Source organism: Anastrepha obliqua, chromosome 5, assembly GCF_027943255.1.
Source record: "Anastrepha obliqua isolate idAnaObli1 chromosome 5, idAnaObli1_1.0, whole genome shotgun sequence".
NCBI lineage: Eukaryota > Metazoa > Arthropoda > Insecta > Diptera > Tephritidae > Anastrepha > Anastrepha obliqua.
In genome coordinates, this window is record NC_072896.1 from 21,849,860 (window position 1) to 21,994,038 (window position 144,179).

Consider the following 144,179-nt stretch of genomic DNA (forward strand, 5'->3'; position numbering starts at 1 on the left):
TTAAAATAGATAAATTATAAAAAATAAAAAATTAAGGCAAAATTTAACAAAAATAATGAAACTGAAATAAAATGCTAACAAAATAAAATCAAACGAAACGAATCAAAATAATTTAAAATAAAAAAATAATAACATATTGTAAAAATTAAAATTGTATGAAATTAAATAAATATTTTATAAATAAATATAAATTAAAACCAAATAAAATAAATGTAAATGAATGTTATAATCAAACTATATTGAAATAAAACAAATTAAATCAGATTAAATAAAAAATTACAAAAAATGAATTAAAAATAGAAGCAAAATTAAAAGAATTAAAAAAAAAATTAAATTAAATAAAAGCAAATTAAATTAAATAAAACAACAAAATTTAGATAAAAAATGTACAGTAAAACAAAAATAATAAATTAAAAAAAAGAAACTTAACTAACATAAATTGAAATAATATTCCAAAAAATTATAAAAAATCAAATAAAAATAAATATAAACATAAAGCAAAATGGTTTAATGTAATCAAATGAAAGTTAAATAATACGAGATGTGTTCAAAAAGTGTCGCGAATTTAGGTATATTCGAATTTCGATTTTTTTGTGGCGATATGTTGGTACTCATGTCTTTCATTCATGCCGACGAGTTCGGCCATTTTGAATGTTCAGTTAATTGTTGATAGCTGCTTTGCTTGCACGTCTTTCAGCTCGTCTTCGATTTTTACCTATTCAAAAAGATGGATCAAAGAACCTATATCAAATTTTGTGTTAAAAACGAAATTAAGTGCGCGGATGCATTCCGAATGTTGACTGTGTCATACGGAGAAGCTACTTTGGACTTTGGACCAAAGCAACGAAGATGTGAACGACGAAAATCGTGCCGGACGCCCGAGCACTTCAACAACAGACGAAAAAATTGATGAAGTGAAGAAAATGGTATTGGCCAATCGTCGAATCACCGTTAGAGAAGTTTCTGAGGACCTAGACATATCAATAGGCTTGTGCCATTCGTTTTTTTTTTTTTCAATGATTTGGGCATGAGACGGGTCGCCGAAAAACTCGTACCAAAACTGCTCAATTTTTCGACTAAAAGCGGCATCGCAGGAACATTGCTAATGAGATGTTGGACTCTGTCCGCGACCACCCAAATTTGCTCCAGAGGCTCATAACTAGTGACGAATCGTAGGTTTATGGTTATGACGTGGAAACCAAAGCTCAATCATCTCAATGGAAGCTGCCGCACGAACCAAGACCGAAAAAAGCGCGCCAAGTTCGGTCGGATGTAAAAGTTTTGCTTACCGTTTTCTTCGATTGCAGGGGCCTTGTGCATCATGAGTTCTTCCCAAAGGGTAAAACGGTCAATAAGGAATATTACCTGCAAATTATGCGCAATTTGCGCGAAGCAATCTGCCAGAAACGCCCGGATTTGTGGAAGAACAAAAATTGGCTCTTGCTTCACGATAACGCCCCGACTCGCACATCGTTGCTTGTGCGCTACTTTTTGGCCAAAAACAACACACCAATGATGTCACAGCCATCGTATTCCCCAGATTTGGCCCCCTGTGACTTTTTCTTGTTCCCGAAACTGAAGAGGCGTATGAAAGGACGACGCTACGCTACGATTGACGAGCTAAAGACGGCATCGAAGGAGGAGCACAAGTGCATAATATCTTATGGGGATTACTCTGAAGGGGACAAAATAGATATTAATGAATAAATAAATAATTTTTGAAAAAAACAAAATTCGCGATACTTTTTAAGCACACCTTGTATGTAATATAAGTTGGGGTAAAATCAACCATCCATAATCAATTTTGTTTTTAAATAACTTTGTTAATAAATAAAAAAGAAAAGATTTTGAGGGCTGGAAGTCTTCATTTTGACCTTTACGCACTCCATTGCTTATCTGTTTGTATACTGTAGCTGTCTAGGTTACACGTGTCAAATATGATTGACGTACGACGCCATTGCAAAAATTATAAATCTACTGATCGAGTAATTAATCTTGCTCCACCTTGTATAAACAAAACAATATTAAAATGAGAAGCAAGTCGACTAAAGCATTCAATGAAGAAGAAGAACTATCACACAAACGCAGCCTGTTATCTTTACTCTATATTGTTTAATAATGCATTCAAATATAAACAGATAATCTACTTTTTCGTGCCTAACTCCCAATACGTAATTAAAAAGCAGATTTCCCATACAAAATGTCTCTCGCAAAATCTGAGATTATAAAATAGTCCTAGATAATAACGACACTCATTGACATACAACCCTGTGCTTTCTGTGTTATCGATAATTATTATTACGAATGTAAGGAGAAACATCAAAATAAAAACTAAATGAAGTGGATGCCGGCAAAGAAAACAGGTTTGTAGATAAAATTATAATAAAATGTTTGTTAGGTATTATTAATTATGCATTCATATAACAGAAAAAAGCTTGTGTCCATAGACGTTTTGGCCTGTGATTGCTTATTACAAAATGTTATATCGCATTTCGCATGCGTATTCCTGGCATAATTTTTTGAAACCTCAGTAAACGTCGATTACGGATTTCCTCCATCAGTTTATTATTAGCAGCCAATTCCGCAATTAATTTAGCTATTTCTTCTCCTTGTATTTACTTCATATCGTTAATAATAATGACATAAACCAAAAACCGAAATATTCCACCCAAATTATTTGTATGAAGAAAACCCTTTCACAACAGTATTAACAGTTGATTGTCAATTTTGCAAGTAATCTGCCATATAATCTACCCGTTATTAATTTTGTGGATTTATTGGTAATTAATGAATATGTGAACGTACTGTAAGAAAATTAGAAAGTATTTTTTACTTCCACGTGTAGAAATATAAAATCCACACACCAAATTCGAGAAAGAACTCAACATACGCTTTCGTATGCCCGATATTAACATATTTTGTAATTAATATATTGGGTAATTTAATTACCAGAAAATTTTAACTAAAAAGTAAAGGCTTCTAAAAAATAAAGAGCCTGTTCCAGTTGCAATCACAATCGCTGGGTTGTTGTACGATAAAGTATCACATTGGATGTAAAATTTAGGTAATTTTGCCTAAAGTAAAGCGTTCTAATTGTTAAAAGTAGAGCGCAAAGTATAATATTTTAAATCGGCATCATAAAAATTTTGTTCACACAATTACTTCATTATTTTCCTTGTGATTTCCAATAATAAATTACCATCAATGTCGAAATTACCACCATCAGAAAAGTATCAGCTTAGTATTTGCAACAGGGTTGCAAACGTTTAAATGAGCTACGCCTACACCATTTATTGGGTGTCTCGGCCAAACACCTCCTTCTATTTGTGGTGTGCGTCTAGCAATACTGCCGCTTTTATTAACTGCTTCGAATAGGTCCAAAATATTATAAATTCAAAAACGTTCATCAACTGACAGGATTTCAGCCAAAGATTGACAATTCAATCGGCTACTGATATAAAATAAGTAACCCTTCACGTTGTTTGTGTGAATCAACAATAAGAGTGTAGCGCACTGCTTTATCGACATTTGACTTTTCGGACGGCTGTTAAAGTTTTGATATTTCACTATTGTGAATGGTAACCAGTAGAAGCTCGTCAAAAAATACAACCTGGCATTAATCAAATCCAGCACTAAATACAGTCAAAATTCGTTAGTATAAACTACCGAAACACAAATGAAATTTGTAACGAATAAAATAGGCTTTATTAGGGATTTTCGTTGTTGTGAATTTTCACGCAGTATTTCATCAGAAGGAAGGCAGTGCAGACATAGAATTGGCAATGGCAATAACAATAATTGCACAAACTTTCTTGGCCGGATATAAATGCAGGTAGCTCCGGTAACATATAACCGAGTATCGTGAGAAAGGACTAAGAGCTGTTGTTGTTGTTATAGCAATTCATCAAGCCCTGCCGATGCGGTGTAGACACCGTTCGTCATTGTCTAGCTCATCTAGCGGTGGGCCCAGGCAACATGCTTTTTCGATTGGTTGGGTCCAAAGGGAGAGGGGTGTTAGGTGAGTGGATTTAAGACTAAGAACTGTGAACTTCATTTAGTCTCCCTACAAATTGACGAGAAGTGTTTTATGCTCTTGCAATTGAATTTCGTTGGTGCTACTCGAAGAAATAACAGGTGAATTTGTTAACTTTGTGGTTTGTGTTTTTTTAGGTTCAATATTTTAGTATCGCTCAACCCGAATTTCTCTCTTTAAAAGGAGTAATAGCAACTACATTCGTTCAAATTTTTATGTGTATAGATTTTTTAAAAGCTTTTCATACGGTGTCTCATTCTAATTTAATTAGAAAATTAGTTTCCTTCGAATTTCATTCGGTTTTTCTTCAATGAGTTAAATCCAATCTCTCTAACAGGCGATGTGTTGTCACCATTGATGTTACGCCTTCTAGACCGTTCTTGGCATCTTTCGGGGCTCCTCAAAGAAGTATTTTATGCTCCTTACTATTTTTTTTTTTGTTTATTAACAAATTATCTTAGGTAGTTGGTTTTCTTTGTTTTTTACTGTATCCAGTTAAAAATTTAATTATAAATCTTAAATTTTTTTCTTTGTCAGAAACTGTTGATGAAACAAGAGATCTTGGCATTATTTTTTCATCGGATTTCATCGCATCGATTTTGTCAGATGGCATTTCCTAAATTTGCTTTGGGATCTTTGAATTTTTCTGAACCTACACGTCTTCTGTAAGAAACCTGTATTTTCATAGACTAAATTTATGTGAATGAATAAATTAAAGTATTAACACTTTGTATTTTGAAGAGAAGAAATAATACACAAAAGTTAGACAGTATTATTTGCGCGGCTTCTCGAGCGCGTGGCAGAAAAGCTGAAGTGCGTAGAGATCGAAAGGCTGAAACACCTGATTGGGGCTTATCGGTGTGGTTTCAGGCCTGGTAAGTCTACCATTGACCACAAGGATGATAGATACCAGGTTTGCTACTCAGGTATGGTGAATAGAATTTGTTGAGGGGAACTTTGGATTCTAAGTACGTCATTCGTTTTGTGTTTCACAAAATTTAACTTTAGCTTAGTGAATCTCAAAGCGAATGACGTCGGCATATCTGTCGAATTCGCTCAGAACCGAATAACGGTCTTCTAGGTAGTACACCTCCAAAAAATTCTTTCACCATGCATTGACCAGATATTCACATTACGCCAAATCCTGGAGAAGACTCAAATGAAACAGATGGACACCCACCACCACATCTTTCTGAGCCATTTCAAACGAAGTGGGGTTTCAGACAGGACGATTCTTTATCATGCGATTTTTTTTCAATTTGATGATGGAGAAAATTATTCAACATCCAGATCTCCGGCACTATTTTCTATAAAAGTGTCATACTGCTCACTTATGCTGATGATATCGACCTTATTGGCATTTTAGATTAGATTAGATTAGATTTGTAGGGGGTTGGACAAGTCCAAATCCTCAGTCAGGAAGACCATTGTACTACATCCGTATAGATTTCAGTAGAAAGAATAGAGATAATAGAAAGATAAAATGTGGGTGGTAATACGGATAAATTAGTTTGAAGTCACTCTTCCACAAATCTCTTGGATTGAGGAATTCATTGATGAATCCGGAAGAGGAATAGTATGAACTTTATCCATACTCAGTATATCGCAACCCAATATCCCAAGTCTGATTCTGGAAAACGCCGGACAGCTACAGAAAAAATGCTCTGCAGTGTCGTCATCCTCAAGACAGGATAGGCATAGGGCTGTCGACGACACCCATAGCAGCCATATGCTGACCACAGGCGTGGTGCCCTGTGATTATATCCACTAGTACTCTCAGATCCTTTTCTTATTGGCATTAGTCAGCAATGACTGCTTGGGCACTTCCGCAGGTTTCACCCTTGCAGACAGCTGCTTGGCCAGAGCCGCCTCCCAGACACGTCAGGAGACAATTACGCCGACGACATCCAGGACAAAACGAACAGACATCTACTGGACCACACCGTGTTTAGACAGACAATAAACGACATTCATTGGGAGACCACCATCACCTTCTTAAGCTCCCGACCACCGAACGCCGTAATCGGAGTCCCACCAACACCTACAGCAGATGAAGAGCTCCACCTTCCCGTGAGACCCTCGGGGATAGCGTAGTACCCATAACAGAAGTGAAACTTTCAAGGCAGACAAAGAAAGAGGGAGAGACCCGAGAGAGAATGAGAGAGAGGGAGAAAGAATATATATCTAAATAAATTCACAACATTTGCAGAGAATACAAATAGACAAAATTTACAAAAAATGGAGAAAGGTTGACTGGTGTAGGTAAGCGCCGGACACAAACCGTGGCAACAACGCGCACTACTCCGAACGTTTATCACCCTCACGAACGCAGCGATTCCAGGGCCGCAGCAACGGCACAAATTACCGCAAAGCAGTACCAATAAATCCGACGCCGGAATGGATAACACTTTATAGTACGCACAAGCACGCACAAGCACTAGCCAGGAAATTGAAATAAGCGCCAAAAAGTAGGCACTAAGAAACGCCAAAAAAATTGGGACCAAAAAATGTCCCAAACAGTAGGCACCAAGGAAATATAACGCCAAAAAGCAGGCACCAAAAATGTATTTCTTACAAATTTGCACCAACAAACAAGCTCCAAAAAATAGGCAGTGTTATTTCTCACTAGAAATTAGCAACCCCAAGGAAAAGCTCAGGAAAAATAGCCTAAAGTGTATCTAAGGTATATAAAGGGAGGTTTTTTAGCTATTATCTTTTTAAACGGTTGGTTTAAACAGCTGACGCACGTTTCTTGTTTTCTTTCACTGTCAAACATCTTCAGTTTGGTTTATAATTTAACTATGAATCGTCTTACAAACAAAGAACGCTTGCAAATCATTGAATTTTATTATAAAAATGGGTGTTAGAAAGTTTAAAGTCGAAAAATTGTGTTCAGCGACGAAGCTCATTTTTGGATCAATGGGTAAGTACATAAGCAGGATTTTCGATTTTGGAGTGATGATCAGCCAGAAGAATTGCAAGAGCTACCAATGTATCCAGAAAAGGTCAAAGTTGGGTGCAGTTTATGGGCTGAAGGCATCATTGGACCGTACTTCTTCAAAGATGCTGCGAGTCGTAAGGTAACTGTGAATGCTGAGCGCTACCGTGAAATGATATCCAACTTTTTTTGCCCAAAATGCAAGAGCTTGACTTGCATGACATGTGGTTTCAGCAAGACGGTGCCACATGCCATACAGCACGCGTAACAATGGACTTGTTGAGAGGCGAGTTCGGTGAACATTTATTTCACGTTCGGGACCTGTCAATTTTTTTTGCGATATAACGACTTGAGATTATTTTTTGTGGGGCTATGTTAAGGGGCGAACCTGGTTTATGAGGTCTAAAAATTGAATCTCTTTGGGATTTTTGTTTTTAAGGAAAAAATTAATTTAGCACAGCAAAGTTCTTTCTATCTTTTAATGAACATTTAAAAAGTATAAAAAATTTTTATACTGGTTAAAATAAGTTGAAAAAAATGTTTCGCATAGAAATTAGTAGAGCGCTGCAACGCTGGAGTTTCCAACTGGCGTACAAGATACAGCTCGTAATTATTATCTAAAGCAAAAAATTCAAATGGATTTCTAATTATCATGATTTTTTATTCTAGATGAACTAAGAAAACTGAGAGAAATTCCAAAATTTCAACTTTTTGGAGGTTTTAAAGAAAAAAAATGCCTTTCTATAAAAAAAAATTCACTTCAACTTGGTATAAAAATCGTGAACAATTTTTTTTTATCTATTTTGTTAGTTCAAATAGAAGAGAATTTAATACTGAAGGGAACAAGCTATGATTCATTTCAAAAGGCTCATTAGTTTTTTTTTCATTCATGTACGCCAATTCAATGAAATCATAAAAATGAAAAATCGAGAAAAGAAGATAAAGTTTGTACTATAGCTGTCCGGTCACAGCGTAACTACTTAACGCTCACCTACCTTTGGCCTTGTATCTACGGAAATATTGGGAATTGGGCTCTGTAACTTTGTGTAAATATTCTGAAATATATTAAGAATCGCTTAAAACGAAAAAAAAAATTGATTTTTTTGACCTTATAAACCAGGCTCCCCCCTTAAAGCTTATGTGTATTCAGACAAGCCTGCTACAAATTAACGCATTGGAAGACAACATTAAATCATTTATATGTAAGATACCGGCCGAAACATTGGAAAGAGTATGCCAAAATTGGACTAAGCGGATGGACCATTTGAAGTGCAGTCGCGGTCAACATTTGCATGAAATAATCTTCAAACATTAAATTATATGGACTGTACTATCGGTTTAAATAAAAATTTCATGCATTTTTCTGAATTTTACTTGTGTTTTTTTTGAAAAACTTTCATATAGCTCTTAAAAAATCACCCTTTATATAAGGTATAGCTCTCTCTCTTTCCTTTTCCTCTACTTTATATCTTTTGCATTTTCATTCCTCTACGACACTTTCTGAACTACTTTTAAATCTTTTTACATAAGAAAAAAAAACAAAAAATAGTCTTTCTTTTATAATTCTACTATTATACTAACTACATTTTGAACAGTCACCGATTAACCTTCGTACCGAGCAGTTGTGCGCACAATCGTTCTCTCGTTGACTTTCAATTTTCGTAGTGACATTTCCAAGTGTGCTATTTTTATTCTCTTATTTTACTTCGCATAAGTAAGTTACTTTTTTCTTTCATTTCTTCAAATCAGAAGTTTACAAAAACAAACGTGTAGTGAGTATTTGAAATGGGGAAAGCTTCCCCGATCCCTTCGGGGAATCGGTATAGTATACTGTCCGACAGTATACCTAAACCCCCAAAAGCTAAACGCAAAAAACCCATCATCACTGAAGACTCTTTCCCGGTATTACCGGAACCAGTGAAAACAATCAACGCAAATGATCCGAAATTTATTTTAATTAAATCAACTGATACCTCCAACCCTATTGCTAAATACAGCGTTTTTGCTAAAAAGAAGGCACTGGATAGCATTAGTACAGAATATAGCTCAGTGGACATACTTCGCGATGGGAGCCTACTCGTACTAACTAAATCAAATAAAGTGGCGGAAAAATTTCTAAAATGCAAAAATTTCGGTGGTTTATGTCCAGTTTCAATTGAATTACACGCTTCATTAAATACATGCAAAGGTACTATCTTTGATCTAAATCTTGCGAACACAGAAGAACAAGAGATTCTTGAAGGTCTTAAATCCCAGGGTGTTGTTGCTGTATATAAATTTACAAAAATTTGTAACGGAGAAAAAGTCCCAACAGGCCGAATCGTTCTGACATTTAACCTTTACAAGGTCCCACATGACATTGATATCGCTTGGTACTCAGTAAGAGTAGAAGAATATTTCCCAACACCAATGCGATGCAGAAATTGCCAACTACTCGGGCACACTATCAAAAGATGCAACAACAACCCCACTTGTGAGAATTGCAATATGCCCCCACACAACCCCGAATTATGTCAACGTACCATGTGTGCAAATTGTCTTGGCTCTCATTCAGCTTCTGACAAATACTGCCCTTTATATTTGCAACAAAAAGAAATATTGAAAATAAAAACACAGAACAAGTGTAATTATAAAGAAGCTAAACGTCTGTACAAAATCCATAATCCCACACCCGTTAACTCAAAGCAATCTTATGCATCGGTTGCTAACTCCACACAACCGCAATCAAGTACACTCAATTCAAACTCCATCTCTCTTTCTAACTGTTCAAACAGCTCTAACGACCCATCGATTCCATCACAAACCAATAATAACTCTTACTCTAACGGACCCAATAAATCATTCGATTTGATAAAAAATACCAATAACAACTACAACACAACAGATCTGCAAGCTCTCTTCTCTTCCTTCATTACTTCACACAACTCTCTTCCTCTTACTACTCACGACTCTAATGTAAATTCAAACCTCTCATCTTTTTCTACTCAACAAAATATAGTTACTACACACACGGTAACTCCCCATTCTCTTTCGATACGTAACTCTATTAATTCAACACCCAACTCCTCTTTACTCAATAACGAACATAACATTGCTACCACATGCTCTTCAAATAACGCTACATCTCTTTCATCCAACCTAAATCCAACAGAAAAACAATCTCTTACAACCATCTCTTATGAGCACTTGGAATGTGTAGATTCACATCTAAGCAACAAAGTGACTAAAGAAACTTATACAGACATCCTCAACAGCGACCACGAAGAACCCGTACTATAGGTTATTTTGCTCTGAAATAATCTGAATAGTACAATAGGTAACCATTATAAATATCGTTAATGATTCTTAATATTCTTCAATGGAATATGAAGGGATATTTTAACAATTACATAGAATTAGAAACTTTGATTAAAGATCGTAGCCCCCACTTAATTTGTATCCAAGAAACACACTTGAGACATAACTCTACACCATACCCTCCTAAACAATACTCAACTTATTTTCACAACTTCTCCCACTTCAATCATGCTAAGCAAGGTTGTGGACTACTAGTCCATAAAAGCATCCCACATAAATTCAAATCCATTAATTCTAATCTGTCAGTAGTGGCAGTTGAAATTAATCTAAAAACTCCTATAACTATTTTTTCTCTATATATTCCTCCAGCCCAAGCCTTTTCAGATTCAGATTTAATTCAGTTATTATCTAACATTACCACTCCTGTTATTCTCTGTGGGGATTTAAATAGCTGGAGTCCACTATGGGGCTCACCAATGGCCAATCGCAGAGGCACTATAGTCGAAGACTTCATACTACATTCCAATTTAGCAATTCTAAACAACAATAGCCCAACTCACTTTTCTACACACAAAACCTTTACGCACATAGATCTAACAATATGTTCCCCGCAACTACTTCCGCTCGCCTCATGGTTCACCTTAGATGATCTGCACAACAGCGATCATTTCCCCATAATATGCTCTATCACTCTATGTCCCACAAACTTCTCTTGCTTCAACAAAACCAAAAAATATGACACATCAAAGGCTAACTGGAATAAGTATCAAGAAATTTTGCTTACGAAGCGTCTACCAGCATTTGATGCCCAAAATATCAACAAAGAAGCAGCCACGATTCAAAAATCTTTACGCGAAGCTGCAAACTCTTCTATTCCAGTAGCTCACTCCCGCACAGCTTCAAGGAGAGTCCCTTGGTGGACACCCGAGCTCAACGCTCTGCGAACCGAAAAAGTTTCGGCGTGGAGAACATACAAAAAGTCACCCTGTACTTTCACACTTATAACATATAAAAAATGTAATGCCAGATTCAACAAAGAAAAAAGACTTGCTAAACGTAAGAGTTTTGAAGAATTCACAAAAAATTTAAGCCCAAATTCTTCAACAGGAAGCATTTGGAAAAGAATAAAGACGCTTACAGGTACATATACACCGAAAATCCCTAAATCCATAACTTCCAATAGCCAGATTTTTTCCGACCCATCGGACATCTCCTTAGAATTCGCCAGATACATTTCCGAGGCATCGCTCACATCGAACTTTCCTTCACAATTCATTGACCAATCAAAAAATACTTCGCACGCGCGCCCTGCCGACTGCATAGACAGTTTGGCCATTCACCTTGAACATGATATTACCTTCTATGAATTAGAATCAATTCTTAAAACAATGAAAGGAACTACACCAGGACTTGATGATATAAATTATCAAATGCTGCGTTTTACTCCTGTGATTTTCAAAGAACGTTTGATTAAATTTTACAACGCTATATTGAGTTCTAGCATTATTCCCCAAAGCTTTAAAACAGCTCTCGTTGTTCCAATAGCAAAGCCTAATAAAGATCCTGGCTCAATTGCTAACTACAGGCCGATTTCCCTTATTTCGTGTGTCAGTAAAACTATGGAAAAGATAATATCGACAAGGCTAATGTGGTTTCTGAAGGAAAAACATAAAATATCTCCATTTCAAACTGGATTTAAACCTGGAATAAGCACTCTAGATGTCTTACTCTTCCTCGACCACCACATCTCTAAAAATATATCCTCGAGAAACCACACTTCTATTCTTTCCATTGATTTCACTAAGGCTTTCGACAAAATTGGTTGTCACGTTGTACTAAAAAAGTTACAAGAATGGAAGCTTGGCCCGAAGATATTCAACTTCATTAAGTCCTTCCTCAGCAACAGAAAATTCCGGTGTAAAATTAATAATGCTTTATCACCAATATTTCCGTTAGAAAATGGCATCCCCCAGGGGTCACCTCTCTCAGTTACACTATTTCTGATAGCATTCGATGACGTAAGTCGATTGCTTAGCCAACAACATAACGTAAAGCATTGCCTATATGCCGATGACTTATACATATTTTGCAGTCACAAAAACACAACAAAAATGCAAGATGCTTTCAATAGCGCTCTAAATGCCATTGAAAGTTGGAGTGAATACTCCGGTGCTGGCATTTCATCAGAGAAATGCAAGCACCTACATATATGCAAAAAACATAGTTGTAAGACCTTTAATATAAGCTGTATAAATTTTAAAATTCCAAATGTAACTACTCTAAACATACTCGGTGTTATATTTGACAACAAACATAGTTTTAAGGCCCACTGTACTAATTTAAGATATGTACTAGCTACCAGGCTTAATATAATTAAATATCTAAGCTCAAACAAAAGCTTCGCACACACAAATACTCTTCTTAGTGTCACCAGGCTAACGTTACAGAGCAAAATCGATTACGGACTACAAATATATGGTAAATGCAGCAAAGACACCCTTAATAAGATCAAGGCGCCTTTTAACATGGCAGTAAGGCGAAGCCTTAGAGCGTTCAGGTCGACACCAGTAAAAAATCTTCTAGCTGAAGGTGGCTTTCTATCAATTGAAGACCGCATACAATATCTACGCAGTCGTATTGTCTACAAACTATTTTGCACCAGTGAACATATTCTACATCAAGAAATTCAGCTTCTTAAACAAAGGAAAACTTGCATGTCACATAAGTCAGCACTATACGAAATAAAAGAATTAGCGTCTGATTTGAATATGGACGCACACCCAATGAAGATCCCCGCCACCAAATTTCCACCATGGGCGCTTAAAAGTAACGTGTTTGTGAATGAATTAACTCTCCTGCGTAAAGAAATAACAAATAACTCAACTTACCAGTCACATTTTTATAGCGTAGCAAATCCATTGCAAGAGAATGGCTGGAATTTCATATACACGGATGGCTCAAAACAAGATGATGGAGTCTCATTTGCTGTTACAAACAGTAATGGCGACACTGTAACCTGTGGACTACTCCCGAACTATGCAACCATATTTGACGCGGAACTGCAGGGTATATTATCAGCTTTGTCTGTGACTAAAGTCATCAATAATAAAACGGTAATATGCACTGACAGTCTATCTGTCTTTAAAGCTGCAAAAAGATTTCGTATTACTGTCGATCCTCTATACCGTTTACAGCAACTACTAATTAGTCTGTCACCAAAAGTAAAACTCATGTGGGTGCCTAGCCATGCAGGTATTACAGGTAATGAATATGCTGACAAAGCAGCAAAACTTGCTTTAAAATTGTGTCTCCACTACCACATGCCGTTCGGACAAAAATCCATCAAAAATATATTCTCCAAAGCTATGGGTTCACGGCAAGAACGTAGTTGGTCCAATTATAAACACCAATACAAAGAAGTGAATCTTCATGGGAATGGGATTATCTTACCAACAAACACATCAACCTGGATGAATAAATGTTTTATACGCCTAAGGTTAGGCCACTGCCTTCTAACACATGAATACCTTTTGAAGAATTCTCAACCACCTTCATGTACTTTCTGCAACAAATCTGATCTAAGTGTACGTCATATTTTGCTAAGTTGTACCGCTATTTCCCATCTACGCACGCAATATTTTGCAAATAAAAACCCAATTGAAATTCTCTCCAATGCATCAGAAACCAACGTAAAACTCATTTTCAACTTTTTAAAACATTTGAACATGGCGCATCTAATCTAAGATATTATAATAGATAAGTATAGTATGCAAATAAATATAAGTATATAATATACAATAAGTAATACTAATTATTTCACGTAATGACTTAGCCGATAGCCCTGGTAGCTAGTGCAGTAAACATATTACTTTATAATTTTAATTATAATTTAATAAATAAATAATAATAATAATACATTTTGAAATAACAAAAAAAAAAACAAAAAATTTAGGGTCTGTTTACAAAAAAAAAACAAAGAATATTTTTTCTATTTCAATTTTAAATCTAATTACTTTCAAGGCAGACAAAGAAAGAGGGAGAGACCCGAGAGGGAATGAGAGAAAGAGAGAGAGAAAGAATATACATATCTATACTAATATTATAAAGAGGAAAACTTTGTTTGTTTGTTTGTAACGAATAGGCTCAAAAACTACTGGACCGATTTTAAAAATTCTTTCACCATTCGAAAACTACATTATCCAAGAGTAACATGGATTACATTTTATTTTGGAAAAAAATAGGATTCCGTAAGATATTTGGATTTTTCGGACACAAACTGAAAAAAATCTTATATATAAAATAAAGTCAACTTTTTGTGTGTGTTCGCTAACCGACCGTGTCTGCACCGAATTAAACCAAACTTGCACACATTGTTAAGTAGGTATTGAAGATGATTTCCGTATAGTTTGGATACCTATTGGTAGATAGAGTCTCGAGATATAGGTCAAAACGTGGACCCGGGTAACCTTCGGATGTGTATGTACAATATGGGTATCATATGGAAGCTGTTGGTGAATGCTTTAGTTCAGAGTATTTCCATCCGCTCCGTGACTAGGGTCTTGAGATAGAGACCAAAACGTGGACCCGCCGTGTCTTTGCACCGAATTAAACCAAACTTATGCACATTGTTAAGTAAGTATTGAAAATGGGTTTCGTAAAGTTTGGTTGTCTTTCTGATTTGGATGCCATAAGGAAAAAACGTAAGTGGAGCATGTAAAAATTGTTTGTGAATTTTTTTGGAGTGGATTTTGGAACAGTGAATAATTTCTTACGAAATTTGAGAATTTAATGTGAAATCCGAATGAAATTACGTGTTCGTGGCAAAAACAATTTTTTTCGTTTTTTTTTTTTTTGAAAAATATAAATGGACAATGGTTAAAAAAGCTCCAATGCTTAATAAAACATATAAATTGAAACGAAAAATTCATGGATGATCAGGAAAAAAGACGATTATTTATTCATATGCGTTGATTTGAAATTTAAAAACAATCTTCTTTTTTCCTGATTTTCAATTTATAGTTTATATTTACTCAAAAACAAATAGAAAAACAAAAAATATTGTTTATGCCAAAGCGCTTGAATAAAGAATAAAGAAATAAATAATATGAAAACCATATATTTTCTGTTCTAAACCATATCTATTCTATTTTAGTGTGGCCAGCGAAGGGGGCCGGGTTTGCTAGTATCTAAATAAATTCACAACTTTTGCAGAGAATATAAATAGACAAACTTTACTAAAAAGCCGAAGGACCGCACAAAAGGGAGACGTGAATAGCCTAAAGTGCATCTAAGATATATAAGGTATAGCTCTTCTCTTTCTCTCCTTTTCCTCTACGTTATATCTTTTTTCTCTCTCGCGGAACGAAAATGCCCAGAACGTTGCATGGCCTTGAAATTTTACTCTTCATTCTCGCTCGTCCATCTTTAGGCGTTTCACTTCAAAAGAAATACAAAGAATCAACATTTGTAAATAAATCTTATAATTCTTATCTTTTAATTATTCAGATAGGACAAACAAATTTCACTACGCTCTTCACATTTCTCGCAATCGTTTCGAAACTGTGCATTCACTACTTCCCTAACTCATTTTTTCGCACAAAGAATCATTGAATCATTGAATTTTTAGCAAAAAAATGTGGGATACAGCAAAATTCGCACATCTACGCTTTCCATTTCCACAATTATTGCCCTTCGCTGTTTGGGCAATAGCTCCAGCTCCAGCTCCAAGCGCTAAAAACGCATTGAAACGCTACTTTCGAAAACTCGCGAGCATTTACTTAGGCTTGCTTTGGTTTTTTGTTGTTGTTTTAATTGAAATGAGTATTGCTTTCTGTGTTAACTCATACATTTACATTTTTTTATTATTAGCAAACATCATCACGCTTAAAATTACTAGGCTAGTATAGTAGGTAATTGTATAATGTAATTTAAGGTATATTTATGTATGTATGTGTGTATATATATTTATTTAGTTTAGACATTAGGCATTTATTATTCATATTTTAATTATATATTTATATTTATATTAATATGTTATATGCTATTTGTATGTAAAATTGTCATAAGTTTAAAATTGATTTAGCGTTTTGTTTTTGTTTGTGTTTGTATACATATATATATGTGTGTGTGTTTATATGTATAACACAAGTAATTAAATTAAATTAAATTATTCAAAGGCTTAGACAGTACGAATTAGTAGCTTGGCGCTTGACGCTTGACGCAGTTAAGGCATCTGACGCGCACAAAATGTACGCATAGGCGTTAAATCTTCACTTACTAGCTAAGTAACTATGTTGCATAGAATTGGAGCTTCATCATTTAAATAAGAACATTAAACTATTACAAATGTAGTTAAGTAAAGGTTGATTTCGCGCGGAATTGGCGTTACTATATACATATATATATATTGATCGATATATGCATAGTAAATGTAGTTGAAAATTCTGCTAAAATCTGCTGCCCATATAGTAGGTACTCGTCGTATGTACGTGCGGATGTGTGGATGTGTGTGTGAGTATGTGTAAAGCGATAGAGCGATAGAGCGCCGCGCACAAAATGCTGACATACTCCAGTTATGTATTTCTCTATGTATTTACAGATGATTCAAGTGCGCGTGTGTGTGAGTGTGTGCGTGCACTGCATGTAGTTGATGATCGCATTCAATCATAACGGCTGCCTCTGGAGTTACACGCTTTTGCCTTATCCACAGTACATTCCAAAGCTGCCTTCAAATCGTTGAACACCGGCACACCCTGACGTTTGGCCAAATCGATTAGATACGAACGGCCGCGATTGTAGTCTTTGATGGCGGCCGCAGTGAGCTGCAAGACAAGAACACATGAAATATAAATTCTCTAATAATTCACACAATTCGTATAAAAAGTAAAAAAGAAAAAGTACTGCTACTCTTCTTTTTGTTCTTCTTCTCTTTTCTCTTTCTCTTTCTCTCTCTCTCACTCTCACTCACCTTTTCATTGTTTATCACACAATCTTCGGGCAACATTTGCACTGCCAAAACCACATTGTACATCAGTCCAATGCAATGCGCCGCCAGCGTCATGGGCGCCAGCGAACGTGTCTCATTCGTGATGACAAACAGCAGCACTCGACTGGCATCCAATAGCGCGGGGTTGTAAAGGCTCGGCCGCATCGGTGGCAACGCCCAGCTGTAAGTCTCTTCGGACACAGTTAACTCTTCCTCTTCTTCTTCTTCTAGCGCAGCGCCACGATATTTCCGGCGTGTACGTTTTAGCGATGTCTCCTGTGCGCCCAGCTGACGCGCATCTTCGAATACTTTATCTGGCAAGTCCAGCTGCGATGTTTGCAAGCTTTCGTGCAGCGCCGGCAAGTGGAAGGTGATGCCTTTGGACTTCAGGTACGGCATAGCGATGTCTTGACGCCATTTGGTGCGCAAAAAACAACTTCCGCCCAGATAAACGTCGCGAAAATCTACGCCAGAGAAGGTAAGCGTTTCGTTGCCGCCATAATTACAATTCACCGAATTAATGGAGCTACTCGACGAGAATACGGAGTCATTCGAATCACTCTCCTCTTCCGCTGTCACGCTGCTATCCATGCCCACGAGCGCGGAATGCATTTGGGCGGCGGCGGTGGCGGCGGTAGCATTAGCGTTGTTTTGCGTAAGCGCATGTGCTGTTGTGTGTGCACTCAAACTGGGATAAGCTGTGGCGGTCGTAGTAGAAGTAGTGGGTGGTGTCGGTGGTGTGTGAGCGGTTTGAATGGTTGTTGTTATTTCGGTTGTTTCTATGGATTCGATGTTGACAAGAATTTTTGTTTTTGCTTTACCTAACTGTGCACCCGAACGTGACTTTTGCGGCTGGTCCAGCGGTTGTGGCGAGGAAGTGCCACTATCGCGACTACGACTCAGTAAATCGTTGCTGCTGTGGCGTTCATCGCTACCCGGCACGCTAGTTTGACTCGAGGTACGCGAAATATTTTTGCTGGAAAAGTAACTGATGGCAAAGTTGCTTTCGTCACCTAAAATACGAAATGGTTAGTGAATTTGTGGCATTGGGCTTCGACTCAGCTGGCACTTACCCTGCATATTCGTAAGATAGACAGGCGGTGGTGGCACATTTGTGCCCTTTATGGGCGAGATGCAGCCACTTTCTTGAATTTCTTGCTGCAACACCGACAGATATGCGGAAATCACGCAGAATAGTTCGAAATCGACATCAGCTGATTCGGTTACCGAAGCGGTCGGTGTGTCCGAGTTACACGATGACGTCGACGACGAGGATGAGCTTTTCTTGGTGGCATTGGCATTGCCGCCGCCGCTGCTGCTGCTGCTACTGCTAATAGTCTCCTGCCGAGCACTCGATTTTGTACTGCGCTTTTCAAGCGTTTCTAGCGTTTCACGCTGTGAAGCTATTATCTTATTTAAATTGTCTAATTTAACTAGACTCTGAGCGTAACCTAAGTATAAGAGAGCGCGTTGACACTGTGCCACAGTGATTACACCATCCACTGGATTCACACGGTCGAAGGCGCCGCGTACTACACTGCAAGTTGGAAAGGAGAGAATGAATATTATAATTTTTTTTTTCTAATTTTATTTAACCATCTGACTTACACTAAAATCGATGCTATATTCGAGGGTGGGTCTCTAATGCCAGCCAAAATATCTTTGGTGCGCTGCAGACCCGATGGTATATCGTCCATAACTGGCAGGCCACGACGTGTGACCAATTCCTTCAATATTAACTGATTGCGCCGGAGGTCAATGTATTCTCTGTGTAGAAGGAAAACCAAAATTAATGAAAATTTGTTAATAGCTGGCGTGCGTATAACAACTTACTGCTGGGATATTTGCTCTTTGAGAATCGATTGATTACGTTTATATGGATGTAGTACCAACACCAGCTGCTTGCAGTTTTGACCCGCTATATGTGCCGCCTCAATGGCACCAGCAGATGCGCGCGTCTCCGAGTCCATAACGAAGAACAAAACACGCGCCTTTTCTTTGGCACGATGTTCCAGCTCAATGAGATCAGGCGTCCAATCAGATACTTGCTGAAATTTGTGAGGGAAAATGGAAAAATGTAAGTTAATAAAATTTGCAACAAAATCCACCGCAAGAACCGCAAAATACTCACTGGATTATAGAAGGAAATACCAAGTTCTTTCAACGCTGGTATCGCCACATCGGCACGCCAGGTGGTGGGATTACACGAACCGCCTAGGAACACCTCGACTGGTGCCGATGTATCATTGGCAACGCCTTTTGACAATTTTCGCTTGCAGTCTCCGACATTACTTAAGGATTTTGTACTACGCAGTTCGGTGCCCGTTGATGTCGATGCAGCGCACGCGCTGCCATTATTGGCCTCGACATAAGGTAAGAGGCCACCACCACCGGCACGGCTATTGTCATTACTTTCTGGCTGTAGAGAGCTCAATAGATTCACCTTGTCGCAGATCGATGGCGAGAACGTCGATGCGCTGTGTGCAAAATCGGAATTGAATTATTTTACTCTCTTCAAATGGAACTGGGGGATGTGTAAGCTTACCGAAAGCGTTTTAGATCAGCTGCCAGCACACAAAATTCACCAAATGTCAGACCATTCGATTGACGGCTGCCTTTGCGGGCCAACAATTTGGCAGTCTGCAGCATTTCGGTGACTGGAAAGAAAAAGCGAATGGAAATAATTATTAATTATATTTCAACTATTATAAATTATTTTGAAATTTGTTAAATTTTATACAAAGTTTGGAGCCTTAAGTTATTTAGCTTTTGTTGTAGAATGCACTATACTTTTATGAAAACATGCAAAAAAAAATTATTAAAATTTAGTAGTTCGTTGCGCTGGATCAGAGGTATGCGCGTAAAATATTTGATTGAAACTGAAATTAGTATTTTTTTTTTTCTAACAGATTCATTAAATTTAAAATATTCGCTTTTTTTTGCTTTTTTTTATTTGTAAAAAGACTCTAAATTTTTTTTGTTAGTTCAAAAAGTATTGTAGAAATATTAAAAATAGATTTGAAATTATTAAAAAAAATATGTGTTTTTTTTTTCTTTTTTTTTTTGCTTTGAAAGATTCTAAAACATTTTTTTTGGTTTTGAAAGATTCTAAAACATTTTTATAGGAAGTTCAAACGGTGTTCCAGAGTTATTAGAATTATATATTATTTGAAAATGAAATTATTAAAATAAAAATACTTTTTTGGAAAGATTCTAAAATTTGTTTTTAAGTAATTCAAAGTGTCATAGAATTATTGGATTTTTTTTTTGTTGGTAGTTCAGAAATTTTCGCAGTAACTCTCAATTTGAAATAGACATTATTAAAACAAACACTTTTTTCTTTTTGTTTTTGTAAAAATATTTTATATTGAAATTAATAAAATTAAAAATATTTTTTTTTGTTTTTGTTTTTTGTGAAAGATTCTAAAATATTTTTTTAGAAAGTTCAAACGGAGTTGAAATTATTAAAATAAAAATATTGTGTTTTTTTGTTGTAAAATGATTCTAAAATTTTTTTTTAAATAGTTCAGAAAAGGTCGTAGAGTTCTTAGACTTAAATTTGAATTGAAATTGAAATTATTAAAATTAAAAATATTTTTTGTTTTTTTTTTTGCACAAAGATTCTAACAATTTTTTTTAGAAAATTCACAAAGTCTCGTAGTGTAATTTTGTGTTTTGAATTATTAAATAAATGTGTCGAGAATTTGAAATGTTGACCAACAATTTTTGTAGGTGTGTAAAACTCATATGACTTTTACGGTGGTTTAGTTTACGGTACAGCTTAAGAGCTATGATGAATGAGAATGCATAATATGTGCAGAAAAATGTTTCTATAGTAGTTCTTTAGTTCTTCTTAAAAATGTCATCTAAAAAGGGTAAAGAGAGGGGGGAAAATGTCATCTAAAAGAGGGAAAAAAGCGTGCGACATGTACGGACCACAATTATGTTGACTGAAATTAATAAATTGCTTTTGTTTTTTTGGAATGATAGATTCTCTAAATTAGAACTTTTAAAACATTTGTGAATTTTACAATATTTTAATTTTTTTTGTATTCATTTTTTTATTTACTTTTTTTTATTAATTTTATTTGTTTTTTTTTTAATTAATTGTATTTTCAATTTTATTTTTTTTATGTTCTTTTTTTATTTATTTTTTTTTTTTATGTTCTTTTTTTTATTTATTTTTTATTTTATTACATTTTTTTATTTTCCTTTTCAATTTTTCTTTTTCATTTTTTTTGTAATTTTTATTTTATTTTATTGTTTTTTGTATTTTTTGTTTTTTTTTTTTTAATTTTTTTATTTAAAAAAAAATTAATTTTTTATTTTTGTTTATTTTCATTTTTTCTCTTTTATTTATTTTTTATTTTATATCTCAAATTCTAAAAAGTATCCCAAAAGATGCAATGTAAAACAAATTCATGTCCTAAGAGAAACCTTTTCTCAACGCACTCATAGATATAGCATACGTTAAGGCGCTATATGTACGAATTTTACATGGTGAAGAGATGTAAAAGTGCGTTCTTTAACAGACCGTTATTCGGCTCTGAACGAATTTGACAGAATCAGCTAATCCAATGCTGTGAGATGTGTTTACAACAAAACTGAAATTGATATACGAAACAAATCAACCAATAACACTTCGTTGCTGTCTAAACAACGACTGATTGGACGAGTGTGTGAATATGTGTAAAATGATCGCGCAGAATTCGGCTGCCAAGTCCCCAAGGGACGTGGTAGCCAAAGTTCCCCTCTCAATTTTCCTTTTCACCATAGCTAAGTAGCAAACCTGGTAATTAATCTATCATCCTTGGAATTTTAAAACATTTGACATTGAAACATGCGGTGAACGAATTCCAGAGTTACACTGAAGCACAAATAATTACATATTTTTGAAAATCTTCTTATCACTCACTTTGCTTCTCACTCGGATGAAAACTCAGCTCATGAAAGAGCTCCTGTGTACGCTCCGCCGGCACGACATTACAACGCGCTTTAGCACGCCAAGCATTTAGCACTTCTCTGTGAATAGAAGAAGAATAGAAAAAACGGGAATTAATGCATTGTTTGAAAAAGGAATATTTTAATATAAAAAATTATAATTCTAATATACCAAAAATACTAAAAAATAATATAAAAAAGTAATATTTAAATAAAAAAAATGTTAATATAAAAAAAGTAATATTTTAATAAAAAAAATGTTAATATAAAAAAAGTAATATTTTAATATGAAAAAAAAATTTTGATATAAAAAATATTTTAATGTAAAAAAGTAATATTTTAATACAAACAAATTTTCATTTCATTAAACAAATGTCTTATTGTTAGGAAACAAATATATTTTTTTCATATAATTTTTTTATATAAATTTTTTTTTTTTTCTAAAAAAAAAAACATTTTTTTTAAGAATGACAAAGTTACTTTCAATAACTTTACATAAAAAAGCAGCTTACAACACCCAAATTCACAGTTTTGGGTTCAGTTTGTCGCTGCTTTGTAGCAGAATCAGCCGCCAACAGCACAAAGCTACTCTCCAAGTCATTCCCCGCGTGGCGATTGCGCACAAATGCATTGCAGCAGGTCGGTGCGGCGAGAAAAGGGGCGCCAATATATAAGCAGCCCAAGACTAATATTGAATAGAACCAAAATCGTTGGCCGTGAAGTTGGCTGTTTCTACTGCACACTACCGCCGATTGCATCATTGGCAAATAACACCAACGCGCAATAAGACAACAAGGCGCTAAAGACCCGGTTCGATGGTTTAGCCGCCCAGCTAAGCGCTAGCTAAGCGCTAGCTAAGCGCCTTTGAAATTTTTTTGTCTTGTTGTTCTCCTTCCCCTAACTGCGCTGTGTGCGCCGGATGAATGAAAATTGAAAATGAAATCATCCAACAGTTTTATAACGGTGGACAAACAAACAAGCAAATTTACAAAATTAGAAAAATAGCAAATTTGCATGTAACCGAGGGAGATTAGCTAGAAGGCGGCATTGAACCAATGCTGAAGCGGACGTCAGCGGCAAAATCGAAAAATGAAATTTACACGCGAATGCTAAAGTGGCTGGCGCTATACTGTGGGGATGTGGAAAAATTGAATACACTAAAAGTACTCTGATAATTATTTTTTTCCTAGGCGTAGCTGAGAGAATTATTGGCTATTTTATTCGACTTAGACGGCTGTTGATATTTTGTTCCACAAATCAACAAATGCGCCATATTTTGCGGTAATTAAGGCTCGTTTTTTTAATTATTTGTAAAGAGATTAAAGTTCAAAAAGCGATGTACATGGAAATAAATATTAAACAAATAAACAAATGCACTGCGCAGAAAAAATTTAGGAATTAAGGAAGAGGCTGAAATTTTGAAAGGCCGTAAAAAGCTCGTAAAATACAAATTGACGTCAGTAAAGCACTCAACAGAAGTATTTTTTTTTTGTTTTTTTTTTTTAAATAAATAAAATTATACATTTTCGAAATTTTTTGGTGGTAAAAAGGAAGAGACCGACATTTTTAAAGGTCGTAAAAAGCTCGTAAAACACAAAATTACGTCAATGAACCACTTCAACTAAATTTTTTTTTGTAATTTTTTTTTTTTTGTAATTTTTTTTTGTAATTTTTTTTTTGTAATTTTTGTTTTTTTTTGTTTTTGTTTCTTTATAATTTTTTGATTTTTTTTTAAATAAATAAAATTAAACATTTTCGAAATTTGTCGGTGTTGTTTAGTTGTTATTTATGGAGTTACTGCAGCTCAGCTACACTGGCGGTTATGTAAAACTTTCTAAACGAATGTTAATGAGCTTGGATTGGAGTCTCATTCTGTATGACGAATTCGTGTGTAGGCGACATCGCAAGGATGTGAAAAACAAAATTGTGAGGGGAACATCGGCTGCCACGTCACGAGAGTATTCGCCAGCCGAAATCTGCACGATCATTTCACACACTGGTAAAATCTGCCGTTGTTCTGACGGCAAATAAGTGACATTGTGTTAATTTTTTTCGTAATCACTAACACATTCTTATTTGTTTCATAAACAAGCCGATTCATAACTTCTGCTACGTCAGCCCAACCGCTGATTCTGTCAAATTCGCTGAGAGCCAGCTAAGGGTCTGATATTGGCCACACCACTAACATCTTCTCACTATGTAATTTGGTCTCTACCTCGTTCGCGTGCGCCCAAATTCAAGTGAGTTGTTGTTGTATGTTGTGTATATGCTTTGGTTGCGCTCTCATTAGCTTTCGCCAATTGATGAATAGTTGTTATTCGCCAGTCTTGTCAAAACACAACCAGTTGTTGTTGATGTAACAGCATAAGCATTCCCCATGCATGTACGGGGAATGCTGCTGGAGTAACATTACTTGGCTAATATGGGAACGAAACACAAACAGTAGTCATTTTAGATGAAAGGATTAGAGTGAGTTTCGCGGTACGGAAAAGTCTTCAATTTGCAAAGAAAACAACTCAAAAAATAATCAATTGAGGATTACAGAGTAGCAATAATAGGTAGCAGAGCAAATAAATATACTCATCTCGTTTTAGGACTCATCTATTACTGACTTCTTTTAAGTACCTACTCTAAATCAGCAATGAGGGCAAGTATAATTACTATTCGGGACTTTACACTAAGTTCGCGTGCTGTGAATCCATACTGAGTACTAAATATTTTCAATTTAATGGCTAGAACTGCGTAGTTAAAGAGTATTTTTCAGTTCCCTGGATTGATAATTTAAAAAATCTGGTAGATGTAGGTAGATGAAATGTTTCAAATACCAGTGTGGCACTCCCCAAGTAGCATTGAAGTGCCGTTTTGATACCACTTTGAGACCTCAAACAGGCGTATATCTACAGCCCAACAGACCTGTTGATGTAACGGAAAAGTTTAGTGAGATTTAAATTGGAGCACTACCCCAGGCTATCAAAGTAAAGATTACCCAGTGACGTTAATCGTTTAGAAGCTGGTACTTCTGATTCTTTTGAGAATCGAATATTAACTACTTTAAGCAGTATTTTATTTATTTTTTGTTTTGAAAGCTAAAATACGCTCGTAAGTTTATTTTATTTCAAAATTGCTGCCTTTTTTAGAAAACCGCTACCACTCGTGTTTGCTAACGCAACTTATTTTTGAAAAAACATTTAAATTTATCATAAAAAAAAATTCGCAAATTTCGTATATGCATATGAACGCCCATATGCCATAGAAGTGTGTTGGCCTTTTGCTTTTAGTCATGTTCACCTTGAGAACACTGCAAAAAAAAAAACATATTTTAATGGGTGGTACATTCATCCCACAGAACGTCTAAGTGACAATGACATTTAACCGAGACAAAAACGTCAGAGTATTTCTTTTTTCTTTCTTTTTTTCTTTTCTTTTAGCAATAGCATCACCGTTTGACGCTTTTGTGGATGCGCGTGTGATGCGCACACGAACTATGATGCATAAGTATGATACATACAAACAAACAAACATACATGCATACCTACATATATGAGGATTCACCTCGATGCATCACCGGGAAAGTTGACAGCCATTAATGCATTTATGGGTAATTTATGGCTTGTGAGAGTAGGAAGTGTAGTGAAATAAAAAACACGGAATTATAATTGAAAACATGAAAACAAGAATCATTAATTGTAATAAAGGCGCGTGATGCATACTTGTCAGGAGGGAGAAAGAGCCTAATGTAGTCACAATGACTGCAATTTTGTTAAAAATTTATTAAAAATTCTTTAGAATATTAAAGAATATTGAATTTTGCATTGTTTTAATTTTTTGAAATATGAAAGAATATTGAATTTTGCATCATTTTTTTTTCATTTTAAGTCATAGGAAAATAGAGTAGAAAGATCTTCCCTTAAGAAAACTTGCGTTGCCCCTTCCAAATGCTCCAGTTGAAAATCTGCGACTTTGAAGCGCACTGCAGACTATAACATATACAACTCCAACTTTTGAGACATTTTTAGTTCCCCTACCGATTGCTACACATATACATACCTGCATGCGTGCATGCATGCATCTACATACATACATACTCGTACATCGAGCCACTCGGCAGACATCTCTCTCAACAATAACACAAGCACAATTATTGAATTAGACGAAGGAGGTAACGTTTCAAGAAACAAGATGATCTGGAGACATGGTGCGCTGTACTTTTTAATTGATGAAGGGGGAAATTCTAAAACTATGTTAGGCCTGCTGCATGAGCTACTTCACAACTTTATAACAGCGCAAACGACCAAGAATGATAGAGAAGAATATTGCTCCTTCCGAATTCGCCGTGGCATAAGAGTCCATCAAGAAACAAATATTATATGAAGGGAAATTACTTATTTGTGAAGAAGAAGAGTAGGCGAAATCAATGGAAACAACCAAAACACAAGAAATTATACGTACACGCACACATACTTTCTAGCCACGTCGTCTTCCGCATAAAAACGCAAACAACTGCATTTGGAGGCTTTATATTAATTTGTGCTTAAACAATTTGACACGTGGCATTTCGTTTGCATTAGTTTGTTTAGTTTTAATCTCACAAAACACAATATTACCAAGCAATTCACTGAATTTTCACAAACATGCAATTTCTCCTACTTTTGTTTGTTTTGTATTGCGAAGGCACCCACCTTCCGCACTCAATTTGCCTTGGCAAAAGACTAGACTAGAACCTTGACTGAGCTCTGAGCGAAATATATTTGCATACTTCTGGAGAGTTAGTGGAATTCACGTGGTGAAAAGATTTTTAGAGCAGACGGTTATTTGGATCTGAGAGATTTTGGCAGGTGTGTGGACGTCATTCGTTTTATGTTTCACTAAGCTAAAGCTACATTTACGGAGAAAGCTGATGAGGTGACAGTCCTTGGCCGGACATACATAAATTCCTGTCGTTCGGGTTTCGCAGAACCGACTGTCGTGGGAACGAGAATTCATATTCACAAAGAGTTTACTCGAATTCCCCCCATATGACAACTTTTGCGAGCCTTTTCGTATAGATTTTCTTAAGAACCATTCCTCTTTCTAAGGAATGTTCAGCTATGGCTAGACGACGACTCACTCACCTAGGCGATGTGACCCTAAATCTATCGGTGATATGAAATAAAAAGCCTGAATATGCGCTCAAAAATAACAAAAACGGTGACAACACCAACAACAGCAACAACAACAACGACAACAGCAAGAACAACAACGACAACAACAAAACGTCTTTTAGCTTCGAGTTGTAGTGACTACCGGATGATGGTGATGATGAGTTAAGACACTTGTCTGACTGCACTCATACCATCTTCTTGAGAAGTTTAGAAAGTGTTTATGCGTAGAATCTGCACTCTTTAGAATTTTAACTTAACTACAAATTTAATCAATAAATAAATAATGAATATCGAATGAATCGAATTAACTTTTCAAAAAATTAAAAAATAAAAATAAACATAAATGGATAAGAGTCACTATAAAAGACGTAGTATCGTTTTGAATGAAAAAATTGCATTCTTATCTTGCAATGATTTTCTTCAAGTGTAAAAAGGAAATCAACAACAGCTCGCGATACCGCATACGCAATACTACTATTTAAATAATTCTTATCAGCAATTAAATGGGAACTAAAATACAACGAAAAGGTCATTCATTTACAGATTATATTTATACCGAGGCATTGCTACGATAGCATACACAGGCACATATGTGCATATGTACGTACATACATACGACGAGAGTCAGCTTAAGGCAAAATAAATAGATATGTTCAAGTGACGGCAGTGCAATGGAGAAAAAACGACACAGCGCAACACAGAAAAACAACAACAAACAAGCAAAGAACAAAAAAGGAAGTAAAAATGCAGGCATGCAAATTGTTAATAAAGTCCACGTGAATGGGAACTGGAAATGAGCAAATAACCAATTTTATGAACAAACAAAAAAAATATGGACAAAAATTACAAAAGTTGTAGCTGTAAAAGGGTGAATGCAACGAAAAAGATAATAATAATTTTCAACTGAGCGGGCAAATACCACAATAAGGCACTTGAAGTAGAAGCAGAAGAAACAGCCAAGCATTAATGCACATAAAAATATACAAAATGTAAATATGAAAAAATTAAAGAAGCAGTGATGGTAAAAATCAAAAATCAAAGCCAAACAAGCAAACCAATCAAATTAAAATATCAAATCTAAAAATAACGCAAATAAACGCGATGATTATGTCACTGATTGTAAATAGTTTCGCCTAAGAGAAGAGAAATTGTTGCTGTGTATTTGCGGTGGTGTCATTGAATGGTGGCATTGTGCGCACTGCGCACCCAAATGTGCTTGGCCTGGCCTGCCTGCTGATGGCAAAGAATGTTGTTTGCATATGCCAACACAATCACAGGGTATATGTATGTACACACTCGCACACACACACATATGTACGCAAATACTTTAACACTTTTTTAACAAATGTAAAATCGATTGAAATTCCAAACTCATTACATTTTCAACAATTTCAGCAAATCTACAGTGAAGTGCGCAGAGCAAAGTGTGCTTGAGGCCGAAGCTCTCGAGTGCTGTTGATGGCATAGCTGCTGGCCATTGACCACCTACGCGAGCTTGCAGCTGCTGCAGCAGAGCTAAAAACAAGATGATCTGCAGCACTGGGCACCAAGCAGCGCCTACTGCAAAGCTAAACAGCGTACGCTAAACAAAAGCAGCAACAATTTACCCAAAAAGTTCATACAGCAACAGCATAAAAATAACATTGCTGCTGGTTTGAACGCTGGAAAACACACTTGGTGGCAAGTTGCTAAATTTGGCAGCTCTGGAGTTTTATTTATTTTTATATAAATGCTTTTTTTTTTTTTATTTTGTTTGTTTTGAGTGGGCCGCTAAATGATTGCTGCTGAGGTAATTGCCGCAAAGTGAGCAAACAAACGTACGAACGCGCCGCGCCAATGAAATAGCGAAATTTTAGTGGCTTTCAGCTTTGTTGCTCTGCAAGAAAAAATGATCCAAAACAAAAACAGAAACAACTTTCAACAGCCAACACAAAGCCAAAGTAATCCAAAATATAACAAATTTAAATCCTAAACATAAGAGCAACAGTAGCAGCTACAACAATAGCAGCAACAACAATAGCAGCAACAACAATAGCACACATGTTGAGGCGCATGTGGGCCATAAACAAACATACCCACACATACCTACATGCACCTACTAATTGGAGCGAGGGCGTCTCGTGTTTGGTGAGAGTAGGCAAAGGCGAATGCAAAGACGAATTTGAACAATAACAAAGTGAATGTGTGTGCGAGTGTGCATGACGGTAAACAGCCAAGGGCTTCGATAGCTTTGGCCTCTTCAATTTTTGTATGGCGTTACGCTCGCTTTACTTAGGTAACGGATACCAAATTTAGAAGGGTGTGAAGTGAAATAAAACTTAACGTTTGCTAAGCGGTTTACATGAGTGGGGGTGGTGTGGATTTTTTTTCATGTTAAGTTGATTACGGAAATTTTTCAAATTAAGATTGCTAAGGGGAAAATTGATTAACCTATGCGAGAAAATATGATTTGTAAGAGGGGTTATGGATTGTTAAGAGGGGTTTTAAGAGTTTTCAAGTTAGCCTAGTGTATGAGAATTTTAATTTGAAGTAAATATTGTTATGGAAAATTAAAAGTATACATATTTTGTAATTAATATATTGTATCAACAAATATTTTTTGGAAATAAAAAAAAAATATTTCTAAAAGTCGTATTAAGTTCATAAAATCATTGTACTAAAAGTAATAAAGAATCGTTAGTATCAAAACACATTTAACAGCTATTAGAAGTAGAGTAAAAATAAGAACAATGCATTTTATTTTTGCGTTTGGTCCCTAGAATATCAAAATATATATACAAAGATTAGCAGTGTAAAGTAATTTATACAAAATTTGACAAATTAGAGAACAAATAAAAAGAAAAAGTGTGTAAAATGCTTTTGTTGTTGTTGTAGTAATTTAGTAGACCCTGTCAGCGCTTTGTGTTCACTGATCGTCGTCAAACTCAACATAGGTTGTTAGTATCGTGTGATGCCTTCATGTACCGGACATGTATTGAGTATGTAGGGTCTATTCTGCAGGAGTTTAATCTACTAAAATATCCAGACCGCGAGGCATCTGAAACTTTAGGCAGCTGATGAGGCAGCTGAAACTTTTTCTGCAATAGGTGGTGGTTGGTCTCCCATAACGGCATACGGGCATCGGGAGTAGGTGGTGAGAGTCTCCCGACGAATGTCCTTTAGCGTCCGTCTATATACTGTCCGGTGCAGTACTTTAAGTTACATTTTGTCATGGATCTCAGTGTAGTTAAAAAGATACCTCCTGGGATCCCCTGAGAGATGGCTCAGGTTCTAGCAAATGTCTGCAGGAATGATTCCTACGTTAACATACAAGCATAAATTGCTTGCTGAGCATTTTTTTAACTGGAAGCGTCGTTGGGAAGGTGTACCAAAGGGGACATCAGAACGTGTCTTGGTTTGTATACATATGTATATAAATAAAAATTATGTAAATCAGCTAAAGAGGTACACCTCAAATCGTCAGATGTTGTTATTTATTATAATCACTCTCAAGAAATCTTTAAAATCATCTTCTAAGCGAACCAGAAGCAGCTTGGTTCAGAGAGCTGACGGTGATGTCATAAATGAAGAATGCGAAAAGGATCAAATGTGTTAGAAAGTTCCTGAACGCACAACGTTTTCCAATAATCATGAAAAAAGTATAAAACTTTAGTTCAATTTAATTCGAATACGTAATTTTCCACAATCCTTTGCAAAGGCGACACCGTATCACAAAACTGTGACTGAAGAACACATGGACTCATGCCAATACTTCAGCAAAAAAGGAATAAACAAATGTGTATTACTTAGGCTCTGCATAGGAAATAGAAAAACGAGGTAAATGAATATTTTTTTGTATAGCTTAAAAAGTTTGAATGAAGCTCAAAGAAAAATTAGGTTGTAATCGTCAAAGTTTTTCAAAATTTATATAAACTGCGACTGGCCTAACATTCATTATTTAAAGAAAATAGAGCTTGAACGCGTCAGAAGTTAATTAATGTTTGTTTGCGGGATTTGGCAAACCACAAATTATTTACTTTTCAAACAATTTACTAAGCATACGCAACAATATTTTCCCACAATCTAATTCCAAACGAAAATCCCTCTTTATACAAGCTCAATATTGTGAGCAAACAAATCTGGCATCACCGCACCACTCACACAACAACCAATGGGAAGGCCGTATCGCCACATCTTCGTATGTGGTTCGCATGAACCGCACCGTCGGCGACCACAGGTTTGTTGTTGGTATCATTTACTTCCTGCAAAGCACTACAATCACAGTCTAAAGCTTCACAGCGGGCAACCGTAAAAAAGACCAACTCGCTAACTCATTGAATGTTGTTCCTCTGGCGTGCAAGTGGCAGCTATAATTGCTTATAGCGGCAGTTGCGACAATCACTGCAACGACGCAACGACTTGTGCATTGGTCGCCTACAAAAATGTTGGGTAAAAAGGCACGAAGGCAAAGTACTGCTCGTAGCAAGCTTACATGGATATGTGTGCATGTATGTATGTGCTTGCATATTTCACCGCGTGAGAGTATACCTATGAATGTGGAGAGTGAGCGTACAGACGGTCGCTCTACGCCCCTCTTTTTTAGCCGAACCCATGAAACCAAGTGTAAGCAACAACAAAAAAAGCAACGACGGAGGGACCGACTGTGTATTTCAATCGGAACCAACCGCAAAATAATCGATGATGAGGTCATAACTAATAATAAAAATGATTCTACAAGCGCACCACAACCCGCGAGCGTGCTGCCATACTGGTGTGCCCAACAAGCAGCCAGCCAGCCAACCAGCTAAAGCAGTCAAGCAGCTAGCGGCGCGCGGTATGCCAACCAACCAACCAACCGTGAGAGGGGGGGAAAAATACAAAACAGAAATACTGCAACTACAAATAGCAACAAAAGTAGCAGCAGCCACATTAAATACAAAAAAAAAATTAAAAAAAAAAATGCTTGTGTTTTGAAAACGAGTAGTGGTAGTACTTTTGAGGAGTGGAGCAGCGTCGGAGCTACAGATGGAGAGATTGGGCATATAGCAGCACAATACAAAAAATACTGTTCTCTACTCTATCTATGTTGTTGGTGGAGGTGAATGGCAATGCACAGCAGTACACAGTTAACACAACAAAAACAATGTTATTGACGTGTGGAAATTGGATAGAGAATTATACTCCCGATTGATAAGCACGAGTGAGCAAGGCAAAACTGATGCCAGGGAGCGTACGTGGAGGGATTCTGTGCTCAAAGTTGTACAGAGTTGTTGGAAATATTGCGACTGTGCTGCTAGAGTGTAGGAGTTGCGGGCATAATGGGGGACGATGAACAGCTGTTGCTTAGATGCGCTCCCTACAACAGCATTTCAGTTGCTTGCTTGGTTGATGGTTTGTTGTTGTTTGCGGCTGGATTTGCTTCATTAGTTTGCTGTTGCTTTGTTTTGTAACTTGTTTGCCCAGACGAATTTAGTGTCGGAAAAATTTATGTCGAGCAATTTGGGCCAAATGTATTACTTCATTAGATTGCTTTCTATTGGTCAATAATGAAGGAAGAATTAGGTGAATAATTTGTAGACATTTCGAAAGTTAATACCAACTGCTAGTGAATGTTTGTTTATATGCACGGCAGACGGCAGACTACTCTTTGAAGTGCAGCGGAAAATTAATGATGTAATCTTGCATGTTGATGTGAGGACATGAAAAATTGTAGGTAATGTATGCGGATTTTTAAGAACCGATTGCTATGGAGAAAAAAGGAGATAAAATACTATGGAATGTGTGACGTATTAGCGGCTATGCCACTTTCTTTCAAAACGCGTCTAAAGTAGTAGATTAGCTTTAGTTGATTCATTTCAACGAGCTCTGTTGCCAAGGCAAGAAACTGATGGAACTCAGGAAAGAAAAATGGTCAATCTTGGGCTGCTATTTTTGTACTGATGATAGGTACGACATGAGTTTGACTTGATGTTTAAGTCTAGCGGAAATAGAATGAAATGGAAGTGAAGGAATGAAAAGAGAGAAATGGCAAAGTGCCAAAATACTACGGATCTTATATTCTAATACATTTCTTAAGCCGGTCACAACACAAGGATGATAGATTACCAGGTTTAACCAATCTGCAGTGGTGAAAAATAAAATTGCCCGAACAACTATGGCTGTCTGATCACCAGGTACTCGGCAGTCGAATTCCAATTAGTTGTCGTTCAGATTGTGTTGATTTTCTTCGTATATCACCAACACAATCTCGCTTTTTTCGTTAGCAAACCGATGACCCCCGTTACGGCAGCCGATCAGCTGAGTCTTTCAAATTCGCTGAGAGCCGGTTAACGGTCTGATCTTGGTCACTTCTCCTGAATTCTTTTCGCTATGATCACAACCGGCATGTAAACAGGCAATCAGAAATCTTTCGAAGCTGGTTATCAGTTTAAGAGCTAATTTCTCAATTAGCCTCTAACAACAGTGTTCATTATACAATATCTGACGATTGCTTTCCGGCATTACCAGCATAAAAAATATTAAACAAAATAATTTATTTTAACTCGAAGTCTGACATACATATTTTCGATACTACTAAATTTATTTTTGTCTGAAAGTTGAGAAAACGACAACAAAAAAATTTTGTGCGGTCGCTTTAAAGTTAGGAATATCTTATAGGCTCGGTCAGTAAAGCTAACTTCATTGGCTAGAAGAGACAAGATACTTGTACGAACATAAATTCATAAAAGTGTGGGAATACAAAAAAAATTGCCTAATAGTTAAGTAAAAAATTAATAGGATCACCCAGTTCTTATGATTTCTAACCCTGCATTATTTCCTGCTTTGGGTCTTTTTAACCATTAAAAGTCATGTGCTAAAGAGTAAAAAAATAATTCCTGAACTCAAGAGTGTGAACTATTCAAAATTTAGCCGGCACTACGCCAGGTTAGATGAAGTTTACTTGGTTGATTTGCAGTTATGCATAGACCATCATTATGAAAAATATCATCAAAAATTTCGTAAAAAATAAATACTTGGAACGTGAAAAAATTAATCGAATTATTAAGAAATCCTTTTAATTTTTTACATAAAACTAAATAGTTTTCAGAAACCACTGCGAATTCACGTGCATTAAATAAAAAATTGGGTCTAAAATGCATGCGTGGTTAATAGATAGCGGAATTTCCCCTCTCTCTCAATGAGATATCTGTCTCATTTGTTCAAATTTCCCCATCCACTGCAGTACATTTTTTTTGATTGTACATTTCGAGCGTCGAACAGTGTTGTGCCCAAAAGCCAGCACCAAATTAAGCAATCAAAAGTGAACGCAAAAAAACCACTAGTAAATATAATAACAAAAAACAGCACAAAAAGAAGCAAAAACAACAAACAAAAGCACGATTGAATAACAAATCGAGTTGATAAAAATTATCAATTGAATTATTGCACGTTTGCTCAATTAAAACGGCTGACTGATTGATGATTTGAGTAATTGATTGACTAGAGTGTTAAAATGATTACATTTACATATAGGTATGTGTTTCTAAGAGAGACGGAGTGTGTGCATCTGAGGGCGCCAATGAGGGAACTCTGTGCAGAGAAAAAATTTAGCTTGACTAGTTAAGACTTAGATTAGTTAAAAAACTTAGACTAGTTAAAAAAAATCAATCAATTAACTCTATGTGTGCATTTTATTTCACAAAATACGTACTAGAACAGTAGGTGACCAGTATGTAACTAGTTACAGAAAAAGTGGATGAAAAAAATGTCAAAGAAACTGCGATTGAAGAAATTTTCGGGAAATTAGATTAAAAATTATTACGTACAAATTCATAGGCGATTAGTTCGTAACTAGTTTCAGAAAAAGTTAATGAAAAAACAGTGAGGAAAATATATTCAAAACTAAATACGTACAAATACAAAGGCGACTAATTCGCAACTAGTTGCAGAAAAAGTGGATGAAAACAACTGCCCAAAAATATGAAAAATATACGATTGTTTTCCATGTACTGTTCCACAGATGAATATTTTTTAACTAGTCGAGAAAAATATTATAAATTAATAAAAACTGTCGGAAAAATATAATATATTACATATGTATAACTTAATATGAACAAATTCAAAGGTGACTAGTTCGTAACTGGTTGCAGAAAAAGTGGTTGAAAAAACGGTCGGGAAAATATACTATAACTTAATAAGTACTAATTTAAAGGCGGCCGCCGTAGCCGAATGGGTTGGTGCGTGACTACCATTCGGATTCACAGAGAGAACGGAGGTTCAAATCTCGGTGAAACACCAAAATTAAGAAAAAGTTTTTTCTAATAGCCGTCGCCGCTCAGCAGGCAATGGCAAGCCTCCAAGTATATTTCTGCCATGAAAAGGCCCCTCATAAAAATATCTCCGTTCGGAGTCGGCTTGAAATTGTAGGTCCCTCCATTTGTGGAACAACATCAAGACGCACGCCACAAATAAGAGAAGCTCGGCCAAACACCCAAAAAGCAGAGTGTACGAGCCAATTATATAGTTCGTAGTTATAGAAAAAATGGATGAAAAAATTGTCGGAAAAATATGAGAAATATAGCCTAGACAACTCATTTGTAACTAGTTATAGAAAAATTACTTAACACTTTGAACACCAACGGGGTTTTTAGAAATGTTAAAAAAAAAAAAATTGGTTTGCAGGTTTATTTAATAGGATATTTTAGAATATAAATATTTTTATTTATTTTATTTACTTTGCGCAAAATAAAGAGATAAAAGTAGTCATGTAGTGTCAGTCACCGGCGCAGATATAAATCCGGAACGTTCCGTTAAGGTAGAATCAACCAGCCAACTAGCGTGGGAACGTTATCAACTGTTCTCAGATTCAACTTTGTGACCCGTACAAAAATTACTTAACAAAAACGGTCTAAAATGGTATATAAACCTGATATTTCACAATATTCCAACTAGGCTCGTATGTGACTAGTCGGTAACTAGTTCAATAAAACAGATGCAGGAGCAGGAGAAATGTATGCAACACAATATTGCACTAAATAATTATATTATGCAGCTGACTAGTCTGTAACTAGTTGAAGGGTAACCATATAATGCATATACTTCCATGAAAAAATCCGACATGCTAGCAATGGCACCACAAGCACTGACACAGTGCAACTCTTCACACCCATCGATTTTCCAACCATGTTATTACGTACGTATGTACTTATGTATATATTTGCACAAGTATGTATGTATGTGTGACACCGCTTTAAAAACGCAAAACGCAATAAGGGCTAATGCTATTGCTCCCAGAGCGCGCGTATTGTAGACATTTGTCCTTCAAAGCAAGCATAGCCCTTAAATAGAAAATAAAAATCTACGCCCACATAAATGGTGAGCCTCTCCCCTACCTAAACGAAACGCACCCTCAGCGCGTGGAGACTCACCGCGACATGTCGTCACAACTTCTTTTGTCCCAAATGGTTGAGGTGGCCGCGCTGTTGAACGTCATATTGCTATTGTCGCTATTGATACTGCTGAGACTGCACCTCCTGGTCAACGCCATTACGGACGTAGTCGCCGCCACTGCCGCTGCTACTGCTGGTGTCGTCAGTTTTGGTCGTTGCCCTGTAACCTTTCTACGTTGCGCCGCCGCCCGTGGCTCTTTGTAGCTTCTTTGGAGCGCTTTCGTTTGCGTTTGCGCGTGCCGACGTCGTCGCCACTCGTCCGACAAGTAACACGTCGCCGTGACATCAACATTTATTTTGGTGATGATTTCGATGATGATGACGGCTGGGCGCTGGTGTTGCGCCTTCAACTGCGATGGCAATGGCAACGGCGGGGTTACGGCAGCGTAGCTTAATTATGTTGATATGTTGATGATGATACTGTCGTTGTTGTTGTTGTTTACTAATGACACTGCTTGCTGGATGATGGCACTGCGTGCTGGTGTGCTGGTGCTGGACAACAGCAATAAATTTCTGCTCTGATCTGCTTTGTTTTGCTTCACTTGCTTTTGCTAAGCTGTCAATCACACAGACACCCGATCGGTCAGTCGGTCGGTTAGCCAGTCAATGTTACTGCTCATAAAGTAAATGTTTTTTTTGTGTTGGTTTTGAAATGCGTATTCGTGAAGGCTGTCAAGAAAATGCTACTGATGACATCACGTACGCACTTTTAGAAATATATTCACACAAGTATACTTGGAGACGTAAATGCGCACACGCACACAAAACAATTTTTTTCTTTTTTAACTTCTTATGAAAATTTCGATTTTTAAGCCGATTTTCAAGCACTTGATTTTTTTGTCATACAAAAAAATATTTTTATATAAGCCACTTTCTTTCTTTTTTTGTAGTTTTTTACGTCTTATCTCGAGTAGCTAACTGTTTTGTGTCCGCTTCGCTTGCACGTCCGCACGCAAATGAATCGTCCACAAGCAGCTAACTCTACAACTTGGCTACTAATAAACGAAATCGCTAGTTAACGGTAGAGACAATCGAGGGAGCAAAAAAAAAAAAATATGAGAAAACAAAAGGCAGCAATTTGAATGGCACTCAAAAAACACAGTGCAAAGTGTAACAAAAATTAGTAAAAACAAAAAAACAAAATACTACAGCAACAACAAAGAGCCTACTAGTAGTGTGTAAATAGCAATGTTATCGCAACAATAACTTGCCTAATCTAATCGCAAGGAAACACCATTGATTGTTGATTTTTTTTCAGTCTCTAAGCAAGCGAAGCAGATGGTTACCACTACACAACAGACGCTCACTTAGATGAATGATTAATTTCCTCTAGTACTGCATGTCGATGTGTCGATGTACGTAGTGGTGGACGCCCAAAAACTGTTTATTTGTATTGCTAAAGTTGCGTTTGTGCTCTTTTTTTATAGTTTTTACTGAGTAAGATTGTGAAAGTATGCCTAAACCTGTAAAGATATCGCAGAAATATGCGGTGGGTCAGCAGTTTTGGTTTTCTCCAGCTCAGGTAAACTTTCCTAATCAATAATGATTCCACACAGACCCCGGAACTTTTCTCTATTATTGCGAAGCGAATGTCAGATGTGATTTTCATCAAAATATACTTGCAAATTTCTTGTACTCAGAATCAAATCGCAGTTCCAAGATCACCAACATACTGGACAATGACACGGAAGGTGCTCAGGTGTTCAAGGGGCAACGCTCGCTGTACTTTCACTTTGCATAGACATCGCCTACTTGTGCAAATAATTCAGTTCAACATTCGAAAAACTTACTTTTACACGTTTATCAGAGTCGAGTCAGCTATTAAGTTTAGTTATGAATCATTTTAATAAATCATTTCATGTTGGTCTCAAGTAAGTTTTTCTTCTAGAATGACTAACTTACTATAATTAATTTAGAATGCGTCACATTAATCACATTGCTGGTGTATAAGGAACGCCTCACGATCCCACCCGTATGTCTGCCTAAGTCACGAAGATCAAAAGCGCATAGAAAGCATAGTCCTGTGCATAATAAACGCAGTGCTGTGTAGTCTTAACGCGGTCGTGAAGTTGACCGCCTAATATGAAGATGACAGTGACAGGTGACAGAGACAGATGGTGATGACAGATGACAGTGACAGATGACAATGACCAATGACAATGATTCATGATAATGACGTTCCCACAGCAGTTGCCTGGCTGGTTCTACGTTACCGGAACGACCCCGATTTATATCCGGCCAAGAACTATCAGACCAGCAGCATTCCCTTACACGTATGAGAAATGTTTATGCTGCTACAACAACAACACATCATGACAGTGACAAGTGACTAATGACAATAACAAATGACAGTTACAAATGACTCAGTTGTTGCTATAAATGAGTCATCCCTGAGTATGACGTTCATCACTCTCCTCCACGGATAAACTGAGAATGATTACGGGCATTTTCACAGGCCATTGTAGACTGCGTAGTCATCTGCACATAATCAGGATATGGTCCACTGACTCTTGTCGTTTTGGCGCACAATCCCCGGAGACTCCAATATACTTTCTCCTTGAGTGTAGCGCTGTAGCGCGGAGAAGATTGAAACGTCTCGGCCATTTCAGCTGGAAAAAAGCACATATGCTCAGTCCAACTCAGTTCTATCTTAAGTTTAATAAGCGTGCTGGGTCTAGATGAGGTACTGTGATGCGTAGAGGGCGCAAAATACCATGAAGTGCAACCTCCAAATAATATCAATCTAATCTACTGCACTATAATTTCCTGTTCTCTGAGGTTTTGGTTCCGGTCGAATGAAAAGTAAGCTACACTGCTGAAAAAGTGTTGCTGGATTGGTGTTACTCTGCACTGGTACTATTAAATGTTTCTCAGATTTAGTATCCCTCAATAAATCAGCTCTACTTAAAATAAGTTTTTTTGACTACTTTCCAGTTCAATGATTCAAGGAGCGAATTCAAGATGTGAAAAAACAAGCTCATGCAGGATTGCGAAAATCTTGCTTTGCAGGCACAAACAATGTCAGGTTTAAAAACTACAACATATTTTTCTCTTCACAGGAAAGAGCGTAAACTTGTAGTGACGATACTGACGGGACACTGCCTCACTCCATCGTACGCGGCCAAACTGAAGCTATGTAGTACAGAACGATATGTGCACAATATGTAACGAAGTCAACGAGAGAGGAACTCTGGAATACCTACTCTGCCACTGTCTTGCACTTAGCAGATCAAAAAATTAGCAGCCTACTTCAATTATCCAAGCTGTGTATTAAAGCTAAAATATAAAATAAACTCACCACACCAACACTTGGTATCACTATGGATCTATTTCTGCTCTATGTGCGCTCTACAGGATCAATCAAGCCTAACCTAACCTAACCTACCTCTCAGTTCATCTCTATAAGGATACAGCGCTGCTCTCAAATGTTACTGAAGTTGGGGAAATTTTGTGTAGAGAAATAGCCATAACACAAAGGGGGTATTATGACATAGCTCATTAAATTCATCTCTACTAAAATGAATTTCCAAAAATTATAGTGCTTTTAGAAATTGTTGTTGTTGCGCTTTGTGTTAAATAGCTATGAAATGAACCTTTTTCCAATGTAACTGGTGGAACATTTCACGGAGGGGTATAAATCAGGTTCGCAGCAGTGGTGTCGAGTTGCTGCTGAAGCGATAATTTTGTGAAAGATTTAACTGCTACGAGATGGCACAAATATTCTTTGCTATTCTTAGCGTTGAACTTGCTATGAATGCTTGATTTGTTCAGAAATCCCTAAGCATTTATCAGAATATTTCGCCGAAGGTTATTTTCAAAATGTTGACCAACTGCTAATCTGCCGAATGCTTTACCCAATCTTGATCAATCCTTAAATAGCACCTTAGGAAATCCTGTGGTCACTGCCCAAATCTTGCTCTTGCGCATAATTTTCAGATTTTTTTTATTACCTTTTATGCTTCTACGCTCTACACGCTTCCTTAATTTTTTGTGTCGCGCAAAAATCAGCAAACCGAAAAAAAGTTAATGAACCTTAAATTGGTAGTTTACGTGGTGTCAGACGTCAAGCTTCAAACGCTGAACGGCGACGTGTTAGTGTCTCAATTTTCGACGATGATGTAAAAAGTGTGACTTTGCGAAATTTCAGGCGCTTTTGTCTTAAGCCAGTATAAGTATTTAATGCCTGCTGACACGCTTCAGTTTCAAATTTCCACTGTTGGGGTTAATGGCTTACAGCGCGAATATGTCCATACGAGTATTTCGTTCATTTTATTTTATTTCACGCCAATTACGACTCTTTTTAAATGCTTGCCGGCTTGAGTTATTTGCTTGTTGTTGTTTTTCCCTCCAATTCGATCACGGTGTGTGTATGTATGTATGAGCTACGTAAGTAAGTATGTATGGGTGTTTACGCGAACGCGGATATTTTGCATGCCGTGAGCGAAGCTAATGACCCGCAGTGGCAAAAGTTCAAATGCAACTGATCGTTGGAGATTTCCGGCGCTTTCCAAGAAGCTTCACAGTGGCCGTTGAGACATCCCCTAAGTGAAGCGATGTAATCATCAGCAAACTTACCACAATTTTCTCATGTAACATTTAAAATTAAACTGTTGCATGCGAATGTGCATTTGAGCATGAGCTAGTGTGCGTGTGTGTGTGTGTGTGTGTGTGGAATGTGTTTGCACTTGGTGTGCGGCAACTCTCACTTCAATCAGCACGGCGGGGTAGTCATCAATCGCAATTAGATATTTGTAAATAATAAGTAGCTAAGTGTAATTGCTAAGTTTCTTTTGTTTTTGTTTTTGTTTTAGTTTATGGTTTTTACACTGCCAATCATGTTGTTGTAGTTGTTGTTGTTACGATAGTTACTATTTCACTTATTACACACCAGTAAGCACTATTGCTTTTCCTTTGTTTTTCTTTGGTTTTGTGTTTTCATTTTTTTATTGTTGGTGTTGTTGGCAACACGATCTCATGTTCCATTATTTTTCTGCGGCGGTGTTCTCACATGATAAAATATATTATTTATAACTATTACAGCGTAAAATTAATAACAACTCTCGCCATTTAGCCATTTCTGGCATTTCTGCCATTTTTTTTATTGTTTTTGTTTTTTTTTTGTTGCCACATTGCCATGTGTTAATCGTTCGCGCTGTGGCTAAATCGTTTCTATAATCATACTGTTTTTCATCAAATGCTGCTAAATTAGTAATTAGTACATTCGATTGCTTTTGCATGATGTCATGACTTATCTTTTGCCATATGAAGATATTTCAAGTTTCAACATTTCATACCAAAAACAAATGTTTTTTGCGTTTTTATGCGAATTTCGCGTGTTGTGCGCAAGTGCGTGTGCGTAGCCGGCTAACAATGACGCAGAAGGCGATTTGAAAATCAATATTACCGAAAAAATAATTAACCAAAAAAAAAAAATTTAACAAAACAAAACAGTTTATTTCAAAAATTTTATAAAGTTCTTTGCAAAAAAGTTATAAAATTCATTGGAAAAAATTTATAAAACCACCTAACAAAAATTCACTAAAAACGGTACAGTAAATAATCCTACAAAACAAGAAAAATGGTGCAAAATTCAAAAATTATAACAAACTATCGATAAAATCGGAAAAATCTTAACAAAAAACATTTCGAGCAAACCCACAAAAAAAAAAACACTTTTACCAAAACAAAATAAATATAAAATTAAATGGAAAAAATTTAAAATCACTAAACCAGTTATAGTAAAAAATCCAACAAAAAAACTGTGAGAAAAATTCGAAAATTTACAGCAAAATCTCAACAAAAACGGAAAATTCTGAATTTGTAAAAAAATTGATTTCAAGAAATTTATACAATAAAAAAAAAACAGTAAAAAAGTTACAGTAAAAAATGCTAAAACAAAAATTGGTGAAAACTTCGAAAATGTATAGCAAAAATTAAAATCGAAAAAACTCAAAAATTTAATTCAAGGAAAAATTTTAAAAGTGTAGAAAAAACTTATTTAAATCTCAAGTACTAAATAAAATCTAAACGCAAAGTATTTCACCAATTTATAGCGAAAATCAGGAAAAACGAAAATTCTAGCGGAAAAAATATAGTAAAGACGAAAATATTTAGAGAAAACTCAATAAAATTGCAAAGATCTAAAAAACCCAAATTTTTTTAAAAACTAAAACGCAAACATCCATCCATACAAATTCAAAATTTTAAGGCGAAAAATTAATAAAATCAAAAGTTAAAAAAAAAAAAAAAAAAATAAAAAACAAAAAAAAACACAAAACAAAAAAAAAACACAAAACAAAAAAAAACACAAAACAAAAAAAAACACAAACGAAAAACAAACAAATAAAAACAGAGAAAAAAATAAGAATAAAATAATAACATAAAAATAATAAATATTTTTTTAATCTAAAGCCTAACAATTTTCAAAACTGTTAAAAAACATAGTAAAAAACGAAATTATTTATCGAAAAAGCAGTAAAGATGTCAAGATCTAAAAAGCAAAATATTTTAATAAAAATAAAAATATTAAAAAAAAAATTAAAATATAAAAAAAACAGAAATAAAAATATACAACAAAAATAAAAATATACAACAAATATAATATAAAAATATTAAAAACAAAAAACAAAAATAAAAATATACAACAAAAAGAAAAATATATAATATAACAAAAATAAAAAAATTAAAACAAAATTAAAATATACAACAAAAATAAAGGGTAGTTAAATTTCAAGGGCCGATGTTGAATGTGAACCACACCTAAACGTCAACGACACCGTTGGACTTCTTTCTTTGGGGTTATTTGAAAGAAAAGCTGAACGTCGATAAGCCAGCAACAATTCAAGGGCTAAAGGTTGAGATAATTCGGCACATTAACGGCATAGAACCTCAATTATGCCTCAGCGCCATCGAATATTTGGACCATCGGATGGAGGTGTGCGTCCATTCGGCCGATATTTTGTTCCGTACGTAATTGAGCCACACCAGTATTATCATAATAAAGAAAAATGACAATAATTTCCTAAACAAATTGTATTTTATTCAAAATCAACACGGGCCCTTGAAACTTAACCACCCTTTATTAAAAAAATAAAAAATAAATATACAACAAATATATAAAAATATAGTAAAAAACGAAATTTCTCTTTACCCAACAAAAAATTAATAAAATTGTAAAGATCTGCAAAATGTTAGCCAAAAAAGTTTTTTTAGTGAAATATTCAAAAATTTATAAAAAACCAATAAAATCGAAAAATTCAATAAAATGAAATTTATTGACTAAAATCAGAACAAAAATTGGAAACATTTCAAAAATATCGTAAAAATTGAAAAAAACTAAACATAAAACTCTAATAAATATAAAAAAATTAACAAAACATTAAAAAAAAACATTTCAAAAAAATTAAAAAGCATTAAAAAAAATTAAAAACATTAAAAAAATGTCTAGCACAAAAAAATATAGCAAAGACCAAAATATTTAGTGAAAGCTCAAAAATTAAAAAAATTAAAATTAATTAAGTTTTTGAGCTTTCACTAAATATTTTGGTCTTTGCTATATTTTTTTGTGCTAGACAATTAATTAAATAATTAAAAAAAAATTTTTTTTTAAATTAAAAAAATATTATATTTCAGCGAATAGGTAAAAATGCATACGACAAAGTCAATAAAATCCCAAAAATGTAATAGCCTCTTTCTACCCGCTCCCCTTCCTCTTTGCCCCTTCCCCAGTACAAAGTGGCGCAAAATTAATCATCCAGTTTAGATTTTGAATAACTTTTTTATGCAATAAAAAAATTATTTTCCGTGAAAGAAATCTTTATTTTGATATTTACGCGCTCCGTTGGCTGTCTGTTTGTATGCTGCAGCTGCCTAGTTCACAAGTATCAAATACCTATGATGACATTTTCAAAATGTATAAATCTTCCGATAGGGTGATTAATTTTGCACCACGATCTCTATTCCATTCTGTTACTGTTTTTAATTTTTAATTGTTTTATTTAACTTCAAATATTTTTTTTTATTATATATATATTTATTATATAATTTATTTAAATAATATCGAAAATTGTCAAAAAAAAAAAGTTAGCTGAATAACCCAAATATTTAGAGTGAAAAATCAAACATGTCGAAAAAATCGACACTAAAAAATTTACGGCAATGACATGACATAACCGCCACTCTCAATCAGCCACATTTTGGGTTAACTTAACATATCCAAATATTTGCTATGCTCTTATCTTTTGTTTTTAAAAGCATTTCAGGCCTTATCAAGTACCAATTAGGCCCACATTCAACATCATCACCCCAAAATGTCGATATCTAAGCATTCATTAAGCATTGGCTTATTGGGTGGGCGGAGGCGCCCCTTCAACAATTGACGACATTTTTATATTTACCGACATTTATAAGTGCAAGCCAGTATAGGTGCATGATGACAGGGTGAGCGAGCTAAATCTTGAAAGCGAGTGAATTACACACCGTTGAGTTAAAGCTACATTCCAAACATCTTTTCAAACTCGAAAATATAACAAGTATTGAATGATACATTTTAAAATGAAAACTTATCTGTACTGCGCCGCCCGGCAATAGTATAAGTACAACTCAAATATAATCGCAACAAAAAAAAATTGCTTACTAGAGATAGTTACCAACTACTTTAAATGTCATCGGTTCATAAGAGAGAGAAAAATGATACAACGCACTGTTGATTGCAGGAACAGCCAGAAAATCAGAAGCCTTAAGGGGACCCGGTGGTCTAGAAATTTCAAAAAATCGATTTTTTTTCTTTTTGATATTTCGAAAGTATAGTATCTTATGCGGAAATTCTCCATATTATACCTTCTACAGCCCATTAACTAGGTACAGAGCGGTTCGCGCGCTCCTGTAGCTCAAACTTTAATCTCATTTATCCCGAAACGACTTTTTTCGGCACGGCGGGGATTAAAAAAATATATATGTACCTATATTCAACCAAATCATCTTAATATCTCGTTCACAACATGTATGGCTATCGTCGGAACTAGTGTCATAATTTTATTAAAATAATGTCCTATTTTTTACACTAAAAAATTAGTGAAAAAATACCCGATTTTACGAACTGCTAGTTCCAGTTCCAACCATAACTGCACTCTTTCTGATACAGAATCTTCTTGAACTTTGTGTTTCAGAAGAGTGGAAGTATCGAAATCACCTACGCCGTCCGGGTCGGATCTTTCAAGAGGGTCATCTTCAGCGGCATTTTCATAATAATAATATTATTTTTAATATAAACAAAATTTTTTTTGAATGCTCAATAGACGTAGTAATAAACACGAAAAGTTGAAATATCGTTTTCTTATATTTGAATGGCAAAAAAACAGTCGTGGAAATAGATGAAATTTTCGTGCTCCCGGGTCCCATCAATACTAATTTTTCAAATTTACTTCTAATTTAATTCTAATTTTTCCTGTTCCCAAGTTCCAATTACTAGAGAAGCACCCTATATTCGTGGCTTCCAATATATGTTGTGTTTTAACTCCATTTTTTTTTTTTTTGGTTTTTCTTATCGTTTTTGCTTAGCTGTGTTACAGTTCGTCATATCAGTCAATACTCGTATATTTAAATGCGTATTTGAAAGTAAATAGGAATTCATATATACAAATCTACATACATATTTTTTTACTATATACGCATATGTTATCATCTAAAAATAAACTTTTATCATGGGTGTAATTCGGTCACAGCTGTTGAGTTGTAAATATGTATACATTTCACAAATCCAATAAGTTACAATTTTATAACATTTATCTACCCATCAAACTTGATGAATGTCAGCTTTATGAAACTTTGATATACCATACATATGAGTATGAATGCACGTATGAACTTACATATATATGCACATATTAGGCAATTTTGTTAAACAGGCTGTGCCTCATCAATAGCTGCGGAAAAAGGCCGTTAACGCTTGGAGAGTACTTTGTTAAAGGGGTAGGCAGAGTCTGAGTGCAATAACACGAATTTAAATAATTTCAATAAGAATTTGCATTCTAGCAGTGCACTTATCCCTACGTCGATTTCATGCTATGTTATAAATTCTGGAAACGTTGAAGTGAGAAACAAGTGCCTGAATGATATGAAAATGGTTCCCATTTTTTTCTTTGATTTACCTCTATAAAAATCTGCGTTTAAGAGGTAGAGAGAGAGATAAACTCCCTTGTACATATTATATGGTATGTATCCAAACATCGGTTCGCTCGAAAACAGCAGAAGGCATAGGCGCTGGAATATACATATGCCTGAAAACAAAGCGTTCTGTGCCGATGGGTAGCTTTCATAGCGTCATCCAAGCAAGATGTATGCCATCTGTCTATGTACAGGGAGCAATTTAGACAGAAATCTACGGAATGATCGCACTGCCATTCTGAGCGACAGCTAGGTAGCCACTCAAAGTGTTGTCATCCTGTGTGCTTAAGTAATCACTGGCCCATGAGTGTATTAAGAAACTGAAATTGTTAGGAATGCACAATCCACACATCCAGCTCATTTGGGTCTCAGAGCACAGGGTATAACTGGAATGAAGTAGCGGACACGCACAACCTTAGAAGTGCAGAGCGAAAGCTAAGGGAGGCTAGCTAGAACCAAATTATGGAAGAAACTACTAACAAATGAGGAGGCGCAGAAGTATAAATTAGACTCAAATAGAGTAAGAAAGAACGTCCGTACAGTAATAATTTACAAAGTAAAGAAAATAAATGGAAAAATAATTCCTCTACCCACAAAATATTTCCTACACTTAAATGCATAAATTATTATCAAATAAAAATTAACTTACGTCAACTGATCTGCAAGGAACATACAAACAGAAAAAGCAATAAAAATTCTTGAAAAATCATTCACAGGTGGCCCCAAAGCATACATAAGAGCAAACACAAACAATGCAAAAAAAAAACAACAAGAACAACAAAATATCACAATAATGTGTTCAAACAAATATAGAGCGAAAACGAAACTGTTTGACATAAATAATAACCGTAAAGTATAAACAAATGCCTAATTGGGGGGAAGAAAAAAGGGAACTCGAGGCAGCAACAGGTTATTCGCAAGTAGGAGTAAATGAAAAGTAAAAACAAAGATTGCAGTATTAAAAAAAGTTAAACAAATCATAAATCAGAGTACGAAATAACGCCAGCATCCAGCCAAAACTTGCGCTCGAACTAAAGTAGATGCTTCGATGTTGTTATTTGCACGCAAAGTAAACATTTTTGGTAATAATTAACACAAATCATTGAAAGTGAGAATGCACTCGAGGCATTGAAATGCCTTAAAATGTTTATATAGCAAAAACAAATATATGTAGGTGTGTATGTGTGGATGTGAAGTAAGTGAAAATGATTGAATAAATGAAAAGGTTGAATGAATGAACAATACAATGCAACACCCACAAAAAAAAAACAGAAAAAAAAGAGAAAAAAAGAAAAATAAAGAAGAAAAAAAAGAAAAGAAGAACAAAAAGACAAAATAGAAAACAATGCAAAAATCTGCAAACGCCAGAGAAATGTTTACAGCGCGACATTGTCGAATCTTCTTCTAAAAAAAATAATAAATTTTGCTTATTGAAGTGGTAAACTCAATGTTGAGTTCTAAAATACAACAAATAAATTAATCTTAAAATGAAAAAAAATTATAATAGCACATTTTTTTTACTTTTTACGACAAAAAAAGCAGTAACAATAAATTATAAAAATTAAAAAAAAAACTCAAAACCCAAATATATCGAAAGGTTAATATGAAAGTGCAATATTTTTTTGTTCGCAATTTTTGCTATTTTTAAATGCAAACAAGCAAAGTATGAAGGCAAAAAGTAAAGGTGGAATAAAATAAAAATACGCATAAATATGTGTGTAAATATAAATATAAACAACATTGCTAAGAACAAGCGAATAACCGCAAAACCAATGAGCTGAAGTGAAACCTTGAATTTTTAGAGGGCAAACAAATGGACGCTTTGGTTAGCCGCACCGATAAAAAGTGCAGATATGTGTAAAAATATGCAACAAAAAAATAAAAATACAAAAAATAACAAGATTAAATAAAAAATAAAAAAAATACCACAATAAAATCCAAAAAAATTGAGACTGCTAAAAGAATTAAAAATGTGAAAATAGGAACTTGGGAAAACTGTTTCAGAAACAAGAAACAATTAAAAATAAAAATAGGAGTAAACTTAAAACAAATTTACATTTAAAAAATTACAAAAAAAACAAAATTTCTTTAAATTAAAAACAAAACAAAAATTAAAAAGCGAAAACTAAAAATGCATGTAAAGAAAGTGGGAAAAGTCAAAAGAATAAGGGTTGCAAAGAAAAAAATCTGGGGAAATGTGAAACTGATTTAAAGTAAGAAAAGCATCTTACTGAATGGATAAAAATAGGAATTAAATAATAGCATTTACAGGTGGCGCAAAATTAATCACCCTATCGGAAGGTGTTATAAATTTTGCAAATGGCGTCGAATGTCAATCACATTGGACATTGCGAACTGGACAGTAGATAACAAACAGACCAGCAACGGAGCGCTGGAGGCTCAAAAAAATTTCCGTTATTTAAAATAATTTCTTATTTGTTTATTTACTACAATTGGATGATTAAAGTTGCGCCACCTTGTATATTATGTACACATATACAGTAAATATAATTAGATGGGGCAAAAATTAAATAAAATAAAAACAAAAAACAATAAAAAAAACAATTTAAATAAGAAAAATTAATATTTAAAAACAATTTAAATAAAAAAAATTAATATTTAAAAACAATTAAATATAAATAGAAACGAAATAAAATTATAATTAAAAAATTGTTTTATATTAAAATAAAAAATATTTAAAAAAATTTAACAAATATTAAAATAAAAAAAATTAAAACAAAAAAATTAAAAAACAAATTAAATAAAATTAAAAAAAAAATATTCAAAACAGGGTAATAATAAACCAATTTAAGTTTAAAAAATTATTTTATATTCAAATTAAAACTTAAATAATGAACTAAAATTACACAACAAAAAAATTTTAAGAAAAATTAATAAAAAAATAAAAGAAATAAAAAAAATAATAATAAAAAAGAAAAAAGAAAAATAAAAAAAAAATAAAAAAATAAAAAAATAAAAAAAGTAAAAATAAAAATAAAAAAATTAAAATAAAAAAATTAATAAATATTAAAAGCAAAATTAATAACAATTAAAAAGGAATAAATAGAAATTATAAAAGAAGCAATAAAAACCAAATTTATATAAAAAAAAATGTTTTAAATTAAAAGTTAAACAAATATAAGTTAAAAAAAATTAAAATTAAAAATACAATTTAGAATTAAAAATGCAATTTAAAATTAAAAATTAAAAAAAGGGATAAAAAAGAATAAAGCTAAAAAACAATTTAAGGAAACTAAGATTTAAAATAAGAGTTAAAGCTGTGATAAATTCGAAAATTGAAGAATGGAAAAAAATTAAAATTTAAAAAACTTAAAATAGGGATTTTAGTCTTGGAAAAATTTAAAACAAAATAAAATTTAATACTCAAAAAAATTAAAAAAAAAAAAAAAAAATATATCAGAAAATACAATTTACATTGAAATTAGAATTTGTCCAAGTGCGACACTTCGATTTTGCTTTCAAATTCCTTGTTCGCCTATTTCATAATTTTTATTTTTTTATTTTATAAGTCGTGCTTGCATTTTGTTACACCTATGCACAGATAACCAACCCTTTCTGTAGCGTTCGCCAAGCCATTGCTACCGCAGCTGATAGAAGCATCGCTTAATGGAGTAAGAAATTTCCCCCTCCACTACCACATGGCGTATGAGCAACATTTTGCCAGTTTCGTATGATGGGGACGTGCCGCTTGGAGGTATTTTTGTCATCATAAAAACTAGCTTTTGCATTAAGATTTTGATAAGTAATGCACACGTTAAGACTTAACATTTAAATCAGATTTTGAGATGGAGCGCGAAATAGAATTTTTAAGTTCATTTTAGACTTTTATTCAAATGCTTGCGATGTACGTTCGGTGAACTAAATAATCGTTTGGATTTCGCTATTTCATTGAAGAATGATGCAAAATTTCTTGAAAGTAGTTGTTGTTATTGTAGCAGCATAAACTTACCCCATACATATACGGGGAATGCTGCTGAAGTGACACTACTTGGCCGGATATACATAAATCCGGATCGTTCTGGTTATGTAGAACTGATTGACGTGGGAAAATCAATAAAATTTGAGAAATTATTGAAAAATCTAATAAAGAGCCCTAAAAAAGCGCTCATAACGAAGTTCTAATAAACAAATTAGTTACTATCTTCGTATGAAAATACGGCAATCGCTAGCACCAATAAACTTTGTCTAGACAAAACACAATTTTTTTTTTTGTTCTTGGTTGACACTGACCAGGAAATGTTCATAAGCGAATATGAAGTACCCATTACAAACTGATTTACCAGAAATATATACAAATATGTACGCACGACTATATTACGATATAGTTATTGCTCACAAAGAGCAACAACGAGAAAAAAATATTCATTTAAATTAAAATGCCAAATGTGGTGCGACACATGACTGATTGAATAATGAGTGTATGGAGTGAATGAGGAATGGCTCGGTGAATGAGTGTTCTTCTTGTTGTTGTTATTATTATTGTTGGTAGTTTAGTCTACTACAAACGCGACGGCGCGCCCCTCTACAACTAAATTATACCCTACTGTTACTAGCCGCTATGTGCACTGCTTTTGGATATGACGCTATCAAAGTAACTAACCGCAGCACCAGCACATTTTCTTTTCTCTTTTTTTTTGTTATATCGTAGTAGTTATTGTTATTGTTGTTTAATCGCGCGCGCCCTCGTCGATGATTTGTTCAACAAAAAATGCGCAACAATTCAAAGTGTATTAAAGAATTTGTACACGAGCAGCAAAATATGCGAATAAAGGCATACATACAGACGCGTACTCGCTTCGAAGTGATTGAAATACAATGGGAGCTGTGGTGCGGCAGCGTTTGATATTTCAATCAAATCTCGCACCATTATTTGCAAACTAAGTAGACAAATAAATTAACAGAAATTCGCAATTGCAATAAAATAAATGAGTAGTTACGTTTTTCCAGCACAATTCGTCAACAAAATTAGACATTGAGACGCTACAAAAAAGCTAAGACTCGACAACTTAATGTGATTTATTATTTAGTTATTCGTTTGTGCGCGTTGCTTGTGAAGAAGTGAGCTAAGTTCGGATTTTTCTATTAGGGCTGCACGTGGTACTACGTCACACACGCGCACGCCTACACACACACACACGCATAAGTAATATTTACGAATATGTACAAATTCAGAGTCAACCAATTGCGGATATTCATCTGCACACATACATACACTTACATCCATCCATAAACACATTGTATTTCACTTTGTTTGCATGTGTGTGTGTGTGTGTGTGCATGTATGACATTCTGCGCTTAACAATTAATATACAGCGTGGGAGTCTAACAGCAAAAATATTGTGGCAAAAAATTTGTTCAAAAATGTTCAACAAAGCGAAATAAGATTTTCTCTATATATATATTGCCAAAATGCCAAGCAAAAAAAATCGAATTTGTGTCAAGTTGTGGCGAATGACGAGGTCAAATGAGGTAAACAAAGCGCGAAATTTGGCAAATGGAAAGTTATAAACACATACAAGGTGTTTAACCCTCGAATGCAGGAAATACATATTTATTACCATATTTCATTTGGCTGCCTTCAAAATATGTGCCAAACAACAATGTATGTCGCCAACGGTTGACGCAATCTTCCATATATACATGGCTTGCTCGAGATGTGACCATTAACTCCTACGGCGAATTTTCATTTAGGGTCTTATACATACTAACTGGTTAATATGAAGTCACTTATGGACTAGTTGACTCCCAGCGATGGCAATTGGAGTGTAATCCTTTATGGGTGTAAGTAAAAATCACTTCGGATACAAGTCAGACCGAGCCATGTCAGGTGCGTACGGTGCTTGGTGGATCACAAATTAGACTATTTTAGAAATGTTCCGTTGCCGAAACCACCTGGTGGCTCAAATGTTTTGGTTTAAGCTCTTTCATAGACTTGACAGAGATAATGTAGACAAAATTTTCGAGCCTTGGAAGCGAGTGGCGAGTAGAAAGATACGCCTCTCTCTGCTGCCCAAAACACTACAATATTTCACAACTATAAGAAGCTCTCATCATATCGAGAGGCTTAGTCAGACGCTAAGCGAATGAAATGATAAGCTGGGAATACGTTCCGACGACAGTCGGTTCTACGTTACCGGAACGACCCGGTACAAACAATTCGACTCTTAAACTCCCCTCACATTCGTTATTTAAGACCAGCATCTGCATATCATAACACGAATGAATGGCTTTGAGTAAGGCGCCAGAGGAAAGCTAAAACCGAAGGCATCGCAAAATAGAATCGCTGATCTTGCAAACAAAGACGACCAATGAAGTGGTTATAAATGCTACAGTTCCCAACTATAGAGGAATTTAACATTTTTTCGGACTAACGGTATCTATAATGTGGTACTGGTATAACACGTTTAGCCAAAAAAAAACTACTATTTTTACACCCAAAAAAACCAAAGGCAAAAAAATTAAATTTGCGCAAAAAAAAACAAAAAAGAATAAAAAACATAAAAGAAAATAAATAAAACAAAACACAAGCACAAAAACTAAATTAAGACACAAAAACAAAAAAAGAAATCAAAACAAAACAACAACAAAAAATACATAAACAAAATAAACCAAAAAAAAATAAAACTAAAAAAAAAGCGAACAAAAATAAAAAACACATAAAAAAAACATAACAAGGAAAACAAACACAAAAAATTAGCACAAAAAAAATAAAACCTCAAAAAAGAAGAAGTGACAAACTAAATAAAAAACATATACACAGAACAACGAACAAAAAACATGTAAAAACAAAACAAACCAAAAAAAATACAAATAAAACAACAAATAAAAAAACCAAAAAAAAACGAACAAAAATAAAACCATATAAACAAAAAACAAACGTAAAAAGGACAACAAACACAAAAAAAGCAAAAAAAAAAAAAATCAAAACAAAAGAAAAACACAAAAAAGAAGGGAAAAACAAAGCAACGAAAAAACATGCATAAACAAAATAAACCAAAAAAGGCGAACAAAAATAAAAACAAAAAAACACATAAAAAAGCGAACAAAAAAAAAACACATAAACAAAACAAACATAAAAAGGAAAACAAACACAAAAAATAAACAAAAAAAACAGCACAAAAGGAAAACAGAAGAAGGGGAAAACAAAACAACAGATAAAAAAATACAAAAACAAAATAAACCAAAGCAAAGGGCAAATAAAATAGAGCAACACAAATACAAAAAAAAAACGAAAAAAATACAACAAAAAACACAAAATATGCAACCAAAACACGAAAAAATACAACAAAAACCCAAAACAACAACAGAAGATAAAAAATATCGGAATTCGCCAGTACGCAGTCGGTTCTAAGTTACCGAAACGAGCCAGATTTATATCCGTCTAAGAACTGTCACTCCAGCAGCCGTACATCTTATGAGGAATGTTTCTGCTGTTACAACAACAACAACAACAACAGAGATAAACTTTCCAAGTTTTCTTTTTAATTTTTAGAAAACCTTCTTTTAGCCTTAAAAAGAAAAAAGTTTTATAAAATTATTCTCAGACTCCATTTGAAGAACTTCTGACAAATCATTCTAATAAGCAAAATTATGCGCAAAATGCCTCGTCCTATTTTGAGCACAAAACAACTGTTACAACTGCTACGAGAAACGTGACAATGAAACTAATTAGCAGCTACTATATTCGTCGACCAAATAAATAATAGCAACAATAACGATCGGTTCCAAAGTTCACAACCGAGAGCGTAAGAGCGCAATCGAAATGGTGTTACAATCGAAACGAAACGAAACAATCTTTACCTTTAAAGGAAATCGTAAAACAATGCCTGCAACTATTTTCACAGAAGCTACATATGTACTTGTACAACAACAACAAGCGCAGTAACAACAATGAAAGCTCAACCGACCGCCAAAACGGAAGATCTATACAACTTTGGTGTCGCTGTCACCACCATTCGTCGATTAGCTGACTACTGAGTGTTGCTGCCGGTGGCGGCGGTATTGGTGTCGATGTCGGTTGCTGCTGTCAGCCAACAAACGCGGCTAGAATATTGATATGCGTCCGCCTGCCTCATCATCATCAGCCACATCATTAACAATAATATCATTTCATAAATATCACCACAATCATCTACATTCGACGCCGCATCAACGCATAGCATCGCACGGCGAAATAAATTAAACCAACTGACTGACTGACTACTATTTATTAATTATTTTGCATGCGAGGCGCGTATGTGGCAGCTAGTTATGTATGTATGTATGCATGCATGTAAGCGCAAAACGCGTACGCGTGCGATTTAAAGATCAAGTTCAATGAAATGCAGACGTAGCTGCAGCCGCAGCAGGCAGAGACAATTACAAAAAGGAACGAAAAAAAAAAAATTAAAAACAAAAAACAGCAAATAATTGCTATTTATGCACACTCGTGTGAGACATCGAGAAACCAGGCAAAAAATTAAAATAATGCAAATTTATTTAAAAACAGAAAAACAATTCAACAACCAAAACAGAAAAGATGACCAGTATGCGAAAAATATATTAAAAACAGCAACAACAAAAGTGAATTATGGTAAATTTAAAATAACGATGACAAAATTCAGCAGCGCACTACTGTTGCTGATCTGGCTGTTTTGTTGTTGCCGACAATGCAAACAAAATACGATTTTTTATACAAAGTGTGGAAATACAAAAATTTAGCAAAACACAAAATGCGCAAAAAAACAGCATTTTTGCTCAAGTTCCATTTTTGTTTATTTTGTTACTGAGCCGCTCTGTAGTTTTTATGAATAACAAAGTGAGGCTTAAAAAGTGAACAATGAAAGTGTAAGATATGAAGTGTAAGCACTCAGCGCAGTAAGGAAGTGGAGTGGTTGGAGCTGAATGACGAGCAGTAAATGAGCCAATTAAACTTTAAGTACTGATAAGGGGAGCCAACCAACAGGAGAAAAAAAATTGTACTGATAAACAGAGCAACCAGAAGAGTGACTGGCTGGCGCTCTTTAGTGAAAAATTATTTATATTTGTATTTAAAACGTCTTCAATGAATCAATAGATTGCTGATTGCATGCTTTTAAAAAATTATTTATATTTTGTATTTATTTAATTTTTTTAATTTTAAATAATTCGATTATTTTAATAATTTATAAATTTAAAAAAATTAAATTTTTGTTAAAAATTTGTTAAATAAAGCTAAATTTTTAATAAAATTACATCTTTAAATTTTATTTATTTAATTTATAAAATGAAATTCATATTTTATTTCATTTACAAAAAAATAAAATGAAATTTATTTAGAAGAAAAAAAATGAAATTTAAAGATTTTATTTTAACCTTTTTAAATTCATATTTTATTTAGAAAAAAATAAATGGAATTTAAATTCATTTTTAGAAAAAAATAAAAATAAAATATGAATCTAAATTTCATTCCTTCAGCACTTTCGGATTTAAATTTTTAATTTTTTACATACGAATTTAAATCTCCTTGGTTCTAATCTCTCTGTACCTTTTTTGTCAAAAAAATAGTAATTCTTAAAAAAATGTATATTTATTATTATTATTATTATTTATTATAATTTTTTTTAATACATAGATGTTGTTCAATAATTTAAATGGAACTTTTTTACCTTTCCGTACCTTTTTTCGCCAAAACAAAAAAACCATTAATATAACTTTTTTTCACAATTAAACCTGGATTCGGATTCGCTTACAATTTAGAACTTTATTTATATATTTTTTTCAATTTAATTAAATTTTTTATTTTATTTTTTTTTCAATTTTCGCTAATTAAAAACCCAAATGAACTTTCTTCTGCTTATATTTGGAATTTATTATTGAAAAATTTCGAAAAACATTTAAAAAAGTAAAAATAAAATATGAATCAAATTTTACTCATTCAGCAATTTCGGATTTAATTGTTTAAATTTTTTTCTTTAAATAAGAATTTAAAATCTTTTCTTCTAATCTCTCTGTACCTTTATTGCCAAAAATATAATTCTAAAAAAAAAAATGTTTTTTTTCAAGAATTTAAAAATTAAAAAAAAAATTTTTTTTTCAAGAATTTAAAAATTAAAAAAAAAAATTTTTTTCAAGAATTTAAATCGAACTTTTTTACCTTTCCGTCCTTTTTTTCGTCAAAAAAACAACCAACATTAATATACATTTTTTTCAGAATTAAAAGTGGTCGAATCCGAAATTCGCTAACAATTTTAGAAATTTATTTATCTTTTTTTCAAATTAACTAAATTTTTTATTTAAATTTTTAATTTTTTTAATTTTCGCTACACATTTTTTAAATTAAAAAAGCCATATGAATTTAGATTCCATTTTATTCTGTTTATATGTGGAATTTATTATTGAAAAATTCCGAAAAACATTTTTAAAAATGTAAATATCATTTGTTTCTAATCTATCTGTACATTTTTTTTAACAAAAACAAAATTTAAATAAAAATTTATGATTATAATTTTTTTTTTTTTTTCAAAATTAAATATGATTCGGGGTTACGGATATTTGTAAAGTTCTATTTATGATGTATTAATTTATTTGTATTAATTAATTTTTTTTATATTTATATTTTTTCTTTTATTTAATAATTTTTTTAAGTCAGAAATTAAAATTACAAATAAAAAGTAATTCTCATTTCCGTCTAATCTTCCCACACGTTTTTCTACAAACGTATTAAATTTATATTTTTTTTTTAAATGCAGCCTTTTTTTAATGAAAAGTTAAATTTTTTAAATAAAATTTTTTTTTTTTATTTCAAGTTTTATTTTATTTATTTATTTTTTGCTTTTTTTATTCTCTTTGCAAATTTTTAATTAAAGTTAAAGTTGAAATCCCATTTCATTGTGTTCTTTTTTGAATTTTCCTATTAAGCAGATATTTTAAAAATTACTAAAAGAAAATTAAAAATTTAAATTTTTTTAATTTTGATATTATTTGTTTTTTTTTTTAATTTTGGTTTTATTTTTTGTTTTTAATTTTGATTTTTTTTTTTTTTAATTTTGATTATATTTTTATTTTTTAATTTTGATTTTTTTTTTTAATTTTGATTTTATTTTATTTTTTTTTAATTTTGATTTCATTTTTTTTTTTTTAATATTGATTTTAATTTTTTATAAAAAAATTTTTTTTAATTTTAATTTTTTTATTTTGATTTAAATTTTTTTTTTTAATTTTGATTTAATTTTTTTTTAATTTTGATTCTAATTTTTTATCACTTTCTTTAATAATATTTTAATATTAATTTCATAAAATAAAGTGTCTTTTTTGTGGAATTTCGGAAAAAAATTAAAAAAATAGAAAAAATTTCTTTATTTAAATCTCTTTTTTTTTCTAAGTAATCTTTCCATACTCTTTTGAAAATTTCAATTCTATTTCACTATTACATCAGGTTTGAAAAATGTATTTATATCTCACTTCTTTGTATTTAATAAATTTCGGGCATATATTTTTTTAATTCCGATGAGAATTGTAGAGAAATTTGTAGTCAAAACAAATAGAGCAGGTGTCGCAAAACGAATGAATATTCAAGTATATATAAGTACAATAGAGCCCTACACTCCAAATAAACTGTGCTCAAATCTTGCCGGGTTAAACTTAGTTTGAAAATCCACTAAAATATAATTATACTGCCAAATTGGCCCCACCGCTCACAAAATTTGCCAAAAAATGTATAAAACACATTTAGGGTGAGAGGATTTGAGGAAATTACGAGAATTATGCAAAAAATAACGCCAGCTGTACGGAAATTCGTTGTTCTGACATCCTAAAAGTAGGCTGATACCCGAAAAAATAAACTTGTAATTCTTCCAGGCCTTTAATGCAACTCATGGCAAATTAAGAAGGAAGAAATAATAACAGTAAATAATATAATCAAAATATTTTCTATACAAAAATAATCGATTCAATCGTAAACATACCGAAAGAATAGCTGCGTTTGATCCGATGGCGTCTCGCGCAAATGGTGCACATTCAGCGTTTGTGGGCGCAAGTGACCGGCTGGCATGAGCGCCGAGGTGCTGCTACTGCGGAAGGTGGTTGTAACGGTCATGGTTGTATTTTTGTTATTTGCCTTATTGCCTTTCTCATTGTTACATGCTGCCGGACAGGCACAACGCAGCTGCACCATCTGCTCATCTGCGTCCTCTACCGCCTTCTCGTCGTGGTCATCCTCAATGTCATCCGCCTCATCGGCGCTAATATTTTTCGCACGCTGCTTACTAACCAACGTCAATTCACCATTTGTTTTCACTTTGGCAGACACTTTCTTGCCGCCACCACCACCAACACATTGCGGCAAATGTAATGCCTTCAAGGCCGAATTGAAAAGCTGCTCAACGTTGTTGCTGGAATTATGGCAACTTTTAGAGCTGCCCACAAAGCTCTTGTTAGGAGAAGAGCCACCACTACCCTCCCCACTAATGCCATTTAACAGCTTAACTGTGGTTTTTGTTGGTGCTAACGGTTTATTTGCGGTCATTGCAGCGGTGCAGCTGCTGCTGGTGCATGATTTGGTGGCATGTAAAGCCATCGTTTGGTCCTGCAGTCGCTTGTTGATGGGCAGTAGAGCAGTGTTGCTGATTTATTGTCACTTGTTAGGCGTGTTGCAGCCGCTCGCTGACTTGCACTCTCTCGCTCTCTCACTGGCGTTAATTTATACCGTTATTTTATGTTGCAGGCGCTGCTCAATTCACTTAACTATGTTGCCGTTGACATTTTTCTTGCATTGCTTTTGTGAGCTGCGTAAATCGAAATTTAATTGTGGAGGTTTGGGGTGCAGGATGTTTTTGTTGTTGGCAAATTGAGCATGTGTGAAACGGAAACAGTGTTGTTTACATTTTTTTTTGGTGTTGTTTTTATTGTATAGGTAAGTGGGTTGTTGGAGTTTATTTTTGTTTATGCCAAAGTGAAGGATTGGACGACGACAAAAGAAGCATAGAAAAAGAAAAGAAATAAAAAACACAAAAGATATAAAATTAAAATTTGTACAAATACATACGTACATACATATTATAATAAAAACAAAAATTCTTGGCAAATTTTCAAAAGTAAAACGCATACAAAAGAAAATAATATAAAAGAGCTCACGTAGGATATAAATATGTATTACAAATTTCAATGTGCTAAATTTACAGTATTGTGCAAAATATATGTAACATTACTTTAATTAGTCTTTTTCGTAATAAATTTTTACTTCTTATTTTTTGAATGCCGTCAATGGGCGATAACCAAACTTTTAGAGCGTACTCTATCTCGCTCTTTCTCTATCTATCTCTATCTCTCTCTCTATCTCTCTCTATCTATCTCTCTCTGTCTAACTTTTTCTCTCTTTCTCTATCTATCTCTTTCTCTATCTATCTCTTTCTCTCTCTATCTATCTCTTTCTATCTTTCTCTCTCTCTATCTATCTCTCTCTCCCTCTCTATCCATCTTTTTCTCCCTCCCTCTTTCTCTCTCGAACGAAGCATCCCTCAAACCAAGGATCATAGATTTACCAGGACGTCAGCCCTTCTGCTGATTCTGCCAAGTTCGCTGAGTGCCGAATGACGGTCTGCTAAAAAGCACACCGCTAAAGATCTTTTCACCATGCACCCAAACAGGGTGTATGTAGCATTCTTATATGGAAGAAAATCTACGGTATTTCGTAGTCACTTAAAACTTGCACTTTGTTATACTCCATAGAATTGAAGGGGCCGTAAAACTGCATATCCAGAAAACTGCTAAAAATTCTGGTTAAAATTTTGAAAGAAATTTTTGAAAATTTTGTATAATTATAAACACAATTTTATTTTTTTTATAAATACACCTGAAGTGACGTCAGCCCCTCAACTGATTCTATGAAATTCGCTGAGAGACGAATAATTTTCGCCGTGGAAGAAAACACCCAGCACAAAAAAAAAAATGCCAAAAATCAACGGTATTTTGCAGTCACTTAAAACTAGCACTTTGTTATCCTAGAAATCTATGAGCAATAAAATTGCATATCCAAAGAAATTCTAAAAATTCTGGTTAAAAAGTTGAAAGTATCAAAACTTTTGAAAATTGTACGTAAAGTTTGAAACTTTGTTTTAGATGACTTTAGTTGTAGTACGAACTATATTTTTACAAAAAAAAAATTACCATTTACAACTGGGTATATATGAGAAGAAATTGTAGGGGTACGAATTAATAGTAGTTAGGGCAAAAAATATAACCAATTTTCCGTTTCTCTAGGATTTAAAATACTATATATGCAAAATTTATTCAAAAATAATTAAATAAAATTAGTTTGCTGTAAGTAAAACGTCCAAAATAGCAGTTTCACTTATAATTGCTAATGTTTTTCACATTACTGTAAGCATTTGAGGTGCCTCTCCATACAAACAAATTTAGTATTATTATTATAAGTATTCGGCCCCCTAGCCGAATGGGTTGGTACGTAACTACCAACCGGGAGTGCGTAGGTTCGAATCTCCGTGCATGCAAACAGCAAAATGATAGATATAGCAAGCAATGGCAAACCTCCATGCGTATTTCTGCCATGAAGAAGCTCCTCATAGAAAAAACCAAAGCCGTTCGGAGCACGCTTGAAACTGTAGATCCCTCGGTCCCTCCATTTGTGGAACAACATCAAGACGCACGCGACAAATAGTAGGACGAGCTCGGCCAAACACCCCACAGAAGTGTACGCGCCAATTATTTATTTAGTTTTATTAAGAGAAAAATAGTAATGCAATTATAAAGCAATTATTTGAAGACACGCCTCAGTAGGCTTTCGGCTTAAAGAAAACTTTTTGGCGCAACATAGAAATATGTTAACTGCAGAGATTTGCATTAAAAATTCTTAAAAAATAAAAAAATTTCATTGTGACTTAATTTTTAGACGGATTCGCTCACAAATGGCACTGTAATGAGCCAAAATATTTTGGTTGCAGTACTAAAACCTATTAAATTTGATGATTCGCTTGGAAACACAGCCAGTATTTTTGCGAGACACCTTAATGCATATTTGTCTATTTCTAGCCTCAGCTACATAAAAGCGTAAAGATGTGTGTTGGTGGAGGAAAGAATAAATAAGAATTAAACGTCAAAAAACCATTTCGACTTAAGTTGGAGCAACGAGCAACGACAACAGTGAACGTGTCGCTATTGTGGGCGGGGCTGCTGACATTTGGCCAGCTGTGAATTTGCGACATTCCTCGCTGAAATGCCTACAACCGGCAATCGAACAGTGACGCCAATGACAAAAAAAGAATATAAATATTTTTGTTGTGATATTTTTAATGATGATTTATTTTCGATGGCTGAGATAATTGAATATTTTAATGTAAAAGTTGTGTGATTTTAAGCACAATTTGTTCGTTTTTCATGTGTATTGATGAAAGCACTGCGTTATTCGTGATGCCACACCGATTGGCAATGGTTGAACGAATCTCTTTATGCACTGAATTTTTATTTGGCAAAAGCTCTGTTACACAAAACCCTAAACGATGCTCTGTTTTTTTAGAAGTATCGTCAAGTATCCATAATAGGACTGCTGGGGGAATATGATTTGAAGTAGACGTTTCGCGACCTTAGTCTGTGCAAGACACCACACCAACGGTAGAAAGTGATAGCATCTCAATTTACTCTTCCAGCACGACTTACGCGTCCACGTTACCAGAATACCCTGGAATACCCGACTAAAGACTGTTATTTCATCAGTTATGCTCAAAATAGCACTGGGGGATGTTTAACGCTATTAGATCGATAATAACAAAATCTCTTTTTGAAGAGAAGAAAAATGAGAAAAGACATCAAGAAGGCCCATAAGGATCAGAGGTTATATTAAGTGCATTCACAACACCATAAATGTTGAGCTTTCATGCGAGGAGCGCATAATTTTATTTTTCGATCTCTTTCTCGACCAAAGTTTTGCAATCAGAATTTTCAGCAGGCACGGAAAATGTTTCTATAGAAATGGTCTTACTATGTATAATGGCTAAAAGCGATGATACATAGAATTATGAGACAGTATTTTTTCACAAAGCCCAACTTTTTGTTGTTGTAGCGGTTTGCCAAGCCCTGCAAGGACGGTGTAGAAATGGTCTTACTATGTATAATGGCTAAAAGCGATGATACATAGAATTATGAGACAGTATTTTTTCACAAAGCCCAACTTTTTGTTGTTGTAGCGGTTTGCCAAGCCCTGCAAGGACGGTGTAGAAATGGTCTTACTATGTATAATGGCTAAAAGCGATGATACATAGAATTATGAGACTGTATTTTCTCACAAAGCCCAACTTTTTGTTGTTGTAGCGGTTTGCCAAGCCCTGCAAGGACGGTGTAGGCCACGGTTGTAATGAGATAGACCATCTAACAGTATCTCATCGTCCGGTTGGGTTCAAAGAGAGAGAGAGAGAGAGAGAGAGAGAAGTTAGGTGAGTGGATTTAAAGCGGCCAGTGAACATGTACTGTGTATCGTGCGGACGTACCTTTCCATGCCAGACGTATGTTAAATATGTCTGGATCAATTCTTATTTGGTAAAAGTCTAACCTACTGCAATATTCTGAACGCAAATGTGCCGAGACAACACAAAATACAACTAAACCTCTACGTCTGCGGTGGGTAGTGGTTGGACTCCAATGAAAGAAATGGGCCTAGTCGCCTCGCTGTGCAGATGCTGTAAGGCAAACATCAGGAGGCATCCCGCTCTGTTCTCTTGGCAGTATCTAACAAGCTTGGAGCTTCCTTCACTACGAATACTAGTACTAGGCGCTACATAATTCAGAATCGGCTGTCTAATTCCTTTAAATGTAGCCAGCAACATTTCCTGGTCTTTCCCCCTATTGGTTAGTGATTTTAGGACTTTGTTGCGGTTTTGGACCTTAGTGGCTATTGCGCTTGAATGCATTGAGAAGGAGTGAAAACCAATACTTTGGGAGTAAACCACCTCGGTATTAGTGTGCCAACGACTTTAACCTTTAGCCGTACTTTGACCCTCTTTGTTCGGGTGGAGAATAGGCTCGCCCTGGATTGAGTGCGGGAAAGTTTGAGATTCCTCGCAGTGAAGAGCACCAGCCACCGATGGTATTGCCGGACGACATTATCGAGTAATCGTCAGCATATGAGATTACTGAAATCCCTCTGTTGGTTGAGGGGAAGCATCGAGATGTGGAATTGGAAAAGCACGAGTAAAAGGACACCACCTCGCGGCACTCCTTGCTTTTATACTCCTTGTTTTGAGCTTTAATCTTCAAATATTACTGACGAGTGCCTGAATCTTATCCCAGAGAGGTTCCTCTCTTTACCGCTGCCTTTAAGCAGTTGGGCTATAATGCAAATATGTTTTCTACTTAAACTATAAGCAGACTGGAATTTAGAGCACAACTGATCGCAACAGGAGATGCTTCAATAAACTGCACCTCATTTGGGACACTTGCCTTAGTTGTAGAGAAAAACTACAGGAGTGATAAATTTTTCAGGCAATGTAAACCAACCCGACCAAGTCAACTTCCGTGTAATCCTCAAAACACACTGGTACGCCGTCAGCCACGCATGGCCTGCTACTTAGCAAATAAAATAAAAGAGATAAACTAATTGCGACTAGTCTAAAATCTAAGCAGACAAATTTGTTCAAAAATTAATCGAAAAACGATTTCATAGAAATTTATTAATAAACAGCCATTGATGATGATAAGGTCCTAAATTTATGTACATTTATTTAGCAGTTTATATGCTGCTAGCGGCATACCCATGTTGTTGTTTTTTTACGAACAGTCTCTTGGGCGTAAATCGCTTCAAAATAGTGGTCCGGGGAAGGTTGGTTATTATTCTTATATTCTTGCAATCAACGCAAATTTTTTTTATTGGAAGTTTTTGTTTTTAAGAGTCCTATTCTTATCACTTTGTGGTTTAAATGAACTTTGTTTTGATCACATGAGATTTCTTGCCATCAACATTTGATTTTATGGCAGCACGTTTTTATGCACACATGAAGACACACACACTTCAGTCTATTGTCGTCTGCGAAACGCCAAAAAAATATAAATTTTAAGAAAAATACAGCAGAAGACAGAAATAAAAAAATTTAATTCTATAGATTGAAGAAATAAAATAAATTAAAATAAAATAAAATAAAATAAAATAAAAAAACGAAAAAAAATTAAAATAAAAATTTAGGTACATATATGAATATACATACGTAAACATAAAAGTAATTTTAAGAAACACAAAAAAGTGTCAAAAACAAAATTAATCTAAAGAAATGCTAATACAAATTGACGCCTACTCTAGGCGCATAAAAAGTGCCACTTTTTATAATCACACAAGAAAATATGACATAAATAAATGTGTAAATTTATAAATAAATTTTATAAAAAATATTTAACAAAGAATTTGAAAAACTCAAGCAAATATAAGAATATAAAATCAGCTTCTCATGCGAACAGCGCCCGTCAACGGACATTTTTTTAACACGACAAAAGCATTCAAATCATGGGTGACCGACCGGCTATGGGGGCTTTTGCTGTATATGAGTTTGGTATTTATATTTGTTATATTTATATTTTTATTTATACAAATTTAATTGCATTGAAATGAATTACTAATTATTGATTTTATTTAAATAAGCTAAACAAACATAAAAATTTTCAAATTTTGTGCCTTTAGAGTGTAAATTTAAAAAAAAATCGTCATAAAAATAAATAAAAAGTTTGTTTGTGGATTATTGAAATATAATAAAAAAAAGTCGATTTACATAAACAAATAATTCAATTTAAACTAAAATGTTTTAAGCTATGAGTTCAAAAAACAAATTTAAGAAATAAATAACTAAATAAAGATAGAAATTATATATATATATGAGTGTACACCGCGCAACAAAACCGTAGCAAATCAACATTTTCAGCAGTTCTGACTATATTTCTTCTTTTTTTTGAATGTGCATAATTTTAACTAACAAAAACTATGTGAATTCCAATTTAAAATTTTTTACAAAAATTAAAAAAATTCCTCAAGCCTACACGGTTTTAATTAGAATTTCAAGAAAAACTTTGATATTCAGTTTTATAGCTTATTAATTTTTTTTTTTTTTAGGATGGTTCCATACGTAGAACTCCACGCAAGTGGGGAAAGTTACTGATCGCCATTCACTAGGGAGTGGCCAGGACGATTCTTCTTCATATGGTTCAAGCAACTCACAACTTCCGAGACTAGCCCAAGTATCCTCTGGGTAGCTTCCGAACACCCGTTCGGGAGTTGAGCTAAAGTGAGCAGGAGAAACATTCCAGGATAGTTGGTTGTGCGCTGGATTTGGGACCCGCCACTTAAAGCCCCCTCCAAAAAAAAGAAAAAGAAGAAGAATTTTTAGCATAAAACAGTGCAAGTTTGAAGTTGTTAACAACAAATGCCGTTGTCTTTTTATAAGTTTGTCCCTTACGGTGTTGCGCACTTTGTTTTATTTAGAAATATTCCAAAAAATAATATAAAATTGAAATAGACAAAGAATGTAATGCCTTCAAATATTTATTGTATTAAAATTATAGCTAAAAATTAGGTCCTGACCATTTTTACAAAACGAAAAAAAATGAATTAAATTAAAATTAATAAAAATTAAAATTAAAAAAAATTGTTAAACTTTAATTAAATTTAAAAAGTATTAATAAATAGAAAAAAGCATTTAAAATCAAAAAAAATTAGGAAGTAGAAAAAATTGTACTACAATTAAAAATAAAAATTATGAAAGTAATAAAATTAAATAAAATAAAAATTTAAGGAAATTTAAAATTTAAAAATTAACTTGAATTAAAAATAAAAACATTTAAAAATAAAAAAAATAAAAATTTAAAAGACAAAAAATTTAAAAATTTCAAATTCTAATTTATAAAACAAAACAATAGATAAAATCTAAGTCCCGCCCATTACTAAAAATTAAAATTAAAAAAAAATGTTGAACTTTATTTAAATTTAAAAAGTATTAATTAATAAAAAAAATTAAAAAGTAAAAAAAATTGTATTACAATTAAAAATAAAAATTAAAAAAGGAATAAAGTTAAATAAAATAAAAATTTAAGAAAATTTAAAATTTTAAAATTAACATAAATCAAAAAAACTAAAAAAAATTTAAAATAAAACAATTTAAAAATAAAAAATTAAAAATTGAATAGACAAAAAATTTAAAAACTTCAAATTCTTAAAAAAGAAAATTTTATAAAATAAAATTATTTTATGTAAATAAAAAACTTATATTACAATTAAAAAACATTAGATTAAAATAAAAAAAATAAAATAAATAAAAATTAAAAAATTAAAAAACTTTTTAAAATTAAAATTTTGGGAAACTTTAAATATACACACATATGTACACATTTACAAAATTAAGAAAAATATTTTTCTAATAGCGGTCGCCCCTCGGCAGGCAATGGCAAACCTCCGAGTGTACATATTTCTGCCATGAAAAAGCTCCTCATAAAAATATCTGCCGTTCGGAGTCGGCTAGAAACTGTAGGTCCCTCCATTTGTGGAACAACATCAAGACGCATGCCACAAATAGGAGGAGGAGCGCCAATTATATATATATATAGGTATGTACACATTAAAAAAAACGAAATTTAAAAGGCAAGGGTCTTAAAATTCAAATATATTAAAAAATTATAAAAAATTACACAAAAAATTTATGGCTTGACAACTTAAAAAAAACACAAAAAAATTAATAGAAAAAAATTCTATTGAAAACAAGGCAAATTGAAATTAAAAAACATTAAATTAATATTAATAAAAAATGATATTAATACAAAAAAAAATTTATTAAAATTAAAAAAAAGTATATTAAAATTAAAAAAAAAGTATATTAAAATTAAAAAAGTTAATTAATATTAACAAAAATTTAATTAAAATTATACAAAAAAAAATTTGAAAAGAAATTCGTTAAAATTACAACAAAAAAATAGTTAAAATTTAAGAAGATTTAAATACACTACATATGTACATGCAGATTAAAAAAAACTAAAAATTTAATAACCAAAAATTATAAAAATTTAATAACCAAAAATTATAAAAATTCAATAACCAAAAATTATAAAAATTTAATAACCAAAAATTATAAAAATTTAGTAACCAAAAATTATAAAAATTTAATAACCACAAATTATAAAAATTAATAACCAAAAATTATAAAAATTTAATAACCAAAAATTATAAAAATTTAATAACCAAAAATTATAAAAATTTAATAACCAAAAATTATAAAAATTTAATAACCAAAAATTATAAAAATTTAATAACAAAAAATTATAAAAATTTAATAACCAAAAATTATAAAAATTTCATTACCAAAAATTATAAAAATTTAATAACCAAAAATTATAAAAACTTAATAACCAAAAATTATAAAAATTTAATAACCAAAAATTATAAAAATTTAATAACCAAAAATTATAAAAATTTAATAACCAAAAATTATAAAAATTTCATTACCAAAAATTATAAAAATTTAATAACCAAAAATTATAAAAACTTAATAACCAAAAATTATAAAAATTTAATAACCAAAAATTATAAAAATTTAATAACCAAGAATTATAGAAACTTAAAATTCAACTACAAAAAAACGTAAAAAACTTTATAGTTAAAGTGTTAAGATGAAAAGAATTGATATATGCTTATTAAATATAATACTAAAATTATATAAATAATATAAAAAAATTATAAATAAATAAAAACAATTCCTAACACTTTAAAGACACATAAAAAAGTTATAAACTTATCCCTATCAGATCCATGGGTAAAGAGCGTTTGAAATTTTGAATATTTTTGGTTAAAGACACTTTTTTATGAGTCTAAACTCTTAAACACAACTACGCTTTTTGCAATGAAAGAAAACTACTCTGAAAAATCAAAGTGTAAAATTTTGCATAATTCTAGTTTTGTAATACTTCTCCTCTTAAGGGGGAAGTCTACTGTGAATTTTTCAAAAAATCGATTTTTTTTTTATTAGCTTAAAAAATACTTTGAACCCTCTTAAATAAGGTACAATATGTGTTACAGCTGGCTAAATTTTTCTTCGTTGAAATTTCGACCTTTTCCCGAAGCGCTCCAAAGCGCGTACCTGCGGCACATGAAACTTTAAACGCATTTTTCTCGAAACTAAGTTTTTGTATACGGTGTACACGATATCTCGAGTTCTGATAAATGAATCAGCTTAAAAATTTAATTATATATTCTCTGTAATAGTGTCTCTCATCTGACATAGGATTTTTTTGATATCGTTATTTGTTAAATTGTTATAAACAATAGTAACATCAATTTTAGGCAAAAAAAAAAGAAAAAAATTTCAAGAATTTTTTTTTCAACGCCAAAATTTTTTATCGACATAATCCTACGTCAGACGAGAGTCAATACTATGTATATGATAACAATATTTTGTTTTTTTGTTTTAGATCACCGAAACGTAAGATTTCATGTACACCGTTTAGGCACCTAAGAAAAGCGGACCTGCGCTTGCAGAAGTGCCACAGCGGCCATTTTGAATATTTTGACTTAAAATTTTTTTTTCAAAAACTTAAATATATAATAAAGATAAGAGTTTAAATAGATTTTATGTACGAGCAATATTTTGTTAGAAATAAAATCCGGAAAATAAGCCTGTTTTTCCCTTGTCACAGTAGACTTCCCCCTTAAGCAGCACTTATTCAAATTTCAATTAAAAAAAAAATTCTCAACTCAACACACCTCATTTTCACATATAAAAACATAGCCATTAGAACGAAAAAAAATTCTGAAGTAAGGGGTACTTTAATGATCGAAATATTTTAAATATTTTTTAAAAAATTGAGAGAATAAAAAAAAAAGAAAAAAACGCAGTCGCCTAATAAGGGTCACATTTTCTGACGTTGCATGCAACCAAACATAAAAAATTCAACCCATATGTATAATTAAATGCATCGGGCTCTGAAAGGTACAATGCGCGGCGACAACAAGAAAAATTTACAAAAACTTAAAATACTAATGTATTTTAAAAAATAAAAACTAAGAAGAATTTATAGCTCAAAACGCAAAATTTTAGAGTAATCAAAAAAAAATTAATAAAAATGCGACTAAACTTTTTTTCTTTAATTTAAAAATATGTACATACATATGTATATTAAATAAAAAATAAAAACTTGGTAGTTCAATTTCAAATAAAAAATTCTTACAAATTTTGAAATACATATTCACAAAATTAAAAATAGCAGGCTGTTGAAAACACAAAAATTTCAGAACTTAAAATTGACACATCTTAAAAATGGAAAAAGAATATATTTAAAATTTTGTAGTCAAAAGCTCAACAGTTTTACACAATTTTTAAAATTAAAAAGTTATGGTTTAAATTATTTTTTTTTAACATATAAAAAAATTAAAGCAAATAAAAAAAATTAAAAACAATTAAAACAATGTTTAAAACAAAATGGGCAATAGAAAACAAAACTAAACTATGAACACTTTTATATAGTGAAAACAAAACGAATCGTTTTTTTAATTAAAAAATTTCATAAAAAAAAATTTACACTTTTAAAAAATCTCACATTTTTAAGGCGTTTTTTCGCCTTTCGCTGCAAGCTGCCACGAAGAAGTACAAGCTGCACACCACCACTACCAAACACTTCAGCAACAGCCACTTTTTTTCTGCTATTGCAGAGGTATAGCAACCAGCAATAAAAACAACAACAAACGACGACTGGTTGGCTGTTAAATATAGAAATGATACACTACAAGAAAACGCGCGCGTCCTCCTTCGACAACAACAACAACGACAACTACAACGAAGACACAATGCAAACAAATTCAAGTCAACCAAAGCAATAGCGCACCGACACCAATCACAAAAACAACAGCAACAACAACGAAATGAGCAATTTTTGCACTGCGCGCGCACAAAACAGCAAAATGAATCGAATTAAACGATAATACCAAACAAAAGGAAACGTTTCAAGATGCAGAAGCAGAAGAAGAAGAAGCACAAAGATTGACTGACGATGAAATAAATATATCTGCGATGCGCGTTATGATTTTTATACGCGCGTAGCCGGCGAAGTCTGATGAGCGAATGATTTGCGCTAGGGAGAGTACCAAGCGCAAAAGTATAGCCACCAGACAGACAGACAACCAGCCAGCGAGCCGGCACGAATTAAAAACCATTTGTATGTATGTTTTTGCTCCCCGAGCTAAGCGTTTATCGGCTGCAAGTGATTGACAGCGGACCGGTTAGTGGTTGGTTGGTTGGTTGGTTGGTTGGTTGGCTAGAGGATGGTTGCTTCTATCTATTAAATCTGCGCTTGATGACCACAACTCTGAGCGTTTGTAGAGTCGTCAGCTATACTTTTTTTAAATGGCTTACTAAATGACAATAAACTGACAATGGCCAGAGGCAGCAGCAACAACAAAAAATAACCACAATATTTTGATTAAGAAGCAATACAAACAGCAAATAAATGTCGTCTTCTTCTACCTCTGCGTTTCTTTTTTTTTTTAATTTTTTTATTTGGTTTTTTCGGTTATGTTGTAAGCAAACGCTTAGTGTTGTAGTTATTAGTTTCCTGTTTATTGCTGGTTTTGTTGACGCAACAAAAAAGGCAACACAGCGAAAAAGAGAGCTTTCTAGCTTTAGACTATAAAGGCGAGTGAGTAAGAGCCGATGTTGTTGTGCTGTTGTTTTTGTTTTGCCCCGTTTATGATGTTTTCGTGTAAAGTGTCATCTTCATCATCTAGTATTTGTATGTGCAGATGCATGTAAATCAAATTAGATTTGTTTTGCGAGTTGCGCGCCGTATTGGAGCGAAAATAAAAACAACGCGCTTTCTCCACTACGCGCTCGACTGATTGCACGCTAGCTGATGTTGTTTTGCTGTTTCGCCGTTTGGCTATTTGTCATTTATTTTGCTGATATTTTATTTGGTCTTTCTATAATTTTCAAGATTAATTTTTTTATTGTATTTTATTAATACATAAATAAATTTCATTTTTTATATCTACGTATTTGCTTATGCAGTACCAGTCCCAGTAGGAAATTTAGAGTCCTCACATGTTGAATATGGAGTTATGAAGGGTATGGGATGAAGGATACAGGACGACAGATCGAAGCTAAAAATTGTATACTAAAAACCTCTTAGAACTAATAAAAAAACCGCATACAAGATGGCGCAAATTTAATCACCCTATAAGAAGACTCATAATTTTTGCAAATGGTGTCGTACGTCAATCTTATTTGACACTTGCGAACTAGACAAGAAGATTTCCATCACACAAAATCATTTTTTAGAATAACAAACAGTACATTTTTAAATAAAAACAAATTAAAAGATTAGAAATACCCACAAACTTTCTATCCAAATTACACAGTTTTTAAATAGAATTTTAAATTAAATTTTAAATATTTAAATAAAATTTTAACTTGAAATTTCGGTATGCAGTGTTAAAGCTTCATAAATTTTGTGCAAGTTAAAAGTTGCTGAAAATTACGGTGTTGCCTATTTTCTTCATTTTTCCTAGTTATAATAGGAAAATACGCAACAGCGTCAGGGATAAAAATGATAAAAAATCAAAGAGAATTTTGAACCATTTCAAACTTGCACTTTATTATACTGAAATTTAATGGGCTATAAAACTGCATATCCAAAAATTTCTAAAAATTTTGATAAAAATTATGAAAATTTCATAAAAATTCGTCGCATCTACATAAATCTTGTACAAAGTCTGAATCTTTGATTTATATAATATTTTATTTAGAATTAACTATATTTTTATAAAAAATCAAAGAAAATTTAAATAAAAAAAATTATATTTTATAATTACCTATAAATAAAAAATTATAATTTATAAAAAATTATAAAAATTATAATTTATAAAAACCATAATTTATTAAAAAACTTAAAACAAATACAATATAATTTATAAAAAATAGTAAAAATTACAATTTTATAAAAAATTATAAAAATCATCATTTATAAAAAATTCAAAGCAAATATAATATAATTTATAAAAATTATAAAAATTATAATTTATAAAAAAATTAAAGCAAATATAATTTATAAAAAATTATAAAAATCATAATTTATAAAAAATTTAAAACAAATATAATTTATAAAAATTATAAAAATTATAATTTATAAAAAATTTAAAGCAAATATAATTTATAAAAAATTATAAAAATCATAATTTATAAAAAATTTAAAACAAATATAATTTATAAAAAATTATAAAAATTATAATTTATAAAAAATTTAAAACAAATATAATTTATAAAAAATTATAAAAGTCATAATTTATAAAAAAATTTAAACAAATATAATTTATAAAAAATTAAAAAAATTATAATTTATAAAAAATTTAAAACAAATATAATGTGTAAAAAATTATAAAACTTATATTTCATAAAAAATTTATAGCAAATATAATTTATAAAAAATTATAAAAATCATAATTAAAAAAAAAAATTTAAAACAAATAGAATTTATAAAAAATTATAAAAAATTTAAAAAAAAATTAAAAAAATTATAATTTATAAAAAATTTAAAGCAAATATAATTAATAAAAAATTATAATTTATAAAAAATTTAATTAATATTATAAAAAAAGAGAAGTAGCCAGCTCTGTTCAAAATATTAATGTGCTACCTCGTCGTGTGGTGTATTTTTAAGTCGCACAATAGCTATCCGTCATACAGGATTCAATACATGAAATATGCCGTTACTATGTGTTGATCCGTGTGGAGATTCAAAGAGAAATACTTGTGTACATACACACGACTATAAAGATATTCCTGTTTACAGGTCATGTGCTTTATCACCGAAGAGAAATTGCATATTAGCTACCAACAACCAATAAAACAAAAGCGTACGAATAGAAAAACAAAAAAAGGTATCTGAAATCCATATATCACAGATAAATTGACTACGGAATACCACTTCCAATTGGGTATATTTTCCAACACATTCACTTAGCTTACGTGTGTTGCTGCTGGTGCTGGCTAATTGACTGTAATCAATCAACATTCTAAGGCACAGCGTGTGCTCAGCTCAGCCGGAATTGTTTTCGTTGTCAATTTGCAGCTATTGAGTCGGTCAGAAGAGGGTTACTTGTTGTTGCGTTTTTATTTATTAAAATAATATGTATTAGTAACGGCTAATAACATATTTATCAGGCTTAGTGGAAGGGATTGTGTTCAATTAATTCTAATATCCAATTAGGTAAACAAAAGCTTACGAAAACAAGTGGCTAACAAGCTTTGGGTCAAGTTCAACTCCAAGGTTTAAACACTTAGATCGTAGGTGAATTAGGAAGTCGAATGTGGTTTTTTAGGTGAATAGTGCAATGTTCTTGGGATTAAAAACTTGTTTTTAAAGTTGAAAGATAGCGTTGAGGTAATTTTTTATTCTTTTAAATATATTTAAAAAAAATGTATCAAAGCAATTACATTAAAATTCATTACAAAACTTAGTTAATGTAATTCGTTGGTAGAATTTTGTATATTTAAATGATATTAATTTTAACGATTACTTAAAAAAGTGGATAGAATAGTATACACACACACACATACATACATATGTATCAGACGGATATCTAGACGGTGATCTAAGAAGCCAAATATTTAAGAATATTTAAACTGCGGAAGGGGGATTTTTCTTTTAACGCTGACGCTACAAATTTTTACTTTTCTCAGTAAATTTAAAAAATTACTATTAAAAGCCAAAGGGAATAAAAAACAGTTTTTAAGTAGAAGTACTACTTAGTTTTTTTTATTTAAAAATTTTTTTTTTAATTTTTTTATTATATTTAAAATTTTCTTTTTAATTTTCTTTTTAATTTTTTTTCAAAATTTTTTTCTTAATTTTTTTAATTTTTTTTTATTTTCGGTTTTTTATTGTTTTTATTTTTTTTTATATTTTGTTTAGTTTTTTTATTGTTTTGATTTTTTTTTTTAATTTTGTTTTGTTTTTTTATTGTTTTTATTTGTTTTTATATTTTGTTTTGTTTTTTTATTGTTTTTATTTTTTTTTTTTTATATTTCGTTTTGTTTTTTTATTGTTCTTATATTATTTTTTGAATCTTATTTTTAATTAAATTTTTAATTTAATTTTTTAGTTTTTAATTTAATATTTTAATTTTTAATTTTATTTTTTATTTTTTTTTTTTTTTTTTTTTTTTTTTTGTCGGGACAACTAGCAAGTGCAGCACTCAGACATTAATTGAGTCCATTGTACTACACTTGGATTCCCTTTTAATTTTCTTTAAATCTACCCGATCTCCGAAGAAATCTGAGAAGATCTTGTGGTGCCAAGGAGTCAAGATGGTCGCTTCTTAACACATCAGTGCCAAAGACCTCAAACCTGATTCGGGCGAAGGCGGGGCAGACACACAGGAAGTGGTCCGCCGTCTCATCCTCCTCTTCACAAGCTGGGCAGAGTACACTGTCTGAGATGCCCAACCTTTCCATGTGCTTCGCCCACAGAAAGTGGCCCGTCATCAGTCCAACCAGCCGTCTGCACTCCCCTCTGCTTAATGACAGAAGGGTTTGCGACAGTCGATCGGACATGACAGGTAACATCAGTTTTGTCCATCTGCAGCCTCTCTCAGCCTGCCAAGCTCGCTTGTGGGTAGTAGTTACCCATTTGCTAACCGTGGCCGTGATGGCCGCAGAGGGGAGTGGCAAAGCGGGCTCTGGGCCAAAGAAGTTGGCTTCAGAGCCCATCTTAGCTAAGGAGTCAGAGGTCTCGTTACCCGCGATACCCACGTGTCCCGGGACCCATGTTAGCATCAGGCTATTATGTCTACCGACATAGTTCAGCCTGGATTTACAGGACTTCACTACCCCTGATGTGGTTTGAGGGCTGTCTAAGGCCATAAGCGCTGCTTGGCTGTCGCTGCAGACACATATAGATCTGCCTCTCCATCGTTTTTCCACAACAAAGTTCATCGCTTCTTGAACTGCATACACCTCCGCTTGAAACACAGATGCATGCATTCCAAGAGCAAAGTGCAGTTTTGTCCCGCTGGATTCCACGTAGACCCCAGAGCCGGAGCCATGCTCGGTCCTGGAGCCATCCGTAAAAATGCGAAAACAGTGTTTGCCGGGCTCATTTTCTGAGTCTCCCCACAACTGAGCCTCTGGTAGCACTACACTGTATCTCTTCTCAAGTACGACTCTTGATGGCATTGAGTCAAGGGGCATGGAGAGAATCGTTGGATCGATGTCCATGCCTTCTCTGTGTTCCAATGCCGGACAAGGGCCGTACCAGTTCCCACTGTGTTTCAGTCTGCAGATGGCCTTCAAGGCCTCTCCTCGGATGAAAGCATCAAGTGGTGGTAAACCAATCAGAGCATCTAGTGCCGGGCCTGAAGTAGTCGGAAAAGCTCCGGTGCAACAGATGGCCGCAGTGCGTTTTATTTTTTAGTTTTTGTTTTTATTTTATATTTTGCTTTTTTTTGTTAGTGGTTTTCTTTTTGTTATATTTTATTTATTTATTTTTTATTATTTTATTTGATTACTATTAAAAACCAAAATGAAAACAAAATTTTTTATCAAACTATGTTAAAGATTTTTTAAGTAACAATATAATGTCATTTTATTTTTTTTTTAATTGTTTTTTTTTATTTTTTTTTACTCTTTTTGTTAAATTTTGTTTTTTAATTTTTTATATTTTGTTTTTATTTATTGTTTTTATTTTTCATCTTATTTTTAATTTAATTTTAAATTTTCAATTTTATTTTTTAATTTTCAATTTTATTTTTTGGTTGGTTGGTTGGTTTAAGGGTGACCCCGCATCGGAGTGCCACATAGACCGCAAGTTGGGTTGTGTTGCCCTAGAGCTCATTATTTTATATGATTTCCCCACCTAACCGAGATTTTTATTGTAGATTTTGGTCAAAGATATTAATTCGTTTCGAGAATTTGATGAGATATTCGATTTTCAGGTTCGAGAGTACTGAAAGATTGTCAATTGTTAGAGAGCCTAGAAGAGCGAGTCGACTTCTGGCTAGACCGGGACAACTGCACAGCAAATGTCTGCTCGATACTTCCTCATCTTTGTCCTCGCAGTATCTGCACAGGTCGTTTTGAGGAACCCCGAGCCGACGTGCGTGAGTGCCCAAAAGGCAGTGGCCGGTGATAAGAGATATTATATGCCTTAGTTCGTGTTTCGAAAGACTTATAAGGGTTTTTGTCTGTTTCAGATTGATGGATGGCCAGATTTGTCTGGTCGTAACGCAAGTAGTTTCCACTTGCCACCTCCGATCAGCAATGCTGTGAAATTCTCGATCAATGAGCATTTTACATGTTGAGAGCGGAATGTGGATTGTGGGTAAGTTACTAACATTTGATTGCGCAGCTCCAGCTCTTGCGAGCTCATCAGCTTTGCAGTTACCTTCGAATCCACTGTGTGACCCGGTATCCAGATAACTTGGACAGAATTCTGAACACTTATCTCGTTAAGAGATAAGAGACAGGATCGAACCACATCTGAGTGGGTATAAGAGGAGCTGAGTGCTCGAACGGCCGCTTGACTGTAGGTGAAAAAGCGGATATCCTCTAGTGATATTCTATTTTCTAAGAGAGTTTTCGCAGCATACCAGATAGCGCATACTTCCGCTTGGAATACGCTACAGTAGTCGGGTAATCTAAATGATAGATTGATGTGAGGGGAATTGGAAAAGATTCCAAATCCCACTTTGCCGTCTTGTCTTGAACCATCTGTATATATAATCAGAGGGCCATCGATTTCGGTTAGATTTGTCTTCCATTATTCTCTAGTTGGGAGTGAACAGGAGAATAGCAAAGGATGATGATTTTTATGTTACTTTTTTATTTAATTTTATTTTTACTTTTTTTTTATTGTTCTTTTAGTTAAATGTTTTTATTTTATTTCCTTCCTTCACTCAAAACCATAATTTTTTTGTATTTAGTAAAAAAAATTGTTCAAAGCAAATCTGGATGATTAGTTTTGTGCCACCTTGCAGGTACATAAAAAAGATATCCAACTCAACTGGAAAATTCACCACAATTTACTGTAGAATGATAGTTTCGCATGACAACACCTGTTGAAAAAGGGTAAATAAAAGTGAAAAAAAAAATGTTATGCCAAACAATCGAACTTATAATTAAACACAAAACATATACATACGTACATACATAAATTCTCAAAATAAAAAAAAAAAATTTTTAAAAATCGCGAACACAAAAAAAATGTGATGCTAATAAATTTTAGCGACAAACTCGCGTGGACACTGATAATCGCTTAAAAAAAGTGCTTCTGCGAAGTTTGCTAAGGAACTTAAAATGACAAAAAAAAAACAAATTTATTATACCTATTTATGTATGTATGTACAAATGTACACTCACATATTTTACCAAGCACGTGGGATGATGTTATAATATGAATTTTCAGGGAGCGAAAATAAAAAGTTCTATAGACAATTTATTACACACAAAAATACATGCAAATATACTTTTGCTTTTAAGCGGTGGGTTGTATGTGGAAATGGGTTATGAACCCGCCATGGTAAAAATTTCCATGAAAAATATAAATTTGATATACCTAGTACACCTTAATGTGATCCGTCAAGCCTGGCTGGTTAATGGTCTGGTAAAAACAAAGACAGACTTTGTCGCCATGCAGGAGTTGCGTTGAAAGAGCAAGGCTCTAGACAGCCATAGGACCTTACGCTGCCAAATAAAAATGCGAAAAATTCAAAATAATATTTTAGGTAATGAAGTAATAATGTCTGAAATGCCCAAAAATATATTATTTGTTAAAAGAATTCATCTTTTATGGCAAGACACCGCTAACCTACTGAATCGAATGAGAAACTTGATGAACTTTGATTTAAACGGATTACGGAAGGAATACTGCAAAATTTGTTGAAAATGTATACTGCGACACATACAAAATTCTGTTAAAACCAAATGAGGCTCGATAAAATATTAGTATAACTTTTTATGGAATCAAACTTATCGTAAATTCCTTGTGTAAGCAAATCATTACCATAAATTCCAGTGCAAAAACAATAATAATAAAAGTTGGAATTCTCCCACAATCCGCTTTTATTTTGCATTGGAATATACAGAAATTATTCGTTCAAATAGAATTCATGATAAGGCATAATAAATATCTAATTTATAATGCGATATAATTTTTGTGGTGGTACCAAAGGCAATGTTATGCGAAGTGTTCCACTTAAAACTCAAAATATATAAAATATTGGAAGGCCGATAGCCCCAGATGCTAATTGCCTTATACTGTAATGAAATCATTTATAAATATATTTCACATAAATAAATGAATATATAAAATAAAATATCAATGTTCTGCATTTTTTCTGTAAGTTTCAATATAATAAGAAGCACATTTTAAAGGATTTTTATAAATTTTTAGATTTAACTAAAATTGAAACTTAAGGAATACTGTAAATGTAGATATTTAAGAGAAATCTCTTAGTTTCTTCTCATTAGTTGTTGGTCTTAGATATCAGTGACTTTCGTAATGAAATGTAATGCAATTATTCAAAGTAATAAAGAAATAAATAACAAATTTATTAAACATAAATCTTTTTTAATTTTTGCGCAAAAACAAATTTGAAAAAAAATATTTGTGAAACAATTTTATTTAATTTGTTACGAAAATGTTTACAAAAGATTTTTTTGGAAATTTTTGTAATTTTTTAAAAACACTCCCTTAAATTTTTTTTTCTTATTTTTAAGTTTGATGGGAAATTGTGATGTGCACAGATATTTTTGAATTGAAATCTTAAGAGCTCTATTTTTCCCGCTAAGAAAATGATTTTTAAATAAAAAATATATTTCATTTATTTAAAATTTTTGGAAATTGGAATCCTCTTAAATACTGTTACAAATAATTTTTTTTTGTACATCAATCTTTTCTTCTTTTTCCAGCAAAACCACAATTTTTAAATAAAAATATTTGTGAAACAATTTTATTTATTTTTGATTATTTATTTATTCAATTTTTATATAAAAATATTAGTGAAACAATTTTATTAAAGAAAAAATTCGGTCATTTTTGATAATTAAATGTAGATATTCAAGTGAATACTGTCTAAAATAATTTTTTTAACACTAACCTTTTTAAGTTTTTTCAACAAAAACATCCAAAAATATTTAAAAACAATTTTATTTAATTTGTTAAGAAAAAAAAAAACAGTTTCGGTCATTTTTGAACAACACTCCCTCAGATTTGTTTCTTATATTTAGGTTTTATGGAAAATTGTGATGTGCACAAATAATTTTGCATTGAAATTTCTTAGATTTTTTAATATTAAAAAAATCTTATCTTTGCTTATTAAACAAAACTATATTTCTATTGAAAACTTAGATTCTTTTATATAATTTTATGGGGGCAAAAAATGTTTTTAATTAAAGAATTTATTTTATTTATTCAAAATTTTATCGACGTACCCTTTTTCTTTCAAATAACCCCTAAGAAAGAAGTCCAACGGTGTCGTTGACGCTTAGGTGTGGTTCGCATTCAACATCGGCCCTTGAAATTTGACCACCCTTTATAAAAATTCTTAGTTTTACAGGAGAAATTTACTTACTAAATAAAAATATTTTTGAAGTGAAATCTCTTAGGTTGTTTTCATAATTTAAAAGTTTCCGTTTCTTCAGGAAAAAATTTGGTTTTTAGATAAAAAATGTATTTTATTTCTGATCCAGCCATTTTTTATTTTTATATTTGTTTATATTTACTTTAAATTTACGAAAGAAAATCTCTGATTCTTCTCAAAAAATAAAAAATAGTATTTGAAGAAAATTTTATGTTTCATAAAGAAATCAACAGAGAAACGATTTTATTTAATTTGCTCAAACACATTTTTTTAGTCATTTTTGAAAAATGCCCCCCAGAGATGTTTTTTATTGATTTATTTTCTATTCAAAATTATGGTATACTTACTATATATTTTTCGCACCAAATTCTAATTTTTTTTTTTTTTTTTTCAAAACAAAAAAATAGTCTTTCAAGGAAAAATCTATTTTTGAAATAAAAATATTTGAAAAACCACTTAATTTAATTTAAAAAAAAATATTAAAAAAAAAAATAAATAAAATAAAAAAATAAATATATAAAAAAAACATTTTTTTTTTGGTTCGTCATCTTTTGAAAAACAACCCTTTAGAATTTTTATTGAAAACTATGGTATAGATATTTTTGAAGCGAAACTCATAGGTTCTTTGCAAAATTTAAGAAGACAAATAGTTTTCAGGAAAAAACTATTGTTTAGAAATAAATTATTAGTAAAAAATTTATTTGATTTGTTCAAAATTTCTGAAAAAAATTTCTGTTTGCTTATTTCTGAAAAACACCAGATTTTTTTTTTTATTTTTTATTAACACGTTGACTGCCGAGCGAAATTTGCTGGTTATCACACAGCGCCGCAAGTGTGCATCACATAATCGTGCAAGTATAAATTGAAACATCGCACGTTCTCATTTTAGTTGCAATACTGTAGGGGCTGTTGATATAATATATTTGTTGAAGAGCAGCTACAAATAAAACACCAAAGGTTATAACTTACTGCACTGCACCAAAAACAATGCGCCGGCAGTCAACGTGTTAAATTATTGAATATAGTATAGATAGACATTTGTAAATTGAAATTTCTTAATTCCTTTCGAAATTAAAAAAAAAAAAATTTGAGGAAAAATATACTTTTAAAATATTTGATAAAAATTTTTATATAATTTATTCAAAATTCGTGGATTTTTTTTAATAAAACCCTCAAATAAGTGTCTCATTTTCTTCAATACTATCTTAGGCTATGCTCTGTAAATTTTGTAAATTTTATAATGTGATTTCCATAACTTTTAAGGATACATTTAAATACCTAGTCTCCGGTATGATTTAAGCGGATGCATGCCGGCATTGACCTTACCACGCGGTGCTCAAAAGCAGAGCGAGTCAAATTAATTCACTGATCAGCGCCCCAAAGCCATAAGAACATTTCCGGTGCGAAGTGGTAGAGTAGAATGGACACACAAGCCACCTTGGTGGGGTTCGTACCTGGGCTACTTAAAAACATACAGTAAATCTCCGCTCTCTAAGCGGCCTTACTGATCGTCTGTGTGTGTACGTGCCATGGTACATCACAACACCGGCGCCGACATAACCCAGAGAGAAATTTGACTTCACTTGATATTTCTAATTGATGTCAGTTTTGTAGAGAAATTAAAACGAAGATTGACAAAACGCGTCATTCTAATTCGCATAAGAGACGCACGTTTTTATAGAATAAAGAAAACAATTTTTTGCTGATTATAATTTATTCCACGCGCCCGCTTTTTAGTTTTTTTTGGTCACGCTTTACTTACTGATCTACGTACATACGAAACTTTTTCATTCAACTCTCAACTCAACTGTTTCTGTAATTTCTCGCTTTGACTACAAGCCATTTTTCAATTCATTTCAAATTTATTATTGCGCCTAGTTACCGCTAATGTGTAAACTATTAACCCCCAACACGTAATCCGATTGTAATCCAATTGTGTGTGACTGGGCGGCGGGCAAAGCGTGCGATCGAACGAGCGATGAGGTAATATTTCTTCACACATTCTCCGCTACAAAAATAAATCAAATAAAATAAAATACGAAACACAAAATAAGCGTGGGGCCATAGGAAATTTTTTTGCACATATGTACACACATGCACACATGCATAGGTACACACACATACACAGGCTCATGAGCAATTGTAGCATTCTAACTGCTAATGGGCAACTATACAAAAATGGAGTTGCAAATTTTCGAACAAAAGTGTCAATAGCGAATTGCGAACAACTTTGTGGTGTGGTGACGAAATCGCACAGTTGAAATGAACAAAACATAGAATTCGAAAGAAGTGTGTAGGTATGCATGTATGTATGTATGTATGGATTTATGCTCTCATGCAGGTGTGCATAAATTTTTACATACTACATACATACGCACATATCTACTTGCTCAAATCAGGCAGAACTGACACTTGTTCGGAGCTGCTGCTGCTGTTGCTTTGACTAGCGTTTAATTTTTTTTTTCCTGATTATCTCATACTCATTTATTGTTCTACAAATGTTATTGTTATTGAGTGTATTATTTGTGTTAAGATAAGGTTGGGTGACGACAATCTTGAGAAAACTTAGTGTGATTATTGCACGCATAAACATTTGCTGTTATCTCACTGCAAAAGTGCGAAAGCGTGCGAGAGCGCTTCGAGAGCACAACGACGCGATTTTCTCGCTCGATTCCGGAAGATGTTTGCGTGCTGCATGCGATTGCAACAATAACAAAATAATAAATGCTAATTGTTGATGTAAGTCTTCATTAGAAATTCATACAGTTTACAGAGTAGGGTGAAACCAAAGAGCTGTTGATTTTTGAATGCAAGATTATAAGCCGTTTAACACGTTGAATGACATGTGAACATTTAATTTTTACGAGGGTAACCGTCTAATAACAAAAAAATATGTACAGTGGCGGTCACAATAATACAAAGTAGCCGAAAATTAATCCGACTTTGGCCTGGGGATAGAGTATATAAAGTAGAGTGAGATTAAAAAGCGGGTTTGGGATAAAAAAATATATTGATTTTATTTTTAAATGTAGCTGATGGCTATTTTATTACTGAATACAATGATGGCTATTACATAAAAAGTAAATAAGAAATTAAAAAAAATCAAAAACAATTAAAAATATAATAAAACAATAACGAAAATTACAAAAAAGTACCAAAAAATAAATAGAAAAAAACAAAATAATAACAAAAAAGAAACAAAATTAAAAAAATAATAATGTATCAAAATAAAATACTAGAAAACAAATAAAAAAAATTAAAAATATTATAAAAAATAACAAACAATAAAAAATAAAAATTATAAAAATAATTAAAAAAATAAAAATAAAAAAAAGAAAAATAAGAAATAAAAAATATATAAAAATAATAAAATTAAAAAAAATAAACAAAAAATAAATAAAAAATCAAATATTAAAAAAATAAATAAAAATAAAAAAGTAAAAAATTAAAAAACAAATCTTAAATAAGTAACTGTGGACTTTTAACAAACAACTTATGTGATTTTAGGGGTTTTGCTTTGGGATCAATAAAATCTGATTGCGAAAATAAATAAAAAGAAAAATAAGAAAAGAGAAATATCTTCTCTTCTTAATTGGCGCTATAACCGCTTACGTGATTTTGGCCGAGTTTAACAAAGCGCGCCAGTCGTTTCTTTCTCGTGATAACCGGCGCCAGTTGGACACACCAAGTGAAGCCAAGTCCTTCTCCACCTGATCTTTCCAACACAGAGGAGGCCTTCCTCTTCCTCTACTACCACCAGCTGGTACCGCATCGAATACTTTCCATTCGGACGACATGACCCAGCCAACGTAGTCGCTGGATCTTTATTCGCTGCGCTATGTCTATGTCGTCGTAAAGCTCATACAGCTCATCGTTCCATCGTCTGCGATATTCGCCGTTGCCAACGTGCACAGGTCCAAAAATCTTACGCAGAATCGTTCTCTCGAACACTCCAAGCGTCGCTTCATCGGATGTTGTCATCGTCCAAGCTTCTGCGCCATACGTTAGGACGGGCATGATGAGAGTCTTGTAGAGTGTTAGTTTTGTTCGTCAGGAGAGGACTTTACTGCTCAGTTGCCTACTTAGTCCAAAGTAGCACTTGTTGGCAAGAGAGATTCTACGTTGGATTTCAAGGCTGACATTGTTATCGGTGTTAATGCTGGTTCCTAAATAAACGAAGTCTTTTACAAACTCGAAATTATAACTGTCAACAGTGACGTGGGTGCCGATACGCGAGTGCGCCGACTGTTTGTTTGGAGACAGGAGGTACTTCGTTTTGTCCTCGTTCACCACCAGACCCATTTGCTTTGCCTCCTTATCCAGTTCGAAGAAGGCAGAACTAACAGCGCGGTTGTTAGGGCCGATGATGCCAATATCATCGGCATACGCCAACAATTGTACGCTCTTATAAAAAATTGTGCCTGAGCGATTAAGTTCTGCGGCTCGTACGATGCTCTCCAACATCAGTTTAAAGAAGTCAGACGACAGCGAGTCACCTTGTCTGAAACCTCGTTTGGTATCAAACGGCTCGGAGAGGTCCTTCCCAATTCTGACGGCGCTGCTGGTGTTGAGCAACGTCATCTTACAAAGCCGTATTAGTTTTTTGGGGATACCAAATTCAGACATCGCGGCATACAGATAACTCCTCTTCGTACTGTCGAATGAAGCTTTGAAATCGACGAAAAGATGGTATGTGTCGATTCTCCTTTCATGGGTATTTTCCAAGATTTGGCGCATTGTAAATATTTGGTCGATGGTAGACTTTGCAGGTCTAAAGCCACACTGATAAGGTCCAATCAGTTGGTTGACGGTGGGCTTCAGCCTTTCACGCAATACGCTCGCTAGAACCTTATAGGCGATATTTAGAAGACTAATCCCGCGGTAATTGGCACAGATTGCAGGATCCCCCTTCTTATGGATTGGGCGCAGCACACTTAAATTCCAATTGGCAGGCATGCTTTCATCCGACCATATTTTGCATAGGAGCTGATGCATGCACCTCACCAGCTCCTCGCCGCCATGTTTGAATAGCTCAGCCGGCAGTCCGTCGGCGCCTGCGGCTTTGTTGTTCTTTAGCCGCGTTATCGCTATTCTCACCTCGTCATGGTCGGGTAGCGGAACGTCAATTCCGTCGTCGTCGATTGGGGTATCGGCATCTTCACATTCTCTGTGACATGCGCAGCTGTCACTGTTTATCAGGTCCGAGAAGTGTTCCCTCCATAATTTAAGATTGCTCTGGATGGCAGTCACCAGTTCGCCGTCTTTGTTTTTACAGGAAAAGGGGATTTTGCTTTGAGATCAATAAATTCTGCTTGAGTGAGAGTATAAGTATATTCTTTTCCTCTCATTCCTATATTTCTCACTTTATTATCTGCTTGTAGCATTGCACAGATCCTTAAATAAAAGCACTATCAACTGGTTGTCAACAAATGCCCTCATCTGAGATCACCTGGTGCCAAAATACTCTTTTTTTAACATGATTGCTTAAAAAAGTAGCGAATTTCATAAAAAATCGTAACAAAAAGTCTAAAAAATTACGAAAAAATTCAGATATTTCTCAATGAAAAGCATTATTATAGCTAAGAAATATATTTAAAATATTGTACTTTTTCCAAATCAAAGATATTATTTAGTATTTTTTTTTGTGATATTCTATTGTTTCCAATGTTACGATAAAAATTCTAATTTGGCATAGCAACCCCACCAATACGCTCAAGCAAACAGACCAAGACTCACACCATCACACACTTGACTGCCTGTCAAACTCATACCCAGGGTGCCTGTCAAAAAACAGTAATAAAAAGAGAGATTTACTTGTATTTTTGTACAATGGCTAGTAGTTATTTACTTCCTCTCTGTCCTTCTCTCTCCATTCCCATTTTATCTTGCTCTCCCTGTCAATATTCAACTTTTTTCGCATTATAATGTGCGATATAAAACAAATCTGAAGATTTACCAACATTCAGCCTGAGAGCGGCAAATTACAAGAACGCAAACTAGTGAGATCACGCAAGTTTTCTTGGCGCGCAATTAAAAAAGATTAGAAAAACGAAAAATTGCGAAAGCTGAAAACTTTTCTAGTGTTAACTTCTTTCGATTTAAGGGGGGACCCTCATTTAGACGGTCGAAAAATGCATCATTTTTGGGAATTTTTTTCTCAGGTAAAATAACTTCAAACGTTTTGTAATTCATAAAGTACTTTAATAAATGTCTTGACTGTCTACAAAAATTTTCGGAGAAGAAAAAAAACATTTTAAGTATGGAAATATACACCTCGTCCATGGCACCTCATTCTATCTGTGTACATTCTAGCGCTCTGAATTTTTTTCTGAAATAAAAAAACCAAATTTTTTTTAAAACTTTAGGATAATACCTTCGATGTGACATTTTGATTTAAAAAAAAAATGTCGAAATTGATATTTTTTACCCAGTTTTATGTTAAAAGTGATTTTTCATGCATAAAAATTGACTTTAAAATTACAAAAAAATATGAAAATCTTTTTTTTTAAAAAAACACTTAATGTCACATTGAAAACAATTTAATTATCTTTAAAATGAGCTATTGTAAAGCCTGATTGGTTCAATACAGCGTTCTCAATTGTGTACACAAAATCGAAAAATGGGTCACAAAATCGATTTTTTTTCTTCACTCATCTTATAGTAAATCATTTCAAGAATGTTGTGTCAAAATTTTAAGTGGATCGGAGCAGAACTCTCAAAGTTATAGCCTTTGTAGGCACTCTACCTCGAATGCGGAGCATCGATAATTTCTCAGAGTCATTTTTTCAAACGCGTTTTTCCCGAAACGACTTCTTAAAAGTCGGTGCCAATCACAACTCCGAAACTATTCAACCGATTCTTTTCTAATTTGGCACACGTTTTCTAAATCAAAAATACCTCCCCCCTACACTGTTTTTTTTTATTTTTTGTTTTTTAAGGTTGTTTTTCACTTACAAATATGGCGACATTTTTCGCCAAAAATGCTCGTTTTACGTTTTTTTGCCACCAAAACTACAAAAATGAAAAAAAAAAATTTTATTAATGTAGGGGGGAGCATTACGTCATACTTTAACTGAAAAATTCGACTTTTTTAGTTTCAGATGATTCTACGACGAATGCCGATTGGCACCGCAAAGCACCTCTCGAAAAACATATCTCCAAAAAAACTCTGTCATGGGCTTATTTGTCAATATTTTATTATTAATATTTTTTAAAACCTTATTGAAAAGATGTACAATAACATGTAACTGATTTTATTAAAGTATCTTAAGCCATATTTCTGTAAAAAATTCACAAAAAAAGTGTTTTTTTTTTAGCGCTAAACCCTACCTCCCCCTTAAGCTTTTTCACCGGAAATTTTCAAAATTCAGCTTTCGTGGCAATTCGTGTGGCATATTTCTTGTATGAGCATACATATGCTTGTAAGAACTGTTTTTCTTACAAATTAATTCGCACAAGTACAAATTTATCAAATAAAAACTAGCAAAACAAACTTCCCCTCAAACTGAACTATCACTTTGCGCTCTCAATTTCCCCTTCTTATAAGGTTTTTTTTGGATACAAGAACAGCAAAACATGACAGTTAGTAAAAATCACTACGAACTGTAGCATACGAGAACACTACTTTAGTTCATAGTTTCTCAAACTCCAATTAAGCGAAACAGCCTTTGCAAACTTTGACAGATGACAAATTTCGCCAGACAGCTGACAGAAGCATTCCAGTGCCTAAAGACACACCCTCATACATATTCTATATGTAAGTATGTATGTATCATGCATACAGGTGAGCGTTTAGCGCGTGTGTCACGATTATTGTGAGCTGGATAAATTAAATAATGCAGCACACATCCACTCGCTTGCGATCCGTTATCTAGCCTACAAATCGTGTTTGAAATCAATGAAATTTAACGAAGAAAAAAATATCACGCAAAAAGCTAACTACTAGTGGGATTTGATCAGTAAACAGATATATGTATGGACAAATTTATGTTTATACATTTAAATTAGTACGATCGGCCCGCTAACAAATGTGGCTGCGTATTTGTTAGTGCCTTCACAAGTGTGTCGTACGCACGTGTGTGAGTGTGTGTGCGTGTACAAGTAAAGGCAACCAACTGTACAAATAACAAAACAAAAAAACGTGTGCGCCTTTGAACGTTTAAGGTATGCTGGCTCAGCTCCCACTCCGCTCCACTCCCCTCCACCATATATTTGTCCCCTTTTTTGCATGGTTTTGAATCTTCTAACACAATAACGAAGCACAGATATGCGAGTTAATGCCCACAGCAGCTGCAGAATACCAACAATTGCACATAAATCTAACTAAATATATTTGCTTTGCGATTTCGATTTCCGCTTTTCTTGTACCCCTTTTTCCGGACATACACATGCGCGTATTTATTATAATATTTTTTTTTTTTAATTTGTGCTTTTGATTTATCTGCTCCATTTGCAGTATCATTCGACGACAATGCAAATGTTTATTAAATAAGTTTATGTGCCTACTTATAGCTTACTTAGATAACAATAAAATTATTAACAGAAAAAATTTGCTTACATACACAGAAAGCGCATAAACACTATGCCAAAGGCGCTGCTGCGGCTGCAAGTGAGATTTATTTCTTATTAATTCCAGCACAACAACACAATGTTTATGTAAAAAAATGCTAGCACTGTGAATTCTTTATTGTTTATCTTTTTTTTGTTTTTGTGCAGAAATGAGATTTAAAAAAAATTCCAGTTCACTTCATTCACAATTTTCACTCAGTTTGTGATAAACATTTGCGTTTGCAGTTGTTTGCCACTTTCTATAAATTACTGTAATTTCTCTTCACTATTTCACAAAAATTTCTATTTCAATTCTGGCTTTCGCCAACTTTTTTCAACCTTTTTCATATTCAAACGCTACTAGTTTATTTTTATTTTTTTTTTTAGTTCTTCACGCGCCGCTTCTCATACGAAGGGAAAAAGCGTGTGCGCGCTGCAGTCAGATTCGCAAAGTACTGGCTGCCAGCGGCAAGCAAAAGCTTTCCAAGAACTCTTGCCAGCCATATAGCGCATAGCTTTTTTGCGCGCGTTTCACCCAGACCTACTGCCCCTTTTCCCCTCCTTTATCACCTTGCCTACCAACCATACCATTCGAGTCCTATAAGCGCCTGCTAAATGCTCATTCTACAGAGCAAAGTGCAACAACACTCTCTGGCCCCACTCACATACTCTCACTTTTACCCACACTAGCTCTCTTTCTCTTCTCCGCTCCTACGGAACTCAATCGTAAACAAACTAAAAAAAAAATAAAAGTAAAAAAAAGTATACAGTGAAAATTGCGCATATTTATTGAAGTGTAGAAGCGAATACATATTTACGTTTGTTTTTTGTTTTTTTGCGAAAGTAATACGTAAACTTTTCTTTTATTAATACTTTTTTCATTTATTCAAAATTTCTACTTATTTTGTTTTTCAAATCATTCATTTATTTGATCATTGAAATCGTTTGTTTACTCTATTATGGAAATTCTTTATTTATCTTAGTTGAAATTTTATTCATTGAAATTTTGTTATTTATATTGAAATTTTGCATTGCATTCATTTTAAATTTATTTTCTCAATTTAATTTTAATTATTTTTTTTTTTTTGAGATTCCTTAATTTTTCATTAATTTAATTTTTGCATTTCTTCCATTTCTTTCACTTTTGCTCGTTTTTTTATTTCCGAAATTTCCCATTTATTTTATTTTCAAAACTTTTTCATTTACTACATTTTTGGACATTTTTTCAGTTCTTTTTTATTTTTGATATTCTTTAATCTCTCATTGATTTATTTTTTGCATTTCTTCCATTTCTTTTACTTTTTAAATTTGCTCGTTTTTATATCCAATTTCCACCATTAATTTTATTTTCCAAAATTTATTATTTATTACATTTGATTAAATTTTTTCAGTTTTTTATTTTTGAGGCTCCTTAATTTTTTATTAAATAAAATTTCACATTTCTTGAAGGTTTTTTTTACTTTTGACATTTGTTCAGTTTTTATTGCCGATTTTTCTCATTTTTTCAGTTTTTAATTTATTACATCTCTTTTTAATTGATTTGAATTTTTCATTACATTATTTTTTACTTTCCTTGTTTAAAAAACAAAAAATAATTTTTTATTAATTTTATTTGTCATTTATTTTATTTTCCAAGTCATTTATTTAATTACTTAAATTTGGCAGTAACGATTTTTTTTAACATCTCCACTTAGTTTATTGCCAGCTTTTTCTATTTAAGTTTCGAAAATCTATTTATATAATATAGTTTTTTGGGGTTTTCATTCATTCAATTTGTTTTAATTATTAAATTAAATTTGTTTTAATTATTAAGTGAATTTTTTTTTCATTTAATGAAATTTGTTTTATATCTGGTTTTTAGCTTTTCCTTTGAATTATTTTTATTAATTACAGATTATTTTACTTTAGTTAAATTCATTTTGTTTTATTTTATTTTGCCAAACTTCCTTTCATGTTTGTTTTGTTTTAATTAACTATTTAAATAATTTTCTTAGAAATTTAAAAAAAAATTTTTTTTAATAACAGTTTAATTTCTTTTAAATATATTTTTTGATTTGTGGAATATAATAATTTTTTTTCATTTATTTCTTATTTTTGAATTCTTGTTGTTTTTATCTTTTGTTTTCTTTGTTTTTTCTATTTATTTATTTTTTTTCTAATTTTTTCTTTTTTTCATTTTATTATTATTATTTTTCTTCTTATTTGTGTTTTTTTTATTTTTTTTTTTAATTTGTAATTTTTTATTTTTGTTTTTTATGTGGTTCCATTGGTTTTCATTCATTTTTTTTTGTATTTTTTTGCACTGTTTCTCTTAATGCTTTTGTGTAAATTTTCCCAATGGGTTTTTATATTTTTCTGTAATTTTATACAATATAATTTTGAAAATTTTTTTGTAATTTTTTGAAATGTTGGTTACCTTCTGCCCACTTTTTTATTTTTTTAATTTTTGTTTTTTATTATATCTAATAATTTTTTTGTAGTTTCTAGTTCCATGTTTTTTACAATTTGTTTCTTTTGAATTTTTTTTTTAATTTTAAAAATTTTTTTTTTAGTTTTATTATTTTTTTTTAATTTTTTTATACTTTTTTTTAATTTTTTTTATAATGTTTTTTTTAATGTTTTTGATTTAATTTTTTCTTAAATTTTTTTAAATTTTTTTTAAATTTTTTTTAAATTTTTTTGTATTTTTTTTATTTGTTTATTTTTTTCTTTTCTTTTTTTTATTTTTTTTTTGTTAATTTATTTTATTATTTTTTTTTTTTTTAATGTTCTGTTTAATTTTTTTAAACTTTTTTGTTTTAACTGTGTTTTTTCCACTTAGTTCTTCTACTAAAATTTATTATATATTTAGTTTTTTTTTTAATTTCCGTCATTTATTTACTTTTATTACATTTCATATTAATTTTTATTATTTAATTTAATTTGGCTTTAACATTTTTAACATAGTTATTTATGTATTTATTTCTTGAATTTTTTATTTAATTTTATTTTATAATTATCGATATTTATTGCATATTTACAACTTTTTTCATTTACTTAATTGCATAAATACTTATTAAACTTTTCTTTTATTGGATTTTTATTTATATTTTTTAAATTGGATTTCTTAGTTTACTTGACTTTTAAAACCTTGTCTTGACTTTCTTTTTGCTAGAAGTTATTTTTTTATTTTTTTTCTTCATTGATTTAATTTTTTTTGTTCATTGATTTAATTTTTTTTTCTTTAATTTTTATTTTTATTTATTTTTTTATTTTTTTTTTCTCTTTACTTTTTTCTTTATTTCGTTTAATTAATTTTAACTTTTTTTAAATTAAATATATTTTATTCGCTATTCTTATTCAATATTATTATTGTTGTTGTTATCTTGCATATTTATTTGTCTTTCCTAATTATTCATTTCTTGATCCATCGTTTTTAATTTGATTTTTTTCAACAACCAATTTTTGAATTTTTTTTTTTCGTTTTTAATTTAATTTTTTCTTTCAATACGTAAATTTTTATTCCTTCCTTACTTTAAAATTTATCTTCGCATTTCCATTCAATAACTTCCGTTGTGTATACGCAAAATTCCTGCGAAGGTCAATCGCGTTGACAAACACACAAACCACATAAACGCTTGCATTACGCATACGACGCGTTGTACGGCAGCAAGCGCGCTAAAGGCAATTGCTCGCATTCAATATTTTCAATTGTACTGCCACTCAACGTTAATCGAAGCAAATTATATTATCAATCTCGGCGCGCAGACAGCACAGTTTTTCTGTTTACTTTGCTTGTGAGCGTAAAACAAAATGATTACACACACACACACGCACGATCGCTATGAGCAAGAAATATTGAGTGGATATGTATGTATGTACATATTTGGCAATGCGGAAGCGCATCTTTCGAATGCCAGTGTATCTCAAACTGTGCTGGCTGGAAGCAATCGCTTTAGCTGGCTGTCATATTAGGAACAAAGGATGTTTTTGTAAGTGTGAATGAATGTTTGTTTTTATTTTTTGCGTTTAAAGTCACTTTGTTTCCATCGAATTTGCGTAAGCTCTTCAATATGCACATTTTTGTAAAATACTTTAATTAAACTAGTAAAAACGAATTGGAAGTAATTTCCTGGTATTGATAAGAATTTTGGATTTACCGAAAGAGAGAATTCTGTTTGCATTTGTTTCGTGTATTTTCTGTAGTTTCATTTGATTTATTGGGTTTCATGGGAAAACTACTTCGGATTTTCTAGAATCATAAGAAAGTTCGATATTGCGCTTTTTCTAATTAAAAACTAGTTTAGCATTGGGGCTCCGATTGCGTTAAAAACGCAAGAACTGAACACTTTGTAATATAATAAAATTTATAACACATTCTCATTAGAAATATTATATATGGAGACCATGGAGACGCAGCGGATAATTGTTTAACTCGCTACGATGGATATCAGTAGTATCAAAGTTATGACTTTAAAGAGCAACTTTCAAAACAAATACAGTGCACAACAAAGTGATTCACAGATGCCTCAAAAACCTGTTCCATCTAAACTCACTGTATCAATAGATTCATGAAGAAAATAGTACACAGTAATATTATTATCAATATTTGGGTCATTGTGGCATGGGTCATTTAGAAGCCTGATTTTAATTTTATGCTACTTACTAATAAAGATGCACTCCAAGGGATTTTCGAGCACTATATCCATTGCTTAATAGCAAAAAAGTAAGCGAACTGGTTCAAACCGAAACAGGATCTACATTCAAATCAGTACTAATAACTCCGAAAAGCTAAATTTGTTCCGACTGACTGGTACTTCCAAGGTTAAATATAACGCAGGCAGGACGCATTTGTTAAATATTATATTTATTATATATTTCTTTTTTTTGAAATTTGTATGGAAAAAGTTCGCCGAAAACGTCAAGGAAAGCATATAAAGGTATCCATTGGGTCAAATTACGCTAAAATGGGTCTAAAAGGTGACGCAAAACTATTCATCCAATTTTGTTTTTGTATAACTTTTTTACTAAATAAAAAAAATGATTTTGAGCGATGGAAATCTTTGTTTTGACCTTTGTGCGCCCATTGTTCAAGAATAAGAGCAGGAAGTCTTCTTTTGCCAGCTACTTCAGCACACGGGATGCTTCTTTCTCTTTCATTGGATTTAATAGAATATATGATAATATTTTATCGCCAACTAAAAAATAGATAATATTATTTCAAGCCAACTTTTCTAATAAGTTATAGCTATTAAATAGAGAAGAGAGTAATTAATAACTGCGATTTTTGGTACCTAAATGTTTACTTCCGCAGGTGTGAAAATATAAAATAAGTGCTTTAAAAATTATATTTCTTTTAAACCGATTTGTCACCTTCAAATTTTATAAATGTTTGGCACTCCTACAATTCAATTCAGCTAAGTTTAACCGATCAGCGCACACCGTGCCCAAACGTGAGTACTTATAATATTTACACCTGAGTTCACAATAAAAGCGGCGCAATATTGTGGAAGTTTTGACTATTGGAGGTTCTGACTATTTTTTTTTTATGTCATTGGCAATTGAGTGTTTTAGTTCTTTATAAAAATAGTTCATATTAGAACAAAAAACACATAAATACAAGTTTCAAGCTGTGTACAAATTTAAAACAAATTCAACAATTTTTCATCTAAATTTCATACTTTTTAATTAGAATTTTTAGAAAATTTCTTGATCTGCAGTTTTTTAGCCCGTTTTTAGTTTTGCTGTAATATTGTGCCAGTATGGAGTGGCTCAAAATTCATATTTATTTTTGATAATTTTTTCTAAATATTTTGTTTAAAAAGTTGAAAGTCTTGATGAAATTTTGAAAAATTTTGTACTAAGTTTAAAGCTTTGCGTTATATGGATTTTGTTGTAGTATAAACTATATATTTATAAAAAAAAAATAGTGGTGTGTTTATAATTTTGAAACGGGGTATACATGCGGGGTATGGTGTATATGTATGAGAAGAAGTTGTGGTGGTAGAAATAAAAAGCAGTTATGACAATTATTTGGAGACTCCGAAAGCAAAAATTTATAAGAATAATTAATGTGTGTCTGTTTTACGAGGCACTTTTACAGTAATTAAGAAAAGTGCAACCCTGCAACGTATTTAACCTATTTCAAATCCTATATCAATATTTCCCTACATTTTAAACTGCTATAACCTATTTCAAATCCATATTAAAGGCATCCTGTACATAATCAATGAACACAATGGATTTTGTTTTTATGTTTAGTTAATTTTTAGTCAATATTAAAAGCTAATGCCATTTAATTCCTTCTATGCCACCTTGATCAAAAAGTTCACGGAACAACCGCCAGGTGGCGCTCTAAGTCAACTGATTTGCGTTCTCTTTTCTATTTTTATTAAGTTGATATCGCCAAAGATGTGATTTCCAAGGCTGAATCTGACCCAGCATTCATCAAACGGATCATTACTGGAGACGAGATGTGGGTTTATAAGTACGACACGCAAACCAGACATCAGTGAAAAGAGTGGAGAACTCCGAATGAACCAGGACCGCAAAAACTACGTCGTTTTCAGTCAAAGAAAGTGATGCTCTCGGTTTTTATGGATTACAACAGAATTGTACACTAGCCGAAAGAAAGTAATGGAAAAATCAAAGACGGCTCTGATGGCTAACAGAAAATTTATAGAGTTCCAGAAATGCTCTGAAACACTGGCATAAAGTCGTTGGGCACCCAGGTAAGGCCAGACCTTTTTCGACTTTGGGCGTAAATTTAACCAATTTCTGTTATAGCTAACGACTCCCAGGCGGCTTCCTTTTAAAAAGGATCCTCGAACAGAACTAAAGAGAGGAGTTAAAAAGTTACACCTTCGATTGGGCACCACGGGTCTATCGGAACCTCTTTGTATTTCCATGCATTTGTATGGGAATATGTTAAGTATCGCAGGTACATATATATTTTTAATTTTTTACTTATACCCTTCTCATTGATTTTGGCATGCATTGAGCCACATACAGAAGCAAAAACAATCGGAGAAAATATTTTGGCTTACGAAAAATGGATTTTTTTGTTTCGTTCTCTATTTTGACTCATTTGGAAGAAGGGTGAAGAAAAAATAGTTGATTGCAATGAAATTTATGGTAAAATATGAGATGATACTTATTTATGGATTCGGTGGAAGGCAAGCAAAACATGTACTTATGTATAAGAGATTTTTGAGCGCTGTTGACCTACTGAATTCTTGCATGCAATCCAATAGAAACGAATTTTCTGACGAAGCTTTTCGCGTCCTGGTAGGCAAAGACAACAATCCCTCTTCGCTGTGAGTGTATCGGCTCCGGTTGAGTACAATATTCTCGGACATAATCATTGGTTTGTTGAAAAATTATTCCATAGCCAAACGAGTGATGAATTGAGAAATAACGGCTGAATTATTCATACGATTTTCGATGATTGCAGGACCAATGCATCACTTTTTCTGAGCCAATGCCATGACATCCAACCTATTGTCAGAGAAAGCAAAGGCCCATCGATTTTTTGGCCGTTTTGAGGTGAAATGTCTGACCATTTGATCCATGCAATCGGCATCAGCTTTGTGTGCATTATAATAAAAGGTAAGAGCAAAACTAAAGATGAAAACACGAAATTCCCATAGCAGCCGATTCTACCGTGCCGGAATTTATATCCGCCCAAGGACAGCCACTTCAGCAGCATTCCTCATATATTTATGAGAATATATATATATTAGGGCGGGTCGATTGTCGCTCATTGCTCTGTGAAAATCGTATTCTAGGGATCAAAATAAGAGATGTCCCCCAATTTGGTACGAACGAAAAATCCCACTTTGACCCATTTAGAGTGCTCCAATCGAGTCCAAATGTATGACCGACCCCCACTAACTTTGGACGGCCGATCCACCCATGCCAGTGGCACACCCCCTGGAACTCCCCTGGGGGGTTCCCCATACAATCATTTCAAAATATCACCATTTTTGGCCTTTACATACTAAAAAGTTCGACCCAAATTGGGGGACATCAGAATTCGTTTTAGAGGTATGGTTCCTTCGGCAAAGTTTCTTATTTTGATCCCTAGAATATGATTTTCACACAGCAGTGGGCGATTTTTTGCCTCACACAAATCAACTCGGCCTAATATATATATACAATGGCCTTAAAGGTCGTCTTCATTAATATATTGAAATACTATCAAATATAATTATATTGCGCCCCGAAGAAGATTGTTTTGCAGCCCATACATTTTTTGTAATGAAATGTAATAAAATAATCTTTTTTTGTCTTCATTTAAGTAAATTTTATGTTCAATTTAGTAATAAATATATTTTAATATTTCCACAGCGAACTTTTATTTCCGTTCAAATTGGTTAAATAGTCGATTTAAAAATTTGCTTATCATCATTTGCATACAAACTAATTTGCTTGCTTAGAGACTTACACAAACGAAGCCACATTAAAAATTTATATTTCCATAAAAAAGAAACCTCAACCTACCCAACCTCAGTCAAGTGGCAGCATTTTAATTACGATTATTAAAAAAATTTATAGAAATTAAAAAAGTGGGCAGGACCTGAGCACTAAAGTGTGCTTAAGTCTCATTGTAAGCTACATACACACATACATACATACGTGCATACATACATATGGATGTATGTGCGTAATTTATATTTCCCGGTAGCTGCGCGTCATAAAATTTTTAAGCTTAACGTAAACAAAACGCAACCACACACAGCTAATAAAACTGATTAGGAAGAGCGCCACATGGCAAATACAAAGTAAATATATGTATGTATGTGTCTATGTATATGCCAATACAGCAGACGCCGCCAAACACCACTAGTGTCGATATCTATGCTTGATTGTTTTGGCTGTCTGAATGGCGCCGCCTCGAGTGGTGAGTAGGAACGCTGGAATGTCGGTACGCTTCCAGAATCACCTGCGAACTTGCTAAACAACAATTAGCGCAGTTTACATGTCCGAATGATGTTGGCGACCGAACGACCGCACGAGCGACTAATCAACTGTCCATGCATTTATTGAACAGTCGACAAGCATGAGTGTCCCGACGTTGGCTGAGTCAGCCATTGTGCAATCCACAGAACAATGCACTAGCATGCTGAGAGAAATACGGACGGATGTATGTATGTAAACAAAGAATATGCCACTCAGATAGCAACAGAAGTCATATTAATTAACGGTTCAGTAAATCAAAGCAGCCAATTGATAAATATCGATTTATTATCGCACAATATTGATTAGCATAAAATGCAAGAGTTAACCCCTTTCACTCGAAATTGGTGACAGTGGAATTATTGGCGTAATTTTGGCAGCGGTGTATTAATGAGATTCCAACGAATCTCTCGCACTGATTTGCATCGAAATATTTATGAATCATTTTAATTATCCTACAAAAGTATGGTGGAGTAGTAGTAGTCAGTTGTTCGTTGGTGGGATTCAGCGAATTTTCATTATTTTTGAGGATTAGGTCATTGTTTATGGAAATATTTTCATTGAAGCGTTAATTACTGTGTATTAGCAGGCAACAGGTGAACAGAGCAGTTAAAATCTACTTTCAGCGAAGCAACGAAAATAATAGAAAAACAAAATTTCACATTTTTAGGCAATGAATGTGCACCGCAAATATTTTTATGACAATTGATAGTTGTGTAGATAATTTTTGATTTTTTGAGTTATGACGTTCGTCGAGCAATTAAGCGATATGAGAAATTACAAATTTTTTTGTGTTAAATAATTGTTTATTGTTAATAAGCGAGGCAGAGTAAATTGAAAATTTTGAAGAATTTTTCTCGAATTTTTGATTTTTTGAGTTATGACATTCGTCCAGCAATTAAGCGATATGTAGAAATAACATTTTTTTTCTTTTTCGTTGAATATTTTTTTTTTAATATATTTTTTTTTTTTTTAAATAAATTTTTTTGTTTCTTTAATTCTTTTTTTTTTTGTTTTGTTAAATAGTTTTTTTTTTTTTTGTAAACAATTTTTGTTCTATTAAATATTTTTTTTTTGTTTTAGTTAAATAATTTTTTTTTGTTAAATAATTCTGTTTTTTGTAAAATATTTTTTTTTTGCCCATAAGGGAGGCATAGTAAATTGAAAGTTTTGAAGAATTTTTCTCGAATTTTTTGTTTTTTGAGTTATGACTCTCGTCCAGCAATTAAGCGATATCTAAAAATTACATTTTTTTTGGTAAATAATATTTTTTGTTTAACTAAATTTTTTTAATTATTTTTAATTTATTACTTTTGTTTTCTTTTGTTAAGTAATTCTTTTTTTGTAAATAATTTTTTTTTTGGTAAATAATTTTTTTTTTGTTAATAAGGGAGCCATAGTAAATTGAAAATTTTGAAGAATTTTTCTGAAGAATTTTTGATGTTTTGAGTTACGACGCTCGCCCAGCAAATAAGCGATATGTAGAAATTAGAATTTCTTTTTTTTTAATAATTTGTGTTTTTGTTAAATAGTTTTTTATTCTTAATGTCTCCTACTTTTGCCTCCATTAGCATAATAAAACGAATATTTTGTTTTATTAATTTTTGATTTTATGAGTTATGAAGTTGGTCCAGCAATTAAGCGATGTGTAGAAATTACAAAATAAATTTTTTCGTTATTTTTGTTTTTTGGTAATCAATTTTTTTGGTTTGTTAAACAATGTTTTTCTTGTTAATAAGGGAGTCATAGTAAATTGAAAATTTTGAAGAATTTTTCTCAAATTTTTGATTTTTTGAGTTACGACGCTCGTCCAGCAATTAAGCGATATATAGAAACTACAAAATTTTTTCTTTTTGTTAAATAATTTTTTTTTGTTTTATAATTTTTTTCTTTCGTTAAATAATTTTGTTTTTTTTGTTTAATAATTTTTTTCTTTTGTTAAATAATTTTTTTCTCTGTTAAATCATCTTTTTTTGTTTTATAATTTTTTTCTTTTGTAAAATATTAAATATTTTTTTTGTTTTATAATTTTTTCTTTTGTTAAATAATTTTTTTTTCTGTAAAATAATTTTTTGTTGTTTTATAATTTTTTTCTTTTGTTAAATAGTTTTTTTCTGTTTAATAATTTTTTTTTCCGTTAAATATTTTTTTTTTGTTGCACAATTTTTGTTTGTTTTATAATTTTTTCTTTTGTTAAATAATTTTTTTTTCTGTTAAGTAATTTTTTTTTTTTTTGTTTAACATTTCTTTTTTTGTTTTATAATTTTTTTCTTTTGTTAAATAATTTTTTTCCTTGTTAAATAATTTTTTTTGTTGCATAATTTTTGTTTGTTTTATAATTTTTTTCTGTTAAATAATTTTTTTTTCTGTTTAATTATTTTTTTTGTTTTATAATTTTTTTCTTTTGTTAAATAATTTTATTCCCTGTTAAATATTTTTTTTTTGTTAAATAATTTTTGTTTTATAATTTTTTCTTTTGTTAAATAATTTTTTTTCTGTTAAATAATTTTTTTTCTGTTTAATATATTTTTGTTTTATAATTTTTCTTTTGTTAAATATGTTTTTCTGGTAAATAATTTCTTTTCAGTTGAATAATTTTTTTTTTTTCTGTTTAATATTTTTTTTTGTCTTATAATTTTTCTTTTGTCATATTAAATATTTTTTTCTGGTAAATTATTATTTTTTTTTTGCTTTATAATTTTTTTCTTTTGTTAAATATTTTTTTCTGTTAAATAATTTTTTTTTTGTTTTATATTTTTTTTTCTTTTGTAAAATAATTTTTTTTCTGTTAAATAATATTTTTTTTGTTTATAATATTTTTCTTTTGTTAAATTTTTGTTTTTTTCTGTTAAATAATTCTTTTTTTGGCTTTTATTTTTTTCTTTTGTTAAATAATTTTTTTTCTGTAAAATAATTTTTTTTTTTTTCTTTTGTTAAATATTTTTTTCTTCTGTTAAATAATTTTTTTAGTTATGACATTCGTCCCGCAATTAAACGATATGTAGAAATTCCAAAATATTTTTTTGTTAAGTAATTGCTTTTTTTTGTTGTTCACAGACTGTGGCGATGTCTGTCCGATCCGGTTCAGTAAACAATAGGCTAGAAACAATAGAAAGCCAGATCTTGTGAGGAAACGGTTTCATCAGGACAGTATTAGTAGCCGTAAAGCGCTTGTTACCATAGGATTCTGCACGAATTATTTGAGGATTTGGTTATCGTTCCAGGAGGTGACGTTAATTGGCCACCGCAATCGTACTATTTGGTCCCAAGGCCCTTTTTCTTATAGAATTTTTTATACTTAGTAAGTAGGTAGGTTGGTGAACGTGGGTCTCTATGCCCATAACCTCCAATCGGCCGACACCCAAAACGGCAACTCTACACAGGCTATTACCAAATTCAGGGAGATCTATGCAACAGTCGTTGGGAATTTTACATCCGTGCGAAGCTGCAGCAGACACTTGAGCGACATCATATTCCATACAAAATGGTACACAAAAAAAAACGAAGTTATACCCCACTCAGAATTGGTTTCTGTCCATTTCAAAATCGACTTGCCCTTATTGGAAACTCTGAATGTAGAGAAAGTCAGCATGGCACCAACCAGCTTTTTACACTCCCATTAAAAAAGTTCGCGCTCCTCCCCTGACACCGGCGAAAGCGGAAGAGATAAACAAGAACTGAATTTCTTCCACTGCAAGATGCAATTTGTTGCTTGACAACTTTATCTCCCACGATGTATTGGCAAAGGCAAATATTGGATGGCTGTTCCTGCATTTCTTGCACGCGATAACATACCAAGTGGGCATATTAAGATAGCAAACACAAAGTACAACTAAAAATCTGAAAAGCACTTATAAAAACAGCAACAATGTTTCGCTTATCTAAATTAATTATCAGGTTTTATAAACACTGACATTTTTGTGGAACCTGACGTCATTCGGATAATGGGCTCTGCTGCAAAAGAAAATTCAACACATTTTTTTTTGTTGGTTTGCTGTTATCTTCAACAAGCTTTTTTTTCTTTTTTTTTAATGATCGCAGTAATGGCGCCGATAGATGATTGTGGCTGAGTTGGGCAAGAAACGTTAGTCAAGTCTTAGTGGCTACTTTTACGTCGATATAGCCCAATGGGTTTAGTACCCAACTTTTGGATACAATAAACGTTCATAAATTAGCACCATAGGTATTTTAATAATAATAAAAACAAATAATAAAAAAAATAATAAAAAATAAAAAAATAAATGAAAAGGAATGCAGCTATCTCCCTATTAGTAAAAAATGCCCAACAATCCTGCCAAGTAATTGTCCGTTTGAACACAAGCAAAAATTTATTTATATCAGCAATGAACTGCTGACCATTTCTATTGGTTTTTGGAATAAGTTCTTATTTTTGTATTTTAATAGTTTGGTATTATTTGAAAAGCTTTTTGAATGCCCTGAATCCTACTAATCTTGAGTTGTTCCCACGACAGTCGGTTCTACGTTACCGGAACGAACAGAATTTATGTCCTACCAAAGACTGTCGCTCCACCAGCATGCGTAGGGAATGTTTATGCAACCACAACAACAACTAATCTTTATGTTTTTTTTTTTAATTTTATATTTTTTTTTTTTGTTTTAATTTTACTTTTTTTTATTTTAACTTTTTTTTAATGTAATTTTTTTTTATTTCAATTTTTTTTATTATTTTTTTATTTTATTTTTTTTTATTTTTTTATTTTAATTTTTTTTATTTTATTTTTTTTATTTTTTCATTTTAATTTTTATTTTTTATTTTTATTTTTATTTTATTTTTTTTATTTTTTCATTTTAATTTTTATTTTTTATTTTTATTTTTTTATTTTATTTTTATTTATTTTTTATCACATTTATTGGTTTTTGTGAAGAAAAGCGTCCAACGAATGCTCCTTGCAAAATAGGCAGCAGAAGAACAAAGTGCTACTTGCCTAAATTGTTTTCCAACTTTAACCCTCCGTTGGTCAGATTTTTTCGACTTTTGAAGTGAATTTTACACATTTCCATTATAGCTAACGGCTTGAGATTCCTAAATTTTAATTTCCTTTCGATTTATTGATGTAACCTTGTAAAAAGGATCCCCGAACAGAACGAAAAAAGGCCAAACCCAGGTGCCCAACCGAAGGTTTTAAAAAAGATATGCAACGGAGGGTTGAACTTATTTGATGGACAACAGAGTTATGATCAGTGGGGCCTCGAAGACGAGTTTCTATAATACAATATGTTGATTGTAGCTATTCTACATATTTAAGTAAGCCGAGTCTACAGGGCAAGTAATTTTCTCAATGTGCATGAGACTAGAAATGCAGCTGACACCTGCACGGCTCCACAAACCGTATTGCCCACGCCCGATGCGCTTAAAGTAGAACTCAAATAAAGGTTTCTTTCATACGCAGCAGAAATAAATTTCAGGTTCGGCCTTGATATGATGATGATATTGCGGAGCAACTAGGCTGTAGGTTAGGTTTGGGAGTGCTGGCTGATCTAGCTCACTTAGGCCTCCAGGGTCCATTGTGTTACCAGTGCTAAGTATTGGGAGCCGAAGATTTGGCTTTTACCGATCTTAATGTGTACAAATTATTGTCCCAACTGTCTTTGGATGTGAAAAACTCGAGTCTTATTGGCTCTAGTCCCTATCGTAGGATACATACGAAGAGATTCAACTACATAGTGAGGCCTTTTGTCACCACGGTCTCCCTATTGAAGATGCAAAGACTAAGCGAAGGCCAAGGTAACAATAGCACAACTACAGTCTGCATATTAAATTTCATGCCTGCCAAGAATTGGCATAATTAATAAAAACCCCACTAATAAAGGAAACCGTAACTACCTTTTTTTTTTGTTTGTCGGGACAACTAGCAAGTGCAGCACTCAGACATTAATTAAGTCCTACAATTGGATTCCCTTTTAATTTTCTTTAAATCTACCGGATCTCCGAAGAAATCTGAGTAGATCTTGCGGTGCCAAGGAGCCAAGATGGTCGCTTCTTAACACATCAGTGCCAAAGACCTCAAACCTGATTCGAGCGAAGGCGAGGCAGACGCACAGGAAGTGGTCCGCCGTGTCATCCTCCTCTTCACAAGCTGGGCAGAGTACACTGTCTGAGATGCCCAACCTTTCCATGTGCTTCGCCCACAGAAAGTGGCCCGTCATCAGTCCTTAAACTACCTTAAAAATCTCTTCACTTGCACCCTCAGGCGAAAATATGCAACACGAATTTCATTTCGGGCAGCCCTGATTGAAGCTGCTGCTCTGTTGCGCCTGCCAACGTCGACGAAAATGTATGAAATAAGTCCCGATTTAGACAAGGAAGCATTTGGAAGAGAGATTTGTGCATGTGACCCCAAATGAAAAATCAAAAGAGAATGTCCAGTGTCTCTTTTCCGGATGTCTTTGTGTGTAAATCGGAACTAACCAAAGTATCCAGTGCTTGGTAAATTAACTCTAAAGCAGGAATACGTACCTTGACGCACTCCCCCATTAGTTTCATTTTATTCTCCTTGATAGAAAATAAGCTGCAATTGCTAAACACACAAATCTTAAGGGGGGAGCCTGCTTTAGAGCCTTCAAAAAATCGATTTTTTTTTTTTTGGATAAATGTCTTCCCAAACTATCTAAGAATGTTTCAGAAGCAAATTCAAAACATTTTCGGAGTTACAGAAGAAATTGTAAGCAAGCGTCGAGCAGGTATACGAGTGGCCGGATCGCTCAAAGTGCATTTTCTCGGTTTTTTATTTTTACGATTTTTCCTAAATGGCGGGAAAGACAGGGAAAAGTTAAATGTCTTATCGAAACGAGATTGCATTGATTGTATTCGGAATGAAAATCTCTTCTAGTTGAACCTAAAAAACCTTAAGAAAGTTCTGATTAACCCACTTTTTAAACAATCTACAGTGAATTTGTTTTTCCAAAAAAATGAATTTTTTTTTTAATTAGAGAAAAATTGGTGAATTTCTCACTTTTTGTTTAATTTTCTCGGTTTAACTAGAAGCTAAACTATACTAAAATAAAATTTTTTTTGGGTTTTTGGTTTCAGATGAAAATTGCGACCTGCATCTTTCCCGCCGCACGACACATGCACACTCGAGACGTCTCGGCTAAATACTTGTACCAGGCATAACATGACATATATTTTAATGAAAAAATTTGAGAAGACTGTTGAAATATATAACAATAAAACCTGAAAGTTTTAAAGGGCGCTCAGGCGCTCCGGGGCGTTCACAAACTTTAAATGCGTTTTTCTCAAAACTATATTTTTTGAACTGGTGATCACTTTGACTTAAAACCCGATTGGTAGATTTCAATAAAATTTATACTGCTTTTGAAAAACATAAACTCGTGCCTGATTGAAGGATTTTTTTTTTTCAAAAAGTTCGATTTTTTTTAAACAATTAATTGCCGGTTTTTTTCTCGAAAATCTGAAAAATATTTGCTGAGGCCGCCATATTTTTAATTTTGAAAAAAAAAACTTCATCAGGCATCAGATTATCTATTAATAAAACTAATTTCTCTTGTGCGATTGATTTTAAATGAACCTCCAAGGACTTGAGATGATCATCGCAAGGGACTTTTGAAGCTTCACAAAAACAATGATAACTTTTACAATTATTAATTTTTTTGAAATTTTGCTAAAGTCAAGTCGAAAGATGATGTTTTAAGGGGGTCTTCTGGTCTCCAGCGAAAAAAAAATCGATTTTTTTTTTTTTGCATAATTTTGTTGTAGGTGTATGCGAGAATACGCCACAGAAAGGATTTTTTGAAAATCGCATTTTTTCACATTTTTCTGGGCACCGAAGTGTACCCTCCTCCGGCCGTTTTATCATAAACTTTATCTTTAAACGCGTTTCCCCGAAAATCGTGTTTTTTAAGCATTTTGGTCACACTTTTCATAGTAGTTATACTCCGATTTCAATGGTTTTGGTCTTAAAAGGTTCGGAAAACTTACCGCTAAGTTTCCCCGTGTACGATTTTTGAAATTTTTTTTCATTCCATTTTTATAACCTTTTAAAGTTCAAAAAATGAGCAAAAAAGAATTTTTTTCGCAAATTGTTGCATAACTTTTGAAAAAAATTAAAAAAAAAAATCTGTCACGGGAAAACTTAACCAGGGCAACTCTGAAGACAACGCATATCTAATTTTTGCTTTCTGATTACCCAAGTGGAAAAACCGTGACCAAAATGGAGACCTGTTTCGTTTGGAGGTGGACGTCTTCAGCGCAATTCAAGGTCGCGGGTGTTAATTTTTTTCAAAGTCAAAACCATTTTTTAAAAGCCAAGACATGTACCTTTAAAATAAAAAAAAATTTTTTTTAAATATTCACAGGATTTGTCACAATCAATCCCCAAAAAAACCCTTCATTTCAGGGCCTCGAGACCAGAAGACCCCCTTAATGCTATGTTTTTATTTTTGTAAAATAAGGCAATTGACTAGCAAAAAAAAAAATTATTGCAAATCATAATTTTTTTGAGCCTCTGACTACTCCTAACCCCTTAAATTAAAACATGGCGTCAAGAAATATAGAAATGAACAGTGAAAAGTCTTCAAAAAGAAATCAACTAACCCAGCCTTAAATCAATCAATGTCCTGTTGGGACTCTCAAAACACTGGAGCAACCCGTAGCGTATTTAACTTTCAAATGTTTAAGCACAAAACCGCAAAATTACTTGGTACACTTAACACGCACTCTTGCGTACTTCTTGTCAATGTACCAATCACATGAGGTGGCCGCTAGAAACTATTCTGTCCCACCGCATTACAAGAAGTTTATATGCATACTGCCAATTTTGCAATGTAGAAAGTCTTTACGAATTGTTCTTTAAGAACCAAATCGGTAAGCATTTATTTTTAAACTATGATCGCAATGGCTCACCATTAATTGCAGTTGACAATATTGCCACTAATCAGTAAATGAATTACCATCACGAGTGTCGTCTGATAATTGGATCCTACTTCACATAAATAATAATAAAAAAAAATTTGTGGCTATTAAATTGTGAAATCCTAAATTACAACGCACCGTAACCGATTTACCAACAACACCGCTAATCAATAACTATGTAAATATGAATGTCGGTGCATTGGCGACGTCATCGTCGTAAAAATAAGCATCATCATAACACGTCAGGAAGTGCCAGCGTGGTCGGTCATTGACCAAATTTCCGACATCAGACAACGTTGAAGTGATTTTCTACTGCCACTAGCTAGCTTGAAAGAAACTTGCAACAAGAGTCGTAAAAATAAAAGTAAGAAAAACGTTGTTGGGAAAGAGCAAAGCCAAAAATTATGGACAACCCACACAGCCAACAACCGTTGCAGCGCCTCCGCTACGATGTAGGCAAAAAAAAAACAAAAGGAATGAACGCAACAAAGCAAGAAACCAGCTTCGATACAATAAACAAAATCATACAAACGCCAAGCGTCAAGCGTCAAGCGACGACGACCGCATTTTAGCCTCTTGCGCGTGTTGCTTTTCTTGTTGTCTTTGTTGTTTTTGTATTCTTTGTGTACATTTATAACATTTATATTCAAAATATATGTAAGTATATGGATTTGCTTGCTAGTTGGCTGCTTAGTGCGCCAGTTTGTTGGTTATTGCTGTTGCTGTTGGGTCTGTTAAGTTGACTTGCTGGTTGGCTGTTTGCTTGCTTGCTTACTTGTTGTTCGACTGCTTTGCTCGCTGCTAGCTGCTAGCTGACAACGGCATTACGTCATTCACAAAAATAAACCATCGCACGGAGTAGCGCGTAGGCACGCACAACCACAGCACAACGCAGCACGGTGAAGACTCGAGGAGAACAAAAAACAGAGAGTAATGCTTCAGCACCGGTATGGTATAGGCGGAAAGCAGTTACCAGCTACGGCATTATGAGTATGGAAGGCGCGCATGTTCGACGTTGTTGCCAGTTTCCAAAGCCAAATTGTTCTACATATTTTATTTTGCAGCGCTGTTTGCGGTTATTTTTACGCAGCTACAACGCAGCGGTAGTTTTCATTCATAACAAATTTAACGATTTCTTCACCTCTAAAGCAAATGAGGCGCGATAAACGTAAGCAAATATAGTTTTGAAAATGCTAATCAAAGTGAAGTTCACTTACCTGAAGAACAACTTGACCATCTTCATGTTTCCTCGTGGCAAGAAAGCAAATTTGCTGCCCACTATTTATGCTGGTCTTTTGAGTTGACTGCTCTCTCTCTCTCTTTGTACTATAGGAAACTTTCACATGGATGCTAATATTTGTAAATGTGGTTTGTTGCACTTTGCTTCGCCGTTGTCACTTCAGCTTCACACAAATGCACTTGTTACAACGGGCGTTAATGCTACATCTACAATTGCTGTGGATGCTGAACATTCTATTCACAGTTTACCTTGTGTAAATGGATGTGAATGCATTTTCTTTTCCTGGTTTGCACTAATTGGTTGCTCTATTGTTGTTTGTGTAACGACCGCCAGAGTTATTTCTGTTGCTATTGCTTTAGTATTTTTACAATTACTCGCTCGGAACGGTATGATTCATCGCACCTGGAACGATGATGAGGGTTGTGCGACGGCACCGACAACGACTACGACGACGACGGCAACGACAATAGACACACCGATTGAACCAACAGACGCGGACACACCAGCGCACACACACACACTCTCACACAACGTTGTGTTCAGCACATAACGAGAGATCACTATCCGAATTTCACTTTAAAGAATTACAAATTTCTATGACAATTAAACAATTATATTACGCGATATGTAAATAGTAAATCATTTCATGGTGGTTTTGCTGACGCAGTTTTTACGGAAATATTTTTCTATTGACGGATAACCAGAATACGAGAACAAAAAAAAAAGCGTCGACAAATTGTTCAGCAACGATGAAAAAGCGAAAGCAAAAATGAATTGACGAAGTTGCCAGAAGAGTGCGCTGCGAGAATAAATAAGAGTATGGCGCTGCGCAGAAATATAAATTGAACGGCGTTGGTATTGCCATGAAGGAGCAATATCGTTAAAAAATTATATGTAATTTTATTTATTTATATACCTAGTTTCGAAACCTAGCATATTTTCGCAACAATAAACTAATGAAAATGAAATTCTCGTTATTAAGCTGATATTTCACACTAAAAACATTATTTTGCTGTTTTTTGTTTGTATCATTGAATTGCGAGAAACAGGGTGCTAATAATGGATGTCGACAAAGAGAAAATTAAAATTGGGTACATTTTACAGTTCTTTTTTTTTTGCAAAAAAGAAGGAAATGCCATCCAGGCCGCTGAAATTGTGTTTATGGCGTGTCGATACTCGAATAGCTAATAGCCGTTCAGGTATTTTCGATTTTAAAGCAAATGTGGAAAACGTCTTTAAAATAACAGAAATAATCGTAGTCGACCGGCATGTTAGTAGTCGCGGCATTGCCCACGAGCTAGAGATCGACCATAAAGCAGTTTTAAATCATTTGCGCAAAAATTGTACGTACAAGTAATGGATTTCTTTTTCCCCAAACTAATATTATATCTTAAAGGGTTAGGGGTAGTTAGAATTTTCAAAACATTGGATCTTTTTTTTGCATTTTCTTAAAGTATAATATCTTAAACACATTGTGTGAAAATTTAAAGTGAATCCGATAAATACTTTTTGAGTTATTCAATAATTAACAAAGAGCGCTCCGGAGCCGACAGAAAAACTGCGTTTTTCTCAAAACTAAGTTTTTTTGAACCGGGTAATCACTGTCACTTAAAAACCGCTTGGTAGATTTCAAAGAAATGTATACCGGTTTTGAAAAACATAAAGAACTCGTGCCTGATCAAAGGATTTTTTTTTCAAAAATTTCGATTTTTTGAAAAATATTTGCTGAGGCCGCCGTATTGTTAATTTTGAAAAAAAGTACAAGATTATCTGTTAATAGAATTAATTTCTCTTGTCCGATGAATCCCTAAGGACTTGAGATAACCGCCGCAAAGAACTTCTAGAGAAACGGGCCCACACAAACAGCGACAACTTTTACAATTATTAATTAAATAATGATGTATTAACGCTATGTTTTTATTTTTGTAAAATTAAGCAATTGATTAGGAAAAATTTATGAAAATCATACAAACAGTAAAAATTCAAAAACAGTAAAAATTTGAAAATCATAATTTTTTCGATCGTCTGACTGCCCCTAACCCCTTAACACAGAATGTATCGACGTCTAGTAAAGTAACTCTACTTGTTAGTAAAAAATACTTTTTCCGAAGAAACCAGATTTTTTCGCTTCATTTATGGAAGTATTTAACTGATTTTAAAAGTTGCATTCATAGGTTCAGAAATATATCCCAATATGAGATCGTTGCCCTTCCGCGTCAAAATGAAAGGAATAAAGAAGTTGGTACTATTTGTGTACTGAAAGTTATGTATCATCACACCTTTGCTTAACTGCATCACAGAATTAGAAAAAACCTGCCAGAATTTTGGAAAAACAAACCACGGAGATAATACAAGACATATCATTCTTTCAATAAATCATAAGTTTCTATAGCACTTTTTCCAAGTTGTATTTGAAATTTCCCAAGAATTCATTGCACTGTTGTTACTTTAACATTTTTCTGGGGGAACAAAAAAAAAAAAGAAGATAGCTATGCCTATACTGACTTCTAATCTTTTATTTATACCTTTGTTTTCGACAGAGTGATCCTTGTTGTGATACTTCTTATCTTATTTAAGGGAAGATAATTTAAGCTACAGAACTGAGTCATTCAGATAATATTATGTATGAGATATTTGATGACGTCATCTATGCTATTTCAAAATAAGATAAGGAAATAGGCCGCATAAAAATGGTGATGAATAAGCGCGCATGATATTTTCGACGGAATTTGGCGGTGCTGACGATCAAAACGCCAATTGAGAAAAGTAATCTATGTTTTTCTGGTTATATTCCGGCTATATCGATTCTGAAAATAATTTTTAATAATTTAATTTAATTTAGTAATTTTCTAATAAATTTGCTTCGTTGACTGGGTCATGTCGACCGAATAGATACAAACGCCCCGGCTCTTAAAGTATTTAATGCGGCCCCAGCTGGTGGTAGCAGAGAAAGAGGAAGGCCTTCTCTGCGTTGAAAAGAGCAGGTGGAGAAGGACTTGGGTGCACTCAATGTATCCAACTCTCGTCCTTTATACAACTCGGCAAAAATCGCTTAAGCGGTTATCGTGACAATCAAGACGAAGAATACTGTCACTAAAATCTATGCCAAATTTTATGTTACGCATTCGTCATGTGAAAACTGAAAGTGGATTTTTACGATCTTTAGAAACAAAAAGAGGTTATCTGTAAAGTCGGTTTACTGACGATAGTTTAACGTGACAACGTCATAAGAAAATATTGATGGAATGGTTGCAATTTTCAAAACAAAATTTTAATTTTATTTGTTTGATAGATATTTTGTATGGACATAGAGGAGGAGGTAAATGGAATTGCAATGGAATAGATCAAGTTAAATTTACACAAACGTGAAAAATGACAAAACATTTATCAAATTCATGAAAGATATCTTCAATTTCGATTGTGCATCAGACGTTAACAAGTCAACAACACTAAGAGGCAACATCATCGATTTGCTTTTTTCAAGACACTTTACACTCGAAACATTCCCTTTCATTTGCTACTTTTTCTATCATCGTCCTATTCTCAACAGAGAAATGGTTCATTACCATGCACACAGGAAGAAGGCATATGCAAATACAAGTATGTGAATTTATATACCTACATATGCGCATATACATACATATATATGCTCACTCAAGTAGGACAGAGACAGATGTCGAACGTTGCCGAACGCGGGGGCCGATTGTGCTCTTTGTCGTTCGTTCCGCGCTTTCGCTTGCAGTTCAAGCACATTAGCTTACATTTGCTTGCGTACGGAATAGATTCGTATATTTGATATGTCCATATGACTTGTATGCATCTTTACATATAGATTTGTTCTTTTTGAAAATTGCGCGAAATTGTATATGTATATGCATGTTTATATACATATATTAGTATACAACATATCTTATAAGGTATGTGGTAAATATTACCATACATTTTTTCCTTCATATATAATAAAAAAATTAATAATAATAACATTAAAACAACAGGTATTATTAACAAACTTGGTTTTATTTTAAATTCTTCAAGTATATTAAATCAAATTAATAATAATCAATAAGAAAGCATATGCAAATACAAATACGTTAATGTATATATGTACATATGCGCATATACATACATATATACGCTCACTTAAGTAGGAGAGAGCAAGATGTCGAACGTTGCCGTTCGTTTGCTTTGTTTGCTTTGTCGTTCGCTTCGCGCTTTCGCTTGCAGTTCATTCAAGGTAACGGCAATGAGCAAGGTAACGACAAATGAGCAAGGTAACGACACATTTTTTCGTGCGTGCAGCCGGCTAAATCGAATTATAAGACGTTATCACGTCAAAAAAAGTTATTTTCCACATTTTTAAAAATCCAGCTGAACCGAGACTGCGAAAGAATACCGCATGGCCGATAGTGCTTTACTGCTCATTGTGACTAATTTTGAAAGACAGCAAAAAGTTTACATAACTATGAATACATGTAATATATCAACACTCATTATAACCCAAGCTTACCTAATCCAAACTGACCAACGGAAGCTTGCATGACACAACAGAACCGTTTGCAATTTGCTGGTAAGCATGTACAATTTAATGAGTGTGAAAAATCATCACTCTTGAATGATCAAGACCTATTAAAACTTAGCATAGCTGCATCGAACCTAACCTATCCTAACCTTACCTAAGTGTATTAAGTAAACATAAATCAGAATTCTTTAACAGCATTTTATGTTCAAATTAGCCACTCTTTTATTATATGGGAAAAGCTCAGCTCAGATTGCGTTAGATTCGTTCAGGTTAATGAAGTTTGGTTAGGTTGATTTTAGTTACGAATTTCCTGTAAGGTTATGTTATTTTGTGTTATGCTAGGTAAAGATATGTTACGTTTATTTGTAGAGTACACATAGAAGTACAATCCAATCGGTTCAATTGTGTTACGTAGGGTTCTATTTAGTGAAGTGAGATTAGGATAAGTTATTCAAGGTTACGTCGAGTTTGGACAGGCTGGCACTTCCTTTTGCAATGCAGAAAAGCAGCACAATGGGTTCGATAGTCTCACATTGTGTACGGGGTTGGATTGATTTCGATAACATTAGGTCTAGTGAGGTTTATTAAGGTAATACTACGTCAGGTCGGTAAGTCAGCAAATTGCGTTACTTTTTGCATTCATTTTTTTTTTTACGTTACAATAATCTTCTACGGTCTCTGTTCAACTCGAGAATGTTCTGTTTTTATTTGATTTCTACAAAAACGTTCTTCACTTGGAAAATTTCTCATCAATTTTGATGAAATAATGCTTGCTAAATTCGGAATGAACACAGATATGAGTAAAAATATTTAATTACACAGGTATTTCGCGAATAATAACGGAGAACCGCAATAAATTTGCAAATATGAAAGTAGTGAACAAAACTTTCAGTTTACTGATTTTTGTGTTTTACAAAAAAATCCGTTACTTCGACACATTTTTGAAATTAAATGCTTTTTACATTCGGAATAGACACAGCTATAAGACTTTTTAAATTATTAGCGCAAAAATTGTACGTACAAGTAATGGATTTTTTTCTCCCCAAAACTAATATTATATCTTAAGGGGTTAGGGGTAGTCAGAATTTTCAAAAAATTGTATTTTCTTTTGCATTTTCTTACAGTATAATATCTTAAACACATTGTGTGAAAATTTGAAGTGAATCCGACAAATATTTTTCGAGTTATTCAATAATTAACAAAGCGTGCTCGGGCGCTCCGGAGCGTTCACAAAACTTTAAATGCGTGTTTCTCAAAACTATGTTTTTTGAACCGGGTAATCACTGTCACTTAAAAACCGCTTTGTATATTTCAAAAAAAATGTCTACTGCTTTTGAAAAACAATTAACTAGCAAAAAGAATTATTGAAAATCATACTTTTTTCGGGCCTCTGACTACCCCTAACCTCTTAAATGTAGCGACGTCATATAGCACAGTATCTGAAGCAGCGGTGTTAGTTATCAGCGGAACCATTCATAAGAGCGCAAACGGAGATGCGAGGCAAAAAACACAGGAATCCTAGTACCACGTTTCTCCGATATTAGAGTTCAAGCGCTCACACTTTGGCAGGCAAGATAGAACTCTGAACGGTATGGTAGATGGACAGCGAGACTAATACCCGATCTAAAAAAGTGGATAGAAAGAAAGCACGGTGAGGTTAACTATTACCTCAGACAGTTTTTGTCCGGACATGGGTCCTTTCGCAAGTATGTATTTGTGGCGAATGGGAAAAGTGAGCCAACCAAACTGCGGAGCACACCTTCTTTAAATGCGAGAGGTGTAACGTAGAGAGAACAGGTCTGCAACGAGCTATTGGTGTATTATCGAGCAAATGATGATAAGCGAAGATAAATGGAATGCCGTCGCAAATTTTGTGAAGGATATTATCCGAGAAAAGATGCGCGAAATGGAAAGTTATGCTAAAGGGCATTAAGCATAGGTTTCTCAAAACAGGCGACCCTGGACGCAGGATGAGTAAGTAAGTGTCCTTCTTAGGACGCCCTCTTGGCCCTCTACCTCGAAGCAATGTGGAAGCAGTCTCGGAGTGGAGGGAAAACTCCAAGAGAAGAGCAGGGATATTTTTAGTGGAATCACCACATACGTAGTAGAGACGGTTACTATATGGTGCGAAGGCATTTTTAACCCAACCTCACCGCCAAAAAAAAAAAAAACACCAGTCTAACGGTTAGACGCGATAGAAGTGAAACCTTCCGTAAAACAAACTGAGAGAGAATGAGACGAAAGCAGCATTAGGGGCGGGATAATTATAGGTTCATTATAATATTGCTATAAAGTTCATATTTTATTTTCTTCATTTTATTATTATTCATCCTCAATGTTTTCAATTTCAACAAATGATACGAGTGGCTTATGATAGCTAAAATATGATACAAATGCTTTGGTTTCGATGTTGTCAACATATCTTTGAAATACCGCGTCAATGGTTGTTTTTGATCGTTTTGTCGATTCAGTGCGGTTGTTACACATTTTTAAATTGAATGTTGTTTTGAGAACGTCAATTAAAGGAACCGCTGTGTCCAATGCAAAATTTACGTTAAAATCGCCACTTAAAATCATTGGAACTTTATTGTAATCTTTTCTAAGTATCCGCGATACTTCTGGTGTATATTTGATTAAATTTTCGTGAATGAATTCCGTGATGCTATTTATTGATTTTTTTTTTCTGTCGATATTCATGACACTTTTCTGCATTATTTTTCGGCATAGTTGCGGTAAATATTTAAAAATGAAAATATTTACGAATATAAAAATACACACGCGGTTGCTATTATGAGCGTCCCCAGCAAAACCTGCGTGACCGAAACTCTAACACAATTACATTTTTTTGAATGTTACAAACACATATGCACGCAGGTTTTGCTGGGGCGTGACCGAAACTCTAACACAATTACACATATGCACTCGTATTTGTTTGAAATTCGACTTTTTTTTTTTTTTTGGTTCTCCGTCACCTTTGGAAAATGTGTAAACAGTAAGCAAACTTTATTCATATATTTTTTCTCATTTTTGCAGCAGTAAAATTAAACAAACGCCGTAGCCGAATGGGTTGGTGCGTGACTACTATTCAGAATTCACAGAGAGAACGTCAGTTCGAATCTCGGTGAAAACACCAAAATTAAGGAAAACTATTTTTCTAATAGCGCTCACCCCTCAGCAGGCAATGGCAAAACACCGAGTGTATTTCTGCCATGAAAAAAAGCTCCTCATAAACATATCATAAAATAAAATAAAATAACTGTATACAAAAATTTTTTTTCTTGTGATTCGAACCAAGGATTTTGGATCGGAAGCTCACATTGCTAGCCGCTCGGCTATCGCGCCATGCTGTCGGCGCTGGCCTAAAAGTTATTTAGTTCGTCGCTACGTGTATATGTAATATTCGTAGCCAAGAGTGTCGCTTTTTTCGTTTCACTTTTTCTCAAATCACTCCCAACGATTCTAAAGAAGTTTTCACTTCAAAAAAAAAAAAGAGTAGTAAAGAATACTTTTCCCGAAGTAACCAGATTTCTTCGCTTCATTTAAGGAAGTATTGCATTTAACTGATTTTAAAAATTACATTCATAAGTTCATAATTATATGACTTCATCGACTTCATCTTCCCCTGTTGCGTCAAAAACGAATGAAAGGAATAAAGAAGTTGGTACTATTTGTTTACTGAAAGTTATGCACCTTCAAACCTTTGTCGAACTGCATCACAGAGTTAAGATAAAATCTGCCAGAATTTTGGAAAAATAAGCCATGGATACAATTTCTTTCAGTAAATCATAAGTTTCTATAGCACTTTTTCCAAGTTTCATGTGAAATTTCGCAATACTTCGCACTGTTGTTACTTTAACATTTTCCTGGGGGAACAAAAACAAAAGGAAGATAACTATGCCTCTACTGGCTTCTAATCTTTTATTTATATCTTTGTTTTCGACAGAGTGATCCTTATTGTGATACTTCTTATCTTATTTAAAGGAAGATAATTTAAGCTACAGAACTGAGTCATTCAGATAATATCATGTATGAGATATTTGATGACGTCATCTATGCTATTTCAAAATTAGATAAGGAAATAGGCCGCATAAAAATGGTGATGACTAAGCGCGCATGATATTTTCGACGGAATTTGGCGCTGCTGGTGGTTAAAACGCCAATTGACAAGAGTAATCTATGATTCTATGATTATATCCTGGCTATATCGATTCCGAAAATAATTTTTTTTAAGTTGCTAATAAATCGGCTTCGTTGACTGGGTCATGTCGTCCGAATTGATACAAACGTTCCGGCTCTGAAAGTACTCGATGCGGTACGAGCTGGTGGTAGCAGAGAGAGAGGAAGACCTTCTCTGCGTTGAAAAGATCAGGTGGAGAAGGACTTGGCTTCACTTAGTGCATCCAACTGGCGCGTTTTGTAAAACCTCGGCAAAAATCGCTTAAGCGGTTATCGTGACAATCAAGAAGAAGAATACTGTCACTAAAATCTATGCCAAATTTTATGTTACGCATGCGATGTATGAAAACTGAAAGTAGTTTTTTACAATCTTTAGATAAAGTATTCCGTCCCATACCCCAAATAAAAGCTGCGCATCTTCTAAATTTATGCATGAATTTTTGAACTTTTACTGTTTGTATACTTTCAAGATGTTCCAAGGAATAAGTAATAATAATTCAGCAAATAATACGCATTCCATTTTGGTTGAAAGCATGAAACTCTCGCTTCAGAATAGTTGAAGATATTGCAGAAATCTTTGTCGAAGAAAATGTACCAACAATTTTGATAGGGCATAGGGACGATGAGAAATATTTGGTTTCCAATAGGTCAAATACATTAATTTATGAATACATATACATATATACATATATGTATATATATAATTGGCGCATACACCCTTTTTGGGTGTTCGGTCGAGCTCCTCCGGCCAGGTCGAAATCGTGAATAAAACCGTAGGACCTTGGTTAGCAAAGATGGTGCAACATACCGTACTTTTGTTTGGGGTTAGACAAACAGGAAAGTTCGTAGATAGCGGAAGAGAAAATGTGGTAGAGCCAGGACAAAATTCGACTCCAGCGATGATAGAGAACGTCAGAAAACAGGCAGAATTAGAACAAATTAAAGCCCAAAGTTACAATAAAACATATTCAGATACGAAACGGCAAGAACCTCGCAAATTTAGCCTAGATGACTATGTTGTAGTCTCTAACACCAGTGCGCAAGTAGAAGCGTCAAGCAGGTTGATACCCAAATACAAGGGGCCATACAGAGTAACTAATGTTTTCGAAAATGACCGCTGCGTAGTGGAAGATGTAGAGGGTTTTCAGCAGACACAGATGCCGTATAAAGGTACTTGGTCGATTATAAATCTAAAGCCTTGGTGTGGTTTTAAACAAAGTCACGAAAAAAAACTCTGAGAAGTAAACAAACTTTATTTGTGTAAACGAAACTTCGTAGAATCAGTAGATTCTATGTGTCAGGAGGGACGAGTTGTAAGACAAACGGTAGTTGTAGGCATGAGCTTATACTTACGTAATTAGCCCTTAAGACTTATTCGCTAAGCTTTCGTTGAAATTAGACCTTAAGACTCGTTGGTGGTAGCGTTTGGTACGAGTAGGTGCCACTTTGTATAAATAAAGATTTCATTCGGTTTATCGCGAGAGACGAACATGGTGCTATCGGTTATTTTGGAACAAGTTATATTGTTTCGTAGTTTTTGACGTTTGTGTAAATGTAACTTGATCATTTCCATTTACCTCCTTCTCTATATCCATACAAAATATCTATGAAACAAATGAAATTAAAATTTTCTTTTGAAAAATGCAATAATTACATCAGTATTTTCTTATGACGTTGTCACGTTAAACTATCGTCAGTAAACTGACTTTACAGACAACCTCTTTTTTTCACCGAGATATGAATCTACGTTCTCTCTGTGAATTTCGAATGGTAGTCACGCACCAACCCATTCGGCTACGGCAGCCGCCGTATGAATAACAGGCCAATAAAATCTAAGATTTAGTATTGAAATTTGATTGGTCAGAGGTGCGATAAAAAACATTTGGTTTCCGATCAAATACAAAAATCTACTGATGAATAACAGGTCAATAAAATCTAAGATTTAGAACTGAAAAGTCAGCGATTGTTCACTGGTGGCCTTTTTGACTTTATGTTTGACGTAAAACGGATCGATTCAAGTAATATTTGAAAACTATTTGGATACCAGACACTTTTTATCTCTTTTGCTTCTAAAAGCCCTAAAATTTTTTAGAAAAATGTGCCAAATTAACAAATAAATAATTCCGAACTACGAGGTGATGACGAAACGCATTTTAACGGGCTATTTTACTTTGGGTTATGCATACGATCTCCAAACAATGGAACAAAGGTGAGAACGAAATCCTGCCGAAATTGCATAAGAAATAAGAAATGTTAACGGATTTCCTAATTTGCTGTGGTGTTGCCCATCATGAATTACTTGCACCCGGTCAACAAGGAATATTATTTAGTTGTTGTGCGTCGGTTGCGTGAAGTTATTTCCACAAAAAGGACAAAACTTGGGGCTAAAAAACATCATTGTTCATTCTTAAATGTTCAAAAAGAGGGTCCATATTCTTATATATACTGTGGGCAAAAAGTAAGGTGAATTTGGTTGTAAAATGAAAAATCTTCATTTATTCTTGTAAATCAATTTCATCCCCCTCAAAATAATCCCCTCTCGATGAAATACACTTATGCCAACGATTTTTCCAATCCCCGAAACATGCCAAATAGTCCATTTCCGGTATAGCCATCAGCACCTTCTTCGATTCAGCTTTTATCTCCTCAATCGACTCGAAACGCGTTCCCCGGATTGGTCTCTTGAGTTTTGGGAATAGCCAGAAGTCACACGGAACCAAACCATTCCAATATGGTGGTTGCGGAACGATATGCGTGAAATTTTTGGCGAAATGGTCACGAAGAACGAGTGCAGTGTGAGACGGTGCATTATCGTGATACAAAAACCAAGAGTTGTTGGCCCATAATTCTGGTCTTTTTAGACGAATTGTTTCACGTAAACGACGCATAACAGTTTGGCCAGGTGGAAGGAATTCATAGTGCACCACACCACGATAATCGAAAAAAACTGTCATCATGACCTTTATTTTTGAACGACTTTGACGTGCTCCATTCGGTCTGGCCTCGCCTTTAGCACAATATTCGCTTGATTGGTCGGTTGTTTCAGGGTCTTAAGCATAAATCCAAGTCTCATCTCCCGTAATGATGCATTTGAGCTTGTCCTGATAGTCTGAAAGCATTGTTCCACACACATCAACGCGACGACTTTTTTCCAAGAAATTGAGAGTTTTCGGTACCAAACGAGATTTGACTTTTCGTAGGCCCGAATGGTCTTTCAAAATGGTTTTCACAGATCCTTCTGATATTCCGATCATATCAGTAAGGTCTTTAACAGTCAACCGACGATTTTTGAGCACTAACTCCTTCACTTTATTGACGTGTTGGTCATCTGTTGACGTCGATGGTCGTCCGGAGCGCTCCAAGTCTTCAACACGTTCTCGACCCTCTTTGAAGTCTTTGTACCACTTACAAACATTTTTCTGTGACATGGTCGAATCACCAAATGCCTTCTGCATGCTAAACGTTTCCGCAGCCGAAATTTCATTCCGCAAACAAAATTTGATGGCACTTCTCTGCTCAATCAAATCAGACATTGTAAAAATCGAAAAATGCACTCTTGGTCGTTTGGTAAACACAAGCGTAAATATATTACTGATAATGACATTCACATGAAAGTTGGCCCAGATGTTATTAACAGTGCTGCCAGCTCATGAAAAAATAACTAGAGCGAAATTTTAATCCCGCGAAGTTTGACAAATAAATTCACCTTACTTTTTGCCCACAGTACTTTTTGCTCTGTGTGACTTGAGACTTTCAATAAGTTAAAAACACGACCCCGAGATATTTAACGTGAATCGCAGCGTGAATTGAAGGTTTTTGTGGTTATCGAATTTGATAACTCTTTCTATAGTTGGAAAAATGTTAATGTAAGTTCATTTTGGCAGAAGAAGTTTACTTCGCTAGTGATGATAGATTGGAAGAAGATATAAATATTAAATACTCATAAATATGGTATAACTAACTTGCGATTTGCTCACAGTAGGTAGAGGTGTTTTTGACTAAAATATACCCGCATACTTACCATAATTTTTATACAAGGTGAACTCTAAAATAAACAAGACTGGCGTCATAAAAATGTTTTTGTTGTTGCCATCTTTTTAATGAGTTAGTGCGTTGGAAGTTAGAGTCCCTAGTTGACCTCCAGTGAAAGCTTGGTGACATTCGGTTCAGTGGAAACGAAACTATTGCATCTAAAGTGTCAGTATGTTTGTGTCATCGGTACAAAAATGAGTTTCGAACAAAAGCTAATAACAAATTTGGTTTTAAAATCTTTAAAATCTGTAAAACTTTTACCGAAACATTTGCATTGATGCAAAAAGTTTATGGCGATGATTGGCTATCTCGTGCCATAGTTCATGACTGGTTTGCACGTTTCAGAGATGGTTCTAAGGACATAAATGACAATGAACATAGGGGCCGCCCAAAATCAGTAATTACCGAAAACTCCATCGAAATTGTTGGTAAATCTATCAAAAATGAACCGAAATGATCGCTGAAATTCGTGGAATCGGAGCTGAATATCTCCAAAACATCGATTTATCGCATTTTAACTGATCATTTGGGCTTAAGGAAGGTCTGTGCGCGTTTCATTTCGCACAAGTTAACTGAGGACCAAAAATTGCTCAGATTTCAACATTTGAAAGATCTCTTTAAAGAGGCGAGAAAATATGAAAACTTACTTAACAACATTGCAACTGGTGATGAAACGTGGTGTTTATAAGATGAACTGGAAACTAAGTGTCAAAGTGCCGAATGGAGGGCCCCAAACGAGCCACCACCCAAAAAATCGCGTTTGGAGAAGTCAAAAATCAAGTCGATGCTCGCTTGTTTTTACGATTACAAGGGAATTGTCCACAAAGAAGTGGTGCCAACGGACCAAACCGTCAATGCAATTTTCTATCTTGACGTTTTGAAGCGTTTGTTGCGTCGCATTCGTCGAATTCGCCCTGAATACCGCCAAGGGAGAAGCTGGCGCTTATTGAATGATAATGCACCATCTCATCGATCTACTTTTGTGACTGATTTGATGACTAGAAATTGCATTTTAACCATTAATCACTCACCGTATTCGCCTAATATGGCTTCCTGTGACTTCTACCTATTCACGAAATTGCATTTGGCCATGAAAGGAAACGTTTTGCGTCCGTAGAGACCATTCAAAGGGCTTGTACCGACATCTTGAAGGACATTCCGATCAATGACCTGAAACACTCTTTCGAAAAGCTTTTAGATCGCGCCAAACAGTGTATCAAGGCCAGAGGGGACTATTTTGAATAAATAAACTCGATGTTATCAGAGCAAAGGTCCGGTCGTTTCGTCTTCTTCATTTTGGACTTCAGCTTGTATAAATGTAATATTTATTACTGCTGCAATAGTAATTAAATAAAAAATATTATTTGGCTTAATGTGCTAATAGGTTTTGGGGAAAATTACAAATACAAAGCAATAAAATATGATCATTATGAAGCTCCTCCATTCATCTAATTTGTTTACACACAAATGTACCCAGTCGATTTAAGTTAGCTATCTGTTGTTATTTTTTCGTATACGGCAACCCTTCATATTAGCTCCCAATCATTTTCTATATCACCTTCAGATGTCACTGCGTGCAAAACCAGCCAAGCAAATAACCGAGCAGAGACGCAAACGCGTCAATATACGAAGCACTCAAACTGTTTGAGGGGTAGGCACATGAAATAAAGCGGTTCAATAGTGTACAGTGCACTCAAAACTATAGGCATTTATTCCTACATTTATTGTACTTGTCAAAATTTTAACAAATAATTTCTTTGAACTTATCCCACTGGAAGGACGCATACTTTCATGTGCAACCGAAGTGTAAAAATGTACAATTTCACAAGCATTCCCAGACGGCACTGCTATTAGCTAAATTAGTTGGTGAGTGAGCGTTAGTTGGTTGGCTTTTTGCCCAACCACTTGCCACCAACCAGTTCATGCGTCCATGCGCATCGCTATCATTGGAGAATACGCGGAAAGGCTAATTTGGCTAGATTAAGCGGCGCCAAAAGGTGATGCCTGCACACAGTTGGTTGATTGCGCATAAAGATGTGCATTGGTTGCCGCAGCGAATCTACCGAGACGCACCTATTTAGCACATTTTTTGACTTAACAATTTGTACAAAAATTTCCATGAACAATACAATAAAAATGTGCGCAAATAAAAATGGCGGTGTGACAACGCATTCTCAGTGGTTTTGAACGCGCACAAAGCGGTATCTCACTTGAGAGACTACTCTGGTGGGCTGATGTGCGGTAGTGTGTGAATGTGAGAATATTACGTGCATGCATACATTTATAACTGTATGAGTGTGTATGGTAAGTGTGAAATTGCACTTGTTTCGATAAGTGGTTGCATTTCCTCTTCGACGATTTCATTGTCATTTTTGCAATTTCTTAATTACAGTTGTGAATTGCTCAACCAACAACTCTTGCTGGATTGAGGAGGCATTGACTTAAAAGCTGTGAGAGAGGTAGAGAGAGGGAGGGGTATGTGGGCTATAATGTGAGGAGAACAAGCGTGAAGTGTCGTAAATTTCCTTAATGGCAATTAACGTGGAAATGGTGATACTTGCGGGATTGCTTTTTAATTTTCTCAGCTCCACAGTTAATTTTTTATTTGTGTACTACAGTGTGTCATCATCAAATCAAATCCCTTAGTTATGTATGTATATAAGCATGAGGTTCTAGTAATGGGATAAATTAAGGCATTACTTAACATGTCCCAAGAGTTGCGTTGGATTGGAATTCGAAAACAATCGAGACCAGCCAACACCTGGAGGCGACAGGTGGATGCAGAAGCGCAGAAAGCAGGCTATTCGTGGAGACAAATAAAATTTCTAGCTTCAAATAATTCAAATTATAATATGTTTGTGAGGCCCTGAGGCCCCTAGGAACCTCAATAAAATTTAAAGTTTGTGTGGCAGACGTGATTCCACTCAACGTGGATTTACTTAAATTTAATGTAAGTCGATTTGAAACCTGTTTGCTTTTTTCAAAACTACATTAAATTACCTACAATTTGAATTGTTTTAGGAAAAATGGCAACTATCCTAATAAATAAAACTTAAAACTCTTAAAAAATCATCTCCAAATAGCTCTTTTATGCCGTGTGGGTAAGTTAGGCTAGGATGAGTGTCTACAACGTAAGGGACCCAGTTGGACAAAGAATTAAAATTTATGCAAAGTAATGCCATACACAGGAAAACAGAGGGGAAAGCATCAAACTGGGGGAAAAGGAAGAAGGGGTTTTGGATTAGATGGATGACGACCAATCGTTCGTATTAACCGCTTGAAGCTACTGATGAAATTACGAAATACATTCCTACGACAGTCGGTTCTACGTTACCGGAGCGACCTGGATTTATATCCGGCCAAGTACTGTCACTTCAGCAGCATTCCCCGTATGTATGTTTATGCTGCTACAACAACAACAACGACTGATGAAATTCACCAGGTGCGTGATATTTAAGCCTGAAATATCCGCAGGTGAAGGGAAAGTGTGAGCCCAGATGCCTCAAACTTAGCCCGACGGGAGTAGGGCGGTTGAGAAGAAAATGCTGAGATGATTCCACTTCAACCTCCAGACAGCTTCCACAGAAAGGACTTGAAGCAATCCCAAGTCACCGCATGGACACCTAAAGGACAATGCCCTATAAGGACACCTACCAAATGCGAGAGTTGCGGCTTTGCTAGCCTAAGAAGGTCCTTCAAGCGATTTACCCTTTGCCAGAAGGACATTGGCTCTTGCGACGTCTACTACAGTTGCCATGTAAAGGAGCTCAAATTCGCTGATGGATTTGTTGTGGGAGAGAGAGACTTCGTTGCCAAGTACTTACGCTCACTCCGGTGGACGAGTGTCTCGCAATAATCCGCATCAAGGCGCGATTTTTTAAGATCTTGCTTATTTGCGCCCACGCCCCGACGGAAGAGAAGGACGATGCGACCAAAGATTTCTTCTATGAGCGCCGACATAAAAATCATGCTTGGCGACTTCAACGCCAGGGTGACCAAGGAGGAAATTTTTGGTCCCACAGTGGAAAAATTCAGCCGGCACAACGAAACATCCGGCAACGGATAGGGGCTCATCGGCTTCGCCGGAGTCCGAAAAATGGTAGTCGGTAGTATCAGATTTCAGCATAAGAAAATACACCAAGCTACGTGGCTGTCTCCTGATCGAAAAACGCGAAACCAGGTCGATCATGGTGCGATAGATGGAAGACAAGTTTCTAGTGTTTTAGATGTACGTACGATCCGAGGACCCAACATCGACTCGGATCATTACCTCGTTTCAGCCAATCTACGCATACGCTTCTGTGCAGCAAAAAACGTACCTGCGCAAAGAAAGTTCCACATCGAAAAGCTGCAATCACAACAGACACCCAGAAGATTCGCCACTCGACTCTCACTCCTGCTCGTAGAGAGTACTGCCCAACAAACCGGCGTGCACGAGCAATGGAGCAACATTTCTCGTTCTCTACGTACCGCCGCCGAAGAAGAAATGAAATTTCGGAGATCCCGAAAAAACAGTTGGTACGACGGGGAATGTCATGCTGCTGCAGAAAGAAAAGGTGCTGCCTATAGTGCCACAGTGCGACCGGTTGCAACGCGAGCTATGTGGGATCGCTGCAGAGAGCTAAGAAAGGAAGAGAGACGTATTATCCGAAAGAAGAAATGAGAGACCGAAATACGTGAGTTCGAGGAGCAACCAAAAAGTTCGGCTGCTTACAGAAAGTTTCAAGAACGGGCCGTTTTCTTGTAGGAGCAAAGACGGCGATCTGGTGACTGATCCATTCGGACGATATGACCCAGCCAGCGTAGCCGCTGGATCTTTATTCGCTGAGCTATGTCTATGTCGTCGTAAAGCTCATACAGCTCATCGTTCCATCGCTTGCGATATTTGCCGTTGCCAACTTGCAAAGGTCCAGATATCTTGCGCAGAATCTTTCAAACACTTCCAGCGTCGCTTCATCGGATGTTGTCATCGTCCACGCTACTGCGCCATACGTTAAGACGGGCGTGATGAGAGCCTTGTAGAGTGTTAGTTTTGTTCATCGAGAGAGGACTTTACTACTCAGTTGAGTATCTTTAGACCTGGCAAATCCACAGTCGACCGAATATTCATTATACGCCAAGTCTTGAAAAAGACCTTTGAAAAGAAAATCGACACATACAATCTTTTTATTGATATCAAAGCTGCGTTTAAGAGCACAAAAAAGAGTTGCCTGTATGCCGCGATGTCTGAATTTCGTATCCACTCAAAACTAATATGGCTATGCAAAATGACACTGCCCAATACCAGCAGCACCGTCAGATTTTGGATGGACCACTCAGATCCAATTTTTATTTTCCTTTTCCTTTCTTTAATATTTTAATTTTATTTTTCTTCAATTAACTCTGTAATAAAGCTGTACTTTTGCACTTCTCAATTTATTTGTGCAGTTGTAATTGCAGTTTACCTCAGCTTTTTACCCCCTCTCCACACCATCGGCTCATGACTCGGCGATTCCTGAGCTGTGTGGCCCAAACATTTAACACCTCATAAACTTATTTTATATATTTTCCCCTTGAATAGGAATCAACCAACCATCCCTTGAATGTATGTGTGTATGTATGTTCGCTCAGAGTGCAGGCTAAACCACGAATTCTAAATCAAATCAAACCATATTTTTATTGTGCGATCCTTTTTCGCACCATGCAACCGAATTTCTTCTTGCAAACTCCTGCTCATCACCACTGGACGACCAAAATAGAATCGACGGCGCAGTGCTGCACTTCACTGATTTTTCATAATTTCATAATTTAAATCAAATCAACGCGCAAACCTAACAGATAAACAAATAAAATGTGTTTGGGCGCTAAGATGCAGACGAGCTGTTCAGTTGGACAGACAAGATTTGGAGTAGCTGCGAGCGAAGGCATTAAACCAGCGATGCTTAAAATTTAATTGGACATGAAGCATATGCGTGCAATAGACAAAATACAACAAAAACACACAGACAACGCACCCTCGGCATAGTTGCGCGTAATGCAATTACAACAACAACAAGCGGCCGAAACCACAAGGGAATTTAAAACAGATACTGATTTCCTCCCCCAAGCGTCAGTGCGGGAAAGTAGTGCAGCAGCAGCAGCGGCAAGCCAGGAGGGTTGGAGAGGTGTGCGTGCAAAGGCTGCTAACAGCTACATAACAAACAACAATCACACATAAATACATAAATAAATATACTTGAGTAATTCAATTTGCAACCTAACGATACACAACAACAAGTCATAACCCGAGGTCGCATTGGCGCTGAGGGTGTCTGCCAACTGACTACTTTTGGCTACACAACCGGCGCACACACACCTTCGACTTCTTGCACGTTCAACTCACGGCACAACCGCAGTAAACAACAATAAATTACATTAAGTCAGCTGCAGTGGCGGAAAGATTTTTGATGTTTGCTACAATGGAAATTTGAATGTAAAAGGCGCAAGAGCCGCCACTCGCTGGCCGCTGGTCAGTGGAAGTTGCTTATACGGCGTGTTGACCACGCAGCCTTTGTACATACTTTGTGCTGGGGTTTTGCTTAAAAGCATCGCGTATTTTTTTGATTGTTGGCCTCCCTTTTAGAGCCTTTTGTGTGCGTTTTGTTCGTCGAGCTTCTTCAGCAATAATACCAAGTAGTAATAATGGCAAGCGAGAAGCGTTTGGTGTGGTGTAAAAGAATGAAGTTCGGCACTTGAGGATTTCACTTTCATGTTCTTAATTTGATATTGTGCTGACCACATTTGCCAAAGTGACCGTTGGACTGACCTGCCGGTTAATAGCTGCAAGTGCTGTTGGCTAAGTTGGTATCGAAGCAGAAAACCTGAGTTGTTAAGTCTAAGCAGCGTTTAGGAGTGAATACCTGAAGAGCAAACAGTCAAGGATCGCAGAGGTTGGGGGTCATTTCACGCACGAACATGCCACTAATTGGGCTTGCTGAAAATGAAATAAAAAAATAGTAATACAATTTTTTAGACATTTAAATGGGGGAAAAGATCGGGAAATAATGGATGGGATAATCAGAAACAAAAATTAATAATAATATGATTAAATTAAAAACTTAAATTAAAAAAAAAATTAGTAGAGCTAAAAAAATATAATAAATTAAATCAAGTGAAATAAACACGGAAACAGAAAAAAAAATTTAATTAAATAAAGAGAAATACAATACATATAAAATATAAAAAAAAAACAAAAAAGAAAATAAAAAAAATAAAATAAAATAAAATAAAATAAAATAAAATAAAATAAAATAAAATAAAATAAAATAAAATAAAATAAAATAAAATAAAATAAAGTAAAATAAAATAATTAGAGAGTTGACGGGCATGACAACCCCGCGGCCCCTAGTCACGACCCCGCACGGACATCCCTCACCGAGGGGTGCTGGAAGTAACGACTCCACGGCTCCGAAGTTTCAGCGAAGAAGAAAACATACCGCTAAAATGCCTAACATGCCGGCTGTGTGAATGCATGTCTGAAGGACACAGTTAACCCAGAAGGAAATCTGTAAACCACCTGGCAGAAGGTTTAAAATGCAATTACCCGTTTCGAAAAACGGAGAGCCGCATTATAGAGGAATCTAATGATTGCAGCCGAGCGAGGATATTCGCTCAAGTGTCGGCAGAAGCCACGGCTGCCGGCGAGGGCTCTGCTCATCGACATCAGATAGCGGAGTCGCCAGTGGCCCAACAACAACAACACGAAAACCCCAACACTGCGACAAGTGTTTCTCAAGTTAATCTTGGGACCACAAGAGCAGGCCGTGTTAGACAGCGTATTCAATGGACAACGGAAATGAATGAATATGTCCTGCGCTGCTACTACATTTCCACAAATTGTGAAGAACCGGAGCACATGACGACCTATCGTGAGAGAATGCTAGACCTGTTTCTAAGAAGATATAGACATCTGAATAGGAAGCTAACCGAAAATAGCCTTGCTACAAGAAAAAAAGCAATCTTCCAACATGAATATGTAAGAAAAGAAAAGCAAGAGGAAATTAAAAGTGCAATACGCAACGAGCTACGAGGAGTGGAAGGAAGCGAAGAGGAAATAACGCCAGAGATAACCGAGGCACGCAACCCACAGCCTGAAAATTTAGCGGAATTTACCAACGTACAACCTGAAATTAACTTGATCTATGAAAGTATTGAAAGCGATGGTCCAGAAACTAATGAAGAACGGGAGGTGAAAGATATTTTCCTTAATTATCTGGCGAATTATGAAGGTATGGATCCTTTGCTAAGACCAAGGATACCCCGATTAGGCGAATCGGAAAAATTAAACGAAGTGGTTAAAACACTTAACTCGAAAATTCTGCCAGCATATGTCGCCAATAGCACCAACTTGGAATATGTTAACACTCTCTTTTATGTTTCTGCTCTTACTACTGTACGATTACTGGGGAAGCACCCAAAGGTACAGACATTTAAAAATAAAACAACACAAAAAACGCCAGTAGTCCCCAGGTGGCAAAGAAGACTCGAAACACGAATTGCCGGTCTAAGAGAATCTATAGGGAGGCTTACTTCATTTAAAAATGGTGCTAGATCTAAAAGGTTGTTAAGGCATGTATCTAGAATCATCGCGCCGCTTAAGCCTCAGACTGTAGGTCGCCGCTTACTCAAAGCGATTAAGAAGATACCTCAAAAGTAATCAGAGGCGGAAGGAAAACCAGCTTTTCCACAAAAATCAAAAAAGCTTTTATAGAAATCTGCAACAAAACAGCAATGCAGAATCTCAGATATTATATCCACAACAACAAGAGTTAGAGCAGTTTTGGGAGAAAATATGGGCACAAGCAAAACACTTCAATGCTGATGCGAATTGGTTAGCCAAAGAAAAAGAAAAAGCGGATAACGTTGCACCAATGCACTTCTACGACATAACAGCAGAAGAAATAAAGAATAATATATGTACTTCAGCTAACTGGAAATCCCCTGGCCTAGACCAGCTACACAACATCTGGCTTAAAAAGCTCTCAGTAATGCACGAAGCACTCGCAAGATGCTACAACGAGCTACTGAAAAATATAGCGGCTATCCCAGAATTTCTCACTGCCGGAGTAACTTATCTTCTTCCAAAGGACGCACCATCTGCTGATCCAGCAAAATACCGCCCAATTACTTGCTTGAGCACGACATACAAACTCTTGACGAAAATTATCGCTAACCGAATATATGAACACTGTGAAAGTAACAGCATTTTATGTGAAGAACAGAAAGGTTGCAGGAAGCGCACAATGGGCTGTAAAGATCAGCTTACTATAGACACTGTTATCACAGGAGTAGCTCTGAGAAGAAGGCGGAATTTAAGCGTCGCGTTTATTGACTACAAAAAAGCTTTTGATTCAATGCCGCATGATTACCTATTAGAGATATTAAGAATATACAAAATCGATGCTGCCACTGTTGCCCTCTTGGGCCGCATAATGAGCAAGTGGAATACAAAACTGGTTCTAAATGGAACTGTATCGAAACAGATTCCAATCAAACGTGGTATATTCCAAGGGGATGCCTTAAGCCCCTTATGGTTCTGCATTGGTCTCAATCCACTTAGCAGGCTTCTCACACTTAAACAAAATGGCTTTATACTCAAAACTGAAGCAAGAGAGCACACGTTCAACCATCTTCTGTTTGTTGACGACTTGAAACTGTACGCAAACAAAAAGCATAAGCTATATGAGCTGATAGATGCCACTAAAGCTTTTAGCGATGACGTGGGAATGGAATTTGGACCAGATAAGTGCAAAATAATACATTTGATTAGAGGTCAGCTTGATGAAACCGAAGAAACCTACGCAGTAGATCAAAATATTATTATAGACAACTTGCATAGCAGCGAATCTTATAAATATTTAGGATTTCTGCAACTTAAAGGAATCAACCACACGCTAGTAAAGCAAAACCTCATTAAAAAATTTGAGGCACGACTGAAAGCTATATTAAAAACTAGTCTGAACAGTGGAAATAAATGCAAGGCAATCAATACCTGGGCCATACCCCTTTTGACATACTCGTTTGGAGTAATAAAATGGTCTCAGACAGACATCCTTCGGATTGAAACGCTGATACGCACCACTTTCACAAAGTTCCAAAGCCATTACCCTCAAAGCGCTGTGGAAAGAATATCGCTTCCTCGAAACATTGGAGGGAGAGGAATCATTAATATAGCGCGTCTACACTTCTCGCAAACTTTAAAGCTACGTACATATTTTCTAAGCAGCGAGTCTCATCTATTTAAAGCTATAGCTATGGCAGATAACGGCTTTACCCCGCTAAGTCTGATGGAGCAGGATTTCCCAGTACCTGAGGGGGTTAAATCCCCCGCAGAAATGATCTCAGCATGGAAGGCAAAAACAATACACGGTGCCCATCCGCATGATCTCGAAATGGAATGGATAGACGCACAATCATCCAATTTATGGTTGAAAAAAGGAAAGCTATTTTCTGAAACAGAAGGTTTCGCAATCGCTATCCAAGACCGAGTTATTCCAACAAGGAATTTCCGAAGGTCGATACATGGCGAGGCAATAGAAGATAGATGCCGAAGGTGCGGCATTTACGGCGAAACAATCGACCATGTAATTGCTGGATGTAGCGTACTTGAACCCCGTGAATATGTCATGAGACATAACAATATAGCAAAGATCCTCCACCAACAACTTGCGATAAAACACGGTCTCCTACAAGCAGAAGTCTTGTATTTTAAATATGAACCAAAGGCAATAATCGAAAATGCAAATTTTAAACTGTACTGGGACAGATTTATATCCACAGATCAAACAGCAGCTGCCAACAAACCTGACATTATCTTGTTCGACAAGACAAATAAAACGATCGAAGTAATCGATATAGCGGTGCCCCTTAATCGCAACATCCAAAGCACATACTCCACCAAAGTATCGAAGTATGCTGCTTTGGCCATAGAACTGAAACAGATGTACAAAGCGAGGGAAGTGAATATAATTCCAATAATTATATCGTCCACTGGATTAGTGCCTAAGCATTTAATAAAAAACTTGAAGAAATATGACTGCCAACACCTTTTAGAAGACATGCAGAAGTCGACCATACTGGACACATGTGCAATAGTTCGTAGATTTTTAAATATTTAAGCAATAGCAATCGCATGGGCGTAGAACTTGGACTACGCTCCACCAGAGCACAATCCCTTGAAAATTTTATCCGGGATGTGTAATCTCCGGCAATAGCCGAGATGGATTAAGCTCAAAAAAAAAAAAAATAAAATAAAATAAAATAAAATAAAATAATATAAAATAAAATAAAATAAAATAAAATAAAATAAAATAAAATAAAATAAAATAAAATAAAATAAAATAAAATAAAATAAAATAAAATAAAATAAAATAAAATAAAATAAAATAAAATAAAATAAAATAAAATAAAATAAAATAAAATAAAATAAAATAAAATAAAATAAAATAAAATAAAATAAAACAAAATAAAATAAAATAAAATAAAATAAAATAAATTATGACTAAATACAAGTCACGTCACCCAAAAAGCTCTGTCGTTCGAATGATGCTACCTAGAAAAGCGGGAGGCAGAGGACAAATTGATGTTGGAGCACTGCATGACAAACTTATCTTGAACATAAGAGCATATTTCCAACATTAGTGTTCCCAATCCGAGCTCCACAAGGCTGCAAGTGCTGCGGATGATAATTATACCGCACTTCGGATGAATCAACCCTACGAAATCAAGAACACAACCACAATAGATGAAAAAATCCAAAGATGGTCTGAAATGGCTATCCACGGCGTATATCGAAAAGACTTGCTGAGCCCACATGTCGACCAAAAATTGTCGCACTTATGGCTTACCAACAGGTCGATATTTGCCGAAACGGAGGGTACCATTTTCGCCATACAAGATGGTGTGATTCCAACGAGAAATTACATTAAATACGTAATGCGAGATCCAAATGCCGCTGCAGACAGATGCCGAAGATGCAATAGTCGAAGTGAGACATTAGACCACGTGCTAGCGGGATGCACCACACTGGCAAACTCTATGTACCTGAAGCGACATAATGACATCGCGAAAATAATCCATCTAAAACTGACGCAGATGTACAACTTCAATCCAAGCAAAATACCGTACTTCAGATACACCCCAGAACCTGTTCAAGAAGACTCCAACTACCTTCTATATTACGACCGAACAATTTTAACAAATGCCACAAGAGACCACAATATACCAGATATTTTCCTTATTGAAAAATCTCAAGCGACTGGTTATATAGTTGATATTGCTGTTCCTCTAAACAGAAACATGCAAAAAACATATGCAGAAAAAATATCCAAATATTCTGACTTAGGCATTGATGTCAAACGCCAGTGGAAGCTAAGGAAGGTGCACATACTACCAATTATCATCTCAGGCCACGGACTAGTGCATAAAAACTTAGCAGACAACGTGAAAACTCTCCAACTCCCAGAATATTTAATTTTCGACATGCAGAAAGCAGCTTTACTCAATTCTTGCCATACAGTCCGAAACTTTTTACAGTAAACGTTTTTCTTGTTAGTAAATTTGTTAACTATTTTGTATAATATTTATATATATATTTAATTGTAATATTTTGTACCTGTTATTGTATAAATTATTGGCTTGCAGCAAAGCTGTCGCCAATTAATGTAAAACACTCCTTCTTTGGGATGCAATAAAAAAAAAAAAAATAAAAAAAAAAAAAAAAAAAAAAAAAAATAAAAATAAAATAAAATAAATTAAAATAAAATAAAATAAATTAAAATAAATTAAAATAAAATAAGATAAAATAAAACTAAATTAAGTAGCTAAATAATTTTAAATAAAATAAATTGAATCAAATCAAATAAAAATAGGTAAAAAATTATACAAGTAAAGTAAAAAAAAATGTAATAAGGTAAAATAAAAGTAAGAAAATTGAAATAAAATAATTTGAAAAAAAAAAAATTATTTTGAATTTAAGAAAAAATAATTTTAATTACATTAAATAAGATTAAATTAAGCAAAGTGAAATAAAATAAAATAGAATGAAATGAAGTAAAATAAACAATTAAATTAAATTTAGATATATATATATATATACATATATATAGTTGGCGCGTACACCCTTTTTGGGTGTTTGGACGAGCTCCTCTTATTTGTGGTGTGCGTCTTGATGTTGTTCCACGAATGGAGGGATCTACAGTTTCAAGCCGACTCCGAACGCCAGATATTTTTTATGAGGAGAAATGCACTCGGAAGTTTACCATTGCCTGCCGAGGGGCGAACGCTATTGGAAAAAACTTTTTCTTCATTTTGGTGTTTCAAATGAAATAAAATGAGATGCAGAAAAATTTGAAGTAAATGATTACCTACTTTAAATCAAAATTAAAAAAATAAACAAAATAAAATAAAATTAAAAAATAAAGAAATATGTATATACAAATAATATAAAATTAAATGTTATATAAAAAAATAAAATTCAATTTATTTGCTATAAATTAAACTGAGCTGAAATAAATTAAATCAAATAAAACAAAATCGAATATAGAAAAAAAAAAAAAAATTTAAGTGAAATTTTAAACTTAAATGAAATTATATACTACCACTTTAAAAAAAAAGCAAATGAAATAAAATCAAATACAAAAACAAAAACAAAAACAAGATTATTAAAAACAGTAAAAAAATTGAAGAAATATATACAAAAACATGTATGTATATACCAATAAAATAAAATAAAACCAAAATAATATATGAATTGAGCTAAAATAATTTAAATCAACTGAAATAAAATTCAATGCAGACAAGAAAATTCCAGTGAAATTAAAATAAAACAAAATTAATCGAAAGCAAAAAAAATTAATAATAATAATTAAATAGAAAATTGAACTAAGCAAAAAAGGTTAAATAAAAGAAAATAATTAATTAAAATTGGAATTAAATTCAATTAACAACAATTAGGTTAGGTTAGGTTAGTCTGGTTGGCAATAAGCCACGCATAGACCTTTTGGTTCATAACGATACCAGATGAAGACCGACCTCTATGAATACCGAAAGTAGACATCATGAAGGATGTTAGCGCTTTTAGCGAATTTAAGCAGAGCTGGGAGATCCGCTTTCGAGACATCCTCCAGACCCTCAAACAATGGGGTAATGCCGGAGAAACGCACAGAAGGTGCTCTAAAGTTTCCTCAACATCTTCTCTGCATTTCCAGCATTTGTCCGTGTTAGCAGTCCTTATCTCGTAAGCATGTGCAGCCAATAGATTATGACCTGTCAGCATATCTATGATAGTTCTGCAGTCCTTTCGCAAGAGCGTAAGTACGAATTGAGTCAGTTTTTTGTCGTTAGTTCTACACAGGCTTTGCATGTGATCAGATTAGTCCACCTAGCTTCCACTCGCCTTTTCATCTACTATTTCGTTCCCCATAATGCCTTTGTAATCAGGTACCCAGTAGATATGCAGCCTACTGTTTGCGGCTAACCTTTCTATGGCCTCCCTGCTCCGTCGAACATTTTTGGACTTAATACAATATGAGCTTATTGCTTCTTGCTACTTGACTGTCCACGTATGGTATATATTAATTGTTGAGTTTTTTCTTACTCTTATGTAGGCTAGCTCCGCGGCTTTTCCCACAGCAAAAACTTCCGCTTTGACTGCTGTGGTCTGACAGCTTGATAGGCTGCCTTATCCCTAGTTTTGAGCAGTAAATACTCGCTCCCACTCCATCTGAAGTTTCAGAGCCGTCTGTATAGATGTGAAAAGTTCTATGGCCAGGCTTCATGCCTTTGTGCCATCCCTCAACTTCAATTGTAGTGCGAAACCTTCTCTCCCAATTAAAGTACGGAGTCATGTAGTCTGTGCAACCTGAGCTCCAAAAAAATTAAATAAAATTAAAAAATTAAACTAAATTAAAATAAAGAAATGCAATGAAATTAAATATAAGTAAAAAAATTGTAGTAAAAAAAAATAAAAAAGTAAAAGAAATACATAAGCATAGCACTTTACACGTGTAAGAGGATGTTGGGCAAAAAATGGGGTCTCCAACCAAAACTATCCAATTGGTCCTACACAGCCATTGTAAGGCCAATACTAACATATGCGGCACTAGTTTGGTGGCCTGCAAAAGGCAAGAAATACAACCAAACCACGCTGAACAAGATACAAAGACCAGCGTGTCAGTTAACACGAGTGATCAGCTAAGCAAAAAATAACAGTTGGCAGCGGAAACGTCGATGCCAACAATGTTGCGAGCTATGCCTCGCGACGAAATACGATCCCTTGCAGTAAAGTGCAAGACCAGCGTCTTTGGAGCTTATGGATAGCTTACGTTTAAGAATTAAGGTTATTATTAAGTTAGTGGAATTTGGGAAATAAAGGCCGACGGTTATCAAGTACTAATTCTCTCATTTAAGCGCAACACCGCATGACACTGTGAATAACGGTTATAATTAATTTGTATCTTAACTACAGGAGCACTTAGCACCAGTCCTACTGAAGCGCTCAATGTACTAACTCATCTGCTACCATTAGATTTACATATTAAAACAATCGCTACTTGCAGCGCGGTGAGACTCAGAGACATAGGAAGCTGGACAATAAGTTCGTACGGTCATAGTAAGATGCTCCTACAGGGACACTCGCTGCTCAAAAACAGATCAGACTACACACTCTGATATGGGTTCCCGGACATAGGAACATACGGGGTAATGAGATACCGGGTGAGCTAGCAAGAAAAGCTTCGACACTAGACTTAGTACAGACGGTGGCAGTCTCCACCCCACTCAACACAATAAAAGGATCCATTGCTTCACATTATCATGCTTTAGCCGAAAGAAGATGGAAGCAACTAACTACATGTATTACAACAAAAAACACATGGCCGTCATACAAAATCCAAAGGACGAATCACCTGTTAGGATGTTCTCGACCAAACATTTCACGCATCACTGCAACCCTTACAGGCCACTGGAAAGTAGGGGATCATGCAGCCAGACTCAACCTCCCCTTCAATACCATCTGCAGAAGCTGGTGGAGCAGATGAAGATGTCAACGGCAGGCTAAACAAAGCAAGGACGGTATTCGGGCGTATGCATATAGTAAGGGGGAGTTCGCAAATCTCCACGCCCTTTGGCTCATGCGTGAAGTCCATATTGTTGTACGGAAGCGAAACATGGCTGGTCTCTAACATCCGTAGGCAAATCAAACGCAGAAAGTGGCGATGGATAGGATACACTCTTAGAAAACCACTAGATAGCATCACGAGAATGGCACTGGACTGGAACCCGCAAGGGAGCAGAGGTCGCGGTCGACCAAAAAACACTTGGAGAATGTCAACGCTGCGCGAACTAGCAGATGGCGACATCTCATGGGACGGTGCAAGACATCAGAACAGAACCGTGTACGATGGAAGAGTCTTGTCGAGGCCCAATGCTCCCGAAGGGAGTAAACAAGAAAAAAAATTAAGGCGTATTGCATCAAGTTCTTTATGATCCTTTCGTGGTTGCCTTATATTGTTACAGAAATGCCATCTTCATATCCTATTGTTTTGTACCCTTTATTGTTGAGGTTCGTATCTCTTGCAAAATTATTGGTGGTGTTTCTGGTTCATTGTGAGGAAACTAAATTTTCTTCGGAATTCAACTTTTTTTTGGATGCCTTATTTAACCGGCGTTATTTCAAAGATTAATGAACAGATTTTATCAAAACTTGGTACTTATAGTTGCCCTAAGTTGCTAAGTTGTGTTAAGTAAAAAAAAATATATATATTCCCTTCACTCCCCAACCCCTCTGCACCGCGAAATTCTCGAACTCGCCTCGTAAAAAACCCATCAATTCGCATTAAAGACACCCCTTTCGATTCGCCTCGCTCTTTGCTTTGCTTCCAATCTGTGTTGACAGCTACAAACATTATTTCCGTTATCGCCACATTACCACGTACATCGTGTCAAAGCTGCCCTAAACACTATAAACTCTCTCCGGCCGTGTGCTGTCGACAACTTAATAAGTAAGGCAAATAGTTGAAACAGGCTGCCACAACCTCCAACTGTTAACGGGACTTGGCGATGATAGACCCCAGAGCGCAGAACCCACAACGCAGAGGTCGCGCAAAAACACGGTAGTCTACTTACAAATACATAAACGTACAACGCGTCGCAATGCAGTGGTCACACGCTGTGGCACAGAGACGCGTGCAACTTTACGTACGCGCTAGCATACGTTCGATGAGGGCGGCACGTGACCGCCACATGGAAATCTCGTACGATCAACCCACTTTAAATTTAAATCTAATCAAATTGATTTGCACAGCGTAAGGTGGGAGTGGAGTGGAGTGGAGTGGAGTGGCATAGATGCAGGATGCATAATAGAGGTGAGCCAAATTGAACGCCCCCAGCAACCACCAGTCGACAAGTAACCCACGCCATGCGCTCCATAAAAATATACATACACACATACAAAAATATTTCTACACTTTTCGACACTATGACTGCTCGAACTTTTTTGACACTTTGTGGCGGGCTTTGTTTAACGATTTGACGAAGTGTTGTGACAACAGTGTTGTGGCACAAACACACACACACACACGCACACATGATTGAATGAAGTTATCGAATAGAACTTTTGCAAATATAAATAGAATCAGTGCGGCACGCATGCATGCAAGGCAATTGAGACAAGACGCGTTTTAGCTTGCAACACTTACGTGCGCGCGCGCGTCAAGTCAAGAGGAGTGGTGGGCAAGGAGGCGGGGTGATGGTCGGTAATTTGATTTGAAAAACGTGTGACACGCTGCTGTGACGCTTGACTAAGGACGCTACAAGTCGAGAAAGGTAAGAGTGAGTGGCTGATGCTGGGCGAGGATGTTGCTGCTGATGCTGCCTACCTTCGTTGGCTGACATGTCCATGGACACGTTTCTGCCTAATGGAGTTGCTCGAGTGGCGTGCAATGTAAATTAAATTAAATTGAATTAAAATAATATAAAATAAATGTAACATTTTATTAAGGCCATTAACGTGCATTAGCATCACACACGCATGCACGCACAAACACGAGCGCAAATACTCACATAAAAAATTAAAAAAAAATCATTTGCTGTTGGGGAGCTGCTAGAAGCGTTGCTTGTAAAGGTGCAACACTTAAAGCTACTTTGTATGTGGCGCGCACTAAAAGGGTTCACACAGAGGTAAACTTTGAGATATGAAAGTAAAAAGAAGAAGCAGCAGCAGTAAAAATTAAATTAGGTGCTAGAGCACTTAACGGCACACTGCAAGTGCGCTATGCTGAAGAAACTGCCGCGCTGGCCGTCCAGGCTTTCAGGCAACTCACAAGTCCCCTTCCCCTGCTTTGAAAAGCTAAATCGCAAAATAAATAAAATTACTTAACACTAAGAAAAATTTATACAAATTTCCATTTTTCTTCTTTTGCTGCCACAAAGCGCCTCTATACATACGACGCGTTCGTCCGTGCTCTGAATTTGGGAAAGGCTGGTTGACTACTTGGTGCAAATTACACAAAAAAAAAAGCGTACACCGCCTCACACACATGCAAGCGCGTCACAAGGATCCACTTTTCTCACCACGCCACACTGGCCGCAGAAGTGTCGCGCTCGCTCGACAAGTGACGCCGCGGCGGCGGCCACACGTTGCAACTGTAGGTGGTCCGTCTTACGCGGGCGCGCGTGATCTAGAGTGCCCCTTGGTACAGTTGGTTGAGTTGTATGAGTCGGTTGGTTGGTTGGTTGGTTGGTCGGAGTGGCATGAGGCACGCAATTAAAACGTACTCGCTTCGCAACCAAACATTCAAGAGGCCATGAAAACTCTTCTTATTTGCCGCTGTCGCCTAACTCAAACTCAGCAGAGCTAAGTTGAGTTGAGTTGGATTTTGAGCTATGATTTCGATTTCGGTGCGATTGCTGTAAATTAACGCCGAGATGTTGGGCGCTGAAGTGGATATGTTGCGCGGTGAGCTTTTTTTGTATGGTCGCGAGCGAGTTGGATTTGTAATAAAGCGCAGCTGGTAGCCGGAAAGAGTGTGCCAAGCTAGTGAGCGTGAATGCTGAACAATTTTTGAAGGACTGAAGGACACTCAAGACACATACGCCTCAGCGCATATGCAGCGCATGGCGATGTTGGCGTTGATGAAGGCGTTAAAGCGGCGTGTGTGTGGGAGGTGCAGGCTCGGCGGGACACAGACTTCAGTGAAGAGGTGCGAGTGGCGAAAAGTTACTTTGCAACATTAGAAAAATTTATATATAAAAATACTGAAATTGTTTGCCTCACTCTATTAAAATATAATGAAAAAAAAGAGAGGGAGAGCAAAAGAGAGAGAGAGAGTGAAAGGCTACAAGAGTGCTCATAGCGCGCGCGTTGAGCGTGAAGGAATTGCAACACTCGAAGGCAACAAAAAGAAATTAAAATAAGAAATAAAAAATAAAAATGAAATAAAACAAAGCGAAATATAGAAAACTTCAAGGAATGCCAAACCGAGGAGTTTGGGATGAAATGCGTTAGTGGGTTTGAAAATTTGAAACTCTTTAAAAATTTGAAACACAGCCGCTAAGTGGAAGGTCGTTTGCAGCAACCCTCAACTTCATTGTATAGCAACTTGCAACATGAGCCAGCGCAAATAGTAACGCTTGTGTAAATAAAATTTTAAAGTGCTTTGTTGCCAAAAAAAGAAGAAGAAAAATTAAATAAATATCGAAGCAGAGGCAAGTTAAGTAAATTAAGGAGTAAATAAAAAAATAAAATATAGCACTTTGAATATCCAAGGAACGAGTAGAGGCAAGTGATGCCAGCAAACCGAATAAAAAATAAAAAAAAAATTTAATATATATTATATATATATAATTGGCGCGTACACCCTTTTTGGGTGTTTGGACGAGCTCCTCCTCCTATTTGTGGTGTGCGTCTTGATGTTGTTCCACAATTGGAGGGACCTACAGTTTTAAGCCGATTCCGAACGGCAGATATTTTTTATGAGGAGCTTTTTCATGGCAGAAATACACTCGGAGGTTTGCCATTGCCTGCCGGGGGGGGCGACCGCTATTATAAAAATGTTTTTCTTAATTTTGGTGTTTCACCGAGATTCGAACCTACGTTCTCTCTGTGAATTCCGAATGGTAGTCACGCACCAACCCATTCGGCTACGGCGGCCACCATAAAACATAAAAACTCGAGTCGACTATCCAACGAGCAAAGGAAGCAGTCACATAGGTTAGGTTGAGTGGCTGTTATCCGACACACTTAGGTCTTGACACTCACTGTGAAATGCCATGTTCGACGGAGTACTTAGCTTAAAATTTCCCGATAAAGCAACACTGGTAGGCTAAGCCGATGTCATCGCGCTCGTGGTCACGGACAAGAAGCTCGGCCACCTGCAGGAGAAGTGTATGATGCAGCAGCTAGAGTCGAATTATGGCTCTCTGCAGCGGAGGGGCTTAAGTTGGCCGTACAAAAAACAGAATCGGTCCTGGTAACTGCGCGAAGAAAAAAAGAGTGCATGAAATTGCAGATAGGTGGCCATGAAATACTGTCGCAAGAGGCATAAAGTATCTAGGCGTAATGATTCATGCACGGCTCTACTTTAACCAACACTTAGCAACAGTGGGTTCCAAAGCAGCGGCAGTCAACGGTGATCTTACGCGAATTCTTCCAAACATAGGCGGAGCGCAAGGCGCCAGAAGGCACCTCCTGGCAAGTGTGGTGGATTCAGTCATTTTATATGCTCCTTCTATATGGGCAGGAGCTAAGCCATCGAATGTTAGACACGTAGCTCATGTGCACCGACGGAATGCACTAAGAGTTGCGTGCGCGTACAGGACCGTATCAGACGACGCGGTTAGCGTCATCGCTGGAAAGCTCACAATGGATATACTTGTGCAGGAAATGGGACAACTTTATGACAGACAAGGAGTAAGGCAGACAACTGAAGTGGAAGCTGCAGAACTTCTGCCTTCGTTAAAAAAGTGGCAAAGCAGATGGGACTCGTCTGTTAATAGACGTTGGACCTATAGACCTATCCCCAAAAGTAGCCAATGGGTGACCAGAAGACACAGGGACGTAGACCACTATTTAACACAAATATTGAGCGGTCACGGATGTTTCTTGGAGTACCTCCCTCGTTTTCACATGGAGGACATTACGTTCTGTCAAAGCTGCAACAATGCAATAAAAACCGCGAAGCACGTGTTCTTCTTTTGTGATCGTTTCAACGAATAACGCCGAACGCTTGAGTTAGCTAAGCCCAGACAGCTTAACCAATAACTCCATCCAATGACTCTTGGAACGCAGCTAAAAGTTTTGCAAAGAGGGTAATGCTGCATCTGCAAGGCCCAAAGTGGCAGCGGAAAACGCAGAGAAAAACAAATCAGCACTCGATATGATATGTGAACTGTCTACGAACTGACGACAAATCACGATGGCGTAAGACGGTAAAATATTATCGCAACATTTTCTCTGCTACAGATCCAAAGAAACATCGATAGCGTATAGCATCCATACACTCATCTGAGAGGAACCTGGAAGCATGCCACACATATTTACTACTGGTATGACGCGGCACAGAGACATTAGAAGACGAGCCTATAGAATGAAGCTGGCTATAAATATGGTGGACCCAGATGTGGGTAAATAGTATTGGTCCATTTAATGAAAACCGTTCTGGGCCTCCGCGAAGTAATGCAAGGTAGTTCCGGGAAGGGAGGAGGGGCGACACCATTCGACGCAGTTGACGACGGTCGCTGTAAGTGTGAAGGCATTTTGAAGCCTACCTCAGCCACCAAAAAAATAAAAACAAAGCCACTTTTAGGTCTGAATAGTCCCATTGTGATATCACTGGAACTTGTCCTTTACACTCTTGAGTCCTCTGTGAACCAAACTGTGGATTTAATGAATTTATTGTTGATTTCGGCAACTCTATTTGAGAGACCTCTTCAATACTGTCAAGAAAGGCGAACCCGAGCGTAGAAAGCCTTTTTCTGTATAGAGCAATGCATGTATACAGGAGGTGTTCCACGATTTCCTCTTCTTTAATATCTTGACAGCTTCAACAAAAATCATTATGTGGTACCCCCAATCTATTTGCATGCGTTCCAATTAAGCAATGCTCTGTTAGCGCGCCTATCCTATTCTTCATATCCTAAGATTCAGTCACTATTTTGTACGGCCGAGGTTCCAATTTGGTCAGGTTTGCCTGCTTATTTGGCAAAAAGGAATTGTCTCCAACGGACATTAACTACGGGCATTGCTATAGTGTCTATCTATTAATAATTTGCATGCAGGGATTCAATACTAATACATTATCAAGCACACGAAATGATGCACTTATGCCCAGCCTTTCAGAGTGAATTCTTCTACCTACTGTTCATGAAACTTAGATCCGTCCACTTAGATCATCTACCGTATCACTGTCTCAGCCCTCTTTAGAAGGGAATATTGTGGTAAAGAATTTGTAGTAGCTGAAAATCTTTTCTAGTATAGTCGAATGGCCTCGGTAGTCTAGCGTAAGTGCACTAGCCTTCCATCCCAGAGGTTGTGGATTCGCATCCCATGTAAAGCACGGTCCTCGCACTTTTCCAAATTTGCCTGCTTCTAAAACAAACATAAATCTAATTTCTCAAACCCAAAACCTTATCCATTCCATCCGTACTTCCGCATAATAGTCAGCGCATTATTTGCATTGTGGCTGCTAAAACAAGCAAAAAACAAACAGTTACACATTGCATCAGTGGCGCCAGCAAGAGGAAGCGGGCAACCGCGGTAATAGCGGAGACACACCAAATTTAGCGAAGTCCCCAACCATCTGTGCGTTCCTTCTGCCAGAAAAATGTGAAACACAGATGGCGCTCTAAGCAGTAAGAAGGCGTTGTTTCTAAGCAACGACAGGTGGGCATTTCCACCACTTAGGACTGGTAGCGGCAGTCTAATCAACTACCCTGTCAGAAATCAAATAGATTAAGAAAACCAAGGCAAGACAAGTCTTGTCGAGGCCCTATACTCCTGAGAGGAGTGAACAGGGGGGGGGGGGGGGGGTGTCGGTTTGTAAGGGGGGTGGAGAAATAGTCCTCTTTGACCTTTATTGAATGTTTTTAGGAGGGCGAGTTCCTTGGGCTTCAGTGCTGACTTGGCAGTTAGTTGCTTACCATATACCCATAAGTCAATTGGTAAAAAGTATAAAATTATGTTTAATGTTTCTGTGGGAGTGGTTCTAAGAGCTTCACTTTTGTCTTGCTGTTCTTTGAATATGGAATAGTCACATAACAGTCGGTTGTTCTAAATTTTACCGGAACCACACAGACCATATCCGGTCAAGAACTCCCATTCCAGGAGCATATTTTATA

General features: G+C 34.4%; 1 protein-coding gene and 1 long non-coding RNA gene across 10 annotated transcripts; one reads left to right on the plus strand and one right to left on the minus strand.

Annotated features, from left to right (window-relative positions):
• Positions 1-16,376: 16,376 nt before the first annotated feature.
• LOC129249228 (uncharacterized) lies at positions 16,377-108,918 on the minus strand. Of its 7 annotated transcripts, none has more exons than XM_054888915.1 (10): positions 108,078-108,918; positions 58,852-59,670; positions 22,169-22,275; positions 19,799-19,910; positions 19,385-19,730; positions 19,087-19,301; positions 18,862-19,020; positions 18,327-18,790; positions 17,236-18,266; positions 16,377-17,089 (listed from the first exon to the last, which is right to left on the minus strand). In XM_054888915.1, the coding sequence occupies exons 2-10, from the start codon at positions 59,460-59,462 to the stop codon at positions 16,928-16,930; spliced, it is 3,207 nt and encodes a 1,068-aa protein (XP_054744890.1). In that variant the 5' UTR covers positions 59,463-59,670; positions 108,078-108,918; the 3' UTR covers positions 16,377-16,927. The 7 variants fall into 7 exon arrangements, with proteins under 7 accessions (XP_054744890.1, XP_054744891.1, XP_054744893.1 ...); XM_054888916.1 differs by lacking the exon at positions 108,078-108,918 and adding an exon at positions 89,045-89,861; XM_054888918.1 differs by lacking the exon at positions 108,078-108,918 and adding an exon at positions 89,041-89,861.
• On the plus strand, positions 37,537-38,599 carry LOC129249230 (uncharacterized). Of its 3 annotated transcripts, XR_008582647.1 has the most exons (4): positions 37,537-37,920; positions 38,001-38,097; positions 38,170-38,264; positions 38,329-38,599. It is a non-coding gene; the product is annotated as an uncharacterized LOC129249230 (long non-coding RNA). The 3 variants fall into 3 exon arrangements; XR_008582648.1 differs by having other exon boundaries at positions 37,540-37,916; positions 38,170-38,599; XR_008582646.1 differs by having other exon boundaries at positions 37,544-37,920; positions 38,170-38,598.
• Positions 108,919-144,179: the final 35,261 nt, after the last annotated feature.

What these genes read in the sequence shown, in the direction of transcription:
- LOC129249228 (XM_054888915.1), bottom strand. Translation starts at nt 59,462, where the DNA reads ATGGCTTTACATGCCACCAAATCATGCACCAGCAGCAGCTGCACCGCT. An exon ending in CTATCTTACGAATATGCAGG is followed by an intron (nt 18,267 to 18,326) that starts GTAAGTGCCAGC and finishes TTCGTATTTTAG; the next exon opens with GTGACGAAAGCAACTTTGCC. An exon ending in GTGTGATAAACAATGAAAAG is followed by an intron (nt 17,090 to 17,235) that starts GTGAGTGAGAGT and finishes CTTGTCTTGCAG; the next exon opens with CTCACTGCGGCCGCCATCAA.